Source organism: Grampus griseus (genome assembly GCF_964374135.1).
Source record: "Grampus griseus genome assembly, chromosome: 8".
NCBI lineage: Eukaryota > Metazoa > Chordata > Mammalia > Artiodactyla > Delphinidae > Grampus > Grampus griseus.
The window spans coordinates 110,421,436-110,538,958 of NC_139002.1; the positions used below are offsets into that span (position 1 = coordinate 110,421,436).

The 117,523-nt window shown below is 56.0% G+C and overlaps 9 protein-coding genes across 12 annotated transcripts; 3 read left to right on the top strand and 6 right to left on the bottom strand.

The window, feature by feature from the left end:
* Positions 1–732: 732 nt before the first annotated feature.
* IFITM5 (interferon induced transmembrane protein 5) lies at positions 733–2,783 on the top strand. Its single transcript, XM_082659620.1, has 3 exons — positions 733–855; positions 1,006–1,294; positions 1,901–2,783. Exons 2-3 carry the CDS (start codon positions 1,103–1,105, stop codon positions 2,111–2,113), a joined length of 405 nt encoding a protein of 134 aa, XP_082515746.1. The 5' UTR covers positions 733–855; positions 1,006–1,102; the 3' UTR covers positions 2,114–2,783.
* Positions 2,784–5,537: 2,754 nt separating this feature from the next.
* Positions 5,538–10,799, bottom strand: PGGHG (protein-glucosylgalactosylhydroxylysine glucosidase). Its single transcript, XM_082659992.1, has 14 exons — positions 10,703–10,799; positions 10,176–10,459; positions 9,647–9,857; positions 9,135–9,570; positions 8,184–8,303; positions 7,613–7,744; positions 7,280–7,391; positions 6,999–7,071; positions 6,770–6,906; positions 6,496–6,629; positions 6,274–6,369; positions 6,102–6,199; positions 5,816–6,027; positions 5,538–5,713 (listed from the first exon to the last, which is right to left on the bottom strand). The coding sequence occupies exons 2-14, from the start codon at positions 10,432–10,434 to the stop codon at positions 5,658–5,660; spliced, it is 2,076 nt and encodes a 691-aa protein (XP_082516118.1). The 5' UTR covers positions 10,435–10,459; positions 10,703–10,799; the 3' UTR covers positions 5,538–5,657.
* A 2,584-nt stretch (positions 10,800–13,383) lies between these two features.
* On the bottom strand, positions 13,384–26,201 carry NLRP6 (NLR family pyrin domain containing 6; the record flags this gene model as incomplete). The annotated part of the gene is given in 16 exon segments (XM_082660154.1): positions 13,384–13,507; positions 13,509–13,520; positions 13,963–14,009; positions 14,013–14,101; positions 14,104–14,129; positions 14,208–14,233; positions 14,237–14,360; positions 15,401–15,490; positions 16,358–16,518; positions 16,522–16,898; positions 16,901–17,008; positions 17,011–17,250; positions 17,253–18,162; positions 18,636–18,927; positions 21,203–21,336; positions 26,184–26,201. Coding segments are annotated over 16 exon segments (2,778 nt in total).
* Positions 26,202–28,228: 2,027 nt separating this feature from the next.
* On the bottom strand, positions 28,229–39,175 carry PSMD13 (proteasome 26S subunit, non-ATPase 13). The gene is made up of 13 exons (XM_082660995.1): positions 39,009–39,175; positions 37,286–37,364; positions 35,384–35,418; positions 35,245–35,300; positions 34,970–35,013; positions 34,698–34,784; positions 33,578–33,749; positions 32,524–32,603; positions 32,318–32,443; positions 30,716–30,778; positions 30,048–30,128; positions 29,748–29,864; positions 28,229–29,180 (listed from the first exon to the last, which is right to left on the bottom strand). Exons 1-13 carry the CDS (start codon positions 39,101–39,103, stop codon positions 29,085–29,087), a joined length of 1,131 nt encoding a protein of 376 aa, XP_082517121.1. The 5' UTR covers positions 39,104–39,175; the 3' UTR covers positions 28,229–29,084.
* A 734-nt stretch (positions 39,176–39,909) lies between these two features.
* Positions 39,910–56,262, top strand: SIRT3 (sirtuin 3). Of its 3 annotated transcripts, XM_082660173.1 has the most exons (8): positions 39,923–40,012; positions 42,340–42,417; positions 44,583–44,768; positions 44,851–45,083; positions 46,779–46,879; positions 52,634–52,795; positions 53,978–54,187; positions 55,760–56,262. In XM_082660173.1, exons 1-8 carry the CDS (start codon positions 39,930–39,932, stop codon positions 55,787–55,789), a joined length of 1,083 nt encoding a protein of 360 aa, XP_082516299.1. In that variant the 5' UTR covers positions 39,923–39,929; the 3' UTR covers positions 55,790–56,262. The 3 variants fall into 3 exon arrangements, with proteins under 3 accessions (XP_082516300.1, XP_082516299.1, XP_082516301.1); XM_082660174.1 differs by lacking the exon at positions 42,340–42,417 and having other exon boundaries at positions 39,910–40,012; XM_082660175.1 differs by lacking the exon at positions 53,978–54,187.
* Positions 56,263–57,134: 872 nt separating this feature from the next.
* On the bottom strand, positions 57,135–62,710 carry RIC8A (RIC8 guanine nucleotide exchange factor A). Its single transcript, XM_082660172.1, has 10 exons — positions 62,520–62,710; positions 62,195–62,242; positions 61,518–62,108; positions 60,936–61,027; positions 60,314–60,464; positions 59,361–59,456; positions 59,131–59,275; positions 58,911–59,055; positions 58,372–58,491; positions 57,135–57,983 (listed from the first exon to the last, which is right to left on the bottom strand). Exons 1-10 carry the CDS (start codon positions 62,601–62,603, stop codon positions 57,863–57,865), a joined length of 1,593 nt encoding a protein of 530 aa, XP_082516298.1. The 5' UTR covers positions 62,604–62,710; the 3' UTR covers positions 57,135–57,862.
* A 553-nt stretch (positions 62,711–63,263) lies between these two features.
* On the top strand, positions 63,264–68,640 carry BET1L (Bet1 golgi vesicular membrane trafficking protein like). Of its 2 annotated transcripts, none has more exons than XM_082659884.1 (4): positions 63,264–63,556; positions 65,731–65,822; positions 66,064–66,120; positions 66,247–68,640. In XM_082659884.1, exons 1-4 carry the CDS (start codon positions 63,526–63,528, stop codon positions 66,412–66,414), a joined length of 348 nt encoding a protein of 115 aa, XP_082516010.1. In that variant the 5' UTR covers positions 63,264–63,525; the 3' UTR covers positions 66,415–68,640. The 2 variants fall into 2 exon arrangements, with proteins under 2 accessions (XP_082516010.1, XP_082516011.1); XM_082659885.1 differs by lacking the exon at positions 63,264–63,556 and adding an exon at positions 64,227–64,524.
* Positions 68,641–70,106: 1,466 nt separating this feature from the next.
* Positions 70,107–72,811, bottom strand: CIMAP1A (ciliary microtubule associated protein 1A; the record flags this gene model as incomplete). Its single annotated transcript, XM_082660155.1, has 6 exons — positions 70,107–70,196; positions 70,519–70,659; positions 71,485–71,606; positions 71,750–71,851; positions 72,332–72,532; positions 72,703–72,811. 6 exons carry the CDS (start codon positions 72,809–72,811, stop codon positions 70,107–70,109), a joined length of 765 nt encoding a protein of 254 aa, XP_082516281.1.
* A 2,109-nt stretch (positions 72,812–74,920) lies between these two features.
* Positions 74,921–86,299, bottom strand: SCGB1C1 (secretoglobin family 1C member 1; the record flags this gene model as incomplete). The annotated part of the gene is made up of 3 exons (XM_082660156.1): positions 74,921–75,153; positions 75,435–75,554; positions 86,188–86,299. 3 exons carry the CDS (start codon positions 86,297–86,299, stop codon positions 74,921–74,923), a joined length of 465 nt encoding a protein of 154 aa, XP_082516282.1.
* Between the last annotated feature and the right edge of the window lie 31,224 nt (positions 86,300–117,523).

Genomic DNA, 117,523 nt, shown 5'->3' on the forward strand with positions numbered 1-117,523 from the left:
GAAGCGGGTCTCACCAGCACCCATCGACGCTGGCACCCTGATCTCAGACCTTCAGGCTCCAGAAATGTGAGACATAAATTTCTATTATTTGTGAGCCGCTAGTCCAGGTACTTTGCTATGGGAGTCCCAGCTCAGACAGAAGGTTTGGGAGAGCCTGAGGTTTCCTATTGAGGAGCTAGGCTGGAGACCCTGGGAGCCCTCCTCCGCGGAGCACGGCAATCTGGCCCTTTGACATAAAATGTGATTGACGGGCACATAGATGGCATTTTAGCCAACAGGCTGCTGGGCCCTCTGGAGGGAGATGAGACCGGGGTGCGGACACAAGCTCGGCCCAGCCCTCCCAGCCCCCTAGCTCTGGATTCAGGAGAAGCAACCAGCAAAGGAGCCTGAGAAGCAGCTGACAGCTTGGGAGGGAGGAGGGCAGTCCCCAGAGCAGGCCCTGGAGAGCTCACTGTAGCGCCCGCACAGTAACAGTCCAGGTCACAGCTGGTCCCCCAACAGGCCACCCTCCCCCACCCCCGCTCTCCCTCTTCCCCGCTGTTCTCTCCTGAGCATTGTTCTTTTCCACCCGGCAGGGTGATGCGGGCAGTTCTGGGGACAGAGGGGCTGTGGTTTCAGCAGCCCTGGTCCTGAGGAGCCCCGCCTAGCCCTGCCCTCAAGCCGAGGCAGCGGCCCACCCACCATGGCCCTGAGCTGGTGCGTCCGCCTCCTTTCGTCGGCGGGGGCGGGGGCTCTGAGGGGCAGACCGCAGCCACCGCATGGCCCCACCAGCAGCCTTGCAGGGGGCTCCCTCGGCTGGACTACCCGGACAGGAGGGGCTCTGGTGGCCCCGCACCGGCCCCCAGCCTCTACGGGGTCAGTGTTTCTCCGCGGGGAGCGGGGCTTTCTGGGGGGGAGGGGGACTCTGCGGGGGTTGGGGGGTGGGCTCGCGCAGGCGGGGCGGCGGGCGGCGGGGCGGGCGGGGCGACCGCTCAGCCCCGGGCTGTCATTTGTCGTTAAATTTAGCGGCGGGCCGGTCAGCCGGGCGGCGGCGGGGACTATAAGCGGCCGGGGCGCCGACCCTCGAAGCAGGAGTCCGAGCGAGGAGACGGCGCTGGAACCCATGGACACGTCGTACCCCCGCGAGGACCCCCGGGCCCCGACGCCCAACAAGGCCGACGGCACCGCCCACACGGCCCTCACGCTGGGGGCGCCGCTACCCCCACCTCGAGACCACTTGATCTGGTCGGTGTTCAGCACCCTCTACCTGAACCTGTGCTGCCTCGGCTTCCTGGCGCTGGCCTACTCCATCAAGGTGGGCCTTGGGGCGCTTCGAGGGGGCCCAAGAGCATCTCACGGGGGCTGCTTATCAAGTTGGGGTGCAGGAGTATCCACGGGGCCATCCGTCAGCCTGACGGTGGTGGGAGCCCCTCCCTCATGAGGGCTTCTCCACTGAGGCTGGGGTGCTGTTCATAAAACCGAAATGGGGGGTCTAGTTTGTCCCGAAGAGCCCAGGGTCGATGGGGCCTTATCCAAGGGCGTCTCTTCCATCAAACGCTCTCAGCACCTCTGAGAACTCCCTACCCTCGGAGGTCCTTGGAGGCTGATGCTGGCCTGGGAGGGCCACTGGGTCCATAGCTGGAGTGGGAAGATGCAGGGTCTCCTTTCAGCCCCACTTTAGGCTGAGCCCCTGATGACCCAAGGCCCCCTGGGCGGGCCAAGCCCATGTGCCCAGCTGGGGACAGTGAAGGGAGTGGGTGGAGCCCGGGGAATATCCTCTCAGGCCACACCCCTCCATCTAGATTTTGGGTCCAGCTCGGGTCCTCCAAGGTGTGGACCCAGCGGCTGCCTGGGACTGGGTGGCAGGCCCCACCCAGGCCCCAGGCAGGTGTAGAGAGCTGGCCCTGCTGTTGGCCCGCAGGCCCGAGACCAGAAGGTGACTGGAGATCTGGAAGCAGCCCGGCGGCTCGGCTCCAAAGCCAAATGCTACAACATCCTGGCCACGGTGTGGGCTCTGGTGCCGCCTCTACTGCTGCTGGTGCTGGTGGTGACTGGCGCCCTGCACCTGTCCCGGCTGGCCCAGGGCTCCGCCGCCTTCTTCAGCACCAAGTTCGACGACTCAGACTATGACTGACAGGCTGGGCCCTGTCACCGCCCTGATCCAGGGACCCCAACCCCAGGGGCTCCATCCTAATCGCCTGGAACCCTGACTTGCCTGCGGGCCTGAGGCCCACCCTCCAGCCCCAGCCTGGGCACCTAACACTGACCCTGAAGATCCTCCACAGGGACCCCAGGGCCTTACCCTCACCTCGATCAATGCCCCCAGTCCCCTAACCCCACCCCCCACCCCTGCCCCCAGGCCAGCTCCTCCCTCCCCAGCCGCCAGGCTCAGCCTCAGTTTCACAATTAAAAGCGCCTGGCTCCAGAAAGTGCTTTCCAGGACTGTTCCTGGCTGGGGTGGGGGAGGGTATCTTCCTGAGGGGAGCTACCCTAGGGACCACTGCAGCCAAATCCCCCTGGACTGCCCCCAGCATCCATGGTGGACGCCCTGCCCTGTCGGCTTGGTGCCCCGACTGTCCCCTTTGCTCAGGCACTGGGCGGCCTGCGGCTTCTGGGTGGAGGTGCCTGAGTATTTTAGAATGAAGTTTGAGAAGTCGGGCTTTGATCTCTGCCGCTCTGTGGTTTAGCGGCCTGTCTTTCAGAATGTGTGTGCTGTGTCTCTGCGTCCACGTGCCTGCCCATCCCCGAGTCAGCGTGTGTGCACACGTGCTAAGGGGAGTCCCTGACCAGTGAGACTTGTCCTTGTCGTGCACGTTCCTGTCTGGGGCTGGGCCTGTGTTGACCTACTTCTTTGGGTCACTCTGTCCTTGTGACCCTGCGTCCCTTTAATTCTGATCAGTCCCGGCAGTGGGTTCCCTCCTTCCTGGATCAGTGGGGCTGGACACAGACACACAGGCACACAGACATGGTCACGCCGTCACCCGTGCACACGTCCATCACGCACAGGTGCACAGGAGTACCTTCTGCACACGCACGATTGTACTGAAAGGGAGGCGTGGGGGGGTGAGGGCGTTTTCCCAGTGCCTCTGTGCGGGTGCACGTCCTCGCATCAGTTACCTCCCTTATGTAACCCCCCGGCAGCCCCAGCAGAGCCTGGCAGAGTGGGGGCTGCCAAAGACACACGCACACCCTGTGTGGCTGGGGGTGAGGCCCCTGGGCCTTGCTGTGGCCGGGCCAATGACAGGGCAGGCTAATTGCAGGGGCCTTAACCACAGCGTGGCTCAGGGCTCTGAATACCCCACCCATGGTCCCTTCCCTCCCTTTGCCTGCCCACCCTGCCTGGGCTGGGGGCGTGGGTCTCTGTCTAGCTCCTGTACTTGCAGCCCCCAGAGTAGCCCCCCTCTTGTGACGGCCAACAGTTGGTCCAGCTGTCTCTAAAGCGTGCCAGCAGAGATGAGTCCCGGCCGCAGGCTGGCAGTACCCCAGCCCCCTGCTGAGTGTGCGCTGCTCTGAGCCAGCCCCTGAGGCAGAGGTTGTGCTGGCCGGGGCCTGGGGTGGAGATGGAGCAGTGCCCCTTCCTGGGCACTGGCCCTACATTGGACTAAGGACAAGGCCAGCGCTCGGACTAGGATGGAGACGGCGTTCCAACACTGAGCTCCAGGTTTGGCCCAGGAAGGGACCAACCCATGCTGGACACAGAGGCTGGGAGCAGGGGTCAGCCTGTGTGTAGCCGGGTACATGTCTCCAAGCAGGGGATGGTCTTCTGGTCTCCACATTTGGTGAGGGGAGCAGACATTGTCCAGCCCTTGCCCAGTTGCTGAGGACAGAGAATACGCGGTCAAGCCAGGCACAGAAGGTCACCAGAAACCCTTCCAGCCTGTGTCCTGGGCAGGTTGAAGGACCCTGGTCAGGTTCAGGCAATTGGCTGTCATGGGCCGGACCAGCCAGGCCAGCACACACATGCTGCCACCGTCACGGCCCCTTGGAGGGTTGCCGCTCCACAGGCACAGGTAGGTGTGCGTGCGCGCGCGCACACACACACGGCACACACACGCGGCACGTATCAAGCTACGTCAGTCCTGTGGGTGAAGGGCCACCTACCACCCCCACCTGATGCCTGTGCCCACATCTGGCTCCAGGGCTGCAAAGGCAAATGTCTGCTTCATGGGGACAGTCCCTGGCCACCATGCTGTGCTTCAGCAGACCTGCCTGGGCCTTTGCGGCACTGCCACCGGTTGAGCGAGAGCCTGTGGGCCCCTGGGGGAGCCCCACCAAGTCGCGGGATCCATCCTGAGGCCACAGGCCCTCAGGGAGCTGGTCTGCAGCTCGGCCACACTCCCTGCAGCCACCCCCTTCCCTCTCTCCCTCATGGGGCTTCAGTCCATCACAGTTTGTCTGCCTGGTGTCTGCTTCTTGGAGAACTCGGGCTAACTCTCCACTGAGAACAGAGAGCACGGTCTGCAGATGAAGGAGGGGCGCAGACGTTGACGGGACTCGCTTACTTGCTCTAGCGAGCAAGTGACTGTGCTTCCCAGCCGCGTGGAAGGGAAACTTGATCCTTTACGAAACCCTCACGTTCAGCAGGGAGCTCGCCAGCTCCTCACAGCAGACAAAGCTTGCCCATTCCTCAGGCAGATCTGTTGCAGCAGGCTCGGCCCTCGCCAGGATTTCCATGGCAGACACCATCTCGCCTCACCCTGGGGAAACCCAAGTCTGCTGTGCCAACTGAGGGGCTGAAGCCCAGGAAGAGACAGTGGGCAGAGCCTCGGCTGAGGGCCGCCTGCCCAGGACAGCTGGACCCAGGGCCATGGCCTGGGACTCACGCACACCCGGCCCCAGCCCTTCTGGCTGGTCAGAGGAAATGCAGGGTCTTGCTCCACACCCCACGCCCTGCCTTCCTGGCTGAGGAAAGGCACGTGACAGAGACCGTCCGACTTGACTCAAGTGGCCCAGAGGCAAGAGGACCCAAGGACTGAGGATGCCGAGTGCTCACAGCAGCCCAGGAGCACCTGGACCCAGCCATACCTGATGCTCCCTCGTGTGACACAGAAGGGTCCTTTGTGAAGCTGCGATGCGGTGTCCCAAGTAATCCCACAGGAGACTGAGTCTCCCCCACGCCCCTCATCCTGCCGTGCTCCCCATCAAGGCCGGCATCTGCCTCTGTCTTCGCAGAACCGCTGGCCCTTCTCCCACCTCACCCTGTGGGGTCCTAGGGAAGGGGCACTGAGGGAGGGCGGGAACAGACATGCTGTGTGAGGCTGCAAGAAAGCTGACCGTCTATGGGGGGTTAGGCTGGGGAGGGTCTCAGGCTAGAGGCAGAGTCTTGAACTTGGGCCAAAGAGTCCAGACTTTCCTTGGAACCCGTGAGCCTGGCTGCCGTGTGGAGGAGGGTGGGAGGGGGCGGCAGGCTGGGAGGGCGTTGAGGAGGGGTGGGTGCAGCCAGCAGGGGCACCCGCAGAGGGAGTGGCCGGGGGGAGGCCTGAGAGACATCCCTGAAGCCAATAGCCCTGGTCGTTTTGGGGGAGGGGGCAGGACTGGGCGGGGGGCGGGGGGACTCGGTGGGGCTGGAGGGCCCAAGGGTGTCCCAGAGGGGGTCCTGTGGGCTCTGCGGAGATGCTTAATGTCTTCAAACAATCTTCCCAGGAAACTCTTGGGGCAGAACTTGCTGCCCCTGCTTCCTACAGGTGTGACCTCTGTATCCGGCCAGCTGAGCAGGGAAAGGAGACCTTGTGTCCTGCAGAGAGAGGAAGCATTGTGGGGTGAGGGCACACACTGGGGGCTACCTTGGGGGTCACGTGCCCTGGACCCCTGGGCGGGTCTGGGAGTGGCGGCCTACCTGGGGACAGGGGGAGCCGACTCTGTGATGGCCACAGCTCAGCCTCCAGCGGGGGTGCCCAGGGCCCTGCTCGGGCAGTGACCTCAACTGTCACAGACCCTTCAGAGAAGGAAAAGTCAAGCTTGCTCCCCTGGTAGGAGATACCAGAAACGCACACTCTGGAGATCCCCGCTGGACACATGGGGTCGAAGGTCAAACCGGCCTCAGTGATCCTGCGGCGAGGGGAAGGTTCTGTGAGGAGGGGGGTGGCGGCAGGTGGTTGCCCTCTGCCAGCCACTGCACTCACCTGAATCCCGTGACCCCAAAGAGCACCGCCTGCAGGAAGCCCCCCATGCCTGTCAGGAAGTTCACGGCACCCGACCTGTCTGCATTCTCCGTCCACACCTGCAGGGGGCAAAGCAGTCAGTGCAGGAGGTGGGCGTGGTCGGCGTGTAGGTCGAGGCTCTGGCCAGGCTGACCTTGAAGGGCTCCGTGACGTTGGCGAAGCTCCTCTGCAGGAGGTCCCACGCCCGCCCGGGGTCCTTCAGCTCCATCCAGCCCACTGCAAACATGCTCTGGGGACAGAGATCAGAGGTCACGCTGGGGTGAGGCCCACTGCGGGGGGAAGGAAGACTGAGGCCAGTGGGGCAGGGCCGGGGCTGCCCTGGGGACCACCACCCCACACCCTGCAGTTTCCTTACCCAGGTCATGGCAGGGCCCTGGGGGGACGTCACAGCCTCATACATCTCCAGGTTTTGCCTGCGAACTTGAGGACTCAGGGGGAAGGGGACGGGGTACCCCAAGAGCACAACATCTGCCTGCTTCACCTCCTCTCCTGGGGGGAGGGGGGAGATGCTGCTGATGGGGTGAGGTGGGGAGGGCAGGGGCTGCCCTGTTGGAAAGGGGGCATCCAGGGCGGACACGAGGTCCTGTGGGAGGGGAGAAGGGCCCTGAAGGAGCTCCAAGTCCACTCACCAGGCTGGTATCCATCAAACTCAGGGTGGAAGTTCAGTTTCGGGTCAAAGGGCACCTTGATCTTATCAGCCACCACCAGCCACTGGTTGGGGACGGGCTGACCCAGGTCCTGGGCCAGGGCAGCAGCAAAGCGCAGGCTAGGAGTAGAGATGGGGAGAGGTGGGCTGCAGCCCTGCACTCCTGGCTGGCCCCCTGCATGGTGGAGGTGGGGCGGGTTCTTGGATCTGACCTGTTCTGGACCAGGACATTGGTGTACACGGAGTTGTCGACCCCTGAATGGTATTCGTCAGGGGGCATGACTCCTGGGCACATAAGTACAAGGTGGTATTCAGTGCAGGGTCTTAGGGACCTGCCCCTGATGCCAGTCGCCAGTGTGGGCCTGGCAGCGTCAGGTGCTGGTGACCACATGCTGAACTGAGAAGCACCCACCTGCTTCCCCACTTGTGACCATCCACTCCCCCTGCCCCTTCCCCGTCATCCACACTCCTCCCACCATGGCCACGCTCTCACCCTTCAGGTGGAACTTCTCCTCCCCGGGGCTCCACTCTACGCGGCTGCACCAAAACTCAGCCACGGCACTGACCACATCCCAGCCCCCAGCCTCTCGGAACAGCTGCAAGTCCTGGAGAGCAGGAGGTGGTGCATCAGAGGCTGTGGCACCTGTGATTCTAGTTCCCACTGGTCACTGCATTTCTTGCCAACGCCTACCCTTCTGAGTGCCCAGAAGTGAAGGCCTGGCTCTGAGATGCTCCGCCGGACCGGCCGGACAGGAAGTCATGGCAGTGTGGAGGGCGTGGCCTCGCTAGGTAGGAGGTCACACGTGGTGGCACAGTGACACCTCACCTGGGTGGTGTGGTAGTACAGCCGGAAGGCCAGCACCACGGCCCCGTTGATGTGGATCTCCTGGGTCCCATAAATGGCCTCAGGGCAGACCTCCAGGCCGGAGCCCGCGCTCTCCCAGGCAAACTTGGCTCCCTGCGGGGTTGGAGTAGACTTGACTCCGCTCTCGGGGGGCCGGGGGTAGCCCACCCCGGTTCTCAACGCTCTCAGCCTTCAGCCATGGAGGGCAGACAGAGGCGGGGGCACCAGTTGTCCCGCGTGACCTCGTGGGGGCCTGTGGGCTCTGAGTGCCCTCTGTGTGGCCCCATCGTGGGCCAGGTGGCTTCTGCCCCGTTTCCACTGTGTACTTGCCCTGGGGCAGGGCAGTGAGGGGACGTCCTGCGGGGTCCCGGTCAGGCTGCTGTTCCCACACGTACAGTACAGGCTGGGGGATGCCACAGAGCCTCTATGAGAATCCAGGATATTCCAGCCACACCCACAGAGGGGGCTGGGGTGAGGGATGAAGACCTGGGGGGTGGTATGGGACGTCAGCCCTTGGGGGGGCCCCGTAGGGTAGGTGCTCAGTCCCCCTCACCTGGTAGCCTAGGTTCTGGGCGTTGTACAGGGCTCCACCGAGCGTCCGGATGCGGTACTGCAGGAGAGCCCTGGCGGCCTCCGGGTGGAACATCAGGATACTGGGGAACATCCAGAGGTCCTGCGAGCACAGCCGAGGGGCCCCCTCGTCCTGGCGCTACAGCCGAGGGGCCCCTCATCCTGGCGCTCTCACTCCTCTCTCCCCACGGGCCACACCCAGCTCCCTCCTCTCCTGCCTCATCTGGGTCTGTCCTGGGCCCTCTGCCTGCCAACCCCACAGTCCGATCCCCAGCCCAGATGATCCTCGGACCTGGTCCCCAGCGGGCATCTGCGTCTGCCCAGGGCTCAGGCCAGAGTCTGGGTGTGGGCAGCCTGGTGGGGGTGGGGGGGTGCCTGCTCTGTTGCTCACTAGCTGGCCGACCCAGAGTGAGCAGCTCGGCCTCTCTGAGCCTCACCTGTGAAGGGAGCACAGCAGCAGCTTCTCCGGCACCAGGAAACGTGCAGCAGCATCCCGGACCCTCCCAAGCCCAGCCGGCAGCCGGTCCTGGCTGCCTCACCTCGCTCCACCCTCGCTCCACTCAGCAGCCACAGGGGTCTTCCCAGAGCCCACGGCTGCCCATGTCCTTCCCCAGTTAAAGTCTCCTCAGCCCCCTCTACAACCGCTCTCCCTGCAGCGGTGAGGGCCCCCTGCACAGATGCCCTGCACAGATGCTGCACCTGCTCAGTTCTGGGCCTCTGAACCTTCTGGTCCCCTTGCCTGAATCACATCACTCGTTTTCACCAAATGCCTACACAGCCTTCAGCCGAGACACTACTTCCTCCAGGAAGCCTTCCGTCTGCCACGGTCCCTGGGCCTCCCCAACCACAGCCCCACCCCATGCAGGATAGAGGCAGCAGCTCTGTGTACAGCCGGCTCTGCAGCAGGTGTGCGTTAAGGGTGGGTGGCGCGCACCTGGTCCCAGAAGACGTGGCCCCAGTAGCATTCCTCACGGCTCCCGTTGGAGAGGCCGCCTGGGCTGAGGCCGTGGCAGACGTATCCTGGGGCCCCGGGCTGGGGCAGGGCACTGAGCAGGTAGTAGAGAGCTCCACGCAGGGCCTGGCGCAGACGCAGGGGCCCCTCCACATCCAGGCCACAGCCTGCCCAGAGCTGGGCCCAGGCCTGTGCATGGGCCATGTAGAGAGTGCGCCTGGCCTGCAGCTGCAGGGCATCGGCGAGGCAGGCCTGGGCTTCGGCCTGGCTGCCACCCACCACCGTCAGGAACTCCCACGTCCCATCCTCCTCCCCTTCCCCAAGGGTCAAGGCTGGGGGCACTGGCGTCCACAGCATGTGCACCTCCTGCTGTGCCCCCCCAGGCTGCTCGGGGGTGAGTGTGTGGCCGTACAGGTACCTGCAACAGGATGGCTGTGTCTCAGGGACGGGCTCCCTCCTCGGGCTACCCAGCCGGCCCCCCGCCCCCTCCTCACCGGGCTCCCTGGAAGTCAGGACCCAGATGCAGGTCCAGGTCCGGGCTTTCTGGGGAGAAGGTTGACTGCAGCAGCACGGTGATGGGCCAGCTCCCTGTGGCCAAGCGGGTGATGGACACACTGAAGGCCAAGACGTGAGGCAGCGTGCGGTGGGCATAGATGCGCTGGGAGGCCCGGAAGCTGGGGCCCTCCAGGGTGTGCAGAAAGGAGCCTGGCGGGGCGGGGGTGGGGAGGGGAAGACAGGACAACTCGCACACCCCACTCAGGGCCGCCGAGGACAGTTCCAAAGCTGCCGGCGGGGAGTGGAGTCACCTCCAAGCCCCAGATGCCCTGTCTGGGAAGCGACAGCTGCACAGGCGCCGCCAGCTCCTGCCAGCCCAGGAGGCCCGTCGGGCTGAAGGCCTCACAAAGTGGCCTCTCAGAGCTTCCTTTTCTTTGGGAGTCGGCATCCTCTCGATGGAACCTCTGTCGGGTCTCCCACTCACTTGGAACAATGGCGGAGGGGAGGGGGAGGTCAGGCAGTGGCTACCTGTGTTAGTGTCCAGGACAAAGGTCTTCGTCAGCTGCTCTCCTGATCCTGCAGGGGCCTCCAGCTGGACATTGAGGGGACTGGGCAGAATGGCCCGGTGCGTATCCCCCCAAGCCCCATTGTACACTCCGCTCACATGCAGTGTCTCATGATACACGCGTGTGCCCAAGTAGGCATTGGTCACGGTGGCCAAGAGCCGGGGGTCACTGGGCAGAGAATGGGCAGTGAATCTGGTGGCGTCCTTGCCAGCATCCTCCATGGCAAGGTTGGCTCAGCGGAGGGGCCTGCAAAAGGGGGAGTCAGAGGCCCCCACCGTTGGTTGGGCCTCCCTTTTCTGTAAACCCCGAAGCTTGCCTTGGAACCTGGTTAATGCCCCCACGGGTGGAGGGACGTGTGTGACCCACCTGGGCAGCCCCGACTGTCCAGAACCCCCCTCTCAAGCCACCCCAGGAAACACCCTCAACCCTCAGAGACCCTCGCCCCCAATACTGATCTCCAGGGACACAGCAGAGGCCCCGGACTCCCACCTTAGGGCCTCAGTCCCTTCCAGCTCTCTCCGGGCGCACTGCCTCGAAGCCGTCCAGCTGGCGGGAAGGGAGGAGGCCTCAGCCGGCGGGCCTCACCCTCCAGGAGGCCGGCTGGGTACGGGGTGGGGTGCCGGCAGCAGCTGGGGGTTGGGGGGCAGGCGGGCCGTCGGCCGCGTCCCTGGGGCTCGCCGCAGCCCAGCAGCGTCCGTCGGCTCCAGCGGGTGGCCGCCGGACCGGAGGGAGAAGTAGCCAGGAGCGGCCTTGTCACCGGAAGGCCCCGCGGTCCCCGCCCCAGGGCGCGCAGCGCGGGCCGGATGGAACGTCCCCACCCCCGGGGCGGGCGGGGCGCGGGTGGGGCGGGCTGCCTCGACCAGTCGTGCCTGCGAGGCTGCGAGGAGCCCAGCTCCAACTCTCCCTTGAGTCTTCTCCAAGGGTGGAACTGAGAGGGGCGGGGTTTCGGCTTAGGTGTCCCCTCTCTTGCCGCCGGGTCCTGCCTCTCTCCCTGAACCCCCGTCCGCCCCGGAGGGGTGAGGCAGGTCCCCCTCCTGGAGCCCCGCCTTCCTTTGTCCCCGCCCCACTTTCTGGCTCTTCCCAGCCTCGTCTCTCAGCCTCTACCCACTTGCCCCCTGCCCCGCTGGAGGCTCCAGGCCCTGGGGCTGTCTGGACCTCGTCTCTCTGGCCCTGGTCTGACCCGAATGACTGTGCTCTGACCACTCGCCCAGCCAGAGACACTCGAATTCAACGTGTCCCTGAAACCTGCCCTTGCCGTGGCCTGCCCAGCACAGGCCGTGGTGACTTCACCCATCCCGCTGCTCAGGCCCGCTGTCCCCCCACCTACATCCACCGGCGCGTCCCCCTTCCAGGGCGTGCCCGCTCTCACCAGGCCGTGCTCCTGGGTTAGTGCAGTCCTTGCTCTGGCCCCACAGCCCTTGTCAGCAGAGCCAGAGCCACATCTACCCCAGGAGTGGGCAAGTTCTCACAGCCTGCAGTGGTGCCCACCTCACCGGCAGGACAAGCTACCCAGGGCCGCCTCCCCGCCCTCAGCCCCTCCCCCATCCCGCTGCTGCCACCCTGGCTTCCTTGCTGCTTCTGCACCAAGCTCGCTCCTTGTTATGGATTGAATGTGATCCCCCCAAACCCATCCGTTGAATTCTAATCCCCAGTGTGATGGTATTTGGAGGTGGGGCCTTTGGGACGTAATTAGGTCACGAGCTGTCAAGAACGGGATTTCTGCCCGTATAAGAGGCCCGAGAGCTCGCCCTCTCTCTACCCCGTGAGGACACAGCCAGAAGACGGCCATCTGCAGGGAGAGGCTCCTCACCAGACACCAAGTTGACTGGCATCCTAACCTTGGGCATCCCAGCCTCCAGAGCTACGAGAAATAAACTTATCTTGCTGACAAGCCACCCGGTGTATGGTATTTTGTTACAGCAGCAGCCAACCAAGACAGGCCCCTTTGCGGCCTTTACACTTGCCATCCCACTGCCTTTTCTTCAGGACATCCTTAGGGTTGGTCCCTCCCTTCCTTCCGTTTTCAAATGCCTCGTCCACAACCAGATGTTCCCAGACTACTTACGTGTAAGAGGAAACCACTGGCTCCATCCCCCCAGCCCCCTAGAATACCAGCTCCAGGAGGGCAGGGATTTTTGGTCTGTTCTGTGGAATGAATAACTGGATTATGGAAGGGAATTTGGGGAAGTGGAGGGGCTGACTGGGGTCCCAGAAGCTGGCCAAGTCCAGCAGGGTTGAGCAGAGAAGACTTCAGGATTCGGGGGCTGTCAGTCGCTAGCCCTGCCCATGGAGGCCAAGCCTCACGTCGGAGCTTCCTGCATCAGGGTGTTCCCCTGAGCTCACCCAGGAAACGGGGGCTACAACCCTGTCCCACTGAGATGGGCTGGGGACCAAAGGAAAGAGTATGAACACCTGTTAGGATGCCTGGCTAAGGGCAACAGAAACCGACAAAAACAAATCCCAAGGAGAATTTATCATCAGTGCACGGGGGCGCTGCCCACCACATGCGCCATCACAGCTCCCATCCGGAGCAGGGGCTACTGCTCCTGTCCACTCTCCTCTGGCCTGTTCCTGAAGTCCTCAGACAGCGAGTGGACACCTCTGGGCTCAGACCACACAGCCTCAGGGATGGCTTCACTCCTAATGCTGAGACCCAAATTCCTGAGGAGGGACGGTGACCCACCTACCTTCAGCCACGGGTCAGCCCCTGCTTGATGCCCTATGGCTGGAGCCGAGTAGCGGGCTCTGGGTGCCCATACTGTGCATGGGCACAGGATCAGCAAATGGGTCATCCTGCACCAGGTAAAGGCCAACACACTGTAGGTCCTCAATTCCCGGGGGCGCTCAGCGTCACCCTTGTTGCTGAGGGGCGCCTGCAATGGGAGGGCTGGAGGTCCCAGAAGAGGAACGTGGGTGGGGCAGCAGTGGGGTTAGGGGAGGGGACCCCCTCCTTCTGGTGGGGAGGACAGAGACATACCTGTCCCCAGGGTGTGGGGAGGTCTCGGGGGCTGTCCAGGAGCAGGTAAGGGGCCGTGTCTCTCTGGGTCTCCCACCTGCCTGTCCAGGGCCCCTCAGGCTCAAGAGTTGCCCACAGCAGAGAACACCAACCTCTCGCCCTTGGAGTGGGGAGGGCTACTCCGTAGGGCTGACTAGAGCCCTCCCCCAGGGCCTCAGGGGTCACTGCCGAGCCCTTTGTGAGGCTGGGGGTCGCTGTCCAATGCTGGGTGGGTGACGGCCAGTCCCGCCTTTGCTGTCCCCAGGGCCCGCCGCTCCTGCAGTGACCGCTCGCTCAGCCACGGACGTTAGACTGTAGCCGTGTGCAGAGGATGGCAGTGGAGCTGGTGGGGGAAGGAGGCCAGGGCTCGGGGAGGCAGCGATGGGGAGCTGTTGACCTGGGTTAGGCCAAAGGCACACAGGGACGGGAGGCAGCCACTAAGGGGGCTGTCAGAGGCTGGGGGAGCGGGTAGGGCCTAGGGGCCAGAGCCTCCAGGGGAGTGAAAGCGTGCCGGTCCAGACTGTGGCCATGTGCACCAGACACTAGATGGACATTTGGTCTGGCGGAGTGGTTGAAGCCCAGGGCTGGGGCCAGGGATTTAGGGGGTGGGTCTCCAGGGGCTGAGTTTCAGCAGGGTCCCTCGGGAGGGCCCTGGGCGGGACTCCTCTGTGAGGTCTGGGGGAAGCCCCTGGCGCCCACCCCAAGCCAGGGTGGAGAGGCTGTGTTCCCGCACCTTTCCCGGCGCTGCCCCCACCTGAGGCTTTGCAGGCGGCACCCTGGGAGCTGCAGGACGGCACACAATTAGGTCGCCATAGTCCCCGACAGCTGGCAGCCACTGAGGTCCAGGGTAGTCAGCACTGGGCTCTGCTGGAGCAGGCCAAACACATACTGGGAGCCTCCTGGAGGCCCAGCTGCTGCACCCTCGCGGGCAGTGCTGACCGCAGGAGCTGCCATGGGAGCCCCCGTCTCCCCCTTGGTCCCTTCCAGGCCGGCCCTCACCTGAGTGTCTGCAGCCGGCACTGGGGTCAGGCCAGGCCCTCACTCAGCGCATGCAGGCCGGCCTCGCTGAGCCAGCTGTGGAAGAGGCCCAGCTCCGTCAGGGCCTCAGAGAGGTCTCTGCAGACCAAGTCGGGCAGTTTGCAGCGGGACAGCCTGTGGTCAGGAGGTACATGGGTCCCCAGCCGTGCAAGCTGCCCACTCCCTGGGGGCTGAGGTTCAGTCTGCAGACGTGCTGGCTGCACACCTGCCTCCCTGGGCCCCACAGAGCTTCTCCTGCCCTTTGTCACCATGTGTGTCCCTGCTGGACTGCACTCCCCTCTTCCCTCAGGGCATTCTCCACCAGCTTCTGGATGAGCCAATAAGAGACCTTGTTCTTAATATGTCTAACTCCATATAGTCACCCACCAAGTGCAGGTGGGCTGAGCTCATTTAGTTAGCTGGGCATTATAAACAATGCTGCGAGGAACATCTTCACGCACTTAGCCGGGCAGCAGAACTAATGGGCCAAGTGAGCTGATCACTGTTTCGGCTCCTGACGTTTATGCCAAGTTAAGTTACCCTGTGTCACCACTGACACAGGACTGTGCCTACTTCACCGCATGCCCCTTCGGTACTAGTTCCTACAGCCTTTCTTACTTTCTGCTTACTTGGTGGTGGTGAACAGTCCTTGGAAAGATTGTGTACTAAGTACTGCCTCATTAATCCTCGCGTCAACCTTCTGAGGTGGAAGCTACTGGCTCCATTTCCCAGGGGAGGAAACTGAAGCTCAGACGGCGGACAGGCCTCAGAGCCCGCGCCCTGAACGCCTTCCATATCTGCTTGTAAGAATCCAGAGGGACCGCCCAGCAGTTCACAACAGCACTGAGCAGCCTTCCCTGGGGAGGGAAGTACAGTCTGGCCTTCTTTATCCCTCCCCAGGATGCTCAGCTGGACTCTGCTTCCCACTCAGACTGGGGCCAAGCCCTCTGTCCTAACTAGCACCTAAGCTGGTGCTGGAGCCCTGCCCCCATCCCCTCTTCCCTCCTCTGTCCTGTGTGGGCAGAGCCTGTCGACCCCAGCAAGGGACACCAGAGGCCACAGGTTCTCAGCCTGTCCTCTCAGCCATCCCCAGACAGGGCCACACCTCTGTCCCTGCCCAGGGTGTCCTGCTCTGCATCCCTTCCAGGGGAAGGGCTGGGGGCATGTTCACTCACATCAGGGTGTTCAGACCACACTGTCGGTCGGTCCACTCACAGAGTGGATGCAGTGGGGAGCCCAGGAGTTTTCTCATGGTGGTTCGAGAGCTACTAAGAGAGAAAGGAAGGTGAAGGCCCCAGCCCCTTCCAATCCCTCACTCCCACAAAGGACTCCTTCCTATGGTCCTGAGGTATTGGAGCTGCTTCTGCCCTCACCCACAAGCTGGGCCAGGACCCTCCTCCCTCTTCATCCCAAGCCCAGAGTGAAACCACTCAACTGTGACCACAAGTACCTCCCCACTGAAGCTGTCTATGTGAGTCCCATGGAGGCATGTCACCTGCACACACCAGGTAGGCCTGTCCTTGCACCTGCAGTGGGCAGCCCCAGCCCCTGTCAACGTCCTGACATTCATTCTCCCAACAGATGCTGAGCACCTGAGTCAGGTGCTGGGTTGGAATTAACTGCACAGAAACAACGGCACGAGCTTTGCCCCTGGAGGAGCAGAGGGTCTGGTGGAGGAGATGGGCACGGGCAGATGTCATGGCATACGGTGGTCAGTGGGGCATTTCTGAGGCCAAAATGGTCTCAGGCCAGCTGGGATGGCTTGGAGAGGCTTTGAGGATAGGCAGTGAACAGTATTCTGGGTGGAGGGAACAGTAGAAGCAAAGGCTCAGGGCACAGAGGGCGTGATATACGCCAGGACTTCTTATGAGAAGGCATCGTGGTGGGTGGGGGGCTGCTGGGAGGGTTGCCTCGAATGTGGGTGCTGAGGTGCGGGGCATGGTGAGGACACCCTTGGAGCTGCCTTGCAAGGAGGTGGGAAAACCAGCCTGAAGTCGTGCCTCTCCTCTGGGGAGCAGGTGTCAGGTCTGGACACACTCCCCAGGCCCAGATGGACACTTCAGTGCATAAGATGCACATATGCCGCACACAGAGGGCCTGCAGGAGAGGACCGCCCTGCTCTGGGGACTCACGAGCTGCCTCCCAGGCTGCCCTGTAGCCACTTCATCAGGCTCTTCTTTTTCTTCTCCTGGCCAGTGGCCAGTCTGCAGCTAACCAGCTGCAGGGCCTGCCCCGCCGGGCAGCACAGCACGCAGTAGCTCGGGACGGCCAGGTCCATTCTGCTGAAGTGCACTCACTCCAGTGCCAGCTCAGGAAGGCCGCGCAGGGCCTGGTGCACAAGGGCGCCCTCCTGCGTCTCGTACCCGCAGTACAGCAGCTCCAGCAGGTCGCTGAGCTCTTCGCCCTCCTCCTCCTCTGACTCCCCAGCGCCCCGGAGCGCTTGGGTCCCCTCGGTCCCCTCTGGTGCCACCCTAGGGCAGCCCTGGCCCTGATCCTGCACCCACCTCAGGACATCCTGCTTCCCGCGCTCTGAAACCGCGCAGCTGAAGTGGTGCTCGATGTCGCGCATCCTCTCTGTGTTCAGTAGCCCGAAAAGGAAGCGCGTAGTGAGCGCGAGGTGGCCACGCAGCTCCGGGTGCCCCCGCAGAAGTGCCCCTACGCCGCCAGCAGGTGTCTGGGGAGCCCTTCGTCCTCCAGCAGGTAGGACAGCACGGCTAAGAATTCCTGGAAGGTCTGGTCGAGGAACCGGTAGGTGACCTCGGTTTCCAGCACGCCTGTCACATCTTCTTGCTGAGAAACTGCGCCTGGACTTTGGAGCCGCAAAGCTCCAGTCGTTCCAGGTCCTTCTCAGAGACCTGCGCCCTGCCCCCGAGGACGCCTTCGCAGGCCAGGCGGCACAGCTTGTGCAGCTCTTCCTGCAGGCGGGGTCGGTCGGCCGCGGGCGCCGAGCTCAGGACGCTGCCGATGAAAAGCAGGTACACGGACGTGGTGGTCTTGGAGGTGCGCGACAGGTCAGGACCTGGAGCAGCTGGCGCAGAACGGGGCACACGGTCCAGCACACGGCGAAGCACAGCGAGAACAGCGTCTCATTCTCCTTCGCGCAGCGGCAGGCACGCTCCGCCCTCCACTCGTCCTGGAAGAACCTGTAGAAGTACTTCTTCTTGTCCTTGTCGGAGGGGCCGCGCACCTCGGCGCGCTGCGGGGAGCACAGGCGGCTCTGCAGCCTCCCGGGGGCGGCGGCGCGCGTGGTCACCAGCACGCGGGCCGTGGGCAGCAGCGCCTTGCTCGGCAGGCCGCCCAGCATCCGCGCGCCGCTCGCGGCCTCAAGGGGGTCTGTGCAGGGCGCGGCCTCGGCGGGCCCTGGCGCCGGCAATTCGTTCACGCCGTCCAGAATGGACAGCAGCCGCGTGGACTGCGCTAGCATCTGCCGCACCGGCGCGTTGCGGTCGGGATACTGGTCCAGGGTCAGGTCGGCCAGGCTGCACGTGCGCGGTCGCTCCAGCACCTCGCGGCAAGACACAAAGAAGGCGAAGTCCACCTGGCCGTAGTACACCTTGCCCGCCGCCCAGTCGTACAGGATTTTCCTGGCCGCCATGGTCTTGCCGATGCCCGCCGGGCCCTGCAGCACCACGGTCGGCGGTCCCTGGCCCTCCCCGTCGTGGCCGAGCAGGCGGTTGAAGGTGTGGGTGTCGGATCGCCGAGCGCGCTCCGGCTCCGGCTCTTCCGCGGGCCCCGGAGCCTCGTGCTCCAGGGCAGCGCTATCGGGCGCGATGAGCAGTTTGGTGAAGCGCTCGCTCATCTTCACGGAGCGAGCGTCCCTCTCCTTCACCTTGGCGTGCTGCCGCAGCACGTGCTCTCGGTATTTCTTCTTGTACTCTTGGGGGCAGGGAAGGGCCGGACAGAGGAGAGGGGAACAGGGGGTCGAGGAGGAGGCGGGCTGTGTCAGCCGACTCTCAGGGGCCTGTTTCCCTCCCCGCCGGGCTCAGACCTCAGTTTCCCCTGTTGCGCCACAGTCCCCCTCCCATCCGCGCTCCTCCCTGGGACCAGCTGTCAGGAACCTCCGAGTGACTTCGAGGACACTCGTACTCCAAACCCAGGGCTCAAGGCCCGGAAAGCTCGGGGCCTGCGCCTCCCGCCGAGAGAGACCTATCGGACGCGGAGAGCAGCGCCTAGGAGCTGAGGCCGAGCCCTGGAAGGGAGGACTGCTGTGAGGCCCCGCCGACTGTGCGGTGCGGGGAGGGGCGCAATCAGGGGTCGGGGCCACCCGCAGGATCGGAGCCCTGGGGCCCGCGAACTTGTGGACGAAGCGCGCCCAGGCCGGAAGAGCTCCGGGGCTTTTCTGGGGAAGTGGAAGGATGGGGGCCTGTGGCCAGGACTCTGCCCAGGCGGGAGGGAACGGAGGGCGGGGACCCCGCGCTCACTCCGCAGCCGCTGCTCCTTGAGCAGCGTCGCCACATCACGCACGCCCGCCCTCTTCAGGGTCTTTCGCGCCGCGTCCAGCGCGCGCTCCGGCCCGTCGAAATGGATCAGGTGCTCCGCGAGGTCCACGGCGTCCGTGCCCTCCAGCCGCCCCCACGGTTTGCGGCGGCCGTGCAGCGGCGCGTCCCGCAGCTTGTGGCGGAAGCGCTTCAACCGCTCCTGGCTTAGGTCTTCAAGCGCAGCCAGGAGCACCTCCCGGGCGGCGGCAGCGCGGGCCTCCGTGCTGAGGGCGGGCGCACGGGGTTAGCACGCATGCCGTGCCCCGGTGACCCCGGCCCCTCCCCGCCGCTCCGGACCCCAGCCCCGGGCGCCCACGAGCGGCAGGGGCTTAGACGCGGCCCCCATCTATCCAGGTGGCTCCAGGCCAACGCTCGATAGCGCTCTACCGGGAGGGTCGTCCTCTCCTCCCAGCACCCCTACGGAGGACTTCGCTCCAAGGCGTTCCAAAGCTTTGGGCGGGCACTGGCCTCCTCTGACCCCAGAGTTAGGGGGTGCCTTCCTGCTCCGCACCTACCTTTCTGCTCATTCTTTTCCACGCATCCAGGTCAAACGTCCAAGATAAGATGTCTACCAGGGCCTGTGCTCTCCCCTTTCCTCCTTTTCCCTCCTTTCCCTCCGTTCTCTTACCCAGGAGCCCGGAGCAGTTGGCCTCAGCAGGGAGCTGGACTCACCACCTGGTCCAGGCTGTGTTCCGGAATTGCCCAGGACATCCGTGCTCACTGGACCCTTTGGTGAGGCCCAGCCTGAGGGCCTTGCACCAGAGGCAGAGACTGAGCCCCTGGTGGAGGACAGACTCCACAGATGCCCTCTGGGGGGATGGAGTCTGCGGAGGAAGGATGTGTGAAGGACACGGGGCGTGAAGCCCCAGGAAGGCAGCAGGGGGAGGTGGAGGACCCAGAGGGCTGAGGCCAGCCGCACTCACCCAGAGCGGGAGCCTCTGGCTGGTCTCCAGAGTCTGGCCCCGAGGTCTAGCACTCAGGGGCAGAGGTGGGGATCAGAGAGGCGACCCCTCCCTAGCCTGACTGGAGCCATAGCCTGGGGGCATTGTCTGGCCCCGTCCATGCCCCAGACCCAGGTGCTCTAGCTTGGCCAACACTGAGATGTCTGTCCGACAGTCACCAAGCTCCCAAACTCAGGCACCGTGGCACCTTCGCACGACCGGTGTTTAAGAGCTCTGCTCAGTGACCTTTGGTTTTCTACTGTTCCTTTATTCAGTTCACGTTCTCTAAGAACCCATGGGGTGTGGCAGCGAGGCATGGTTGTGAGAGGTAACTGCAGAGCAAGGTGGGCTGTATGGAGGAGGTGGCTGGCTCAGAACAAGACCTTAAACTTTAAGGCCTCAAGATTGGTTAAATTCTGAAGGCAGAGGTGAGCGAGGGCTTCCTAGGTAGAGGAGGCAAAGGAGAGACATGCACAGTGTCACTGGGGAAAGGAAGGCTGTCACCCGGGAGCCAGGAGAAAATGGGACAGGGAAGTGCCCTGCGGCCTCCCAAACCTGGCTTAAGCAGGCTGATGGGAAGAGCTTTGGACGTGAGGCATGTGTGTGACTGATGGGTGACCGCGTGGGACCCCAGGAACGCGGGTTTCTACTGACAGCGTCTGCCTGTGTGTAATGTGGGTGTGTGTGTATGTCTGTGTCTGCTGGTGTGGCCACCCTAACACTGTGTTTGCGTAAACGTATCTATGGTAGGCTATACGATAGTCCCCAAAGATATCAGCTCCTAGTTCCTGGAACCTGTGAATGTTCCCTGAAACGTCAAAAGGGGCTTTGCAGGTGTGGTTAAATTCAGGATCTTGAGATGGGGAGATTATCCTGCATAGTTATTATTGAATGTCATCACAAGTGTCATAGGATGGAGACAGAGGGCGCTTTGGCACACAGGCAGAAGGCAGTGTGACACTGAGGCAAGAGGCCAGGCTGCAGGCTTTGAGGATAGAGGAAGGGGCCACGAGGCAAGGAGCACAAGGAACACAGCCCTAGAAGCTGGAGATTCAGCTGGGAAGGAAGACATTCTCCCCTGGGGCCTCCAGAGGGAGAGCGGCTGAGCCATCACCTGGGCCTCAGCCCAGTGAAGCTGACTTTGGACTTCTGCCCTCCACGACTGTAAGAGAATACATGTGTGTTGTTTTCAGCCGCCGAGTTTGTAGTAATGGCTAAGCAGCCACAGGAAACGAACACAGTATGTCTCTGAGTGTGCATTTCTGTGAGAGTGTGTCTGCAAGAACAGGGGCTGCGGCATCATCACTGCCTTTCAGGCTCCACAGGTCATCCCTGTGTTCAGTCCTGCTTCCTTCAGGAGCCTTGAGAGCTGCCCTTGGGGAGGGAACCCAGAGTCCTGGGAGCCTCTGTTCTGCTGCCCCTTCCCCAGGAGGAAAGGGTCCACAGAGGTTCCCATTCTACCTACGAGTTTTGTTTCTATTTAAGACAGACAGTGCCCACCTCTCCCCGAGGAAGGCGCAGGGAGGAGGCGAGGCAGGCTCTGTTCATCCGCACTCACACCTCCCCCAGGGCGCCCTCCTCGCTCTTTCCTGCTCCTAAACTCCTGCTGCTGCCCTCCACACGGGCAGCCTCCCGGGCACAGAGCAGGATGGGTGACGGGAGAGCCCGAAGGACACACCGCCAGCACACTTCCTGGTGGGAGGGGCACTCTGTGCTTTTTAAAGAACGTGAACAGGTCTCTCTTGTTCCCACAGAGGCCTGAGAGGACGGAGCCGTGTGCCTGCCTGGTGTGTTGGAGCAGCCCCACCTGGGCCAGGCCCAGGGCAGGGATGAGACCCTCCCTCCAGACCACAGTGTGGGCAGCGCCCAGCAAAGCAGAGGAGGGGGCAGGGTCTCCGAAGAGTTAGGGTCCTGGAGACAAGCCCTGAGCAACGTCTGGCCTCAGTTGCCAGAGCCCTGTGAGCCCTGTGTGGGGTCCCAGATGCTTCGACTTGCCCCTGACTTAGCTCCTCTGACACGCTGGGCTTCTGCAGAGGGGGCTTTGCCAGGGAAAGCAGCAGCCTAGACCGCGAAAGCAGATGTTTTAGAGCTCAGCTGTGGACAGGATCTGGCCCTGCACAGCGCTGGGCCATCACGGGGCCCCTGGCCACAGCCCCATCCTGAAGACCCAGGGCGGCCCTCACTGATCCCCTCGTTGAGCCTGAGATGCTGCGCAGACGGATTTCGCACACAGGCCGCGGCTGTCTCTCCTAAATGCACATTCACTTTTCTCTCTCCACAGTGTGAGTTCTCTTTTTTTTTTTTTTTTTTGCGGTGCGCGGGCCTCTCACCGCCGTGGCCTCTCCCGTTGCGGAGCACAGGCTCCGGACGCGCAGGCTCAGCGGCCATGGCTCACGGGCCCAGCCGCTCCGCAGCATGTGGGATCTTCCCGGACCGGGGCACGAACCCGCGCCCCCTGCATCGGCAGGCGGACTCTCAGCCCCTGCGCCACCAGGGAAGCCCTGTATATTTATTTTATATAAAACTATATATAAACACACACACACTCCCCCATGGGAAACTACTTTATAACCTGGACTACAGTGCTTATTTGCAGTTTCTTTTGCCTTTATTCTTACAGACTCCACTCATTTTTAAAAAATATTGTGTATTTATTTATTGTTTGCTGTGTCTGGTCTTGGTTGCGGCGTGAGGGCTCCTCACTGCGGCGCGCCAGCTTCTCTCTAGTTGTGGCACCCAGGCTCAGCAGTTACGGCACGTGGGCTTAGTTGCCACGCGCCATGTGGGATCTTAGTTCCCCAACCAGGGATCGAATCCACATCACCTGCATTGGAAGGTGGATTCTTAACCACTGGACCACCAGGGAAGTCCCAGACTCCACTCATTTCTGAAGTTACTTAAGTCACCACCTTTCCCCCACTCCCTTCCCTGAGATTCATTCGTACATATGTAATATGGTTAGATTCTTTCACGACATACACTGTGTTAGCCCTTGGATCCCCTGACATCCCAAGTGGTATTTTTAGTTTGCAGACATTAATGTTCACTCTTTGTGCTGTAAAGTTCTATGAATTTTGACAGGTGCATAATGTTGTATATCTACGTGGTGCCCGGATCCTGGTTTCTAGTGCCATTCACCAATAAAAGGGACCAGGGTTCCTTGGCTTATTCTAGCACTGGGGCAGAAAATATACAAGGAGAGTCTGGAGCATTTTACAGTGCCAGTAAGTAAGAAAGTGTTCAAAACAAATTAAAAAAAAAAACCCAAAAAACTCAGTAGTGAAAAGGGTATGCCAAAGGGACACAGAAGCCAAAAGAAAGAACTCCCAACACAAAGTCTGGAAACATTTGAGCAACAAAATGAAGTACTATTGATTATAATCCAAGGCATAAGACAAATACCCATGAGTCCATACTGATGTGTCTGTGCCCTTGATAGTCCGTGCCCTTGACATGATGTGATGAGAAGGGTGCTTTACCTCTGTGGTCGTCCTCCCAAACCCCATAACCCCAGAGAATCCCGAGAAAAACAGGAGACAAGTTCCAATAGAGGGGTACCCTATGACATACCTGAACAGTTCTCTTCAAAACCGTCCAGGTCACCAAAGACAAGGAAAGCCTGCGAAACTATCATAGCCCAGAGGAGCCTAAGGAGATGTGACGAGTGACTGTCATGTGGGGCCCTGGATAGGGTCCTGGAATAGGAAAAGGACATCAGAGGGAAACTGAGGAAATATGAATAAAGTATGGACTTTATTTACTTAATAATGATGTATCAATGTTGGTTCATTGATCGTGACAAGTGTAGCATACAGTTGTATTAGTCAGGGTTCTCCAGAGAAACAGAACTAACAGGCTATAGATATGGGTAGAGATTGATTATAAGGGATCGGCTCACATGGTTATGGAGGCTGAGAAGTCCTGAGAGCTGCAGCTGGAGAGCTGGACTCAGGACACCCGACCATTAGCTCCGTCCTGAGAGCCGGCAGGCTTGAAACCCTACATGAGCTGATGTTTCCGTTGAGTCTGAAGCTAAGAAAAGACCAATGTCCCAGACTAAGCAGTTGGGCAGCAGTCCCTCTCACTCATGGGAGGGTCAACTCTTTGTTCTATTCAGTCCTCCGATTGGGCAAGGCTCACCCTCATTTTGGAGGGCAACCTGCTTTACCCAGTCCACCAAATGTTAATCTCCCCCAGAAACACCGTCACAGATACACCCAGAACAATGTTTGATCAAATACTGGGCATCATGGCCTAGCCAGGCTGACACATAAAATCAACCATCACACTGAGAGAACTGCGAAAATGCCCTACCGACTGGCTCCATGTTTCTCTGTGGGCGCGTCCCGTCCCGTATGAAGAGGGTAGAAGCTGAGTTTCAGAGGAGGGGCATGCAAAGCAGGGAGGGGGGAGGAAGGGGGCAGCCCGCCCCTCGCAGAGTCTCTACCCATGAGCTTCAGTTTCGGTAAATTCTGCAAAACCTAAGAAGTACTTAGTGGAAGTGTGTTTTTCTAGATTAAAGGAGGGGGCTGAGTTTTGCAACCTGGATGAGATTTTAATTTTTCGGAAAGTGCTCATTTAGTTTTGAATGAAGTTATGAAGCATAAAGTTTTTATATGACATGAAAATGGTTCTCAAACTTGACTGTGCATCAGAATTCCCCGGGTGGGGGAACGTCTTATAACAGATGACTGGGACCACCCTGGAGTTTCTAACTGATTTCTAACAAGTTCCCAGGTGATGCTGCTGCTGCTGGTCTAGAGACCACACTTTGAGAACCTGCGTTTTATGTGGTGAAAGTAGGTTTCCAACGCGATAAAAGTAAGATGCGAATGTTTGCATTTGTGTGCACTTTTTCTGGGTCCTTGATGCTAAAGATGCCTGCTGCAGAGGGCGGCGCCACACGGTCAGTGCCTTTCTTCAAGAGCTTCTGTGGTTCCGAGTGTGGACACAGGGCGGTGCCATGTGTCCACAGTGTCCACCCCAGACCTTCCAGGTGGCCTTGCAGCTTTGCAGGGGAGGGTGTGCACGGTGGCTGGTCTACCCCCCATCCCCGCCTCTCCCCACCCATGGGCAGCAGGGACAGGTCTAGGGTCTAGATCTAGATCAGAGCTGGATCCATAGATACGTGCTGAGGATGAAGGAGGGACACTTCTGTCCACCAGAGCCCTGGAGAGCTCTTGCTAACCCTAACCTGTCCAGGACAGGCCAGAATAGGCCTGGCTGGCCCCAAGCCCTGTTCCCTCTCCATGGCTCAGTTTGTCCAGCTGTTACAGGGGGCCCTCGTCCCCACCCTGCACCCCCAGGGCCTTTCACTACCTTATTCAATGTGACCGCCACTTGGCCACCACTGCTTTCTCCATGGGGCACATCGTTTTCTTTCCAGGAAAAGGCAGACCCCAGTGGAGAAGGCTGGTCCAGTACACAGGGCTGCACTCTGGTTGGGGGGGTGGTCAGCACGGCTGTGGGCATGAGGGAGAGGCTGGGCCAGGCTTCCCACCCCTGGCAGCCTGGGTGTGGGTGCGGGCAGCAGGGATCTGCAGAGAGTTTGGTTCTGGGGACTAAAAACCTGGTTGGGGTGTGGCCTGAAGCGGACTGCCATGGGTGGTAGGAGCCCCAGAAGCTGCATGAATGGGAGGCGAGCAGGGCAGGTTTGCGCTTGGAAAGGTTGGTGGGAGGGAGGTGGACGTGAAGGGGCTGGAGCTGGTGTGGCTAGGTTGAGCACAGGCCTGCGAAGTCTCTCTCCCCTGGAGGGCGGCCCCCAGCTCCCCGGTCCTGGTGCTCACCCAGGCCTCACCCATCAGCGCTGGGCTGGCCAGGGCCTTGCTTGCTAGACTGGGGCTGACACCCCGGAGCACAGTGGGCACTCTGCTGCCCAACCCCCGCCTACACGCCCACCCCACTCAAGCCGGGATGGGTGGAGAAGGAGGCCTGCCTCAGAACCAGGCCTGCGTGAGGGGGGCGGGAGGTCTTATCTGTGAAAGAAGAAACACCGCAGGCCGGGTGACTGACCCTCTGATCCACAGCCTTATCCCCAACTGGACCCCAAAGCTATAATTAAAGGTTCAGGCGGAAGGGATTATTCGAGAGGAGCGGGAGAGCCCCCCACAGCCTGAGGCTGGCACCGAGGCCCAGCGTGGCTGAATTAACATTCAGGACACACTCCCACCTCTGGCCTCCCAGGACTTGGCTCGTTCCTGGGAAACGAAGTCACAGGAAGACGGTCAGGCTGGGGCCCTGGAAGGCGGGGCTGGGAGCCCAGAAGCGAGTCCCGCATTTAGAACAAGCGTGGTTTCTAGGGAAGGGCAAGGTAAGATGGTGTTCCTTGCGGAATGTAGTCACATCACCGATTCGCCAGCAGGCTGACTCGGGTGTGATCATCCTTCGTGAGGATGGAGACTGTGGCTGAGCCTGGGGGCTTAGGACTGACGTGGTCATTATGTCCTGCTGCTGCTTGGCTTCTGGGCTCGCCCCGACGCTGATCTGGTCTGGAGACAGCCGAGGAGCACGCTCTGGGATGTGGCCTTTATCACTCTCACCGATAACCTCTTAGTCATTCTGACGGTGGAGTGTGATCCCGCAGTCTCCTGTCATGTCTGATTCAACTCTGCATTCCTCCAGTCTAACCCAATGCCTGGCATAGAGCCCCGGCTCACTCAGCCTCCTAGCTGCCCACCTGTCCATCCGTCCATCCATCCATCCACCCAACATTGAAAACCGGATCTAGGCCCCAAAGACTCCGTGGTGAACACACCAGTCCCCGACCTTGTGGGGCTGACACGGCAGCTAAAACAAGACACGTCTGAGGAGACATCGTTTGATCAGGGCCGGCATGACCTGAAAACACATGAAAACATGAGGGAAGGGCTCCCAGGCTCAGGCACCAGCATCGGGTGGAGAGGGGCCACAGCAGGGATTGGGCCTGGAGGCTGCTGGTCTGAGGCCCCTTCTCTCCCAGTTCCAAGCAGGTCTCCTTCTGCCAAGCCCTGTGACAGGAGTGGACAGCTGAGGCTGCCTCCCTGAGCTATAAAAAGCCCCAACAAGCAAGTGAGCAGAGGCCACGCCAAGCACACACCGGGACTTCACTAGGCTAGGGAGGAGCTCGGCCCCGCAAGCATGCTGAGGTTGGCTCCCGCCGTCAGGCTGCTGAAAGCACCCCTGGGGGGCTGGGTGGTCCCCAAGGCACACATCTCTGACAAGCCGGCCAGAACACCCACTTCTCCAACGGTAGGTCCCGCCAAGGCAGTGGGGCATGGGGGGCGGGGGTGGGGGGGGTGGCCTGACCTGGGCAGGGGGAGTGGGCAGTCCTGAGATGTTCTCAGGATGAGGTGGGTTTGGGGCAGGACACAGAGGGGAGAGGGGTGTCCTCTCAGGCCTGCATGTAGAGGGGATCCTGGTGCTAGGTCTCATTCCCTTGGCTGGAACAGTGTCCCAAGTCCAAGAAAGGGGTCCCTGCAGCCATCACCTGCAGGCCAGACTCCCAAGGCAGCCTGCTGAGTCAGTTGGGGGGTGGGAGGCTCTCTGTTCTCAGGCCCCTACTTGCCGTCTGGCAAACAGTGGTGCTGACGGCTGGGCTTGGAGGGCGCTCAGTGCATCTCGTTTACAACCCGTTAAAGGGGAAGAGTGGGCTGGTTTGAGGGTCTGTGAGAGTACAGGTGAAAATGCAAACCTGTGACCCTGGAGCTCCAGGAGAGTCAACAACTATCTCTATTTTAAGCATAAACAAACCAAGGTCTAGAAGGTCATCTGCCCAAGGTCATAGGACTAGGACTGAACACGTTTCCTGTTCTGGAAGCGTCGCTCTGAAACCTCTGGGAGTGAAAGTCTAAAGGAAGGATTGGTCTCCAACCTGGTGTCTGATTCACTTGGGGGAGGGGTGGGGCGACTGGTCCAGGCTGTTTCAGGAAGAAACAATGAAGGTGAAATATAGCTAGTGCTTCAGAGCCTGGCTCTGAGGGTGCAGGCACTGAGAAAGAACACAGGGTGGCGGGTGGGACGGCCTCTGAACACATGCATGCACGTGTACGCGCGCGCACGCACACACACACACAGGGAATCCCACCCAGGCTTTCAAACGGGATCGCCACTCAGCAACTTAACACATGCCTGACACGCAGTCCGCAGGTGACCGGAAGGGTGCACGTAATGCCTGGTGGGAAGGAGTTCAAGGCCCAGGCCCAGGCCAGGCTCTTGGGCAGGGGCTGGGGCTGTGATGAGAGGCCCCCCTTACAGACTGGAGCCCAGTAGGCTGTCCTCCCTCATGACCGCAGGGGTCACTGCTCACACCTCGCAGGTCTCTCCACCTGACACCCGGTAAGTCTGTCTGGGGCAGACGGCGTGAACACGGCTGGGCCGAGGGTCCAGGGCAGCCTGTCTAGCTCTCCACCCTGCTCTGGTTAGGCCCCAGGTTCAGAGGCAGTCAGCCTGGGCCTAGTGGACTCATGCGTTTTCTCAACGCAGGAGCAGGCCATCGGGCTCTCTGTGATGTTCCTCGGCTTCCTGATCCCCGCGGGCTGGGTCATGTACCACCTGGAGAGCTACAAGAAGAGCTCCATAGCATGAAGCCTTCACGGTCACCGCTCCAGGCACAGACTGGAAGATCGGATTAAACCATCCTTCCTCCTAACGTTTCCTTAGTGATTCTTTGTGTATGTGCATCTCCACCCCGCACCGCCCGCCCCGACGCCCAGCACCCGGCTGTCTGCGGGCTGGTTCCTGTCAGCACCCGGGCACTGAGGCCACAGAAGCTGCCAACTAGGTGGCAATGGGGTAGACACCTGTCAGAAGGAATAGACACCACGTCTCTCTGAGCAACAATAAAGGCAGGACTCGCTTCCTTGGCTGCCGTGCCCACCGCCCTCTGCTCTGGCTCTGCCCTGTGCCCTGTGTGGGCAGGGATGCCCTTTCCTCAGAGCAGAGGGTGAGGAAAACCAAGGCCAAATCCCCACCAAGCCCTCCCTAGGTTCCATCTCCTGCTTTTTAATCACTTTAGGCATAGGCTTGACCTGGACGCTAAGCCTAAGGAAACAGAACCACGGAAAGGACAGAGCAAGGCATTAGTTATAGAAACATTCTCAAACCACGCTGGAAAACATGTTCACACAGGTGATGTAATGGAGGCCAACCCTGGAGTGGGCCCCCTGCACACTAGGGCTACCCCCTGTGACTCCGGGGGCGGGGGGCCCACACTCCTGCTACCTCATCACTCAGCCTGGCGGCTCCTCCCCACTGCAGGTTATGGTGACAGCCACAAAGGAGGCGTCTGCCTGTGGCTGGGCACCCCCATCGATGACAGTGCTCTGTGACAGTCTTCACAGCAAGAACAACAGTCCCTACTCCAAACTGAATCCCACCCCCACCCCCAATTAAAGGCAGGTCTTCTCAGCTGCCAGTTGTATCAGCCGTGAAACACCTCTCCAGACAGGTCAGGGCAGGGGAGACTAGGTGAGGATGTCGTGGGCCTGGTGTTCCACCAGCATCTCCATGCTCTTCACGTCGGTGCACCAGAACTCCAGGCGGTCCTTCATCCCCTTGATCTGAGGGCAAACCAGGACACACGTGTGTTAAGGCCCTTGGGAATCACAGCACCTGACGGGGCAGTCCTAAATTTCCAGCTAATCCTTTCGGGCAGCATTAATAAAAAGGACATCAGAGCTGGGAAAGCGGGGTGTGTGAGATGGGATTATCCCAGCCAATTCTTATCAGAAGGACATGAGGAAAAACTTGCATGAAAGAAAACAGGCAAGAATAGAGGAAAGCCACAGGATTAAATTTCCAGCAAATATAAATACGATGGATGTGAGCTCAAATCACGGAACCAGGAAAGTATTTGATCGGAGCACCAAATTAAAGGTTAAAAGGCATCCTCAGCACAACCAGCACTGCTGTCACAATACGCTTTAACTGCAGCGCTCAAATCTCAAGCTTGCATTCAGTTAGGTTCTTTGAAAAGCCCTTAGTCCCCAGAGCAGTAATTCATTCTCCGAAATCTCCTGTCTAATAATGCTTTCTTCCTAAATGGCTTCCATCCAAATGAAACAAAGGCAGCACAGATACAACCCAAAACACCCGCAAAGCTGAACTATGTATTTCAAGCACATCACCTGTTGCAAATCCAACACGCGGGGCTGCACCCAGGTCATGTGAACCCGCTTATCCACCTCGTCAATACTGCCTTTCACCAGCCCCACCGAGAGGGCCTTCATCACCAGCAACTCCACCTGTGCAGAGAGGGGGTCGTGTAAGACACCCTGGTGCCAACACGCACGTACCTGCGGACCCCGCCAGCTGTGAAACACGAGGGGAACGAGGAGCAGTTTCTTTCTGTGATCTCACACAGGAGTCCTGACCGCCCCCGAGGAGCAGCTTTGCTGCTGCACATCCCGAGTCTAAGAACTCTGTACCTCGTTCACGGTGACTTTAGCACTTTCGGCAATTTCTTCAAAGGTGAGTTGTCTGTGATTGGCAGGTCGTGTGAAAGTCATCTGAAACAAATTTTTGTTTATTAACTATTTTTCCAAAAAAAGATTGTCAGAGAACTGATTGATAAGGGATATGTCTGTCAATACTTGCTCTGAAAATACAGATCTTATCAGTACCACACATACTAAAACTTTCTTAATATTAGTCATATACCTTATCTCACTAAGCTTTCAATTCCTAGATAAGAAGGTGAAGCACGCTTTATGGTAGTTTTCTACAAGAGTCACTATTCGTTTCCTGAACAAGTACTTGAGGCTGCCATGTGCCAGGGCTGTACCTGGAGCTGGGGATTCCATGGGGAACTAGAAACACAAAGTCCCTTTTCTCAAGAAGCTTAAATTCTAGTGTGGGAAACCGGATGAGCATGCAAAGAACGGCAAGTGCAATGAGGTGGCAGCTCCCGTAGCGCAGGTGGTCGGGGAATACCTCTCGGAGGCGGCGTCATCTAAGCTGAGAGCCAAACACAAACTAAAAAAGCAAGTGGTGGCAGAGGAAGAGGAAAGGTGCTGGAGAGGGTGCGGGACAGGAGAGCTAGCAGCCCAGCTCAGGCTGCGCCCCAGGGCCTGGAAGTGGGCGGGGCCTCGCTTACCTCCATGAGACACAGCAACTGGATTTTCCTCAGAAGCTGGGCCTCGCTGGCTGCTAAATCAGGCTGCAAAGCGAAAGGGTACCAGTTACCTGACCTGGCTTTGAGATTCTTTCTACAGCCGTCAACTGAACAAAAAGAAACTGGGCAGGTCCAAACACTTTAGATCACCGAGGCTCATCATTTGCTTCAAGGGATCTGAACTTCACTTTCCTCAGGAAATCATTAGAAGAGTGCTTAGTTGAAGGCCTAAGGATTTTCCAAGACAAGGAGTTTACAAGGTAGGATTTGTGCTGCTGTCACCAACACCAGGGGCAGGGCCACAGGGTGTATGCAGGTGCTGCAGGAGGGCTCCTCGCGAGGAAAGGCGGGGAGGGCACAGCCGACGCCTGAGCGGGTCTGGGTGCACTGCCTGCTCAGTCAGCTGGGTGTCAATGGGGCCTCTGAGGGACACACCGCTGGAGTTCCGGAGACTTATTCTAAACTGAAAGAGCAAGTTACTAATTTGTCACGAAAAGTGGCACTGTCATGAGAACCAGAATGCACCTTCTGCACAACCTGTACAATCTCCTTGCAGTTGTGTCTAAAGGCTATTTGCTGAGCACAGAGCCAAACCGTGGAGAGCGGCTTCCTTGACTCAGACGTTTAGTAGCTCAGACCCCGACACGGGCAGCCCTGACAGTGACACTTCTGCTACAGCCATGGACAAGTCAAGCTCTTCAGAAAGGGCCCCTCCCCCTGAACGAGCTCTTGCTGCCTGGACAGATACTGCTGGCAAGCACCTCTCAAGTTCCGACTCTTCCTGACATCTCCGTGCCAGCCGTCTTTCTTTCTGAGTGGCACACCTTCCTGAGACGCCAACACACAGGCCTCGTTAGGCTGGCTGCATCTGCTTTCTTCACAGCCCATTGTTATCTACTCTGTGCCCTTATGTGTGAGTCCTACAAGTTCACCTTGAACTTTGAGAAGATGGAAAGTTCCAGAAAAGTACAAAGACTATAACACAACCATAATTCCTATCACCATTAACATTTTAGTAATTATTTGCTTCTAATAATTTCATTTAAAAAGAATAACCTTACTGTTAAACTTCAAATCCTTGTTAAGTGCTCTCCTCACTGACTCCCACTCAACACAGGCTCCTTCCCTCTCCCCGGCCCCTCCCCCATGCAGACCCCTCTCCCCCCACTCCCCGCACCTCTGCTCCTGTCCCCTCCCCACCCCATGATCTCCCCACTCTCTAGTCACTCACGGGCTCTAGCCCCACGCGCCCTGTCTCACTTTGCCAACATGCGGAAAGCTTCCTCTCCCTCTGCTGGGCATATGCTCTTCCATACTCGTCACTAGCTAATTCCTACTCATTCCTAAGGTCACACACAGAGCAGTCCTTCTTTGGGGAAGCTTTCGGTCACACCCCCTCCACCCAACACAGGGGAAGCTCTCTCTGCTTGTGGCCCTGAGCACTGCCACAGTAACCGAGTTACCACAGCAACTAATCAGCGACCGAACCATCTGCTCAATGAGAGCAAAGTGGCGTGTAGAGGGAAGGCGCTCAACAGACAGCGGACACACGGATGAACTCCGCCAGCCCCGCCTGTGACTGACCTGCTGGCCCCAGGAGGTCTTCAGAGTCTGGAATCGCTCTACATTGCCGCTGTTAAAGGCATAGAGGGTGTCAATCAGCCACTGCCGGTCAGTGTTCCTCAGTGACTCTAGCACGGGGTGCATGAGCTGTGAGGACGGAGACGGTCAGCTGACAAAAAGTCACAGTGTCCCCTGTGTTCAGGGATCTGCACCCCAGGCCCACTTACCAGCTCTCCAAAGTTGAAAACTCCCTCGCCAAGAAGTCCTGCTAGTCCCAGCGTGAAAGCTCTCTCTTGCTGCTCAGACACTACGGCAACAACACAGCTCCGGTTACACGCCAGGCACGAGAATCAGTCCCGTTTGGCTTTAGGAGTCTCACATAAAATGTAAAGACACTGTTCTGTGCAATGGTTATATTACAAAGCCCTATGATTAGCCATCTCTTGTAAAGTATTGGATTGACTTAGATCATACCTGGAACCACATAAATGGCTTTTGTGGGAAAGGCACTCATTGCTTATCTTCACCGAACTATACGTTTTCAGCCTGTCTGCTGCCTGGCGGGTGTGCCCCTCATCCCCTCGCCTGCGTGGGAAGCAGCACCACTTCTTATTTACCTTCAAGCCACCACATTTAGCTTCTTTTGACTAGAACTCTGTTCCCTTATTCTCTTGACACATTAGTTGCTTTTTCCAATATATTTTTCTTGAGATGCAGCAATTGAAACTGTACTAACAATTTTAGGAGTTGCTGGTCCCCTTAGCTTCAACAGTATAGTGTGGAAAACATCTAAAATATGCTGAAATAGGCTACATTTCTTTTCTAAACACATATTCCTTTTGCACTTTTCCCAAAAGTCACTGGCCACTTTTCTTTCCACCCCCAAACCCTTGAAAATTCCATAATTTATTCCCCTGGGTCCAGCATTTCAGTTTTTACGACAAGAGTCCCAGGTTCAGGGATCTCACCGTGCCCTCCATCCTGCGAGGGGTTAAGGCACCCGCATCACTGTCCTTCTCACAGAGGCCTCTGACTCAGAGAACACAGAAGGGGCAGTAAAGGGGCTACGAGGTGCGAGCCTCATTTTCACCTGAATTAAACGCTGAAGACAAATACAATGCAGAAACGAAGCTTAAACAACTCTTCCCACCACATGGACTTTCTTCTAAAAGGAATGAACACATCTGAATAATTCCTGAGATTGGCTGCCTCAGGCATGTCACAGCTGCTATGACGTGTGAGTGAGTTCCTCATGTGACATGGACTTTCTGGCCACGTTACCTGGCAGATCCTTGATGTCAACACAGCCCAGAAACCGCAGCGCATCTTTGTAGTAGGATGCATGGTTTCCGATTGTTTGATAGTATTTACTGGAGAGGTCGTAGAAACGACTGTGAACGGATGTCACCCCAGGGAGGTTATTGAGCATTTCTTCAACATCTTCAATTGTTTCCTACACACAGGAAGTGAAATTGCCTTTCTTTGTAACTTGAAACATTTTTCAAGTAACATATGACAAGATGAAAAGCAAAAGCCACAAATGACTAATTTGACTACGTTAAAATGGAAAACTTCAGTTCATCCAAAACACAGAAAAAAGAACAAAGACAAGCTATAGACTATGAAAAGATATTTAAAGCACATGCAACCCATAGGGGAATATGACCAAGGCTAAGTAAAAAACTCTTAAAAATCAAGAGAAGATAAGCAACACAAAAAAATGGGCAAAAGAAAAGATAAAACGGGCATAGAAGTGGAGACGTGAGCAGAGTGGTAATCAGTAATCAAGAAATGTAAAGTAAACTTTCAGTGAGACACCATCTCATCTCCACAGATCAGCAAGAGCTGAGCAGCTGAAAATGCCACGTGTTGAAGGGATGGCGCGTCGGGAGTGTCTGTATGATGCACTGACCACAGAAGTTGGTCTGCTATCCATATTCACACCTATCCCCAAAATTACACTAAAATGAAAGTAAGAAAGGCATAAACACAGACAGGAATCTTCAACAATGATAATTAGGAAGCAGAAGGGGCTGGGTCAATGGTGAATGGCGAGAACCCACGTGCTGTGGACCACTGGAGGCTGTGTGGTCTCCTGCTGGATGGGCGTGCTGTGGTCACACAGGGGAGAACTCTGTTTAAGGGCAACAGGCATCATATCAACAACTTATTCTTAAGTGGTTTTGAAAAGAAAAAAAAAAACCACATACACACAGAACAACAAGGCAAAGTGGTGAAATGTCAACGATGGGAGTCTGAGGTAAGGGTAGAGGAGAGTTCTTTTGCTATTTTTGCAACTTTCTTGTAATTTAAAATTATTTAAAAATAAATAAAGAAGAAAAATAGGATTTTTGCCCCCTACAACTTTAAACAACCATAATCTGTACTGCGGCAATCTCACCTTTGTAACTTGTAGGTCCCCGATATTTAATTTTAGAGCTCCAATTGCGGTTTTACACAGGATCACTGCCTCATCGCTACTTTTCACCTAAAGAATCAGAAACAAGGGAGCCTCAGAACTGTGGGCAGCAGACTAACGAGGAAGGTATCTGTACACTGATTTAACCTGCAGGACTAGAGACACACTGGTCTCTAGAGTCGTGAACGGCAAGCACAGGCACAAACTATAAGTCAAGCACATTCTAAAAGACCTGGCTCAAACGTCACATTTACCTTCTCACGAGTCTTTTCCAGAAAAGTAAGAGCCACGTTAGGATCTAGAAAAGAGAGAACGAAGTCAGAAGAACCACCAACAGAGTATCTTTACAGATTAGTTTCGACCAACCAGGACATTTTTAGGTGGGATAATCTTTAGGTTTAGACCGTAAAACACAAAACTTAGAATTTTACATTTTCTACTGAAATGCAAAAGTTCAAATAACTTATACTTCAAGATCATTTAAATTACCATTAGGATCTATTCCTTTATGAAACAAAGTGAGACTCACCAGTCATCTGTCTAACTACATGAAGAATGATTTCTACCAGGGACAAAGGATTCACCCTGAAATAAAAACCACATCTTTGAGTGTCAACAAATATCAACGTATCCATTTGCAAAAACAAAAACTGACAAAAGAGTTTTACCTGTGCTCAAATTCACTGATGAAGTTTTCATAAAGCTGTGGAGCCAAAACATGGAGAGGAATTACAGGACGTCTTTCACTCGGCAAAAGCAAAACTCCAGACACTACCATGATGCCCGCACGCAGCAGGCATTGCGTAAATGTTTGCTGAATGACAGGAGACCCATATTGGGGCTTATTAAGTTCACATAAATGATCACCAATCAATTACTGAAGAAAGCTATGTTGTTGTTTTTTTTTTTCTGGCTTTGGGAATTAGAACCCTACCCTGTGAGAATCTCCCGAAGACCAACTTCTCTATTCGTCCTCCAAAGTATGCTGAGTAAACAGACTATCAGTCTGAAAGGTTCACTAACCTGACAGAGGTCAGAAGGTGGCAGGCTAATTACGTCCCATTATCAAATAGCTTAGCCATTCAGCAAACATTTGAGCACTTACTCAGACCCTTTGCTAGGCACTACAGACAGAGAATGTACAAGACAAAAACTGAGCTTTTAAGGAGCTTCTGGCCTAGTAGAGAAGAGAGACTTGCAAACAAATAAGTGACAACACTGTGAGTTAAAAAGCAAAGAAGAAAGCACATAGCTGGAGCAGCCAATGAGAGAGGTTGCAAATATTCTGCTATGAGTAGAAAGTGATTTAAAGACAAGAAGCCAAAGAAGAGAGACGAACAATTATGAATTATCCATAACGATGATACAGAACCTTAGGGAACAAATATTAAGACAGCTCTAATTTATCATTTTCCCACATATTCCAGAAGACAGCATGCCCAGCAAAATCTCCAGACTTACAGACGATTACAATTTCCTTTGAACTTGTAAAATGTCAAACTGGTAGATATAAACCACAAGAAAATCTTAGAAGCCCAGACGGTGGAATAACAAAGTGGTAAGCTTCACTGTGAGCACATTTAAAGTAATGTATTCAGGGCAAATAATTCAAACTACCATTATGAACTAGCTTGCAGTTCCAATGCATGAATCAGTTCCTCTGATTCATCCAGAATCCAAGAGAAAGACAACAAGGAGAGATGTCAGGAAAGACTTCAAAGAGTAGGCTACCAGTGAACAAATCTGGGGTGGGGTGGGTTTGTCAGGGGATCTGGGAAAGGCTGGGGCAGAGAGTGTATTTTTCTGTTGACAAAATTCTAGAAGTGCTCTATTACAGAGGCAGCATGATACTAAGCAGCATTCCCCCTCCAAGCCTCCTGTCCCCCAGTGAAGCACATCCTCCACACTGCCCAGGACAAAGCGTTCGGGCAAACAAGCAGCGTCAGTGGGGGAGAGGGAAGAGGAGTGACGGCAGTTATAACAGTTGTCCACCTTCCCTGGTGGTCCAGTGGCTGAGACTCCGCGTCCCCAGTGCAGGGGGCCCGGGTTTGAACACTGGTCAGGGAGCTAGATCCCGAATGCCACAACTAAGAGCCCGCATGCTGCAACTAGATCTCACACGTGGCAACGAAGATCCCTCACGCCCCAACTAAAACCCAGCGCAGCCAAATAAATTGAAATAAAAAAATCTATAAACAATAAGATTCAGGAGCATGCTAAGAGAGAGCATTTTAGGTCGGGATTTTAGAAGGAGCCAGAATGTCTGTGTTTGAATCCTCTTCTGTCACTTATTAGCTGTGATCTATGGCAAGTCACTTAATCTCTTGGTGTCTGCCTCTACATAAAAAAAAAAACAGGACAGAAATAGGACAGCAGTAGTACTTATCTCCCAATGCTGTTACAGGTGAATGAGTAAATGTGTAAAGCACTCAGAACAAACGGCACCTGACAAACAGTGGTGGCTGAATAGGCTTACTGTTATAGATATCAGTATTGTAAAGCCCACCTAGTATTTTAGAAAGTACTGGAACACATTAACATACTCTGACCTAGCATGGCAAATCATTTACCTTAATGAGACCATCTCCTTGGGCAAAGCACGGGTCCTGCACAAAGTCAAGCACCTGAAGTGTCAGCTGATGCCACAACCTGAAAAACACAGGGCTCTTAAGACCTATAACCTAGCGTCAGTCACAGACATCTTCACCCTTGATGGTCCTATCAAATAACAAATACTAACCAGTCTCTACTGTGTAATACAAGAACGCTAAAGCGGATGTGTTTTAAAGCTGAGTTCTTTCCCTGGCTCTGCCACTCAGTGGTTATGCCACCCTGAGATCACTTAACCTCTCTAAGACTCCGTTTCCTCAGCTATGAATGGAGAACACCTTTCCAGACTACCTCAAAGCGTTGAGAGGCTTGACTGGAAACAAGAACTCTGGAATCACACATACCTAATTTGAACTCCTGGCTCTTCTACCTATTAGCTGAGTATCTCAGGGAAGGAGCTTAAACTGAGCTTCAGCTTCCTCATCTTTAAACGGGATGAAGGACTGAATGAGCTAATACAGAAAGCCTCTAGAACAATGACATAGCACACTTGAAACCAAAGGCTAATTTCTAAGAGTGCAGATAAAATGCTCTGAAAAATACAAAGTGCTACACATGCAACTATTTGCCAAAAACTAAGAATTTTCTCTCAAAAATTGCTAATAGCAGAAGGCTGCTGAACATCATCAAAACACATACTGAGGGCTTCCCCGGTGGTGCAGTGGTTGGGAGTCTGCCTGCCGATGCAGGGGACGCGGGTTCGTGCCCCGGTCTGGGAGGATCCCACATGCCGCGGAGCGGCTGGGCCCGTGAGCCATGGCCGCTGAGCCTGTGCGTCCGGAGCCTGTGCTCCGAAACGGGAGAGGCCACAGCAGTGAGAGGCCCGCGTACCGCAAAACAAAAACAAAAACAAAAAAACCAACACATACTGAATATCCATGTGAGAGGCACTATGCTAAAAGCCAGGGTTGTTAACAGGGAGGTATTACAAGAGGTGTATTTTTCTATGGAACATCACTAAACCAATGCCAGCAACTCATTCGATTCATTTAAAAAGAGGTTATTGCTCAGCAACTGATAATTTAATTGTTCTGAAATTCACCGTTTCTAAGCAAAACTGAGACCTCTCTAGGGGCACAAAGCCCAACATGAAATGCAATAAAAAGTATGGGCCATGGGAGAGGGGAGAAGTGGTTGCACCCCACAGTGTAACCTGAGGCAGAATCAACAGGGGGAAAAAAAATAAACTGCACTGGCCTCTGGTTTATCTGCTCCAGACTGCCGAGAAACATAACTGTAGCTACAGTGCCACTATGACAAAGCTAAGTACAAGACACCGGTATCTGTTATACAAAATGTATGGCAGCCTGACCCCGAAAGGGTGTTTTGCTTGTTTGACTGGAATCAAGAGGTAAAATCAGAGCCCTGAACCGTTTTCGTAAGACCAGAAGGAAGGGGAGTTTCGAAGCCTCAGTCACAGCCCCTCGGTCTGGAAGGCAGTGAACCCTAGATCCCAAAACCCAGCCTATGGCTCTCCTCCTCGGTCCTTGTGGGATGTCACCCCCTCCCTCGTCGGCCCTGCCTTCCGGGGTCCTCAGCGCACCTCCTCGGTCTAGCCTGTCCCCACTCTCTCCACACGGGTCTGAGCGCCCTCAGTCCATCAAGGTCCCGGGCCTCCCCCGTACCCACTCCGTGTCGCTCTCCCATCCCAGAACGCCCGGGTCCCCTTGGCTCGGGGCTCACTTCTTAGTGTAGAGCTCCTCCAGACGGTGCCACACGGCGGCCTGGCCGGGACCGGAGCTCTGGCTCTGCTGTAAGAAGCCGGGTACGTCCTTCATGACGGGAGGAAGACGCCTGGACAGCGGTACTGCGGGGACGGCCAGGCCGCGGGGTAGGGCTGCCAGAAATGCTCACTCACTTCCGGCGCCGCGTCGCGCGGGGCAGGCCGGGAACGCCATACGCGACGTGGGGCGCTCCTGGTTGTCATGGTAACCGTGCCTATTTCCTTCGGGCAGAGTTCTCCTCAAGATTTGTACCGGAATCCCCTGGCAGCTGGCCGTGCTACTCTGGCGTTGAAGAGTACGGGCGCCTGGGTCGAACCAGCCATCGACTGGCTGTGTGGCCTCGGCCTTTGTGACCCAGTGTTCCCGATTCAAGTGGGATGATAACAATACTACCTTCCTAGTAGTGGCTTTCGAGGACTAAGTATAAATATGATGCCTGTCCATAGAAAGCACTCCCAAAGTGTTAGTTATCATCGCCATCTCAATTGAAAAAAGCTGGGAGCGAGGGTAGAGAAATGCAGGTTCCTGGTTTGGTCTCGGGTACCAGAGGAGGGAGATCATCAGACTAGGAAACCGGCCCCACCTTCCGTCCACCTCCACCTGGGCTGCCGGGGCCGGGAAAGAGAGCGCGAGGCTGTGGTAAGGGCTTGCGGGAGCGGGGCGCTGGGGGACGGGGAAAGAGAGCGCGAGGGTGTGGTAAGGACGCGCTGGGGCGGGGCGAGGGTGAACCGAGAGGGGCGGGGCGCGCTGGAGGTGGGGAAAGAGAGCGCGAGGGTGTGATAAGGCCTTGCAGGGGAGGGACTTTCGGGGGTGGGGCGTGCTCGGGGGCGGAGCGCGCACGTGACCCCTGGGCGCCTGACGCTGCGGGCTCTGGAGGAACATGGCGCTGTGGGCTTGTTCGGTTGTTCCCGCCCTCAGGCTTTGGGGCCTGGGAGGTGCGCGGCCCTGGACCCGCCGGCCTTGGTTTGTTCCGGGTGACGGCGGCGGCGGGGGTGGCGGGCGGGGCCCAGGGCGGAGACTGACCCGCTCCGGGGAGCGGGGGAGTCAGGCTTCCCCCTGCGTGGTCGGCGGGACGATTGGAGGACCTGAAAATGGCAAGTCCCTGCTCACGCGGCCCTGAAGGGTGTTCCGGAGACACCCATGGCATTGGTTTCTCGTTTCTTCCCGGGGTATTTTGGGCGTGTATAAGCAACATTACTTGTTTATTCTTGACATCCCGCCCCCTTTTTAGTTAGATTCTATTCTGTACCTGTTCTTTTTTACTTAACATGTCTTGGAGTTACTTCCATTCTAAACAAATGTTTTCTGAGCCTTTTATACTAATCTGTAGAATTCCATTATATGGATGTTTCATACTTTAACGAGTCTCTTGTTGAAATGGGTTCTAATCTTTAGTTATTACAGATAATGCTGTGTTGAATAACCTTGTTTGTACCTCACTTTTTGGATAAATTTCTAATAGTGGAACTCCTGCGTCTACATTTTATTGCCCCACATAAAGGTGGTGCAGTTAATACTCCCACCAGCGTATGTTCATACGCCTTCACAGGTTCATACACAATAATTGCACATTTTGAGTTCTTGTCTAGGAACTGAACCTACAAGTGGAAAAATCTTAAGGCCCATAGTTGCTAATCAGAGTAGTTAGGAAACTAACTTAAATGCCCACTAATGGGCAAGTGTTTACGTAAATAATGGTACGTTCATTTAATGCCTTCTTACACAACTACCAAAAATATCGAAGTTTCATAAAGAAATACCAAGGAGGAGTCTTTCTTTCATCCAAGAAACTTTTAATTGGACTCATTATCTACCAGACTGTTCTAGATGCTAGGATGGAGCCGGGGTCAGACAAACTGTTGCCTCCATGGAGCTTATTCCAGTTTCAGAATCTGCAGGCAGTTGTGTGGGTGGGGCATGGCTAAACAGTGACCCGGGCCACCAGGTGCTGATCAGGAGACCGCCATCATTCAGTAAACCCTGCTCCCACTCTCCCCACCCGCTGCTCCCACCATCAAGCAGAAGGCTGGAGGGTGCCTGCGAGGAGCAGTCCGTTTGCACAGGCTGTCTGCAAGTTGGAAGTTGTGCCTTTTTAGGGCTCTTATAAGAAATTGTCCTTTGTTGCCGTTTCCCAGGCAGCACCCATGCTTGCCCCTCAGAGCACCCCTACTCCCAGTAACTCTCATTCCATGTAGCATATACTTTAAGTCATTCAGTATGTTCTAGACATTCGGCAAAATTCTGCCGGGTGTTTTTCAGCGACAGACGTTTTACTGATGTAGATGAGAAATACACATCAAGTACCCTGAGTAATACCTTGCATGCAAGTAGGCACTCAACAATGGTAATGACTTCTACAACATGGGTATTTTTTCAACACCAGCAAGCAACTCTCCGCTTTCCCACAGACACCGACGGGGTGTCAAATTTAACTGAATTCTGACTCTGTCAGCCTGGAGATAGCACCAGCTTCCACAGGTTAAGGGCTCAGTCCCACAAGACTGACACCACTTCAGCCGCCAATCCAGGTTCACCTGTCCTTCTGACGAACTGACTGCAAATCGGAGGTTCCCACGACCCCCTCCTCTGGTTGGATTCACTTGCTAGAGCGGCTCACAGAATTCAGGAAACCAGTTTACTTACTGGATCGCGGGTTTATTATAAGGGATATTAAAGGATATGAATGAACAGCCAGGTGAAGAGATATGTATATAGGGCGAGGTTTGGAAGGGTTCTCAATACAGGAGTTTCTGTCCCTGCGGAGTTTAGGGCCTGGCCCGTGGAAGCTTTCTGGTTCACCAACCTGGCAGCTCTCTGAACCCCCTCCTTTTGGGTTTTCATGGAGGCTCCAACCCTCTAATCGTGGTCGGTCCCCCTGGCAACCATATCCCCATCCTTAGGGGATTTCCAGTAGTCACCTCTTACCATAAACCCAGTAGTGGTGGGAAGAGACTTGTTATGAATAACAAGACACCCATTTCACCTTCACGGCTCTGAAGGGATTTTAGGAACTGAGGCCAAAAGGCCAAATATTGTAACGAAAGATGCTCCCGTTGCTCTTAGGAAATTCAGAGAGTTCTGGGACAGAGACCAAAATATATATTTATTATAAATCACAGTATCACAACTTCCCTCTCATTCCTTTTGCATTTCTCATAATAATTTGCATTTAGGAGGAGCTCAGTAAATGTTTGGGTGAGGACCTTAGGTGAATAGATGTTGTTGATGCTGTGTGCAGGGGGGCATTTAATAGCTGTGGTTGGAACCAGAACCTTCTCTTTCCTTCCTAGCCATCTGACTGGTTTTCATCGGAAAACCCTCTTTGGAGATTTCATTGACTTTTGCACTCAGAAGAGCTGCCTTCACAGGTGATTTTATGCAAGTCTTTGATGCAGCAGAACTTTCTTCAGAATCTAGGGGCCTCTCTGCAAGAGCCTGGGGAGGAGTGCGGAAGCATTGTTTTCCCTGCTGCATCTATTTCCTGTACTTTCTGCTGGGAGGTTTACAGCTATGGATTTTTTTCAAAAGACTGTAGGAATCGTCTCTGGCTCCCTTGCTTTTAGCTTCGGCAGCTGAGGCTCAGGGTGCTTGAGCGACTTGGTGAGACAGGCAGTGAGCTAGGGCTGTGCCTCTCCTTTTGGTGCCCTCGGCCCTGCCTCCCCTTGCCACGTTCCTCTTTCTCATCACACACCTTTCTGAGGTCTGTACTTTGGAAAACCAAGATGATGCTTTGTGTGTCAGGAGAGGCATCACAAATGGACTGAGTGGCCAGCAAGCCCCTGAGTTGCACTGTCATTTACCCCAGAGTGGAGTGTGAGAGTGCAGGAAGGGAAGGGGTGACAGGCACCCTAAAGGGAGGAGGGGGAGCCAGCACTGTCACCTTTCAGAGGAGGGCGAAGTGACTTCTCACCGGGTTCATCAGTGGCTTCATGAAGGAGGTGGCCTTGACTCTGGGAGACTCTGGACACGCTGAGGTGGAAAAAGGGCTTTTCAGGCAAAGGAGCTGGGTTTGGGGTGTATACGAGAACCAGGAGAGGAGGGGTCTGTGAGAGGGAGTAGCGGGGTTGAAGCCATCACTGGGGCGGGGTGTGTTGTGCTAAGATGTTAGGGTGCTCTGGCTGGCAGAGGGCGTCTGGGCAAACCTCACCAGCCGTGTGTAAGCGGGTGGGTCTGTGCAGATTTTTCAGGAACAAGAGAAAAACCAAAGACAGAGCAAACAAGGGAGTGAGTTAGGGTCGCACTCCTGGAAGATAAGCTCTGGGTTGTCCTGACCTGTATGTAAAGATGTGCTTCTAGCGTGCCTATTTCTTGCTTGTATCACAAATGAGTAAAATAAATACTGTTTCCTGTTTTTATGTCTGTATTCACTTTAGATTTATCAGTCATTTGGGGAGGGCTGTCCTTTCAGTTGGTTTAATCTCTTTTCCTGTCAGGGTGGAGGGCGATGTCCTGGAGGCGGGTCATCAGGCCCTTCTCCTGGAGGATGGGTGTGGTAGCTGCCAGCCCTTGGGGTGTGAGGAAGGTGCCCTGTGTGGTGGGGCTGGCCGTCTTGAACTCTGGGTGAGCTGCCAGAGTGATGCCAGGCGGTGATGAAGTTGTGCAGCTCAGGCAGCTGCCAGATGAGGGCCCCGAGAGCAGATCAGTAAACCCAGAAGGCCTTCAGGCCCGCACTCGTCTCTAGCCTGCGCGCCCCCAGTGGCTGCAGACTTGCTTCAGTGGAACGTTTTTCAGGTGTCGCTCCAGGCTCTGTGCTGTCTGTGTTGCCCTCGTCTTCTTCCGGGTGCTTTCCTGGGTTTGGAGTCACTTACTGAGTCCTGATGCCTCTCCGAAGCCTGTGACTTGTTTATTGTGTGTCTTGCTCTTTTTGTGTGTGGAAGAGCACCTCACCCCTGACCGTTAAACTTGTTGAGAGCGTCTCAGCTCCTGGTCTCTGGAGTTTTGCGGGGAGACCCCGAGGTCCAGTCTGCCCACTGCCTTGCCTGGGTTCTGTGACTTGTTTGGCTGCCATGTAACATGAGCAGCCTCCTGAGTAGTTGCGGACGTTGAAGTTTCTGCAGCAGTTTGGATCGCTCACTGTTAGGATATGAATGTTTGTTTTTGGAATGGTCTCTTGAACCCACTTATCATCCTGGTAATATTTGGTGTAAAGTCTGAGATGTTTAACTTTCTTTAAATGTCACTGAGTATTTGTCACGTCCCAGGTATGTTAGGGTGTATGGCTCTGCAGAGAGTATCCCCAGAGACCCCACAAAGGGATGCCCTTGGCTCTAGCTTGAGCCTTCAGCACTAGCCTTTGATAACAGGAATTGTGAAATGATACTTTCCTTATTTGCACAGTTGCTATTAACCTGAAATACGCCTTGATTTCTGAGTTTGTATTTTATCCATGGTGAGAAAGGTGGTCGTTTGGGGGGCAGGAAGGAAGTGTGCGGTCATTCTCAGTGGTGGGGTTGGGGAGGGGAGACATGGCTCATTCTTGCTAGCATGAACTGGATTATCATCGGTTACGTGACTGCTCTCCTTTTCCTGTCAGTGTTGCAGGTGGAGGAAGGCCCATATCTTTTTCTGCCGGTGCCTCAAGTGTCTCTGGAAGTGGAGGCCACAGTCAGAAGTTTCTCCTGCAGGACATTGCTGAGCTGATTAAAACCAGAGCCTGCCAGAGGGTGGTGGTCATGGTGGGGGCCGGCATCAGCACACCCAGCGGCGTCCCAGACTTCAGGTGCCGTGCAGTCCCCATGCACCTCCCTGGCTGCCTGGGGCTCTCTCCTGAAGGGCTCAGAGCCTCTTGCTTCTCTCTGCAGATCTCCAGGGACCGGATACTACAGCAACCTCCAGCAGTACAAGATCCCCTACCCCGAGGCCATTTTTGAGCTCTCATTTTTCTTTCGCGATCCCAAGCCGTTTTTCACTTTTGCCAAGGAGCTGTACCCTGGGAACTATAGGCCTAATGCCACTCACTACTTCCTGCGACTGCTCCATGACAAGGGGCTGCTTCTGCGGCTCTACACACAGAACATCGATGGGCTTGAGAGAGGTGAGACCTCCGTCCTGTCTCACATCTTCTCACTCCTGCAGGGAAGGCTCAGGTGCCTGTTTCTGGGTAGGGCTGAGGCCCAGTGCTTATTCCCCATCCTTGTGACTGATTTTGAGCCAAAAAGTTTTGCCTTTGTCCCCCCCAAAAATGTCCTCTGTGTGTTTAAGTATCACTGTTGGGACCTCATTGGTGGACCCATTTTCTGGGCTGTGAGTTTGGGATAGAACTAAAGTTGACATTGGGAGCTTCTGATCCGTTGATTTCTTTTCTTTTTATATGTATATATTTTAAAATATTTATTTATTTATTTATTTGGCTGCATCAGGTCTTAGTTGTGGCACACAGGATCTTTGTTGCGGTGCGTGGGCTTCTCTCTAGTTGTGGCACACGGGCTCCAGAGCACGTGGCCTCAGTAGTTGCGGTACACTGGCTCTCTAGTCGTGGCACGTGGGCTTAGTTGCCCTGCGGCATGTGGGATATTCGGTCCCCGACCGGGGATCAAACCCATGTCCTCTGCATTGGAAGGCGGATTCTTAACCACTGGACCACAAGTGAAGTCCCCTAATGATTTCTTTTTTAAAGTTTTCATTATGGGATTTTCCGAGCACACAAAAATGAAGAGAAGAATGTAATGAATCCTCATGTCCTCATCACCTCATCATGGCTAGTCCTGTTTAATCTGTGTCCTACCCCACCTCTCTCTCACCCCCAACTATTTTGAAGCAGATCCCTCTCATCATAAATTTAATACATAAATCTAGCAATGGATATCTTTAGAAGATAAAGACTTTTAAAACACAACCATGATATTGTCACACAGAGAAATCACTCATAATTCCTTAAGTTCATCAAACTCAGTGTGTGGTGATTTCTTGACTGTCTAGGTGGCGGCCACAACCAGTGATTCATGGGTCATACTGTCATACAGACCCCTGGCCGTGCACCCTAGAGAAGCAGTTGCCAGGGCCTCTTCTTACGTGCAGTGACGCTGACAGGTGCTGACAGGCAACTCTCAGCAAGCCAGCGGCAGCTCAGCCAGGCTGTGGGTGTGTTGTGATTCGAAAAATGGAGTTATCTCGACTCCAGGAAAATGTTTCTTTGCTAGAAGGACTCTACAGCTTGGAACCACATAGGCAGCAGTGAATACCCCATGGGGACAGTCTCTCTCCTGGAGTTGCAGCAGGGCAGGCCTTGTGGGAAGGCGGGAGTGTGTGGCTGTGAGCTTCGGCGTATGTACAGTGAGGACAGTGGGAAACCACTGCAGCTAGGACCAGGTCTGTGTACCTACAGTCTTCCAGAGCTGACGGTGATAACAAAAACTTCATGATAAGTTACCTTTTGTCTGTTTTTCTACAGGTTTTTGGAAATGTATTTATAATATTTTCTCACTTTTACTAGGTGTCTGTAGCATAGAAAATGTTTTTCTTAGTATTGGGTGTACTTTTATCTGGACTTAAATGTTTTTTCTACTGTGTTTTCACAGGCTTTGTTTTAACTGTGATTCGGCTCCATGTTGGAGCCTCACCCCTGAGGTTATTCTGATCAGTGGGTGTCGTTTGTAGGTGACAGAGGCGGGGCCGTCGGGCTTCCACCAAGGGCGGTGACTCCTGGAGGGCCTGCTCAGCCCAGAGGTTACACTAAGGGGCTTCCGCCCAAGCTGGGGGCAGCAGCACTTAGCTTTGGTTTGAATTTCAGCGTCTGGCATCCCTGCCTCAAAGCTCGTTGAAGCTCATGGATCCTTTGCCTCTGCCACCTGCACCGTCTGCCGAAGACCCTTCGCAGGGGAGGACTTTTGGGTGAGTTGTCACACTGACAGTTCTCTCCCTTCTGCCTTTCTCACTGGGAGTAAGCTGGAGAAGCGGTGTTGCATAAGCATCATGTCGGAAGGACAACAGAACAGTAATACTAGGAAAATATTTTTAATATGTACTTGTAAAAAATTAAGGCAATACAAACAACAAAGATTTACGGTATAGCATAGGGAACTATACATTCAATAGCTTTAATAACCTATAAGGGAAAAGAATAAAAAAAGAATATGTATACATACATATATATACACATGTATAACTGAATCCCTTTGCTGTACACCTGAAACTAACACAATATCGTAAACCAGCTGTACTTCAGTTTTTTAAAAATGTGCAAGTCCTAACTCCCAGTACCTGTAAATATAAACTTATTGGGCCATAGGATCTTTTCAGATTAAAAAAAAAATAAGGCAATAGAGAAATATATAGGGAAAAATGAATCTGCCTTCATCCAGTTCCTGTAGCCCACTTTTAACAGTTTGGTGTATAATGTTCCAGGCCTTAAAAAAAGAAAGATATGTATATACAAACATACATGCACACTTCTGGGTACTTACACCCACACACAGTTACAATTTTTTTTCATTAATGGGGTCATTAAGATTAATGTGCAACATGCTTTGTCACTGAGCAAAATTTCATGGATATTTTGTGTCAATAACTACAGCTCTACTTACTGTTTTTAGTAACTATAGAGCATTCCATTTAGCAATTCACCTGTTGTGGGATATATTATGATGTTTGTGATTTTTACTATTAAAAATAATACAGTAATGATACCCATGTTTACACCTCTGTGTACTTCTGGGAATATTTGGGAATAGAATTTTTTTTTTTTAATTTTATTGAAGTATAGTTGATTCACAATGTTGTGTTTAATTTCTGCTGTACAGCAGAGTGACCAGTTATACATATATATATTCTTTTTCACATTCTTTTCCATTATGGTTTATCACAGGATATTGAATATAGTTCCCTGTGCTATACTGTAGGCCCTTGTAGTTTATCCATCCTATATATAATAGTTTGCATTTGCTAATCCCACACTCCCAATCCATCCCTCCCACACCTCCCTACCCCTTGGCAACCACAAGTCTGTTCTCTTTCTCTGTGAGTCTGTTTCTGTTTCGTAGATATGTTCATTTGTGTGGTATTTTAGATTCCACGTATAAGTGATATCCTATGATATTTGTCTTTCTCTTTCTGACTTACTTTGCTTAGTATGATAATCTCTAGGTCCATCCATGTGGCTGCAAATGGCATTATTTCAGTCTTTTAAATGGCTGAGTAATATTCCATTGTATATATCTATATACACCACATCTTTATCCTAGAATGGGTTTTTTTTGTTTCTTTTTTTTTTTTTTTTTTTTTTGCGGTACGCGGGCCTCTCACTGTCGTGGCCTCTCCCGTTGCGGAGCACAGGCTCCGGACACGCAGGCTCAGCAGCCATGGCTTACAGGCCCAGCCGCTCCGCGGCATGTGGGATCTTCCCGGACCGGGGCACGAACCCGTGTCCCCTGCATCGGCAGGCGGACTCTCAACCACTGCGCCACCAGGGAAGCCCTGTTTGTAGATTTTTTCATGATGGCCATTCTGACTAGTGTGAGGTGATACCTCCTTGTAGTTTTGATTTGCACTTCTCTCATAATTAGTGATGTTGAGCATCTTTTCACGTGCCTCTTGGCCATCTGTATGTCTTCTTTGGAGAAATGTATATTTAGATTAGGTCTTCCGCCCATTTTTGGATTGGGTTGTTTGTTTTTTTGATATTGAGTTGCATGAGCTCTTTGTATATTTTGGAGATTAATCCTTTGTCTGTTGATTCATTTGCAAATATTCTCTTCAATTCTGAGGGTTGTTTTTTCATCTTGTTTATGGTTTCCTTTGCTGTGCAAAAGCTTTTAAGTTTCATTAGGTCCCATTTGTTTATTTTTGTTTTTGTTTCCATTACTCTAGGAGGTGGGTCAAAAAAGATCTTGCTGTGATTTATGTCAAAGAGTGTTCTTCCTATGTTTTCCTCTAAGAGTTTTATAGTGTCCGGTCTTACATTTAGGTCTTTAATCCATTTTGAGTTTATTTATTTATTTATATACAGTTGGTTTTTTTTAATAGTTTTTTTTTTTTTTTAGATGTTGGGGTAGGAGTTTATTAATTATTTATTTTTGCTGCGTTGGGTCTTCGTTTCTGTGTGAAGGCTGTCTCTAGTTGTGGCAAGTGGGGGTCACTCTTCATCGCGGTGCGCGGGCCTCTCACTACAGCGGCCTCTCTTGTTGCGGAGCACGGGCTCCAGACACGCAGGCTCAGTAGTTGTGGCTCACGGGCCTAGTTGCTCCGTGGCATATGGGATCCTCCCAGACCAGGGCTCGAACCCGTGTCCCCTGCATTGGCAGGCAGATTCTCAACCACTGCGCCACCAGGGAAGCCCCATGAGTTTATTTTTGTGTATGGTGTTAGGGAGTGTTCTAATTTCATTCTTTTACATGTAGCTGTCCAGTTTTCCCAGCACCGCTTATTGAAGAGACTGTCTTTTCTCCGTTGTATATCCTTGCGGAAGGTGGATTCTTAACCACTGGACCACTGGGGAAGTCCCTAGAATGGGTTTTTTAAAGTAGAGTAAGATAGGGTGGAAAATCTTAAATAAAGATGAAATTCTGAAATATCAACATGGCACAGGATCCTGTCTTTTATTTTTTATTGAGGTGAAATTCACATAGCATAAAATTAACCATTTTAAAGTGTACCGTCTATTGGTATTTAGTACATTCACTGTGTTGTGCAACCGCCACCTCTATCTAATTCCAAAATATTTTCATCACCCCAAAGGAAAACCCTGTATCCACTAATCAGTCAACCCTATTCCCTTCCTGCCCCCAACCCCTAGCAACCACTGATTTTTAAAAAAATTCTATTGGAGTGTAGTTGATTTACAGTGTTGTGTTAGTTTCAGGTGTACAGCAAAGTGATTCAGTTATACATATACATATATTCATTCTTTTTCAGATTCTTTTCCCGTATAGGTTATTACAGAATATTGAGTAGAGTTTCCTGTGTTATACAGTAGGTCCTTGTTGGTATATAGTAGTGTATATATGTTAATCCCAGGCTCCTAATTTATCCCTCCCTACCACGTTTCCCCTTTGGTAACCATAAGTTTGTTTTTGAAATCTGTGAGTCTGTTTCTGTTTTGTAAATAAGTTCATTTGTATCATTAAAAAAAATTAGATTCCACATATGAGTGATATCATATATATGTCTTTCTCTGTCTGACTTCCTTCACTTAGTATGGTAATCTCTAGGTCCATCCATGTTGCTGCAAATGGCATTATTTTGTTATTTTTTATGGCTGAGTAATATTCCATTGTGTATATGTACTACATCTTCTTTATCCATTCCTCTGTTGATGGACATTTAGGTTGGCAATCACGGATCTTTTTGTTGTCTCCATAGTTTTGCCCTTTCCAGAATGTCATAGAGTTGAAATCATACAATATGCAGCCTTTTCTCACTGGCTTCTTTCACTTAGCATTATGTATTTAAGGTTCCTCCATGTCTTTTCATGGCCTGATAAGCACTTTTTTTTTTTTAGGCTAATATTCCATTTGCTGGATGTAACACAGTTTGTTTATCCATTCACCTACTAAAGGACATCTTGATTGCTTTGGCAATTATGAATAAAGTTGCTATAAACATCCATGTGCAGGTTTTTATGTGGACATAAGTTCCTCTGGGTAAATACCAAGGAGCGTGATTGCTGAATGCTATGGTAAGACTGTGTTTAGTTTGTGTCTTCCCAAGGGGCTGCCCCATTTTGCATTCCCAGCGGCAGTGAATGTGAGTTCCTGTTGCTCCACATCCTCATAAGCACTTGGTGTTGTCAGTGTTCTGATTCTGGCCGTTCTTAATAGGTGTGTAGTGGAATATCATTGTTTAGTTTGCAATTTCCTAGTGGCATATGATGTTGAACTTGCTTCATATGCTCATTTACCATCTGTATATCTTCTTTGGTGAGGTCTTGGGCTCAGTTTTTAACTGGGTTGCCCATTTTCTTATTGTTCTTTATCAGATGTGTCTTTTGCATATTTTCTCCCCGTCTGTGACTTGTCGTCTCATCCTCTTATTGTCTTTCACAGAGGAGAAGTCTTTAATTTTAATGAAGCCTGACTTACCATATTTTTCTTTCATCGATCATCTTCTTCCAGATTGTGTTGGCTATTCTGAGTCTTTTGCTTTCCATATCAACTTTAGAATCAGTCTGTTGCTATCTATTCTCTGCATATTTTAAAAAACTTTTCTCTTTGGAGTTTTGCACTTTACTATGGTTTGTCTCCGTATGGATTTCCTTTTGTTTATTCTGCTTAAAAATTGTAGAGCTTTCTGAATCTGAGGTTTGATATCTTTCATTTTTGCTGAAAAATCTTCAGTCATGATCCCTTCAGACAGTGACTGCCCCACCATGTCGTGTCCTCTCTGTGTGGACCTTGGGTGAAACACCTCTGAGACTGGTTCACACTGTCCGCAGCCCTTGGCGGCTCTTTTCTACACCCATCCTGCTCCTCTTTGTGCTGCATTCTGAGTTCTCCTGATCTACTTTCCAGTTTATCAATATTCTGTTCTGTCATAGAGGATAAAGCCCTTCCACTGAGCTTTAATTTTCGATACTCTACTTTTTATTACTGGAAGTTCTATCTGGTTCTTTTTCAAATCCACGACATTATTTTGTAAGCTTTCTATCTCCAATAGATATTTCAAGCCTGTCTTTTTAAAAATTTACCCATAATATAGTTTCTAATCTGTATCTGCGAATATCTGAAGTCGTTGACCAGCCCATCTCTTTTGTCTGTTGTTTCTGCTGCTCCTTACTGGGTTCTGCCTGCAAAAACAAATCCCATTAGCTGTAAAGGTTTATCTTAGAAGCCAGGTGTCTTTTTCCTTAGTTTCCTCCTCTAATGTCTAGCCCAAGCATGAATCCAAGTGTAGCAGGATATAATAATAGCTTACATCTGCTTCACCTTGGCCTGCAAGGAGGAAGTCTGTGGAAAATGTTGTGACTCATAACTGCAGCCAGTGAGTTGAAGCCGACCTGAATGTCTTCAGGGCTAAGGTGATGATGTCAGGATCACTTCAGCTAAAATCAGGGACAAATTGAATAATGCCTGTTGTTGGCCAAATGCCTACAGAGTACTTCTGAGGACTATATAATCAGTACAGTTGACCTTTGAACACGGGTTTGAACTGTGTGGGTCCACTCATATGTGGATTTTTTTCAATAAATGTGTACTCCAGGACTACTTGATCCATGGTTGGTTGAACCACAGATACAGAGGAACCATCTGTACAGGGGGTTAACTAACTCTAAGTTCCGTATAGATTTTCACTTGTGCGGAGGGTTGGTGCCCCTGACCCCTGTATTGTTCCAAGTTCAGCTGTGTCTCCTCAGCACCTGCATATCTCTGATAAGCACCCCAGGTGCAGAGCGTAGTGTTCAGTGCGTTGGATATCGTGTGGTGTCCATGATCTGCTTTCAAATACTCCCCAAACTCTGGGGTGCTATATGAAACTGGCAGAGTGTCAGTAATTGCTGAAGCTGGGTTCATTATAGACAGGGGGCTTCACTGTACTACTGTCTCAGCTGTGGAACGCTTGACAGTTTCTCAATAAGAAGCTGGTTTTGCCTTTTCCGTTTAAAGTGTGTTGTGACAGCTTCCTTGGGCCCCCTTTCTCTCTGTGTCACCCCAGGCCGACGTGATGGTGGACACGGTCCCACGCTGCCCGGTCTGCACTGGCGTTGTGAAGCCCGACATCGTATTCTTTGGGGAGATGCTGCCCCACAGGTTCCTGCTGCATCTGGCTGACTTCCCCATGGCAGACCTGCTGCTCATCCTTGGGACCTCTCTGGAGGTTTGTCAGCAGGCCTTGCGGTGCACAGACATGTGGGGAGGAGGCTGGCGGGACGAGGCAGAGGAGGTGGGGCTGGTGGGACAGACGCTCTGGGGCCACACCTCTGGAAGATGAGTGGATTCAACATGCGAGGAGGCAGAGGTGTTCCAGGCTTAGAATGGGGAGCAGGGAGGATGCTCAGCGTTGGAGGTATCCAGAGTGCAGGTGGGCACAGTGCGCAAGGGGAAGGGGTGTGGGAGACGTGAGGCGGGAGCAGGTCTCCCAGGTCGTATCACAGAGACCGACCTTGTGTAGAGGCAGTGAAACCAGGGATGTAGCTGGTCATCCTCGGGATCAGAGAGACTTGGGGACAGGGACTGAAGTGAGCAGATGTCCAGGAGGCTGAGCACAGTCAGACTGCGGGGCTATGAGAGACGGCAGAGAGGGAACGGCTGGACTCGGAGCCTGGCGTCACTTTGAGGACCGAAGAGAGAGGTGTCTGTCTCTTCGTGGGGGTCAGGGCCTTTGCTGGGGAGGGGAATCTGGATCAGGGATGCTGAGTGCAGTCCTGCACACGTGTGTTTGAGGGGCCTGGGAGATGCCTCCGGATTTGAAGCTCAGGAGACTTCTAAAGGACGTGATGAGACCCTGAAATGGGCTGCGCCTGATTGGATGCAGGCACCAAGGGGCAGAGGGGCCAGAAAGACCTGTGCCTGGGGCCCCAGCCAGTCAGAGGCCCAGAGCTGTGTGTTTCTTCAGTGAACCTGCCTGCTGTGTGCCAGGCCCTGTGGCAGTGTGTGTGTCAGGACCCCCTCAGTGGTGGCCCCTCTGTGAGGGGCCGGGCCCTTGCTCTCAGGGAGCGAGACCAGATAGACGAGCTGTCATGTCACTGGTGAGTGTGGATGAGGAGGGCAGGTAAGGTGGTGTGCATGAACTTTAGCAGGGAGACCCACAGGACCCAGGAGATGTCGGAAGAGAAAGGGGGCGTGGATGAGAGGCAGGCTGGGGTGGGGGAACAAGGGCATCGAGACCCAGCGGTGGGAGTGCTACTGAAGAAATGAAACGGATGCTGGGTTTTCTCCATATCCAAGGTCTCACTGTCAGTCTGTGCTGTCCCTCCGAGGCTGCAGGGGCTGTGGCAGAAAGGTCCCGAGGGCTTGGGAGGGCGGGCACTGTGCTCCTCACGTTTGGGCAATTTTTCAGGTGGAACCTTTCGCCAGCTTGTCTGAGGCCGTGAGGAGCTCGGTGCCCCGACTGCTCATCAACCGGGACTTGGTGGGGTCCTTGGCTAGGCATCCTCGGGGCAGGGATGTGGTCCAGCTGGGGGACGTGGTTCACGGTGTGAAAAGGCTGGTGGAGCTTCTGGGCTGGACGGAGGAGATGCGGGACCTCATCCAGCGGGAAACTGGAAAGGTAGGGACTGCTGAGAGTCACGGGAGGGGCCATCTCTTCTACTCTGGGGTCTGGTCAACCTGGAGTGGCGCCCTCTTTGGCTAAAACAGTAACAGTAATAGGTAATATTGCTGTTAACCCTGTACCAGGCGCTGTTTGGCGCCATCTATGTGCTTATGAATCGGGTGCTGTGATTCTTAATACCTCTGTTTAGAGATGAAGAAACTGATGCTTCGTTCCTGCTGAGTGGCAGAGTGGAGATGAGGGTCTAGGCAGACAGGGCTGTCGTTCTGCAGTCGTCACACTTCAGCTGTCTTTGTACCCTGAACTGAAGGAGCACTCCAGGATAAGATGTGATTCTGAAGTTCTCTGAACCTGTGTGGGATGATGCTTTTAGGAGATAATCAGAGTGAGAGGAGTTGACGTATCATCTGCTGAGCGTAGAAAGTCAGAGAGCCTTGATCTCTCCAGATGTCAAACCTCCTATAAACAAGTGAGGTTACAGAAGATGCAGTTTCCCATGAGAATCAGTTAGCACGTGTAGCCTTGATGTGAGGGGTTCTTTTCTACAGGGGGCAGCATTAAGCATTTTAAGTCCAGTTGTCTCAAAGAGGATTATTTATGATGACAGCCAGGTTTAACACTGCTGGAAGTGGACTTCACTAGAATGCTGTAAGTTATATTCTTGCCATCTCGGGAAACCTCTCACCTTCTGGCTGTGGCTGCTTCAGGACTCAGGGCCATGAGTCAGCCCTTTCCTCTCACCTCCACTGGCAAAAGCCCCCAGCCTCTGGCTACAGCCTGATTTCTTACCAATTTGAACCAAAGCAAGAAGAATATGAGGCTTTTTAAAGATATAAGACTTTGCAGTTATATTGTTTTCATGATATTAGACATCATTGCCTTTCAATCCAGAGTTTGGCTCTTAGGGATAAGATGTAGGACGGTGCCATTTCTCATCTCATTATACGGAGGAAATAAAGACCATCAAATGTTAAAGTCACGTTGCTGGGTCGCTTAATGGAAGCAGAGTCCGGCTAATACGGATGCTTACACTTTACACCTCGAGAGGAACCGTAGCAGATGCCTTGCTCACAGGGGAGTAGAGATCTTGGTCAGATCCGCCTGGCAGCTTACACAGGAGCCTTGGGTGGCTGACTTCCTACTTCCATATAACAGCAAGACAAAGTCAAGTAGCCTCTATAGACGTTTAGAATTATAGTCCTATAGGATTTGACCTGTGCTATTTTCTAGTTCCACAGAAATTTGTGTAAAGTTACGATTTTAGGGGTTTACTTATTTTAAAAGAGTTGCTGTCCAAGAATAAACACTAAGGGATGAGCTGAAGTCTAAGCTGGATTACTTTTCCAAACAGTGAGCGTACGTGAGTACATCTCGCCTGGTTACTTAAGCGAAGCCCTCCATTTAGCCGCCCAGTTTTGCCCAGCCCTGCTGGCATCGTCTTAACTTGGTTGAACAGCAGCATTTGCGGACAGAAAAGCTTCCGTTTTAGGAAATAATTCAATTCCAGGCCCTGAGATGTGCCCAGGTATGTTTTCAGATAACCAGTTTCCTCTCTCCTTTGTGCTCCAGCTTGATGGTTGGGACAAATTAGGAGAGTGAGGGCTGCTCCTCACGCCAGAAAGGGCTACACGGGAGCCACTGCCCACTTCTGACGAGCCCTCTGCCTGAAGAACAGCTCGGGCACGCTTACAAATTTTGGCTGAACCAGAACATGCGACCTGAGGCTGCCCCTGGAGTGTCTTCCCAGGTCATGAGTCTGTGCACTCGGGGCCACCCCAGCCACAGATGTGCAGGAGCTGCCTGGCCTGACTTTTTGCTGAAGCTCTTAATGCCACAAGCGTTCTTCTGATGGTCAACCTCTTGGACTCAGACAACCTGGAACCCCAGACTGGACTCCATCTGAAGGGCAGGTTTAGCATCTGTCCACTTGGGTCGAGCAGCCCCAGTCACACCCCAAGTGTGGGCCTGGGTCCCAGGTAATGCACTAGGGTTTTCTTGCGCGGTGGCCTCTTTAGTAGGTTTATTTTTAGAGATTGTCCTTCATTTCTGGCATGAAGTAAACTAATAGAGAAACTGGGCATCCCTTCATTTTTGTCTCCTGAAAGGGAAGATGAACGTGGAAAGGGGAGCTTGGGGGTGTGTGCGTGTCTCTCCTCTACTGAAACAACCCGAGGACTGAGAACATTTGTCCCTGATTCATCTCGGAGATGGGCATAGTGCCCTCTTCCAGCTCAAGTCCACGGGACTTTCAGAGCACCCAGCACCCCTCATGAAGGTCATCCCATCCTGTTCACTCGACCCTGATGCCTTTCACATCAACCCCCAGAAACTCATCTGTTCCAGACCATTCCAGCAGCTTCCTGTCTCCCTGTTTCTCCTCGCCCCCATCAGGCCTTCTTCCAGTAATGCTGCTAGAATTAACCTCTAAGACAGAAGGCAGTACTCATTTGGAAACCTCGCCCAGCTCCCTGACCTGTGCTCAGGCCACACTGCTGTTTGGGCAGAACATACTGTGGTCTCCCTGCTTCTGTACAGGCCTCTTCTGGGGTTGCCCCAACCCTGCCCCCAGTGCTTTCTCCTTCCTGGCATTTGTCTTCCCCACTGGGCCCCTGGGCTGGAGCAGATCTCACCGACAGACTCCTCAGGAGACCTGGTGGCCTCACTCTTCAAGAACAAGACATGCGGGCTTCCCTGGTGGCAAAGTGGTCGAGAGTCCGCCTGCCGATGCAGGGGACACGGGTTCGTGCCCCGGTCCGGGAAGATCCCACATGCCGCGCAGCGGCTGGGCCCGTGAGCCGTGGCCACTGAGCCTGCGCGTCCGGAGCCTGTGCTCCGCAACGGGAGAGGCCACAACAATGAGAGGCCTGCGTACAGCAAAAAAAAAAAAAAAAAAGAACAAGACACGCATACGCACCTGGGAAAAGTGCTGAATTTAAGAAAAACATGATTCTATTTCTGCTTAACGTGCCTTTACTTGGTATCTTGCACATGTATTCACACACAAACATCCCTGCCTGGAACTCTTTATTCCAGAATAATGTTTCTGTGAAGCTCTGTGGTGCATGACAGAAATCTAGACTTATGGTTTCAGGAGAGACATTTTCCTTCATGTATTTATGGTTGAAACCAGTGGGAAGGATTGAGACCCAACTGTCACAACCAGAGAACTTGGGCACTGAGCCAGGACCGAGAATGCAAGAGGCTGCCAGCCGTGCACTCAGTGGGGACAAAAACAGCAGATCCTACCTTGTGTGTTTCTGGCATTAGCATATAAAGTTCCAGCAGGTTCTTTCCCCTGTGAAATGTGGTGCTTGCCCAACACCAGCTCTGGGCCTGCATGCCAGCTGTGGATGTGCTGTGTCTCACTCAGCCCCCGCCCTCCCAAACCCATGTACATTTCTGCCTTCAGTTAAGCCCTGCCCTCAGGCACACATAAAAGAAACCACTTCATTTGCGGAAAGCAAGGCTGAGTTCCCAGAGTTCATAGGACAAGACCCTCGCAGCCCTAAAGAGAAGAAAATGGACCAAAGGCAAATCACGAATAGAAGTGTGGGAGTAAAGAGAAAAGGGTCTCCGAGTTGGAGGGAGGGATGTGGCTTCCCCAGGTCCTGGCCCCCAGGACTCCTCTGGAAGCAGCACCAGTTCTGAAGGGCAGCGGAAGAGCAGCCGTTCTCAGTCAGGGTCCGAGTCAGGGTCCGAGGAGAGCTGTCCCTCCATGGTCTCGCACATGGCATCCTGCAGGGATGTGAGCTGACCCCGGGGACTCATCCCCATGGGCTGGATGACTCTGTGCCTGAGGGGAAAAGGCGTGGAAGGGAAGGGCAGGGGTCCTGCTCACCCCTGGCTGCGACCTTCTGTTCCACCAAGCTGCTCCTGTTTACTGGGGAAGCCTGGGTGGGAACTGTTTCAGTCAGGCCTAAATCCTGACTGCTACCTAAGCTCTGAGACCTTAATTTCTCTGGGCCTCAGTTTTCATCAGCTGTAAAGATGGACCTAATACTGACCTCAGCCCTAACCCCTGGCTAGAGAATTTCCTCCAAGACAGGTGATTTCAAACATTAGTAACGCAGCCCTGCCAGAACCTAACCCCCACTCTGATCCCACTTCCTGCGGCTCGCAAGACAGGACGTGGGTCCTTCTCCTTTGTCCCAGCGCTGGGCCCCTCCTGCCAGGCCACATACCTGGAGAGCTTGTCAAACATGTTCACCAGCTTCATGGCCTCATGCTCTTTCTGCTCCTCTGTCATGCCCTCCATGGGGTTGGGAGGCTTTTCCTCTACCCTTCCAGTCACTGGGTTTATGCTGTTTCACAAGAGAGGGAGCATGGGGAACGCATCAGTGACTTTGCAGGACAAAAGAAGGCTGTGTGGGGTGAGTGGAGTTCCTTATCTTCCTGCTTGGGCTTGTAATGGCAAGAAACCCATTTTCCTGGGTGCGGGGAAGGCGAGGCAACTGCAGAAAAGCCCTCCCTCCTGGAGCAGCAGGTAACCAGCTCCTGCCGTCTGGACCACCTGGTCCCCGGCACTACTCGGCCCCCTTCAGCCGGTGTTCTCAACAAAACACCCTGATGTCAGAATACGTGTCACTTGGGAACAGCAGCCTGATTCTATAAGGTTTTACCTGCTGGTCACCCTGTCCTGCCCACCCTACGGGCCCAAATGGGTGTGGGAATAGGAATGGGGGCCGAGTGAGGGCAGCCCGAGGATGTGGGGGGCACACACCTGGCCTTGGCTTCCTTGTACTCGTCTGTGTCCGTGTCCTCGTCCTCCGAGTACTGGCCCTCAGGCCGGCCCCCTGCCATGAGGCCCCTAGCAGCCAGGAGGCCGGCAGCATTCCCGTAGCCTGTGTACTTGATGAATCGGGGCACTGAAGGGCAGGGCACAGGTCAGTGTGCAAACGTGGCTGGGGAGGGGTAGGCGAGGGGCTGGCCCCCCGACTCACCGCTCTCAGAGCACAGGACAAACAGGAACTCGGCTGCCACCCTCTTCACGTCGGTGTCCAGGTGCGTCATGAGGCGAACCAGCTTGTTTCGCAACAGCTCCCCCACCTCGGGCCGGGTCCTCACATCCCGCAACGGGGGCAGCACCTGGGGATGTAGTTGTCCCTGAGCCCAGGCCTGGAACGACCAGGGTCTCTGACCAGGGCCTGACCGCGGCCCCTCTGCCCCGTACCTGGGCCTTCAGGAACTTCCTGGCGGGGCGGTGCATGCGGGCACACTCCGTCAGCACGCTCAGCACGGGAGCCACACTCTCCTTCAGCCTGTGCGTCTGCAGAGGAGCCTCTGTCACTGGACTGCGCCCATCTGACTCGAGGCCAGGGGAGCTAGGCACATGCACCAGATGGTCCTGGCAGGAGGCGTTCGGGACGAGGCCCCGCCACAGGGGCCCCAGCTGAGGGGCTAAGAGAGGGCAGTGGGTGTCTGTGTGAGCTTCGAAAAGGACAGGCGTGGACCCTAACTCAGGGCCATTTGCATGCCCTGCAACTTGAGGCAAATCACTCAACTGCTTTGAGTCTCACTTCCCTCCCTTTACACCACAATGGTGGGGAAAACAAAGTGTCCCAAGCTGTTAGCACACCGCCAGAACACAAACCAGCTCCCAGGGCACGCAGGCAACATGGATTCCCCGGGGCCCTACAGAATCTCTTTGGCTTGCGTGATACATCTGCGAACGCCAGGGGAGCTGGTTAGAGCACTGGCTGGCCAATGCCCTGGGGTGCAGCCGCAGGAATCAGAGAGCCTCTGGCTTGAAGGCCCTATGGGTCCCCTTAGGGACGCCAAGGCACGGCCGATGCTCGTCACCAAGGGCTGCTTGTGCTCAGTGACACTTTGAGTTTAGGGTCACAAGCAGGGACTACGGGTAGGCGGGCTTCTCAGGGCCACTCAAAGACCCACAAGGAGATCTAAGAAAATGAGTCCTTTGCTAGACTCTGAAAACTTGTTTCCGTATACTTCTCAGGGAGAAGGGTCCAGCCTCCTGCGTGGCCGGACCGTGGAGGAGCTGGAGCGTCACCTGAATCACACTGGGGGGCTGCTCTCCACCTCCCAGCGTGGACTACAAAAACGCAGCGACCACAGCTGCTCGGGAAAGCCTGGACCAGAGCCACAGCAGCGCCCCCTGCCCACCTGGTGCAGACGCTTCTCCAAGAAGCTGAGGAGAACACGAATCACATCCATGTTCACTCCCAGGAACTCCAAAGAGCCTTCGTGGGGTTCCAGGGTGAGAAGAACGTCCAGACATTTGAGGGGCAAGTTCCCCAGGAGGTTCACCGTGTGGCTGGGGACAGATGAAAGGGGCATTTGGTAAATCCAATCCCCGAGCCCAGGTACAACGCTTGCCACCACCTGCTGGGGCCACGATATGAACCAGCGTTGGGGGCCTGAGCAACAGCACGAGGTACCAGAGCTGAGGGGAACACTCCCTGCGAACGGCCGACCTAGTGCACATCTGGGTCGAAGCAACGCAGTCAAAAATCAGAACCTGCCTATGCATAGGTTAGCAACAATGGATGTGAACAAGCGTGCTGCCTTACAGATACCATACTGTCCGTGACGCTACCCAAAGTCCACTGGCACGTTCCTGTCCCCGGACTCACAGCTCTTGTCCTAGCTGTGTACTGTAAATGCCGGAGCTCCCCGGAAACACACTGACGTCCGTCTCACCCAGGTGAAAGAAGACTCTAGAGCTAGGAACCACCAGGGAGACCTGCGAGCAGAACGCCCCCCGCACGACAGGCACCACCCTCACCCGTGGAACTCCTCTGTGCGGTCTCCAGCAGCAGCAGCCATCACGCAGTGCCGCAGAAGGGTCCCCAGGTGCCGGTAAAGGGCAGTGTCTTCCTGACCAAAGAGAGAAAGATTCCTGTGAGAGAGAGCCCCGCTCGCCCCCATCGCTGCCAGCTGAGGTTCTACCGTCTGGCCCACCGCAAGCCCACGCGCGCTAATTACACACCTCTACTGTACACCTGGATGCTGTCCTCTCCCACGCGACCTGAAGAGCACCCTCCTGACTAAGAACGTTGACGGATCCCTTTGGAGCTGCTCTGCGCTTTAGGTCCATGCTCACAGAGGCGTGGTGATGAGTCTCTCACAGCCTCCCCCCACCAAACAGCCCTCCTGCCAAGCTGCAAGAGCCAGTTATGCTCTCCACCTCCCTGAGAAAACTTCCTTGAGGGCCCTGTCCCGGATGGGCATCTCCCTGCCTTCTCTTGACAGGCTAAGAGTTCCTCCTGGTCTGACGTGGAGAAATTTGAAGGTACCTGGCAAAGCAGCACGTCCAAGAAACGTCCAAGTTGTCATACCCCACCCACAGGCTAAGATCAGCCCTCACCTCGTCCACTTCCCTCTTGATGGAGTCGAAGGTGATGTTGAAGAGCACTTTGAGGATCTCCATGGCTCGCTCAGTCTCCTGGGGAGGCAGGAGCTCAGGGGGCCTCTCTCCAGGGGTCATTCCCAGCGTCAGCTCCAGCGCTTCGGTCAGCAGGTGCACTCCCTGCAGCTCCTGAAACAGCTGCTGGCGCACATCGGCGCGAAGTGCCGTTAGCAAGAAGAGGAGGCGCAAGTCAAAGAACTGGACGTCGTGCGGGAAGCTGCTCTGGCGGTACAGCCCCACTCGCTCTGCGAGCCTCACCACTAGACCCGCCTCTGCCGCCAGCACCTGTGCCACGGGGCTGCTTAACACAAGGTTGCACAGGCACTTAAGGGACTCAAGCACAACATCCATGTCCAGGGGTTCGGGGACCGAGCCCTGGGAGGCGGAGATGCCAGCATAGCAGGCAAGTGCCTGCAGGCTCCGGCGGCTGGTGAATGAGTCCAGGCAGCTGCGGTCCCTAGACAAGATGCGGATGCTCTGCAGCCAGATGATGCGGCGGGAAGGTGGCAGGCCCTGCTCCAGGACCGAGACCAGCAGCTCCGCCAGTCTCTGTGGGCAGGGAGAAGAGCGGTTCCACCAGGCTCCTCTACCTGGGCCACCCGTCCCTGCCCCTCTACCCTTCGTTGAGCACCCACCTTCCTGTCCTCCTGTTGGGCAGCATCAAACGTGAAACTCTGGCAGTTCTGCAGAGAGACCCACAGGCTCAGAAGGCGCAGGCCCACCGCGGCAGAACCCGGGCTCCGTGGATAGGGACCTGAGGCCGCAGGCACCGCTCGGAACAGATGGCGCCCCAGCCCCACACACCAGCCCCCACAGCAACTCCTCAGAGACTTGGCGCTCCTCCCCGCCGCGTTCCCTTCCACCCTCAGCCCCTCGCCACGCTCACCACTCACGCCCCCGCCGCCGGCCACGCGTGCGGACCCCACCCGGCCTCACCTCCTCCCTAAACGTCCCGCTCACCTCCCGGTTGTATGCGCGAAGAGCCTCCATAACTACGTCCTCCTCCCCCGTCTCCACGGCATCCGCAACCGCCCGGGGCTCCATGGCGGGCCCGGGACCCGGCGCCGGGAAAGCGGGAAGCACCTCGCTTCACGGTTCCCGACCTCTGTCTGCCTGCCCCGCCCAGGCTCGGCGCACTGGGGTGGCCACGACCGGGCTTGCGCGGCGCCGCGGGGCGGGGCCTGGGAGGCGCGCGGGGGAGGCCGGGACAGGGTGTGCGCAGCGCCGCGGGGCGGGGCCTGGGAGGCGCGCGGGGGAGGTCGGGACGAGGCGTGCGCGGCGCCGCGGGGCGGGGCCTGGGAGGCGCGCGGGGGAGGTCGGGACGAGGCGTGCGCGGCGTCGCGGGGCGGGGCCTGGGAGGCGCGCGGGGAAGGCCGGGACAGGGTGTGCGCGGCGTAGTCTGGGCTGCGCGCGCCTTAAAGTGGCGAGCCCTGGAACAGCCCCCCTCTAGGACCCGAAGGCTTTGCCGCCAAGTGAACTTGGGCTTCAAGATCCGACTCGGTGATCGTCCGACCTCTGGGCCCGAATCGCCCCTGAACCGAGCGGCGAGCCTCGCTTCTTGGGCCGGAATTCCCTGTAGGAGAGGACCTCAGCCCCCCACCCTTCCATCACACGAACACCAACACTCCTCTTGATGCACAGAACGAATGAGATGTCCAGGAGGAAGCCGAGGTGGAAAGGATTTTGCAATCCCGGGACCACTTGGTTTCTAACCAGGCGTTTGAGTGCCTACTGCATGCGAGGAGCCGGGATGCGGGTGAACAGGACCCAAAGGTCCCTGCCTTCGTGCAGCTTATGTGCCAGAGGTGAAGACCAAGAAAAACGGGCAAACGAGACGACTTTAGGCATAGTGTTGTGATCGAATAAGAAAAGGGGCTTGATGGACTGCAGGGAGACCTGAAGAAGTGCCATTTTTGCTGAGACCGGTTGGTAAGAAGTGAACCAGGAAAGGATCTGAAAGAAGGTCATGGAAGGTAGAAGGAGTGACCAGTACAAAGGTGGGAATGGCCGTGGTGGGAGATAGAAACGTCATTGTTGTGGCTGAGAGAAAGGGGAGAGTGGGGAGGGAGGTCAGGATGAAGGCAAAGCCTGGTCATGTGCGGTGACTTCCTTGCTGTTTAAGCAGGCACACCTGTTGGTCTGGCCTGGACTCAGTTTACTACTTGAAAAGCAGAGATGATAAAAGTTCCCATTTCAGTGGATTGTCAGGCGGACTAAATGACACACAGCAAATGCTCCATTACGTTGGGTGGTAACTTATAGTCCATCCACTGGGCAAGAAGGCTTTGTTGAGTATCTACTTTGTGTCAGGCCCCTTGTCAGTGCCCGGGTGCAAAGTCAAGAAGCACTGACTTCTACCGTCCCCACTCCCCTTACGCTCCCACTCCTCTTCCTGGTTTCTTGTTTTCTTCGGAGTGCTTCACCCCTGCGACTTCTGCACTGCTCGCTGGTTCCAGGCACTTTCTAGGCACTGATCTCCACTTTGTTCCGCCGGCAGTAACTGGAGCCGGCCTTCGCACCGAGTCCGCTTCTTAGCCGCACCGCAGCCGGGCGGGCCGGGTCGGGCCTCAGGACCCGGGCGGGGTCGCGGCGAGGAGCCTCTCTCGCCTGGGAAAGGGCCCGTGAGCTCTTCACAGTTAGGACCTGAAGCCGCCTTAGGCGGGAATGGCTGCGGGAGTGTTTGTCGGCACCCTAATTGACATTAAAGACACTAACCACCCAGGGATCCCAAAAGCAAAGGGCTCGCCCCATCCCCAAGCCAAGCTGTGGAAGAAACGTCAGATCCTTCCCTTCCCACTGCCGCACCCCCGCGGCCTGGACCTCGGCCGGAAGTCGGAGGCCCTGATGCGGAAGGGGCGGGACCGGAAGCCACTTCCCGCGAGTGTGCCACGTCAGAGGAGGTTGTGGCCGAGCCGGTGACGGATCCCCGGGTCGGAGCTGTACGGGATGGCGGACTGGGCTCGTGGTGAGTGCGGGAGAGCCGAGGCGGATGGCGGCGGGGCCCGCCGGCACCGACGCCGCTGCCCGCAGGAGCCGCCTTTGCCTGCCCCCCATCCCGCTGGGTGGCCTCGTCCGGGAGACCCTCGGGGCGGGCGGCGACGGGGCAGGGCGGCCGGGCTGCAGCCAGCAGCACGGTGGAGGAGTCCCTGGGGCCCTGTGGGCGCTCCTGCCCAGCTGCTCCGTGAAGCTGCTGGGTCTGGAGGCCCGCAGTCCCCACCCCTGCGAGATGGTTCTGTCCGGGACCTCGGCCGGGCCGCCTGGTCGACGGGTCCCGGAGGCTAGCCCCCTCGGAGTGGGGGCTGCGCGTGATGAGAGGGCCCAAGCAGGCCGCGTACGGACTCGGGCTCAGGGTGCCCCACTTGCCCCCTGGGAGCCCCTCTTCTCATTTGCCAAGTGGAATGCTGTTGCTTGTTTCGCTGGGCTGTTGTGACCTTTAAGGAATTAATGGATACAAGGAGTTGGTAGAACGCTAACGCCTCTAATTTTGGGGTCTGTACACATTCGTGGTTCTTCGGGCTGTGCTCCTATTAGATGAGTCTCATTGAGGTTTCTGGGCCAAGGCAGATATGCACTCTGAACTTTGGGGGAGGCAGTTGTCACCCACCCGATAGGATGGTAATTTTAAATTACCAAGCCCAGCCCCTGTCGTGGGCCAGGTCTCAGCAAACACCATGCTCTGGGTGTCATACAAGGCCCTGTGTGGGGTGCAGAAGTGAGCAGACCTAGGCCCTGCTCTTGGGATCAGTCTCAACCTTTGTTACTAAGGCTTTCCTAAGGCTTTACCAGAGTTCACTGGTTTTCTCTGAGAACAAGTTCTGTGTACGTCGTTGGTGATATCCATGGAGGGATGGTACAGGTTCTGTCACAGAATGTCAGAAAGTGCTGGTTGGACTGAGCCCTTTGGAGGTGCCTACGCATCCCAGCCTGGATGAGTACACAGGACGTGTGCTCACGCACACTTGTTTATACAGTCTGTCTTGTGTGTGGAGTCCACGTGTTGGATCCTGGGTTAGGGCGGGACCTGCTCAGTAGACTCAGGAGGGCCCAGTACCTCCGGACACCCGACTGGGCCAGATGGGATTGGAGTGAGAGCCCTGAGGCCACAAAGGGCTGAGGTGCAGGGGATGCTCGTGGGTGGATGCATGCCCTCAACCTCTGTCTTTACTTGCAGCTCAGAGCCCCGGCGCTGTGGAGGAGATTCTAGACCGGGAGAACAAGCGGATGGCTGACAGCCTGGCCTCCAAGGTCACCAGGCTCAAATCGGTCAGTGGTGGTCCTCTCCTTTTGCCTCCACCTAGCATCCTGGAGGGGGTATCGGAGGGAGGGTGAAAACCTGGAAGGGTTTCAGGTAGTTCCATCATCCTTGTCCCGTCTGTGGCACACTCACTTGTGTGCGGCCCAGGTGGCATTTGGATCTCCTGACCTCTGCTGGTCTTGCTGGGGGTCAGGTGCTGTCCACTGTGTTTGTCCTGGTCTGACCCTGCCTCTTCTGTGTTCTGACCAGCTGGCCCTGGACATTGATAGGGACGTGGAAGACCAGAACCAGAGCCTGGGCGGCATGGTAAGGCCCGTGTTTTGCGAGTGTCACGGTCACCTCTGCTCCCCACCGCCTGCTGTGCAGCCCCCACATGTGTGTGTGTTGTGGGGTCACCGCCCCTGTGTGATGATGATGGGATTCCTTCCTCAGGACACAGATTTCATGAGTGTGACGGGCCTCCTCACGGGGAGCGTGAAGCGCTTTTCCACAATGGCACGGTCTGGGCGAGACAACCGGAAGCTTCTGTGTGGTATGGCCGTGGGCCTGATCGTGGTCTTCTTCATCCTCTCCTACCTCCTGTCGAGGCCAAGGACGTGAGCCAGTGGGAGCTGGCTTCTGCGGGTGCCTCGGGCAAGCATGGTCCGCCTCTGCCTGGCGTCCTGGGCCAGAGAACTTAACGACAAAATACTCCTTTGAAACGATGATTGTGGCTTAGGAATCTTGTTCCTGTGTGGCTGGGAGGCTCTGACCCAGTGAGCTAGTGTTAGCTGGTCCCATGTGTGCAAGGGGCCCATCTTCATGGGGTAGCCAAGGCCCACTTCCTCTGTCACCTTGGGTGCTAGAAGCCCCAGCAGAGTCAGGTCCAAGCAGAGCAGCTGGGAATCCTGGACACGGTCACCTGTGAACAGCAGCTCTTCCCCTGGCCCTCGAGTTTCTGAACATCTCCAGGCTCTTCTACGCTGTTCTTGTCTGGATAAGGCCACGTCTGGTATTTGAGATGCTTGGAGCTGACATAGGAAGGGGGTGTGGCGGTGAACCTCAAATCATCGCTGTCACCTTCAGCCGAGTGTTCTCAACCCAGAGATGGCAGTTGCTCCTGCCCAGAGCTGCTGGGCATCCGTGGACCAGTGGAAGTCAAGGGTCCTGCCGAGAGGCCTCTTCCTGCCTTCCAGTCCCACAGCTGAAGCCCGACCCTCAGGGAAGGGCAGGGGTTGTGGATGGAGTTGGGAACTGCAGCCTTCGCTGAAAGCATGGGGCTCACATTCTGGTGATCTCCCGGCCACGTATCCAGGTGCAGAAAGTGATACTTTCTCACGATTCAAGATCTACCCAGAGCACCAGAGATCTATTTCCAGGAGACCAGATCTCTGGAAACCAGTCTATCTGGCATTTCAGAGTCAGGCAGGGTGTGAGGAGGGACTCTCGTGGGTATAGACAGGAGGCTTCCAAGTAAGGACTCTTCATAGGACCTAGAGGTTAGTTTCTGAGGGTCAGCGGGCAGTTTCCACCAAGCCTGGCCCTTCCACTGCGGTGTTTGCCCATCTCTCCCTGGGCCCTCAGCGCCCACTCAGTCAGTCCCCTGCTCACTCGAACCTCGAACTGAACCACAGGCCGAGCCAGACTAGTGGCTTCTTACCCCACTGAGACCTCAGTATCCTTGTCTTCACAAAAAAACGCTTATAAGAAACGAGTCACCGGCTGTGTCCTTCCCTGCCCTTGTTCGACCTTCTGGTTTCCTAGTCAGCCCCCCTTACTCCCTGAGGGCTACTGGCTCACCGTCCACCTCCCCGCACGCTCGTGCCACGCGCGGTCACCTGCGCCAGCCGCATCTGCTGCCCCACGTTGCTGGTGTCTGGCCCCGGGCACCGCGCCTCTGGTGCCGCTGCTGCGCCTCCCCTTGTCCTCCGCCCAGCAGGCTGGCTTCACCTCGCACGCTTGCCTTGGTGCCCTCTCTTCCGCTGTACCTGCGACCTGAGTGCGCCGTCTCGTCCAGTGTGTGCTTGTGTCTCCCCCGGTGAGACTGCCTTGCTTGTCTCCGTGTCTCTGGGGCTTGGCTGTTGCCCTGTCCTCCTGGACGTTCCTTCGCAGGTCTCTGGTCCTGCCTTGACCCCCAGCGCCCTGTGCGCTGCGGCTTTGGCTTCGCCTGCTTCTCATCTCACACTGAACCTTGTCGCGGGGCTTCGTCCTCTGGTCACCAAGCTCAACAGCTGCTGCCTGTGCAGTGTCTCCATCTGGTTGCTGCAGGCCCTGCAGATACACCGAGACCTGAGCTCCGTGGCCCCCACCTTGTCTGGGCCTGCTAACCTTGCTTCCTGAGAACGTGGCTCAGCCATGGCAGCCTTCCCCCCGCAGATGCTTTTATGTGGTGTGCCCCCTTGTCTTGCCAAGGCAGACCAGGAATTTAGGGTTTGCCTTCAGGGTGGCACACCGGCTGCTGTGTTCTCTCCTCAGGTCTCCGTCTGTGCCTCCCCACCTCTCCACCTCCACTGCTCTTTGCAGCCCTTCCACCTATTTGGGGGTCTGGGTTCTAGTTTCTTTCTGGTTTACTTTCTTGCTTCCTACTCTCATTGTGTTAGGTGAATTCCTGAAGGGAGCAGGGCACCCCTGCTGCCGCTGTGTCGGCAGGGTTTCCTGTGGGGCCTTCCCTGCTCAGCCCTGTACACTGAGCACCTAATCCTGTGGGTAAGTGGGGTTTGCCGAGGTTGATCCCGGAGACCATAAAACAGAAGGACTTGGAGCCTCCCTCTGTGCCAGGTGAGGATGAACTGCCAGGTTCTAGCCCATAATTCACGGACAACACATTAGCAATCAAAATTTGGAATAAAAAGCTTCGTGATGGAGTAAACCCCAAGCCTTTGGTGTTTTCATTTCCTTGGGGGCTTCAGATAGCTTGGTCTGGAACTGACTCTGCTCCATAAACTGGCCGTGGGCACCAATGGTCTGGACTCTGGTGCTTTCCTTCTCCTGGGTCCCTTCTCCCCTCCTCACTCATCCCCTCAGGCGGGCAGACGTGAGCTTGCCACTTCCTGTTGCTGGACCTTCCTTTGCGCAAGTTTCTGTGACTCAGATGATAGCATTACCTCTTCAGGATTAAAGGGATGCAGGTGAGGTGTTTAGAACAAGTCGCCTGACACGGATACAGCTGAGTGAGGGTCAGCAGCTGTACTATGCTTAGTGCAGCTGCAGCCCACAGTCCCACGGGGGTGACAGGGCTGCCTGCCCAGGGCTAGGGTGAAGGTTAGACTTCATTCCTCAAGGCTGGCCTTGGACTCCAGGGCATCCTCTGGAAATGCCCCTCTTCATCACAGCTCAGACACCCCCTTCCCTGCACAGATCTTATGCTTCCCGTATTATCTTTGATGTTTAACAGATCACCTTCAAATGTAGTCACTTAAAGTTGCAGTAATACTTTATGTCTCATGGTTACTGCTGGAGTTTGAGACAGGCAGAGCGGAGATAGTTGTCTCTGTGATGTTAAGGTCTCCGTTTGGAGACAAGAGACTGGCACTGCCACTTGCTGAAGGCTCACACACATCTATAGGTCATTGCTGGTGTGAGCTGGGGGCCCAGCTGGGTTCACTGTGTTGCCATGTGTTGAGCTTCCTTACAACATGGTGGCTGGTGTGACAGTGAGCAAAGAGAAGAGGGACGTCCAGGCAGAAGCTGTTTTCTTTGTATGTTGCATGGCTTGGCTTCAGAAGTCACGTAGCATCACTTTATTCAGGACGGTCACAGGCTCTAGATTCCAGGGGAGGGACACAGACCCCATCTCAGCAGGGGAGAGGCAGTCACACAGGGAGAGGACCACACGGGAAGGGACGAATGCAGGTGTGACCGTCTTTGGAGGATACAGCAAGGTGCGGAGGGCAGCGCTCAAGGCAGAATCAGAAGGGCAGGCATAGCAGCGTCTGATGCTCCTGAGCCCTCCTCTCTGCTCAGACCCCAGGCCCTGGAAGCTAGGGTGGGACCTGACATGGGCTGGCATGATCGCCCGTGGGGGCCCCTTTCTGGAAAATGTTAATCCTCCCTCAAGGCAAACCATCGCTAACGGAATCCGTGATTTATTGTATATCTGGGCACAGCAGGAAACACGTTTAGCAAATGGGAAAGCATAGAAAAAACAGCTGGTCACAACTGTGCGAGCAAGCATGCTCTGCCCTGCAGGGCCAGGCCGGCTGCAGCCCAGCTGGTAGAGGAGCCGCCCAAAGCCCTCAGCTCAGGGAATCTGTTGTTGGGGGGACATGATGTGCAGAGGCTTAGTTAGCGTGACGGGTGGGGCGGGGCCAGGGCTAGTCCACGTCCACGACCAGGGGTGTCATGTAGTCAGAATGCTTGATGCCAAAGGTGACGATCGGGGCGCGGGGCTTGGTCACTGTCACCTGGGAGAGGAGAGGCTGTGAGGGGCCGGCACCCCTGCCCCCACCCTGCAGGCTCTGCCCTCACTGGGGCTGGGGCTGCTGTACCCCCTAAACCGCCGGCCAAGGTGACCAGCAGGAAGCCCCTCTCAGAGCCTGGTGTGTGGTGACACTCGGCAGCGCTCACCGTCACCAGTGTTTGGGGACACTGGGGACCCAGAGCCTGCCGGCTGGGGAAGGCTGGTGCTGGAACGCACAGTGTTCTGATGGTGCCTGGCCTCCGTGCCCCTTGTAGGCTTACAGACCCGTCCCCACCCCACCCCTCGGGGCAGTACTCTTGCCAGACCTTCTCAGGGCTGTGGGCTCCTGGTCCTGGCTTGTGGGTCTTGTCCCCCGGGGGCTCCACTCGGGCAGCCATGGTGTACTGTGGAGCCTTGAACTTGGTCACCTGGACATCGGTCTGGCGGTAGGCTGCGGGACCTGGGGTCTGGGAGGTGAAAGAGGCTCACACAGGCTCGGCCTGCCAGGGCGTGTGACCCCAGAGGGCAGGGGCTGGCATCAGACACTGGGTTTCAGGCCCCACGTCACTGTGTGTCAGGGGACTCTTCTGTCTCCAAACGATGGCCACACCATGTGACAGTACCCTAGTGCTGTGGGGCCCTTCTCTGTGTGGGATGTCACCTTCCCTTCAGCCTGGCCGTGGCAATGACACCCCAGTCTGTGCCAGCCCCAGACTTGTCCCTTCCATGAGTGTGTGTGAGAGAGGACTCTTCCTAGTTGCGGACTCAAGGGCCTTGGGCTGGTGAGGTCAGCGGTGCTGTGATGCCACCTTGCCAGTCTCCCCAGGCTCCCCAAGCTCCCGGGTACACAAGCACCTCAGGGCCTTTGCACTGGCTGTTTCTGCAGCCAGAACCCTCCTCCCCCAAATATGTCACAGCTTATTTTTCTCCTCTTCTCAGCTTCTTCCTGCATGCCACCGTGTCTCACACTGCTCCTCGCCCCTCAGGCGGCACCCCACTCAGGCAGCACCCACACACTGAGTGTTGAGGTGTTCGTCTCTCCCCAGCACCATCGGTCTCCATGCCGAGCCTCGGCCTCTTCGTCCTCCTCCACTGTCTGCCCCTCCTCACCTCTGGGATGTAAACCCGTGGGGGTGGGGACAGACGTGTGGCAGGCTCCAAGAGGATGAAGGAGCTGAGGGGCTTCGGGAGGATGGGGGTCAGGCTGGTGGGTCCTAGGTTCTGGGGGAAGGGGCCCGAGGGCCGTCTCTCTAGGGGTAAGCAGTGCTCTGCCCGAGCCGGGTGACCCTTGCCTTGTGCAGGTCGTCGCTGAAGCTGCCCAGCTTGCTGCGGCCCTTGATGGAGAAGGCGGGCTGGGAGGCCTTGCCGACAGTGTGGGGCCCCATCACCACGGGCAGCATGTAGGCAGCGGGGCCTGTCGGGGGCACAAGTGCCGAGTCTCAGGCTGGACGGAATCCTGTGCCCGGAGTCTCCACCCCCATCAGGCCAGACCCCTTCACCCGCCCTGCCCGGGATCCTCGACCCGGTCAGCCATGGGCCATCGGGGCTGTGGCGGACCTGGGGTGCTGTCCACTCGGAAGGTCTTGGTTCGGGCAGAAATGGAGTGGCTGGGCGCCGAGTCGAACACATGCTTGGTAGATTTCTCTGGAAAGTAGTGGCCTGAGGGTGGGGGGAGGAATGGTGTGGGTGCTGGGACGGGGAGGACCATCCAGCAGATGCAAACAGGTGCCCGGCCCTGCTCGGGCGGTTCTAGGAAGACCTGCGACGTCGCAGGCCTGGGGCCTCTGGGCCCCAGTGAGTGGCGACCGGGATTGTGCACGGGTGTCCACGATGGAAATGCTGGCTGCAGGGGCTGGGGGGAGGCAGGGGCTGCTTTGAGAAGGAGGGCGAGTCTGACTTGGGCCTGGTGCGGTGACTTTGGCCAAGGAAGGCCCAGGTCAGAGTAGGGCACTAGGGTCTCAGAGGCTGCAGTGGTGTCACAGCTCCACCTCCAGGCCTGATGGTATCCCTTCATGAGGAGAAAGGTGGGTCAGGAGGGTGAGGATGGCTGTACCCCTCACACCCTGGCCCTGCCAGGCCTGCAGTGGCCACCAGCAGGGTTGGGCGGGGCGGGGCTGGGGCTGGGCCAGAGTCCGTCACCAGGGCCGGGGGTCAGCGTGGTCTTAGTGCAGTAGCGCCCCAGGATGGAGTAGGCGGGGCCGATGTCCTTGCCAGTCCTCAGTATCTTGGGGTTCACGCTGTAGCGGGGCCCCGGGGAGCAGTTCTCTGCCAGGAGCATGGGGGCCCCGTGGAAGCTGTAGGCCGGTGCACGCAGCTTGTCAGGCGTGTGCTTCACAAAGCCTGTGGGGCAGGGGCTCTGAGCAGCTTGGAGCCAGACCCTGCCCTTCTCCCCCAGACCCCCCATTGACCCCAGAGGGGTTGATGGGCTGGGAGTCAGGGATGAGCCCTGGCCATCCCCGGGCTCCCCGCAGACCTGGCTCCTGCCCCCTCCCAGGCTCCCAAGCGCTTACCTGTGGTGGGTGGAATCAGGTACTTGGGTCCGGGGCTGCTGTAGAGGGCCATGATGGGTCCCCGGGGGCGATGGGGCCTCCAGGTGCCCACCCATACCTCCTCCGCCATGCCTGGCTCTGTCCACGGATGGAAGGGTGACAAGGTGCTAGGAGGCCTGGGCCCTCCACCCCCATCACTGCCTCTGCCCCCACTGAGGGGCAGAACTGCAGGCCACAGCCTCCTCAGTGGGGTCTTGAGTTGAGGCCCAGACTTCAGAGCAGTGGGAGATTCTGCCGCACCAACCCGTCCCCCGGCAAGGGGAGGAGCCTCAGAGCCTCGTGGACAAGCCCATGTCTCTTTCAGCGCTCACGGGCCACCCCACAGTGGCTCTGAGGGGGTCTGCGCAGGTGCTTCCGGCTCAGAGGACCCTGGACGTGACTGGGCAAGGAGCAGTGGGCAAAGGTGGGGAACTTCTGGGGTGAGACTGTGCCGTGGGCTGAGCAGGGGTCTGCTCTGGAGGGGCCCTCACCTCCTTAGTCCAGGAGAAATGCTCAGAGCAACCTATGGACCGAGCCTTCTCAGAGGCAATCCCGTCGCACTGGCCTCGGTGCCAGGGAGTCCCAGAAAAGGAGCATGGCGAGGAAGGCCTCTCCCTCTCTCTCCTCTCCCCCTGGGGGCTTCGAGAACTGGGGAAGGGGCCCGGCCCCTGAGCTCTAGAATGTGGCTCTGTGGGGTGGTGGGTTCTAGATCGCTGTCCGTGTGATGGAGACAATGGCCTCAGCCCGTGGAACCCGCCCCCCCGCCCATGCCTGGCTTGGGACCCGGGTCTTTGCTCCTTGTTGCAGGGTGCAGGCCAGAGGCGCAGAGGGCAGGAAGGGGACAACTAGGTCCTGGACTAGGACGGTGAGGCCATGGGACCCAGAGTCCGAGTGGCCGAGGAGTAAGGTCCTCAGGGGCAGAGCTGAACCTCCTCAGTCCTGCCCCCGGGAAGGACTGAGCTGGGGAAACTGAGGCACAAGAAGGCTCTGGCTGTTGGGGATGCTGGGATCCAGGGTGCAGTAGGGCTGCCCTGGTTTGGGTGGGGGCAGGAGTTGGCATTGGAAGCTGCTGCTCTGCTGAGGGCCCTTTCCCTGACCCCGCTCCCCCTCCTGCATCACGCTGGCTGTGCCCGCCCGTCGGACCCTGAGAGTCCTCGTCAGCATGCCCTTCTTGGGGCTCCGGCTGGGGCTCCGTCCCTTTCCTTGGGCGGCTTCTCATCCCCTGGACCCGTGTCATGTGTATATTGTGTGCATTTATTGTCTCAAAATGATACCTTCAGGTGCAGAGCGCCAGCACCCAGCCTCTTCCCTCAGCCCTGGCCACTTCCTGTCTCTGGGGCTCTTTGCCCTTCCCCGCTCTGAGCCCCTGCCCCCGACCTCTGCCTCCGCAGGCCTTCTTGTGTCCTGATGCCTCCCTGCATCTACATGTCTCGCCTATCTGTCTGTCTTGCTTTGTCCACCTGCCTACAAGGGCGTCTGCCTGGATTTCTGTTGGTGGGTCTGCCCTCTGTGTGGGGTTACTTATACGTGTGTGCTCCGCTCACATGATCCTATGTGTGAGCCTGTAGTTGTGTGCTTGAGGGTGGGGAGAGACGGGAGGCGGAGGCTGAGCTGCAGGAGGCTTTGTTGATTGGCTGGCTTGAGGATACATTCATGCACAGGGAAGTGGAAGGGGTGTCGTCGTCATGGTTGCCTGTGCGGCTGGTCCTACGGCTGCTTGGAGCCACATCTGGGGTCCACTAGGCATCGTCCTGACTGCCCAGCACTTGCACCCGGGAGGCAGACACGTGTGGGCCAAGAGGCCTGGGGTTCCCGTGCCCGGTGATGAGTAACTAGAGAGCCACGGCTCCATCAGGCAAACAGGCCCAGGCCAGCCTCTGGGGGGATGGTGGGCTCTGGACATGGCAGCCGGTCCCCTTCCAGCAGCTGGGGAAGCGGGGTGTGCTCATGTGTGTTTGCATTTGTGTGTGTGTCAGGTGTGAGCGTGTGCGTATGCATGTATGTGCATGTAGGGGGAGGCTGAGGGCTGCTCTGCAGGCAATGAGGTCTGGGATGTCCACCCCTGCTGGCTGAGGCAGGTCAGGCTGTCTGTGGGGTGCTGGGGTACAGGGTTGCTGCACTGGGTGGGTGATGAGGGGCTATGGCATTTGGTGGAGGGCCTGAGGAGTAGGACTGTGGGTCCTGCTAGGGCTGCAGGCCTTTAGGGAGTGGGGTGCCCCCCTGGCCACGGTACCAGCAGCTTGACCAGCTCCGCCTTGTGCATGGGCTGCAGGCCATCTGTGCAGGACTTGAGCTTCGTTACCGCTGCCTTGGCATCTGTACTGACGTCGTACTTGCCCAGGGGCCTCTCACAGAGCTCCTCTGCAGATCCCACCAGCAGCATTTGCAGGAAGTCGATGAAAAACTCGTTGTTGTCCTCCCCCGTGGCCAGTCCTGTGTTGGGATGAGATGAGGCCAGGTCAGGACTCCTTCCAGCTCCACCCCCAGACCTCCCACCTCTAACCTCAGCGGTCTCCAGACCTTCCCCATCAATGTCCCCCTCACCTGCCCCAGATCTTCCTCCAAAACATCCCTCAGCTCCACCTGCCCGCAGACCCCTCCCGTCACCCTAACCTCAGCGGCCTCTTTCCGCTCTGGGTTCCCTAGCGTCACTGAGGAAGGAAAGCCAAGCCTCTGACTCAGTGGAATTTCCCCTCCGTGTGAGGTTGGCTGACCTGGAGCTTGGATCGGGGTCAGGGTCAGCCTGGGCTGGGCTGGGTTGGTGACATTGGGCTTGGTGGTGACACAGGGGCTGGGAGAGAGGTTGAGCTGGGCTGGGGTTGGGGTAGGGTTGCCTGGGGACTGGGGTCGCCAAGGGCAACAGGGTCATTGTCCACATCTGTGTTCTGTGATGGAGGTGGGTTGGGGTGCCTGGGAAGGTGGGCACCAATCACTGCGGGGCCCAGTGCCTGGATTTCTAGCTTCCCACGTTCCCGCCCATTTCCCCCGACACCAGCCCCCCGAATGTGCTGGAAGCACCTGTCAGCGCACAGACTCAGCACGGGTACCGAGCAAGGAGGGCGCCGCCCCCCTTCATGGCGGACGCGCAGGCTCCTCAGGAGCCGCCTGGGCCTGCTTTACGCCTCACAGGCACCTGTCCCGGGGGCGGGTCCGACCTGCCCGTCAGGACGCAGCCAGTGCGAGCAGCGGTGGGGCAGCCGAGGGTGTGTCCTCTCCCCCTGCCCAGCAGTGGTTGCCGAGCAGCAAGGGGCCTGGGGTGCTGTGTGAGGGGTGCTTGGCAAACGTTTGGGGTGAGTGCACAGAGGTAAGGGGGCGACGGGAGCCTGGTCAGCAAGGAAGGGTGGTGTGGCTGGGGATGCTGAGGGCCTCTGGCCTCGCTTGGCTTGCGGCTGAGAGTGGCAGGCTCTTGGGCTAGGCCCAGGCCTTTCTTTTGGGGTAGGAATCCCCCCTCCACTCAGCATGCTTTGTGGGCCAGCGCTGGGCTCTGATACCTGAGACAGCCTGGAGGTCTCCACTGGGGCAGGGGTGGGGGACTTCCTGGGGTCTGCAGATCTGGGCGGTAGGAGATGGGCCCAGGGCCACAGGAGGCCCGAAGTGGGCAGCAGCCTCCAGGGGATGGAGGGTGGGCCTGAGAGTGACTGAGGGGCGAGGAGCTGGGCCGTCTCTGGGACCTGGTGGGATTACAGTCACTTGCAGGAAGTGAGGAGGGGCTGCAGTCTGACTCAGCTTCCTTCTGTGGTCATCCAGCCTGGGGAAGTCTAGGATCTGGGGGAGACAGTCCAGTGCTATGATGGAGAAAGGGGGCTGCAACACCTGGGCCCATGACTAGACGGCCCCTAGAGCAGTGCTGCAGTCTGGCCTTCACGCCGTGGGCCCTCTTCTCCTGTCCCATGCTGCCACCTGGTGGCCAATGGCATCCTGCAGGACAGGCCCACTCTCCACAGGGCCCCTGTGAGGATCCAGGGTTTCAGGCCCTACCTGGCCCCCAGGGGCTCCTCATTCAGTACTGACACCTCCAGATCAACCTTGTCCGGATTGGTTACCCTGCCTCTGCTTGTCACCCTGCCCCTCACTTGCCCCCAGCTGTCCCTGAGTCTGTCACAGACCACAGACCCTTGTCCTGTGTCCTCTGAGTACTCAGAGCCTCTCATCCACTGAGTGTCTGTTTATAACAAGTAGTCTGTAGTCCCCTTTGCTAACGTGAGAGGAAATCCACGGGCGATATAACCTACTTCTGCTCACAACTCCAAGAATGTAGGAGAGAGAGCGCGTAATGAGGTCGTCTGTAACAAAGCACTGTGGCTTCATGAGTGAGACTGCTTTCGGCAAATTTGAGCCCCTCCCCGTCCCCAAAGGCCCAGGGGGTTCTGGTCAGTGGGACAGGCCTTGCTCTGATTATGCTTTGATGGACCCACATCATCTTCTTTAACTTAGTGGTCCTCTGGCTGCTTGCTGGGCCACCTGGAGAGATGTGTAAAGGCGCTGTCCCTGGGCTGTGACATAGTCCAGACCCATGGAAGCAGGGTTCCGGGGGCAGGGCCTGGATATCTGCCCTTCTGAATCCCTCCGGCCCCAGTGGAGACCGCCCGCCCAGCATTTATTCCCCTTCCTCTGCACTTTTCTCCCAGTCTCCAGAGTGCTGTGTGTTGGTTTGATACGATTTCAAATGCACTTTTTTATGACTTGAGTGAAGTTGTTTTAATCCACCAGTTGTTTTATGACCAAGACCAAAAACAGTTTTTTTTGGAAGAAAAGTTGTTTTGATTTAAGAATGAAGTGAGCTGTGTCAGGGTCACTCCCTAGCAACAGGGCACTGGATGCCGGCTCCTGGCTGGTTAAGCCGACTCTCTCGAGAATCTCACAGAAAAGGTACACCTCGACTAAATGTGGACTTTATTCCTGTCATCTCCCCTTGTGTGGGACAACAGTGTAATTAACCTGTCGCTTGTTTGGATTATGTTATGTCTTTATTGCCTTATTGTAAAGAGACATTATCCTGTATGCTACTGGCTTGAGCAGTTATTGTAACTCTCGCCATGAACCTGTGTTGAATAAACTATTGGCAAAGACAGTCTCAGTCTCTGAGAGTGATCTGCCGCCCCCTCCCGCAACAAAACGGCTGCCCCACCTGGAGGTGGGCTGGGTGCCCCCCTTTACTACGTTTGGATTGCGCTTTTTCTTTTTCCCCAAACGCCGGGCCCCTGGAATCACATGCTATTGAATGTTGCTCCTGCAGCCCTTCACAGGCGCCGTCAGTTACGGAATCCCCAACAATCTCTCATGGTTGCTGAGGATTTGAGCCTCAGTTCTGTCTTGCTCTGCTCACTCCTCCAGGTACCATTCTTGGTGACTCTGCTATGCACATACCTAGCCCACCCCACACCTTGACCTTCGTTCCCCTGGCCTCCTCCCCTCCTGTGGTGTTGCCCTCCACCCGCTTCAGTCAGTCACTGTCAAGGTTATCCCCTGGTCTTTGCAATACCAATAACTGCACTCCCTGCTCAATTTCTTTTTCAGGTGCCCCTGCCTCTGGCCACGTCCTTTCCCTCAGCTCGCTGCCTCTGGTGCGCAGCAGTTACTCAGGAACTGCTCTGGCCAACCGTCACAGTCCTACCCACATCCAGTCCACCTGGCCTGGATCTACCGCACCGTGGTTAAGAACATTCCCTCGCTCACGGTCAAACCCCCTTCCTGTCCCACCCTCTCCCCCGACACTGGATAACTCCACCTCTTCCTCTCCACTTGCCCACTCAGCAGGGTGTGCTGACCTCATGTCAAGACCTCGCCTTGGGTGGGGTCTTAGTGCTGCCCACGACTTCTAGATTCCCAGGATGGGTGTCCTCTCATACTTTGAGATGGCTATTGTCACACTGCCCCTCCTGTCTTACCCTCTGGGCCTCAGAAACTGAATAGGTCAGAAAAAAACTACACATAGTCTTATCACCAAATCTATCAACCTGCCTTCATTTCCAGGTTTGTGTTTCTTCCTGTTGCAAGAGAGGACCTGTCTTCACGCATACCAATGGCAACCCTCCTCTGTTACTTCTCCCCACATGAAGGCTTTGTCATCTCTTTCTGCAGTATCATGTTTTTATCTCTACTGCATCATTCTCAGTGTAACAGGGAAGAGCCAATTCTGTTTCCATGTTGGATCTGTTTCTTTGACGTTAACCTTTGCTTTTCGTTGCTTTTGTTACTATAATCATACATAATGGCCTGCCTCAGGGAACCCTCTGCCTGAATGTTAAAGTGCCTCTGTTCAGCTCACAGGGAGACAATCTGACCCTGCCTACCTGTGAATGGCCGCAAGAAAGAAGAAAGTAACACATCCCCTCACCCGTTTTGCAAGACTGATAGTCCTTTTGACTTTACTTCCTCACCGCCCCTCCCTCTCTGATCCTATAAAAGAAAGTGGCACCCAGATCCCTCATAAGATGGTTGGGGGCACCGAGTCCGCCATCTTCTCCGTCTGCAGGCTTTCCGAATGATGTCGTGCTCCTTGCCTCCGCGCCTCGTCTCCGATTTACTGGCTTGTCGTGCGGTGAGCGGAGCGAGCTTGGACTCGGTAACATCACCAGCATCTACTCCTGCTGTAACGTCACCCATCTGGAAGCAGAACACAGCACAACAAAAGCCACCCCCTAGCACTAGTGCTGCAGGCTTCCCCGTGGTCCTCAGACCACGCTCCCCTCGGCTTTATCTCACCCTGAGCCCCAGGAGGCTCCCAGCCTTCTGTCTTCAGGTTGCATTTGGCTAACGGGGAGGGACAAATAGATTCTGCATTCATTAACGTTCTAGTCATGGATCTTGTTCTGATGGAAAATTACAGTCAAAATGTTCTTAAAAAAAAAAAAAAACCCACCGGGTTCTATCAATTCATAACGTGTTTGGTTCATAATTTTCAGAGACGTGCAAATACCAAGATCACATTTGTTAAATTATGGAACTCATCACCGCAACCTGCAAAGGCTCTGTTCTTCTAGTTCTTGAACATTTACTTGTGCCCTATGACCTTAGGTGCCCTCATGAAAATATGTGACATTCCGTTCTGGGACAGAAATACTAAGGTTATTAAATACTGAAGATATCAGACAAGTCAGTATGTCAGACTGTCTGATTCACTTGTTAATGAGGCAGGACTGAACACGGCTGCTTTTCTTGTAGAAACACTGAGAGTTCATTCGGTAGTCAAATTCTCTTAGCAGGACTCCTCCCCTGGGTAACTATCATATCGGAAAATGGTCTAGACCTTATATGGTTTAGAGCTAACATTTTTGTTCGTAATAAAGCTAAAAAAAAAGTCTTTTTTTTTACATCATCATTGTATTCAAATTACATATATCTTTATCAATAACTATTCATCAAGTTACGATGAAAAATATTGAAACCAAGCAGGAGGGGCCCTCCTGGCTACAAAAGCCTCTCCGTGTCCCCTGTTTCTTGTTTGTAGGAAAAAGGCTTCAGCCTCCTGGACATTCCCAGAGTTCCAAAGGACAGATTCAAACAGTTACTAATTAGGGAGGGGAGGGAATACAGAAATAAAGGAGGAGCAGTCAGCTAATAATAGAGCAGCATAAGGCAGGGTCCTGGTTCCTCTTCGAGAGATGTACATAACAATATGTCTCTGAGTTCTTCTGCAGGAACTAAGGCCCCCAACCAGCGGAGGATGGTAAATTCTGGCTGAGCACAAGAATCCTGGAGCACCACCCTGTTACCTCACCACCAGCCAATCAGAAGAAAATCACACACTGCAGCCCTCACCCCAAATTTTGCCTTTAAAAACTCTTCCCCCCAAACCATCAGGGAGTTCCAGTTTTTTGAGCACGAGCCACCTGTTCTCTTGCTTGGCTTTTGCAATAAACCTTTCTCTGCTCCAAACTCTGACGTTTCAGTTTGTTTGTCCTCACTGTGTGTTGGGCACATGAACTTGGGTTTGACAACAATTCTGTCGAGCCAGCCAGGAGTCTGTATCCATGGTGGGTGGACCCCAGCCGGGGCACCCCCTTCCCTGAGTCCCCAGCGGCTGCCAGAGCTCATTTTGCTCCAGGGAACTCGAAGGGACTCTCCCTGACAGACACTGACCATCCCGGCCCAAGGCTGTCTGGAGATGAGGAATGTCCTGAGCTCTCCAGTCCACACTCCGTGTCATTTGGGGCTGATTCACTCCACCCTGCACAGCCTGGGAATTCTACCCGTTCCATCTGGGTTCATTCCATTGCGAGCAGTGAGCCTCCCTGGGCTTGTTGTGAACCATTCTGGGCCCGTTTGTCTTTTAGGAGCCGGGCCAATCTGTTTGGAGGCCTCCATCTGGGAGTGGGAATGGAATTTTTGGACCGCGCCTCATCGGATCTCTTGTCTGTGTGGTTGTATTTGTTGTCTGTGTGTATGTGTGTATCAGGACTTGCATTGGGCAGTTGAGACGTCTCTGGGAATGGAGCTCACGTGTGATGACACCAGGGTGTTCTTCCCTATTGCTTTGGCTCGGCTTACTGCAGAGCACTGGTTGGGACCAAGGCTTGGTCGTTTGGCCCCATGTCTGATGGGGCATTGGTTGGGTTTCTCCCCTTTGGATTCAAGCTTGGTCCTTTGGTTTCGTCTCTGACTGACGGGCCATTGATTGGGACTCTCCTTTTCTGGGCCTAGGGAACTGCGACCATGAGAGACTGTTCTGCATTGGTTTGCTGTTTGCTTGATATTTCACAAACTGACAGTGAATAATTAAGTATGGGTGATCAGAGCTCTGTTCCGTCTTGTAGTCCCCTAAGGTATATTTTGCAAAACTGGGAAATCTTCAGCTATGCTCCCATGAATAAAAGAAAATAGCATTTCATTGCAACCCTGCATGGTCTCAGTACTCCTTGGGATCTGGAGAACAGTGGCTGTAAATTGTAACTCCATCCTTTCAACGGCAGGGTATTTGACTGCATTTCAGTTTGAAATTCCAAAGGCTAGTGTGTGTAGCCGATCTGCCCACTGGGAGTGGGGTCTCGCTGAACTGTGAGCGTGCATGGTCTGCACTTCCCTGATGGCCCATGGGGGCGTGTAGCCCACGTTGCTGACCCGTGTCCCACACTCAGAGTTGGGTTTGTACACAGCTGATGGGATCTGGGTCTCATCAGGGCCATCCAGGGCTTCAGCTCTGGGATAGTGTGGGGTCACATCGACACTGACAGGAGCCGGGTCCCCTCAGGACCTGCCAGGAAGCAGTGCAGCTGGAGAAGAGGTGAGGGAAGGTGGGGAGAAGGTTCCTGTGCGTGGCTGACCGCGGAGGGGCTCCATCTTCAGAGGACCCAGGAGGGGAAGGAGCTGATGTGGAAAATTGTGGGTTTTAGCCAGTTTGTGTATGTGGTGTAGACAGAGCGCAGAGTTGTTCTTTGGCGTGTGGCGTCCGGTTTTCCCAGCACCGTTTATTGAGGGGACTGTCCTTTCCCTGGCGCATGTTCTTGGCTCCTTTCTTGTGAGTTAACTGACCACATACCTGTGAGTTTATTTCTGGGCTCTCTATTCTGTTGCTCTGGTCCGTGTGCCTGTTTTTGTGCCAATTCCACGCTGTTTTGGTGACTGTAGCTTCATAACATAGTGTGAAGTCAGGGAGGGAGATGCCTCCAGCCTGTTCTCTTTTCTCAGGGTTGCTTTGGCTATTTGGGGTCCTTTGTGCTTCCACACAGATACTAGGAGGAGTTGCTCTATTTTGGGGGAAAATACCATGGAATTTTGGGAGGGATTGCATTCACTGTGTCCATTGCTTTGGGTAGAATGGGTATTTTAACAATATTAATTTTTCCGTCCCCTGAGAACAGGATGTCTTTCCATTTATTGGTGTGTTTTTCAATTTCTCCATCAATGTCTTAAAGTTTTCAGGGTGCAGGTCTTTCACATCCTTGGTTAACTTTATTCCCAGGTATTTTGTTCTTTTTGATGCAGGTGTAAATAGGGTTGCCTTCTTTCTCTTTCTGATGGTTCATTATTAGTGTTTAGAAATGCAACTGATTTCTGTGCATTGATTTTGCAACTTTACTGAATTCATTTATTAGTTCTAATAGCTTTTTTGTGGAATGAAGTGGAAAATTGGAATTCCAAAATCCCACTGTTTCTACCGTATCCAGGTCGTCCACAACACGGAGGACAGTGGCTCCTAATATAACCTTCCCCCAGTGCCTCTAAATGACATGTGGACTTTGGGTGAACTGGATCTGGGTAAAGCTTGGCTTCTATATGGAAGTTTGATGTTTTCTCTGCTTTTCTGGCGTGCTATTGACATACATGATATTTTGAAAAGTAATTTACTTTCCAGTAATTTCAAACGTACAAATTTACACGCATAAAACAAGTCTTGTACCTTGATTAAATATACTCCTAAATGTTGATGTTGACATTATTAAAAATGGAATTGTTTTCATAAATTCTTTTTCAGATTATATTTTGCTAGCGTATACATATAAGACAGATTTTCATGAATTGATATTTTGTTCTATAACTTTGCTTAATTAGCTCAAATAATTTCTTTGCTGATTATAGGTAGTTTTATATGTAAGATGATGTGACCTATGCTCTGTGAATAGGCACAGTTTTAATTTTTCCATTCACATACGGATGCCTTTGGTTTCTTCCCTCAAAACTCTGGGTAGAACTTCCAGTACACTATTATCGGTGGTGGAGGCCAGCTTCCTGGCCTTGTTCCTGATTTCAGGAGTAAATCTTGCAGTTTTTAACATGGAGCATGATGTTTGCTGTGGCTTTGTATGCTACTCTTTTTCATATTGAACAAAATTCCTTTTATTCCTACTTTCTTGAGTGTTTGTATCATGAAATAGCGCTGGATTTTGATTATAGCTTTTTCTGCAGTAATTGATACGATCATGTGTTTTTACTTCACATCTTTATAGTTGTTCAATACATTGCTTAGTTTTTTTTTTTTTTTTGCAGTATGCAGGCCTCTCACTGTTGTGGCCTCTCCCGTTGTGGAGCACAGGCTCCGGACGCGCAGGCCCAGCGGCCATGGCTCACGGGCCCAGCCGCTCCGCGGCACGTGGGATCCTCCCAGACCGGGGCACGAACCCGCGTCCCCTGCATCGGCAGGCGGACTCTCAACCACTGCGCCACCAGGGAAGCCCCACTGCTTAGGTTTAATGTGTTGACCACCCTAGCATTTCCGGTGTGGAGGTACTTGCTTATGGCATCATCCGTTTAATGTTCTGTTGGTTTCGTGTTGCTCTGATTTTGTGGAGGATCCTTGCGTTTATATTTGTGAGGTGTACTGCTGTACTTTTCTTTTTTATGACGTATTTGTGTGACTTGATTAGATTTGGCTTGGTGTTGGTGGTTTGAAGGGTTAGCATTAGGGCTGGGACTGGGTTATGGTTGCCCTATGTGACCCCACACATCCCAGACCAGGCCGCCTGCCTCTGACCTCTGCATCCAGCCCGCCAGCTCCAGCCCGGCCCTCTAGAGACTCCTCATCCCCCAGAGGACAGGGGTGACCGCCCACTTGGCCTCCCTCCCGCCTCTGCCTGTCCATCTGTCCTCCCTGAGTCAGGATACCTCTTCCTCTGTGAGGCTCCTGGATTCCGGCCTTGGAGGCCCCCCCGCCGCCCACATCTTCCCCCGGGAAGATGGACTCCCTGGGACCTCAGATTGGGACTTTGTGTGCAGATGGGCCACCACAGAGCTGCCCAGGTTGACCTGTGTGCGGGGGGTCCTCATGGGGGGAATTTGGACACAGACACACAGGGGAGAAGGCGATGTGACGGCAGAGATGGAGACGGGGCTGGGAGTGGCCTGGGACTGACTGACCTCAGAACCCGTGGAGGAGCAGGCCCCCAGCACCTTGACCTCGGGCTCCAGGCCTGAGAGGAAGTGTCCCCTGTCCCAACCCCGCCCCCTGTCTGCTGTTCTGTGCGGGGGCCACAGGAATCCCACACCTGGCCTGCGGGGCGTGGCGCTGTGCTTGCTGACACCCAGGACCATCACCGGCTGCCCCCGCTCTGGGCATGACCCCCACTCCTCCTCGGGGAGGGACTCAGGGCCCAGGACTCCTGATCCACACACCCCCGTCACGGCGACCTTCCCCCCTCACCCAGCCATCCATGGGGCACCTCAGGCCGCAGAAAGGAGCTGCAGTGGCGTGGTGACCTCGGCGAGTGGCCACAGGCCACCCCACCCCACCCTGAGACCTGAGTGTGGCCATCTGAGAAGGGACCCACAAGCCCCCCGACCCAGGCGCCGCGTTTCACAGGGCAGGTCCTCTTACCGAGTCTCTGGAGGGTGGGTGTCGAGCAGGGGTGACTGAGGGCTGTGAACATGTGGGCCAGAGAGGTCCTCCCCAGGAGCCCAGGCACAGTGAGCCCGGGGCGTGTGCATCCCTCCCCTCCTGTACCCCACGGAGTGAGGATAAAGCCCCAGTGACCCCCAAGAAGAGACAAGACACCCAGAGGACTAGACCATCCACAGATCAGGGATTGAGTGTCCACCTCATTTCCCTGGAGAGAACAATGTCTTCACAGGGGCTTAAGACTGCCCCATGTGCCCACAGACACCCAGCTTCAGTGAACCAGCCACACAGCAAACCCCCTTCCAGGGTCCCCTGTGTTAATAGACCCAGCCTTTGGGGGAGGGGGGCTGGCCCAAGCGAGGATGCACGTGCTCCAGTGCTGGACACTCACTGCCCGTCCCCCTGCCCATCCCCTGTCCCTCTCCTGCACCCTGTGGCCTCACCCCCTCAGGAACCCTCCTCTCCAGGCTCCAAGCACCCACATTTCCCACCTCCACTTCAATTTGCCTGTTTCCCCGCCAGCTGAAGAGGAGGGCAAACGTCCCGCACTGGTGTTTTCAGCAGTGTAGACAGGGTTTCCTTTCTCTTCCTGGCGAGGGTCTGGCCTGGACACCAGTGGCTTCCAGCGGCGCGGGGCTAGGCGCCGCCCTGCAGGGAGCAGCCCTGATCCCGCGCCTACAGCGCCGCCTGCTGGACACTGGGTGGTTTCCAGCCCTGTGGGGCTTGGGCGCCGCCCTGCAGGGAGCAGCCCTGATCCTGCCCTACAGCGCCGCCTGCTGGTCTCTCCGTCCTTCCATCCGGCACAGTCTTCACCTTCCCCGCTGCCTTGGATGGTCCCTCTCCACACTGTCCGGCGATCAGCCCGTCGTCCCCACCGTCGTCACCCCCAGCTCCACACCCCTCCTCCAGCCTCAGGGATGACCCAGGACCCTTCCTGGGCTCCCCGCCTGCCCACCCTTGGTCTGTGTCCTCAGTCCACCTGTGCAGACAGGTGAGGATCCCCTCCAGAGGCTCCCAAACGCTTCACCCCTACATCCTCCCCGGGGTCGGCCCGTGTCCTGTCGGGATGTTCCACCCTCAGCAAGCCCCCAAGTACATGGCAAGGGCAGGCGTCAGGCCTGCTGCGTGCACTGCTGTGTGTCCTGCTGTATACACAGGCATGACCCTGCCCCAGGGTGCAGGAAAGGCAGCCTTACCTCGGGACGTGGAGAGAGGGGCTGCCCACAGGGTGGACGTCAGCTCTCGGCTCACCAGGCAAGGGCAGCCGGGTTCTCGCTCCTTGGACCCTTTCTCACCCAGCTGGATCATAACCCGGCTTTGTTCCCACCCCCGTTGTCCCTCCATTGGCCTCGCTCTTGTGAGCAGAGCAGGGCAGCGTGGTCTGTGGTTACAGGCTGAGACACACAGACACTGGCTGACCCGCGTGCACTCATGCTGACTACACGGAACGGGCACTGCACCAGGGCATGTGCGGTGTGGGTTCACCTGCGCACAGAGAGGCCGGGCCTCTGTCCTGGCTCCAGAGGTCACCTTGAGTCTGACGGGAGTGTCCGTGCTCCGTGGGCCTCGCTCCAGGCTGGTCTGTGCTGACAGCGTGATACACGGTGGGGCTTCCCGATTCCCCCCGGGGGCTGGAGGCCAAGGTCAGGCACATGGCGGTCCCCACATTGACGTGACAGACCCCAATAAACCCTGCACTTCAGGACTCAGGTGGGCTTCCCTGGGCTGCCACAGCCGAGGAGGCTGGACCCTGCTCGTCCCCCTGTCCTCTCTGATTTTAACTTGCATCCTTCACCATAATAAACCCTGAGTATAACAGCTTCAGGGAATTCTGGGAGCCTCCAAGGACAAAGAAGCCGGGGAGGGGGTCTCTTGGTCCCCGACTTTGCAGTTGGGGGCAGAAGTCGGTGGGGAGGATCTTGGGGCCCTGGAATCTGAAGGGCCCCCCTACCAGGGGAGGGGTGGGAGACCCCGGGTGGTAGTTAAGCTGAGTCCAAGGCCCTCCTGTGCAGGAGGCATCCTAGTCCCGGGGATACTGAAGCGGCCGGCTCCCTCCTCCCCTCCGCCTGCAGGCCTGGTCCCTGCTCTTGAGAGATTCCCTAGGGTGGGGTCCTGGTGCTGGAGGTGCCCCGATGCTGTGGCCTCCTGAGTCTCCAGGGAGGATAACGGGAGTGGGGGAAGACCTGTTCACAGAAAGGGAGCTTCTGCCAGAGCAAAGCCTGGGTCTGCTGCCCCCGACCCCAGGTGCACTAGGGCAGGAATGTGAGAGCGAGGCTCCCTCCCCTCCCAGGACACACAGGACACATGGGCGCTGGTCGCTGGACCCCCACACAGTATTAAAATCTCCCACGCAGGCCTCATGGATGAGAGACACTATTTAAAGACTATTAATGGGCCCAGGGGGGCCCAGGGAGAGAGGCGGATGTGGGGAGAGTTGGAAATCACCCAAGGACGCACTATCCCTGCAACGACCCCCCAGGTGAGCCCAGGTGGACGTGGACCCATCAAGTCAGAGCCCACATCCTGGGTCTTTGGGGGACAAATAGCCAAGCACCCCCAGTCCTTGCCTCCACCTGCTGCAGTTAGGGCCTGCCCTGTCTTCTTCATGGCCAAGTTCTCAACCCTCCCAGAAGGCCTCTTGGGGGCTAATGGGATGGGGGTGTCCATGGCAGGACTGGAGGGTCTGTGGTGGGCTGGAGGCCACATGGCAGGCAGGGGGGCTCCCACCCATCCTGCCGGTCCACACCTCCTGGTTGTAGGCCCGCACAGAGTCCACCAGGCTATGGATGTGGTAGAAGGTGCCAGGGACCAGTCCAGCCCATGCAGGTGTCTGACCACCGAGCGGTCTGTGTGGAGTATTCCCAGGGAGCCTTGGCCATGCTCGCACCCTCCCGGGAAGGACACGTCAGCATCGTCCCTGGAATGACCGGGAGGTCAGCCAGAAGCGCCCCCACCCAACCTCACTGTTACCACAAGAAATAAGAGACAACTCCGTGAGGAAACACAGAACATCACCAGCCTGATGCTGTCCTGAGGAAGGTCGGCTGGCATCTGGGAACTGGGTGCTATAGTGGGTTGAATGGGAGGGTCCCCAGAAGTTATGTCCACGTCATGCCCCCCAGAATCTGAGAATGGAACCTTATTTGGAAGTAGGGTCTTTGCAGGTATAATTAGTTACGGATCTGAAGATGAGGTCATCCTGGATCAGGGTGGCCCTAAATCAGTGACAGTGTCCTTCTAAGAGACAAGCAGAGAGACACAGACACACGGGAGACACCATGTGAAGACGGAGGCAGAGACGGGAGGGATGCGGCCACAAGCCCAGGGACGCCTGGAGCCCCCAGAAGCTGGAAGAGGCAGGCAGGACCCTCCCCTGGAGTCTCCGGAGGGAGCGCAGCCCTGGGACACCTTGACCTCAGACGTCTGGTCTCAGGACATGTTTCTGTTGCTCTGAGCCTCCGTTTGTGGTCGTTTGTCACAGCTGCCCCGGGAAGCTAATGCAGCTGGTGAGCAGCTCCCTGGCCTGATCTAAACCCTCCCGCCTCCCGTTAGGGGCAGCCCCCTGCGCCTGTGCTGTGTGCACAAACCATGTGGTTCATACTGAACCCCGGCTCCCCTTCTGGGCACTGGCATTTTGGGGGGTGAGGGCAGAGCACACCACGTGACCGCCCCCAGCCGGGTACCAAGCCGCTAATGAGCTTCCCTGGGGGGACGGGGGTGGTAACTGTCATGGTTCTGCCCTTCATCGCTGGGGGAAGAGACATCCTAGAGACCCTCGAGGGAAGGAGGGGGCATGAAGGGTCATGAGGTGACTGGAGCAGGGCCTCTCCCTCCCGGGCATCCCTACTGCGTGCTGTGACCCATCTCAGCTGTGAGAACACAAGTCACAAGCATGTGCCGGGTCCTGTGAGCCTCCCAGCCGATACCTGAAGGTGAGGGCGGCCCTGCAGACCACAGCCCTCTCCTGCACGTCTAGTAGGTGGAAGACCCACTTCTGCTTGCCATTCCAGAAGCGGTTCTGGAGCTGTCCTGGGAGGGCTTCTGGGGTTATGCAGGCTGAGCCCCTGTTGCTAAGTCCCCACTTCCCCACAAGAGCCTCCAGAGCAAGCTGTTTGCCCTGTTGCCTGAATGACCGCCCACCAGTTTTCTCGGGGAAGAATCGGGGGTTTCTGTAGCAGCGTCTGCAGGCAGCTGTGCATCTGGGCCCACGTTCACATCTTCTGTGTGAACACCGAGAACCTTCCCTGACACGTGCCCCCGGCTGACCGCCTCCACATGCCGACCACAGGTCCCAGTGCGGGCGTCAGACTGACCGCCCATCTCAGCCTCCTCTTGTTGTCAGAGCTGCTCCAGGCCCTGCTCAAGCCCTGTGCACCCACCTTTCACAGGGCTGTCCTGCACCCCCACCTTCAGCAGCAGTTCACCTAAGTATTTAAGTGAAGGGGTCCAGAGGTAAGAAAGGAAGCCAGAAACAAACAGATGGACCCAGCTGGGACCAGGCTGGCAACGAATGTGACCTCCAACAGACCCCGAGTCTCATCACGTGTTGAATTTACTATATCGGCATATTAGGTGACACACCCACTGGCGGCCATGGCTGGACATGAAGGACCAGAAACGGGTAAAAGGAGGTGGTACCCCAGCCCCTTGGAAGAAGCCCCGCCCCTTCCCCGGAAGGCCTCTTCATCCCATCACTAGCCTCCCTCCTCCTCCCTGTCTTTACTCTTTAAAATTAAACCTCTCTCTCCAGGAGGGCGAGAAGGTGATCTGTGAACTCAGTTCCCGCTTCTCCATTCTTTGGCCACTGAGTAGAGCCTGTGCTGTGTTGGTCTCGGCTTTGGTTCTGTTCTTTGCCTACTTGAACCCACGTGGGAAAAGGAAACCTTCCCCGCTGGGGCAGAGCACCTCGCAGGCTGGGGCCCGAGCAGGGTCCACATGACTTCACCTGGTAACAGTCTGTAAGGGGACGGTGGTCTCTGCCCGCGGGGTGGGGAGGGAACACCTACAGCCACAGCACCGGCTCCGTGGATGGTACGGCCCCTCTTGGGCCTGGACCGTGTGCTCTTGTCCCCCCACGCCTGACACCGCTGACAGTCGTGACGTGGTGACACTGGCTGCTGGGCGTCCAGCCAGGGGGGACCAGAGGCAGCACCTGGTGCCAGGTGAGACGTGCCTTTTCACAGGCAGGGGACATAGGAGATATTAGGACTTTGTGTGTAGAAAACAAACCAAACGGCTAGAAGATGATCTGAGCTGTGGACTTGAAACCCACGTGCGAGGTGAGGGCTCCCACTGGACAGTGGCTCGGGAGCTTCCGCACAGGCGAGACCACACCCGTGCTTCCCGCCCGACCCCTCCAGGCCTCCCTGCGGGCACAGCTGGGCCTGCGCCCCTCAGGCTCCCCGACCCAGAGCCTGGAGGGCTGATGCTGGCAGGGCCTGGGGACACGAGGGGTCCCTCCACCAGCGCTGCTCGGCCCCTCCTGCCCAGTGACCAGGGGAGGGAAGCCCCGTGGAGTCTGAGCCCCGGCACAGGCGAAGCTCGCACCCCCTCCCAGGACCCCTGGCCCTGCCCTGCTTCCTCAGGCCCACCACCTGCCCCTCCCTGTGCCCGCGTCCCACCGACCCCCATTCCCGGCGTGCACGTCCACGTGCACAAGCTGCTCTGTGTCCTGTTCCCACATGGGACACCCCCATCCCTGCTTCTCCCTAATGACGGCCTGGACCCCGAATTTTCTGGGCAGGAAGAGGGCCGAGGAGGACGCCGGCCTGTCCCGCCTGCCTCCCGGGGGCCCAGACACAGGGCTCGGGGCTGCTGGGCCTTGAGGTCTGGATGCTCCCAGGTGTGGGATGAAGCCGCCACTGCCCGCTGGAGCTGCTCCTTCCGAGATTCGGGAACCAGGGGGACCCACCAAATGGAGCCCGTCCCCAGGCTCTGCTGCCAGTCTGCTCGGCTTTGCTCTCCTGATCCTGAAGACAGCCCTGCGGGAAACAGGGCCTGCGATTCCCATACTGACGGTGTTCTGTGGAATTTCCACTAGACCCCTTCCTACCCTGTTCTGAGCAAATTACTAGTCAGTCCATGCTACCATCAGCCCACGAGCAGACCAGGAAGCTGAGGCTCCGAGAAGCCAAGTAATCCAGCCGGAAGCACAGCTGTGGGACACGGAGTGGGGTCTGCACCCGCCGCCCGCCCAGGGGGACTGCCCACTCCCTGCAGCTTCCACACCTGTTCCCTTCACCCCCTCCCGGGGCCAGCTCACAGAGCCTCCTCTTGGGGGGACTCACTTACCTTCTTCTAACAGGATCCGTCTCACTGTCCTGTTCTGGGATCACCTGGAAGCTTGTCACTGAAGCAGGATCAGCCCCACGTCACCAGGACAGCTTTCCTGGATCACACTCACCACCTGCACGTCCACTCCCAGCTCAGACCCAGAAAGGCCCCCTCGGCCCCGAGCCCCATGGCTCTGCCTGGGCTCCCACCTCCTCCTGCCTGGTCTGTCCCTCTCATGTCCCCTGCAGGGTCACCAGGAGCTCCCACCTGCCCCAGGCAGGCTGTCTGTCCTGGGGAGGCCTCTGTGGTGTCAGGTGGAAGACACAAGAGGTACCCGTGGGGCCTCCCTCATGCAGCCCAGTGGCCAGCACCTGCCTACTGACCTCATCACTCTAGATGGACAGGGGTTCAGGGGGCCCGTGGCATCTCCTGGTTCTCATTTCATCCCAGCACTGCCCACAGGGAAGTTGCTAAGCAACTCTGTGCCGGCTGCACAGAGAGGGCGCTCATACACACGCCCTACTCCCAGCACACAGGGCTCTCGTGGCCAGGCCCCTCCCCGGGTATGGAGCTCACCTGGGCAGGAACCCAGCAGCCCACGGGGCTCTCATGGTCAGGCCCCTCCCTGGATATGGAGCTCACCTGTGCAGGTACCCAGCAGCCCCCGGGGCTCTCGTGGCCAGGCCCCTCCCAGGGTACGGAGCTCACCTGGGCAGGAACCCAGCAGCCCACAGGGCTCTCGTAGTCAGGCCCCTCCCAGGATATGGAGCTCACCTGTGCAGGTACCCAGCAGCCCACTGGGCTCTCATGGTCAGGCCCCTCCCTGGATATGGAGCTCACCTGTGCAGGTACCCAGCAGCCCACGGGGCCCTCGTGGTCAGGCCCCTCCCCAGGTATGGAGCTCACCTGGGCAGGCACCCAGCAAGGCTGGGCACCCAGGAACCATGCATGTAGCCCTCATTGCAGAGCACCCCCAGCTCACCTGTTGCTCAGAGCTGACCCTGAGCACCTCAGAGCAGGACCTGAACTAACAAACAGCACCTCTGACAGATCTGTGACCCTGGGCTTCACTCTGTGCGGCCTCCCTCCACCGGGTCTTCCAGAGGCTTCCACTGCAGCTGGGGCACCAGGCCTCTGTTTTCACCCACCACCCCTCCTCTCCCTGACTCCTGGGTTCCTTTCATTAGGAGAGGGTCTTGAAGTTGTCTCCCACTCATGGACCATAAAAAATGATTAGAAAACAAGCAGGGATGCAGCCCCGTGTCTATCCTGACCCTGAGGACCCTACACCTGTTCCTTGGACCTGGCCAGTGCAGCAAGGCCCGTTTTCTGCAGCTATGAGCCCCTGAGGGGCGAGGATTGGCTGACCTGGGCAGCCTGACCCAGCCCACCAGCCCTCCCCAGGTGTGCCTGGGTTGACGTCAATATAAACACCCCTCCAGGCAGCAAGAGCCCCTGCAGCTGTGCCTGACGCCATATTCTCTGCCCCGTCAGCAGTGTCGGGGCTGGGCTGGTGGGAGGGAGTAGGGCCCACGGCTCTGTGGGTGGCCTGGTGTGAGTGGGGCTCTGCTGGACTTTCCGCAGGAGTTGCTGGGCTGCCACCTGCTAAAGAAGAGGATGTGTCACCCATACCTGCAGCTGGAATTTCTCCCCGGGAAGAGGTGAGGAAGGAGAAAAGCAGTGGGGGCCGGGACAGGAGGGGTATGTCAGGCAGGGAAATGGAAAGCTTCCAGAAGAACGCCCGGGGCCAGGACCATCCCGGCTGGCCTGCAGGCACCAACTCAGCCTGCGTGCTGTGGCTGGTGTGGCTCCACGGTCCTTTCTCTAGGCTTTCAAGTCCTTGCACACATTCAGGTATTTTACCTGGGAAGGGTAGGAACAGTTCATCAGCAGCTGGCCTGGGGCTCAGCTCACGTTTACTCACAGACGCCTCGGCACCGTCCCCCAGCCCTGCAATGAGGACGCTCCTTGCAGCGTGGGGCTTCTGGTTGCATGGGAGATGATTCCCCACCTCTGTTGGTCATAATTCTTTACCACTGGAGCAAGTGTTCTGATAAGGTTTTCATCTGTGTAGCTAGTGGGTTCTTAATTAGCAACGTGAACGGTGACATCAGAGGTCCTGAATCAGGATGGAAATACTTATCCCCAATATGTACAGGCGTAAAAACCTGGGGAGGGGGCTTCCCTGGTGGCTCAGTGGTTGAGAGTCCGCCTGCCGATGCAGGGGACATGGGTTCGTGACCCGGTCCGGGAGGATCCCACATGCTGCGAAGCAGCTGGGCCCGTGAGCCATGGCCACTGAACCTCTGTGTCCAGAGCCTGTGCTCTGCAATGGGAGAGGCTGCAACAGTGAGAGGCCCACGTACCGCAAAAAAAAAAAAAAAAAAAAAGAAAAATCCTGGGGAGGCTGTGTGCAGCCGGCATCCTTAGGGATTGGCTTCCGACTGACCCCTGAACATTCTGGTGTCCAGCCACTGCTTTAGGAGTTCTGGGGCCCAGTGCTGACTCTATGGGTTCTGCAATCCAGCCTCTGTCGGCCTTTAATGAGACCCGCACTTCCAGGATCCTACAGAGCAGGGTCTGTGTGACTGTTCTGTGGCTTCTATAAAAAATGACACAAGCTGGGTGGTTTAAAATAACGGGAATTCATCCTCCCCCAGTCCTGGAGACCAGACATCCGAGATCAAGGTGTTGCAGGACGGAAGTCTCTCCAGAGGCTCCAGGATAGGGTTCTTCCTGCCTTTTCCAGCTTTTGGGGGCTCCAGGCATTCCCAGGCTTGCGGCTGCATTCCTCCCGTCTCTGCCTCTGTCTTCACGTGGTTTCTCCTCTATGTCTGTGTTTCTCCTCTTTTGTCTCTCATAAGGACTCTCTCAATTGGATTGAGGGCCACCCTAACCCAAGATGACTTCACCTCGAGATCCTTAACTACATATAGAAAGATGCTTTTCCCAGATATGGTCCTGTTCACGTGTTCTTGGGGGGCACATCTTTCGGGGCCAGCATTCAACCCATTACCTGTGTATAAAATAACACTCTTTTAGGAGATTACCAAGGTCCCGTATGGACGGGCAAAGACAGTAGCCATGTAGGTGGTGCACGTGGGGCCGTGGTGGTCTGGGCAGAGTGAGGACCCTGGAATAACCTGGAAGGGATGAAGTCCTGGTTGCATTAGGTGAGCTCTTCCACCACGGGGTCCGTGGAAACAGCCACTCCACTCTGTCCGTGGAAAGGGACCCAGTGCCGAGTCCAGAAATGGTTATATTGCAAAGCTGGCTCTTCTGGGATTTCATCATCAATAGCATCATGTAACCAATAACTACGGGCTTGGAGGAGTCACTCTCTGGCACATGATGACAGCACTGTCACTTTAGGCTCATCAAACCTATAATAGGAATGTTTGAAGGAGAAGAGTTTTGGAGATTGCTAAGCTTGGTTGTCAAGGAAACTGAGCAGGTTTGACAAGGTTGTCAAGGAAACTTCTCCCTTAAACTGAAGGCAGGGCTGGGAGAGCTGAACTCCAGGGGTCTTTTAAAGGGGATGCTCTGAAGCACCATCACCTAAGAGGAGGTCTCAGCGTGAGCTGGGGTTTGAGAAAAGTGTGATGAGATGAAGGCTGACTTTCTGTGACAGCTGGGAAGGGGTTTGTAAAGCACCTTGACTTTTAAGGCAAAGTTTGTTTGCTGGAACGAAGTGTCTCCCAAAACTGGACTGGAGCTCGAGATGTCTCTGTCCTTTTCTTGTGAGAGTCCAGGGCAGGTGGGTGTCGGGTCCCAGGCTCTGTCCCCCTTGCTTCTCCTCCCTGCTTCCAGGTGAGGGCTCCAACCAGCAGGGTGGGGTGACCAGGAGGGCATCATGTCCTCCGTCCTAGGATGCAGGCTGGCCAAGGCCCTCACCACCTCCACCCTTTCCCCTTGGTAACACGAGACACTGCGCCCCAGCTGTAAAGGGTGGGAAGGCTGGGAGGTGTAGGGTAGCTGTGAACAGGAAAAAGGGAAATGGGTTCTGATGGGCAGCTGCACGGCCCTGTTGTGACGGTCACCTGGACGGTAGTGCACAGACTCTGGGTCCTGTGAAGCTTCGATGCTTTGTGGTTCTGGAAATCCTATAGGAGACGGTCCACAGCAGGTGAAGCTAATGCCCTCAGTGGAGCTGGTGAAGCCAAAGATCTGCAGTTCAGACTGAAGGTGCCGATGTACATAGAGGGCAAAACCATCTCGTGTGAATGTAGTTCAGGCACGTTTGACATGAATGCAGCCATGTTAATGCCTAGCATCTCCTATCTTGTGCCGCCCCTCAGGGACCCGCTCCTCAGTTCCTGGGCTTCCTGTAACTCACGTACAGGGGATGGAGATTGGGCTCTGTCCAGTCTGAGGCCTGAGTTAACCCTGCGTGTGAGTCTGCTCAGGACCGCCGTAACAAATAGCACAGACAGGGCAGCTTGGGTAACAGACCTATCTCCCAGTCCTGGATGCTGTTGGAGATCAAGGTGTGTGCACGCTGGCTTCTCCTGAGGCCTCTCTCCTTGGTGCTTAGACAGCCGTCTTCTCCCCAGGTCCTCACATGATCTCCCCCTGTGCCTATCTGTGTCCTAATCTCTTCTTGTAGGACATCAATCCTATTGGATTAGGATCCACCCTAGTGACCTCATTTTTACCTTGATCACCTCTTTAAAAATCCCATCTCCAAATACAGCCACGTCCTGGGGTCCTGGGGGTTAGGGATTCAGCATGTGAATTTGGAGGGACCTGACTGAGCGTATACCATCCTCCTTAAGAAACAAGTGTGTTTCAGTCCTTCCTTCCCTCAAGTCACTTGAGGTGATGTAATGGCTGAAGGAGAGGCCACTCGTGCAGAGTTTGTGTCCCAGCTGGGGAACCCTTCTCTGCTGTCTCTGATCAGGCCGTGGCAGTGCCGGCCCGGTCCTGAGGTGAGCAGTTCTGGGGTTTCCTGCCGTGTCTCCCGGCCTGCTGAGGTGCTCATTGTCAGGGAGCTCAGGAGCCAGCAGCCTAGTGGGGATGCCGGGGACTCTCAGGGCCTTGGCAGATGTCTCTTCCGGCAGATACCCTAGCGAAAGTGGGGAAACATTTGGGGGATTACAGGCGGGAGAGAGTCAGTCTCGTTTATGCTTCAGAAAGACCAGGTTGGGGTGGGATGTGAGACGCACCGTGCGGGCAGGGAGCTTTGTCAGGCCTGATGGAGGAACCAGGCACAAGTTCAGGCTTGGGCCAGGGCTGTGGACGTAGAGGGGAATTAGTGTGGGAACTGGCCACAGACTGTTGTCGAAATCTCGGCTTCCCTGTGCACCGAGGCTGAACAGAAATACGGAGACAGGGATTTTGGAGGAAGAGAGAGATGGCTTTATTTTTCTGCCAGGCAGAAGGGAAGACACAGTTGGCTAGAGCCTCAAGAACTGGGCATCCCCTCCTTGAGAATCAGGGAAGATTTTATATGTGGGGCTCTCGCAGTCCGGGGTATAGGATAAGGATCAAAGTAGTGAAGGTCTTGCATTCCTCCTTTCCTCTGCATTATTTCAAAACAGTCACAGTTGGCATCAGGCCGTGTGGTAATTGGGGTCCAGCAGTCTGGTAATTGCGTCCGTTTGCCTCTGGTTTATCGGCGGTGACCTCGTTTCTGAAATGCAAAAACTATAGGGGGTGATTTGTTATGAGGGGCGTATAGAATGTAAGTGCTGGACATAATAAGGTTAGGGAGTGAGAGGCAGGGGATGTAACTCTCACAGAGTTAGGGATGATGGGTGCCAAAGGTAAATTACATAGTGTCATGGAGTGAGGTTAGTCTTGTAAAGTACAAATCTAGTTACTACAAATGAGTGACAAAGTAAAACAAGGAGTGATGAGCACTTTCAGGCCAGGTTATGTTTCTTCTCTAGCCTGTTCGCTGGTCCCTTTGTTTTCCTTGTTCTCAGGGCAGGGAAAACTTCATTTCTATTTTTGCTGCAACACGACTCTGGAGGAGCAGACGACAGTCAGTGGGGCACAAGGAGAGTGGGAGCGTGGGAGACCCCAGTGTTTCTGAACAAAATGTGGGTCCGCTTGCCCGAGTGCAGTAAATCCAGTCTGACACCAGGTGTGGTGAAGGAAGGTGCAGCCTTAATTGTACAAGTGCCAATACAAGGAGGCCATGTGGCTTGTGCTCTAAAACCCCAAACTCTCTGAAGGATTTCAGCAAAGCAATTTTAAAGGCCAAGTTAAGGAGGGGTGTCGCAGGGTATGTGATCAGCTGGTGCACAATTCTCTGGTTGATGGTGAGGTAACAGGCGGTTAACATTATAAATTCTTAGGCACCAGAAGCTCTGGGGATAGGGTTAGGGGTAGGGGTAGGGTCAGGGTACGGGTTAGGGTCAGGGTACAGGTTAGGTTTAGGGTACGGGTTAGGGTATGGCTACAGGTTAGGGTTAGGGTACGGGTTAGGGTACGGGTTAGGGTTCAGGTTAGGGTACGGGTTAGGATATGGGTTAGGGTTAGGGTATGGTTTAGGGTTAGGATATGGGTTAGGGTTAGGGTATCGTTTAGGGTTAGGGTATTTATTAAACCTGTCCCATTCTCCAGATATCACTTAGCACGTAAAGGAATATTATTTGGGGTCCAGCCATGGAGAAGACTTTAGACACTAGGATAAGACAAAGAACACACACATTATAAATAAACCACATTAGGATTTTGTTTTTAACCTGTACATTAAAACACTAGTGCTTAGGAAATCTAATGGAGGCAGAAGCAGCAAAGGGTAGTTTTATGGGAATAACATCACAGTTTTCTGTAGAATACACAGATTTTGACTGGTTAGAAAGTCAAGGAGGAATGCTTTTGTTCTGAAGATATAAACCCTCTTCTAAATTGAGCTGTTATTGGAAGTTAGAAATTTTTTGTTGCTGTTGTATTGCTTTGTGTTTTCATGATTATTCTGCTTGCATCTGCCTTGTTAAACCTTTGATTTGGGGAAGAGTGCCATTACTGGAAATGAATTTACAGAATTATTCTCAAAAGAGAAGGAAATAGTTCTCACCTAAATATTAAGAAATAATCTCTATACTGGTGTAAAAACAGAATTATGATTCAGGGATAATAATTCTATGAAATGTAATTAAACACACAACATATATTTTTTTCTTTCAAATTTCCATTGTTAATTTTTAAAAGTACAATTATAATTCAAGTTCTTTGTAACAAGTGAAATTTAAAAAGATTAAAGGGAAAGATAATATTTTACCACATGCCATCCTTTCCCACTCCCTGAAACGACCAGCATAATGTGTAGATTTCTCATTTCATCCAGGTGTTCCTTACATGTGGAACATCATGTTTTTCACTGTAGAAAAACAGACTCAGCTCTCACATTTTTATCGGCTACATAACAGTCAGTAGAACAGAAGTACCAAGTATTTAAGACGTAGATATTTGAGGGGCACTCAGGTTAGTTTCTGTTTTATTTAGTTGTTGTGCTAATTTGTTTCAACCCCAGAAAAAAATTTTTTAAAATACAAAAAAAATAATTTGGGGTAAGGATTAGGGTTTAGGGTTAGGGTTAGGGTAGGGTAAGGGTCAGTGTTAGGGAATGGAGACGGTTTAGGGTACAGGTTAGGGTACGAAAATGGTTGAGGGTTAGCGGACGTTTTAGGGTATGGTTTAGTGTTAGTGCACGGGTAAGGATTAGGGGACAGGTTAGGGGAAGGCTTCGGATAAGGATTAGAGTTAGGGAACGGGGATGGGGATGGTTTAGGGTACAGGTGAGGGTACGACAACGGTTTAGGGTGAGCGTATGTGTGAGGGTACGGGTTAGTGTTAGCGTACGGGTTAGGATTAGGGGACGGGTTAGGGTAAGGCTTCGGGTAAGGGTTAGGTTTAGGGGATGGGCATGGTTTAGGGTACAGGTTAGGGTACGATAACGGTTTAGGGTGAGCGTACGTGTGAGGGCACGGTTTAGTGTTAGCGTACGGGTTAGGATTACGGGACGGGTTAGGGTAAGCCTTCGGGTAAGGGTTGGGTTAGGGTTAGGGTTAGGGGACGGGGACGGTTTAGGGTACAGGTTAGGGTACGACAACCGTTTAGGGTGAGCATACGTGTGAGGGTACGGGTTAGTGTTAGCGTACGGGTTAGGATTAGGGGAAGGGTTAGGGTTAGGGTTAGGGTTAGAGGGTTAGGGTTAGGGTTTAGGGTTTGGGTTAGGGTTAGGGTTAGGGTAAGGGCACAGGTTAGGGTTAGGGCACGGGTTAGGGTTAGGGCATGGGTTAGGGGTTAGGGATAGGGTTAGGTGTTAGGGTTAGGGTTAGGGTAAGGGTAGAGTTGGGGTTGCGGTTAGGGTTAGGGTTAGGTGGTTAGGGTTAGGGTTTAGTGTTTAGGGTTAGGGTTGGGTTAGGGTTAGGTTAGGTTAAGGTTAGGGTTAGGGTTAGGGTTAGAGGGTTAGGGTGAGGGTTATGGTTAGGGTTTACGGTTAGGGTTAGGGGTTAGGGGTTAGGTTTAGGGTTAGGGTTTAGGGTTTAGGGTTTAGGGTTAGGGTTAGGGTTAGGGGACGGTTTAAGGTCCGTGTGAGGGTACGACAAGGGTTTAGGGTGAGCGTACGTGTGAGGGCACGGGGTAGTGTTAGCGTACGGGTTAGGATTAGGAGACGGGTGAGGGTCAGGCTTCGGGGAAGGGTTAGGGTTAGGGATCGGGCTAGGGTTAGGGTTAGGGGACGGGGACGGTTTGGGGTCCAGGTGAGGGTACGACAACGCTTTAGGGGGAGCGTACGTGTGAGGGCGCGGGTTAGTGTTAGCGTACGGGTTAGGATTAGGGGACGGGTGAGGGTCAGGCTTCGGGGAAGGGTTAGGGTTAGGGTTCGGGCTAGGGGTAGGGGACGGGGACGGTTTAGGGAACAGGTGAGGGTACGACAACGCTTTAGGGGGAGCGTACGTGTGAGGGCGCGGGTTAGTGTTAGCGTACGGGTTAGGATTAGGGGACGGGTGAGGGTCAGGCTTCGGGGAAGGGTTAGGGTTAGGGTTCGGGGTAGGGGTAGGGGACGGGGACGGTTTAGGGAACAGGTGAGGGTACGACAACGCTTTAGGGGGAGCGTACGTGTGAGGGCGCGGGTTAGTGTTAGCGTACGGGTTAGGATTAGGGGACGGGTGAGGGTCAGGCTTCGGGGAAGGGTTAGGGTTAGGGTTCGGGCTAGGGTTAGGGTTAGGGGACGGGGACGGTTTAGGGTCCAGGTGAGAGTACGACAACGCTTTAGGGGGAGCGTACGTGTGAGGGCGCGGGTTAGTGTCAGCCAACTGGTTAGGATTAGGGGACGGGTGAGGGTCAGGCTTCGGGGAAGGGTTAGGGTTAGGGTTCGGGCTAGGGTTAGGGTTAGGGGACGGGGACGGTTTAGGGTCCAGGTGAGGGCACGACAACGCTTTAGGGGGAGCGTACGTGTGAGGGCGCGGGTTAGTGTCAGCGTACGGGTTAGGATTAGGGGACGGTTGAGGGTCAGGCTTCGGGGAAGTGTTAGGGTTAGGGTTCGGGCTAGGGTTAGGGTTAGGGGACGGGGACGGTTTAGGGTCCAGGTGAGGGTATGACAACGCTTCAGGGGGAGCGTATGTATGAGGGCGCGGGTTAGTGTCAGCGTACGGGTTTGGATTCGGGGACGGCTGAGTGTCAGGCTTCGGGAAAGTGTTAGGGTTAGGGTTCGGGCTAGGGTTAGAGTTAGGGGAAGGGGACGGTTTAGGGTCCAGGTGAGGGTACGACAACGCTTTAGGGGGAGCGTACGTGTGAGGGCGCGGGTTAGTGTTAGCGTAGGGGTTAGGATTAGGGGACGGGTGAGGGTCAGGCTTCGGGGAAATGTTAGGGTTAAGGGTTCGGTCTAGGGTGAGGATTAGGGGACGGGGACGCTTTAGGGTCCAGGTGAGGGTACGACAACGCTTTAGGGGGAGCGTACGTGTGAGGGCGCGGGTTAGTGTTAGCGTACGGGTTAGGACTAGGGGACGGGTGAAGGTCAGGCTTCGGGGAAGGGTTAGGTTTAGGGTTCGGTCTAGGGTTAGGGTTAGGGGACGAGGACTGTTTAGGGTCCCGGTGAGGGTACGACAACGCTTTAGGGGGAGCGTACGTGTGAGGGCGCGGTTTTATGTCAGCGTACTGGTTAGGATTAGGGGACGGGTGAGGGTCAGGCTTCGGGGAAATGTTAGGGTTAAGGGTTCTGGCTAGGGTTAGGGTTAGGGGACGGGGACAGTTTAGGGTCCAGGTGAGGGTACGACAATGCTTTAGGGGGAGCGTACGTGTGAGGGCGCGGGTTAGTGTTAGCGTACGGGTTAGGATTAGGGGACGCGTGAGGGTCAGGCTTCGGGGAAGGGTTAGGGTTAGGGTTCGGGCTAGGGTCAGGGTTAGGGTTAGGGGACGCTTTAGGGTCCAGGTGAGGGTACGACAACGCTTTAGGGGGAGTGTACGTGTGAGGGCGCGGGTTAGCGTCAGCGTACGGTTTAGGATTAGGGGACGGGTGAGGGTCAGGCTTCGGGGAAGTGTTAGGGTTAAGGTTCGGGCTAGGGTTAGGGTTACGGGACGGGGACGGTTTAGGGTCCAGGTGAGGGTACGATAACGCTATAGGGGGAGCGTACATGTGAGGGCGCCGGTTAGTGTCAGCGTACGGGTTAGGATTAGGGGACGGGTGAGGGTCAGGCTTCGGGGAAGGGTTAGGGTTAGGGTTCGGGATAGGGTTAGGGTTAGGGGACGGGGACGGTTTAGGGTCCAGGTGAAGGTACGACAACGCTTTAGGGGGAGCGTACGTGTGAGGGCGCGGGTTAGTGTTAGAGAACGGGTTAGGATTAAGGGACGCGTGAGGGTCAGGCTTCAGGGAAATGTTAGGGTTAAGGTTTCCGGCTAGGGTTAGGGTTAGGGGACAGGGACGGTTTAGGGTCCAGGTGAGAGTACGACAACGCTTTAGGGGGAGCGTACGTGTGATGGCGCGGGTTAGCGTTAGCGTACGGGTTAAGATTAGGGGACGGGTGAGGGTCAGACTTCGGGGAAGGGTTAGTGTTAGGGTGCGGTCTAGGCTTAGGGTTAGGGGACGGGGCCGGTTTAGGGTCCAGGTGAGGATACGACAACGCTTTAGGGGGAGCGTACGTGTGAGGGCGTAGGTTAGTGTTAGCGTACGGGTTAGGATTAGGGGACGGGTGAGGGTCAGTCTTCGGGGAAGTGTTAGGGTTAGGGTTCAGCCTAGGGTTAGGGGACGGGGACGGTTTAGGGTCCAGGTGAGGGTACGACAACGCTTTAGGGGGAGCGTACGTGTCAGGGCGCGGTTTAGTGTCAGCGTACTGTTTAGGATTAGGGCACGGGTGAGGGTCAGGCTTCGGGGAATGGTTAGGGTTAGGGATCGGGCTAGGGTTAGGGTTAGGGGACGGGCACGGTTTAGGGTCCAGGTGAGGATACGACAACGCTTTAGGGGGAGCTTACGTGTGAGGGCGCGGGTTAGTGTTAGCGTACGGGTTAGGATTAGGGGTCGGGTGAGGGTCAGGCTTCGGGGAAATGTTAGGGTTAAGGGTTCTGGCTAGGGTTAGGGGACGGGGACGGTTTAGGGTCCAGGTGAGGGTACGACAACGCTTTAGGGGGAGCGTACGTGTGAGGGCGCAGCTTAGTGTTAGCGTACGGTTTAGGATTAGGGGACGGGTGAGGGTCAGGCTTCGGGGAAGGGTTAGGGTTAGGGTTCGGGCTAGGCTCAGGGTTAGGGTTAGGGGACGGTTTAGGGTCCAGGTGAGGGTACGACAACGCTTTAGGGGGAGCGTACGTGTGAGGGCGTGGGTTACTGTTAGCGTACGGTTTAGGATTAGGGGACGGGTGAGGGTCAGGCTTCGGGGAAGGGTTAGGGTTAGGGTTCGGGCTAGGGTTAGGGTTAGGGGACTGGGACGGTTTAGGGTCCATGTGAGGGTACGACAACGCTTTAGGGGGAGCGTACGTGTTAGGGCGTGGGTTAGTGTTAGCGTACGGGTTAGGATTAGGGGACGGGTGAGGGTCAGGCTTCGGGGAAGTGTTAGGGTTAGGGTTCAGTCTAGGGTTAGGGTTGGGGACGGGGACGGTTTAGGGTCCAGGTGAGGGTACGACAACGCTTTAGGGGGAGTGTACGTTTGAGGGCGCGGGTTAGTGTCAGCGTACGGGTTAGGATTAGGGGACGGGTGAGGGTCAGGCTTCGGGGAAGGGTTAGGGTTAGGGTTCGGGCTAGGGTAAGGGTTAGGGGACGGGGACGGTTTAGGGTCCAGGTAAGGGTACGACAACGCTTTAGGGGAGCGTACATGTGAGGGCGTGGGTTAGTGTCAGCGTACGGGTTAGGATTAGGGGACGGGTGAGGGTCAGACTTCGGGAAAGGGTTAGGGTTAGGGTTCGGGCTAGGGTTAGGGTTAGGGGAAAGGGACGGTTTAGGGGCCAGGTGAGGGTACGAAAACGCTTTAGGGGGAGTGTACGTGTGAGGGCGCGGGTTAGTGTTAGCGTACGGGTTAGGATTAGGGGACGGGTGAGGGTCAGGTTTCGGGGAAGGGTTAGGGTTAGGGTTCGGGCTACGTTCAGGGTTAGGGTTAGGGGACGGTTTAGGGTCCAGGTGAGGGTACGAGAACGCTTTAGGGGGAGCGTACGTGTGAGGGCGCGGATTACTGTTAGCGTACGGGTTAGGATTATGGGACGGGTGAGTGTCAGGCTTCGGGGAAGGTTTAGGTTTAGGGTTCGGTCTAGGGTTAGGGTTAGGGGACGGGGACGGTTTAGGGTCCAGGTGAGGGTACGACAACGCTTCAGGGGGAGCGTACGTGTGATGGCGCGGGTTAGTGTCAGCGTACGGGTTAGGATTAGGGGACGGATGAGGGTCAGACTTCGGGAAAGGGTTAGGGTTAGGATTCGGGCTAGGGTTAGGGTTAGGGGAAGGGGACGGTTTAGGGGCCTGGTGAGGGTACGACAACGCTTTAGGGGGAGTGTACGTGTTAGGGCGTGGGTTAGTGTCAGCGTACGGGTTAGGATTAGGGGACGGGTGAGGGTCAGGTTTCGGGGAAGGGTTAGGGTTAGGGTTCGGACTAGGGTTAGGGTTAGTGGACGGGGACGGTTTAGGGTCCAGGTGAAGGTACGACAACGCTTTAGGGGGAGCGTACGTGTGAGGGCGCGGGTTAGTGTCAGCGTACTGGTTAGGATTAAGGGACGGGTGAGGATCAGGCTTCGGGGAAGGGTTAGGGGTAGGGTTCGGGCTAGGGTTAGGGTAAGGGAACGGGGACGGTTTAGGGTCCAGGTGAGTGTACGACAACGCTTTAGGGGGACTGTACGTGAGAGGGCGCGGGTTAGTGTCAGCGTACGGGTTAGGATTAGGGGACGGGTGAGGGTCAGGCTTCCGGGAAGTGTTAAGGTTAAGGTTCGGGCTAGGGTTAGGGTTACGGGACGGGGACGGTTTAGGGTCCAGGTGAGGGTACGATAACGCTTTAGGGGGAGCGTACATGTGAGGGCGCGGGTTAGTGTCAGCGTACGGGTTAGGATTAGGGGACGGGTGAGCGTCAGGCTTCGAGAAAGGGTTAGGATTAGGGTTTGGGCTAGGGTTAGGGTTAGGGGAAGGGGACGGTTTAGGGTCCAGGTGAGGGTACGACAACGCTTTAGGGGGAGCGTACGTTTGAGGGCGCGGGTTAGTGTTAGCGTACGGGTTAGGATTAGGGGACGGGTGAGGGTCAGGCTTCAGGGACATGTTAGGGTTAACGTTTCGGGCTAGGGTTAGGGTTAGGGGACGGGGACGGTTTAGGGTCCAGGTGAGGGTACGACAACGCTTTATGGGGAGCGTACGTGTGATGGCGCGGGTTAGTGTCAGCGTACACGTTAGGATAGGGGACGGGTGAGCGTCAGGCTTCGGGGAAGGGTTAGGGTTAGGGTTCGGGTTAGGCTTAGGGTTAGGGGATGGGGACAGTTTAGGGTCCAGGTGAGGGTACGACAACGCTTTAGGGGGAGCGTACGTGTGAGGGCGTGGTTTAGTGTCAGCGTACGGGTTATTATTAGGGGACGGGTGAGGGTCAGTCTTCGGGGAAGTGTTAGGGTTAGGGTTAGGCCTAGGGTTAGGGGACGGGGACGGTTTAGGGTCCAGGTGAGGGTACGACAACGCTTTAGGGGGAGCGTATGTGTGAGGGCGCGGGTTAGTGTTAGCGTAAGGGTTAGGATTAGGGGACGGGTGAGGGTCAGGCTTCGGGGAAGGGTTAGGGTTAGGGTTCGGGCTAGGGTCAGGGTTAGGGTTAGGGGACGGTTTAGGGTCCAGGTGAGGGTACGACAACGCTTTAGGGGGAGCGTACGTGTGAGGGCGCGGGTTACTGTTAGTGTATGGGTTAGGATTAGGGGACGGGTGAGGGTCAGGCTTCGGGGAAGGGTTAGGGTTAGGGTTCGGGCTAGGGTTAGGGTTAAGGGACGGGGACGGTTTAGGGTCCAGGTGAGGGTACGACAACGCTTTAGGGGGAACGTACGTGTTAGGGCGCGGGTTAGTGTTAGCGTACGTGTTAGGATTAGGGGACGGGTGAGGGTCAGGCTTCGGGGAAGCGTTAGGGTTAGGGTTCGGTCTAGGGTTAGGGTTAGGGGATGGGGACGGTTTAGGGTCCAAGTGAGGGTACGACAACTTTTAGGGGGAGCGTACGTGTGAGGGCGCGGGTTAGTGTCAGTGTACTGGTTAGGATTAGGGGACGGGTGAGGATCAGGCTTCGGGGAAGGGTTAGGGTTAGGGTTCGGGCTAGGGTTAGGGTTAGGGGACGGGGACGGTTTAGGGTCCAGGTGAGGGTAGGACAACGCTTTAGGGGGAGTGTACGTGTGAGGGCGCGGGTTAGTGTCAGCGTACGGGTTAGGATTAGGGAACGGGTGAGGGTCAGGCTTCGGGGAAGTGTTAGGGTTAAGGTTCGGGCTAGGGTTAGGGTTACGGGACGGGGACGGTTTAGGGTCCAGGTGAGGGTACGATAACGCTTTAGGGGGAGCGTACATGTGAGGGCGCGGGTTAGGGTCAGCGTACGGGTTAGGATTAGGGGACGGGTGAGCGTCAGGCTTCGAGAAAGGGTTAGGTTTAGGGTTCGGGCTAGGGTTAGGGTTAGGGGAAGGGGACGGTTTAGGGTCCAGGTGAGGGTACGACAACGCTTTAGGGGGAGCGTACGTATGAGGACGCGGGTTAGTGTTAGCGTACGGGTTAGGATTGGGGACGGGTGAGGGTCAGGCTTCGGGGAAGGGTTAGGGTTAGGGTTCGGGCTAGGGTTAGGGTTAGGGGACGGGGACGGTTTAGGGTCCAGGTGAGGGTACGACAACGCTTTAGGGGGAGCGTACGTGTGAGGGCGCGGGTTAGTTTTAGCTTCCGGTTAGGATTAGGGGACGGGTGAGGTTCAGGCTTCGGGGAAGGGTTAGAGTTAGGGTTCGGGCTAGGGTTAGGGTTACGCGACGGGGACGGTTTAGGGTCCAGGTGAGGGTACGACAACGCTTTAGGGGGAGCGTACGTGTGAGGGCGCGGGTTAGTGTTAGCGTACGGGTTAGGATTAGGGGACGGGTGAGGGTCAGGCATCGAGGAAGGGTTAGGGTTAGGGTTCGGGCTAGGGTTAGTGTAGGGGACGGGGACGGTTTAGGGTCCAGGTGAGGGTACGACAACGCTTTAGGGGGAGCGTACGTGTGAGGGCGTGGGTTAGTGTTAGCGTACGGGTTAGGATTAGGGGCCGGGTGAGGGTCAGGCTTCGGGGAAGGGTTAGGGTTAGGGTTCGGGGTATGGTTAGGGTTAGGGGACGGGGACGGTTTAGGGTCCAGATGAGGGTATGACAACGCTTTAGGAGGAGCGTACATGTGAGAGCGCGGGTTAGTGTTAGCGTACGGGTTAGGATTAGGGGACGGTTGAGGGTCAGGCTTCGGGGAAGAGTTAGGGTTAGGGTTCGGGCTATTGTTAGGATTAGGGGACGGGGATGCTTTAGGGTCCAGGTGAGGGTACGACAACGCTTTAGGGGGAGCGTACATGTGAGGGTGCGGGATAGTGTTAGCGTACGTGTTAGGATTAGGGGACGGGTGAGTGTCAGGCTTCGGGGAAGGTTTAGGGTTAGGGTTCGGGCGAGGGTTAGGGTTTGGGGACGGGGATGGTTTAGGGTCCAGGTAAGGGTACGACAACACTTTAGGGGAAGCGTACGTGTGAGGGCGCGGGTTAGTGTTAGCTTACGGGTTAGGATTATCGGACGGGTGAGGGTCAGGCTTCGGGGAAGGGTTAGGGTTAGGGTTCGGGCTAGGGTTAGGGGACGGGGACGGCTTACGGTCCAGGTGAGGGTACGACAACGCTTTAGGGGGAGCGTACGTGTGAGGGCGCGGGTTAGTGTTAGCGTACGGGTTAGGATTAGGGGACGGGTGAGGGTCAGGCTTCGGGGAAGGTTTAGGGTTAGGGTTCGTGTTAGGGTTAGGGGACGGGGACGGTTTAGGGTCCAGGTGAGGGTACGACAACGCTTTAGGGGGAGCGTACGTGTGAGGGCGCGGGTTAGTGTTAGCGTACGGGTTAGGATTAGGGGACGGGTGAGGGTCAGGCTTCGGAGAAGGGTTAGGTTTAGGGTTCGGGCTAGGGTTAGGGTTAGGGGACGGGGACGGTTTAGGGACCAGATGAGGGTATGATAACGCTTTAGGGGGAGCGTACATGTGAGGGCGCGGGTTAGTGTTAGTGTACGGGTTACGATTAGGTGACGGGTGACGGTCAGGCTTCAGGGAAGGGTTAGGATTAGGGTTCGGGCTAGGGTTAGGGTTAGGGTTAGGGGACGGGGACGGTTTAGGGTCCAGGTGAGGGTACGACAACGCTTAAGCAGGAGCGTATGTGTGAGGGCGCGGGTTAGTGTTAGCGGACGGGTTAGGATTAGGAGACGGGTGAGGGTCAGGCTTCGGGGAAGGGTTAGGGTTAGGGTTCGGGCTAGGGTTAGGGTTAGGGGACGGGGACGGTTTAGGGTCCAGGTGAGGGTACGACAACGCTTTAGGGGGAGCGTACGTGTGAGGGCGCGGGTTAGTGTTAGCGTACGGTTTAGGATTAGGGGACGGGTGAGGGTCAGGCTTCGGGGAAGGGTTAGGGTTAGGGTTCGGGCTAGGATTAGGGTTAGGGGACGGGGAAGGTTTAGGTCCAGGTGAGGGGATGACAACGCTTTAGGGGGAGCGTACGTGTGAGGGCGCGGTTTAGTGTTAGCGTACGGGTTAGGATTAGGGGACGGGTGAGGGTCAGGCTTCGGGGAAGGGTTAGGGTTAGGGTTCGGGCTAGGGTTAGGTTTAGGCCACGGGGACGGTTTAGGGTCCAGGTGAGGGTACGACAACGCTTTAGGGGGAGCGTACGTGTGAGGGTGCGGGTTAGTGTTAGCGTACGGGTTAGGAGTAGGGGACGGGTGAGGGTCAGGGTTTGGGGAAGCGTTAGGGTTAGGGTTCGGGCTAGGGTTAGGTTTAGGGGACGGGGACGGCTTAGGGTCAAGGTGATGGTACGACAATGCAATAGGGGGAGCGGACGTGTGAGGGCGCGGGTTAGTGTTGGCGTACGGATTAAGATTAAGGGACGGGTGAGGGTCAGGCTTCGGGGAAGGGTTAGGGTTAGGGTTCGGTCTAGGGTAAGTGTTAGGGGACGGGGACGGTTTTGGGTCCAGGTGAGGGTACGACAACGCTTCAGGGGGAGCGTACGTGTCAGGGCGTGGTTTAGTGTCAGCGTACTGTTTAGGATTAGGGGAGGGGTGAGGGTCAGGCTTCGGGGAAGGGTTAGGGTTAGGGTTCGGGCTAGGGTTAGGGTTAAGGGACGGAGACGGTTTAGGGTCCAGGTGAGGGTACGACAACGCTTTAGGGGGAGCTTACGTGTGAGGGCGCGGGTTACTGTTAGCGTACGGGTTAGGATTAGGGGACGGGTGAGGGTCAAGCTTCGGGGAAGGGTTAGGGTTAGGGTTCGGGCTAGGGTTAGGGTTAGGGGACGGGGACGGTTTAGGGTCCATGTGACGGTACGAGAACGCTTTAGGGGGAGCGTACGTGTTAAGGCGTGGGTTAGTGTTAGCGTACGGGTTAGGATTAGGGGACGGGTGAGGGTCAGGCTTCGGGGAAGGGTTAGGGTTAGGGTTCGGGCTAGGGTTAGGGTTAGGGCACGGGGACGGTTTATGGTCCAGGTGAGTGTACGACAACGCTTTAGGGGGAGCGTACGTGTGAGGGCGCGGGTTAGTGTCAGCGTACGGGTGAAGATAAGGGGACGGGTGACGGTCAGGCTTCGGGGAAGGGTTACGGTTAGGGTTCGGGTTAGGGTTAGGGGACGGGGACGGTTTAGGGTGCAGGTGAGGGTACGACAACGCTTTAGGGGGAGCGTACGTGTGAGGGCGCGGGTTAGTGTTAGCGTACGGTTTAGGATTAGGGGATGGGTGAGGGTCAGGCTTCGGGGAAGGGTTAGGGTTAGGGTTCGGGCTAGGTTCAGGGTTAGGGTTAGGGGACGGTTTAGGGTCCAGGTGAGAGTACGACAATGCTTTAGGGGGAGCGTACGTGTGAGGGCGCGGGTTACTGTTAGCGTACGGTTTAGGATTAGGGGACGGGTGAGGGTCAGGCTTCGGGGAAGGGTTAGGGTTAGGGTTCGGGCTAGGGTTAGGGTTAGGGTTAGGGGACGGTTTAGGGTCCAGGTGAGGGTACGACAACGCTTTAGGGGGAACGTACGTGTGAGGGCGTGGGTTAGTGTTAGCGTACGGGTTAGCATTAGGGGAGGGGTGAGTGTCAGGCTTCGGGGAAGGGTTAGGTTTAGGGTTCAGTCTAGGGTAAGGGTTAGGGGACGGGGACGGTTTTGGGTCCAGGTGAGGGTACGACAACGCTTCAGGGGGAGCGTACGTGTGAGGGCGCGGGTTAGTGTTAGCGTACGGGTTAGGAGTAGGGGACGGGTGAGGGTCAGGGTTTGGGGAAGCGTTAGGGTTAGGGTTCGGGCTAGGGTTAGGGTTAGGGGACGGGGACGGTTTAGGGTCAAGGTGATGGTACGACAATGCAATAGGGGGAGCGGACGTGTGAGGGCGCGGGTTAGTGTTGGCGTACGGATTAAGATTAAGGGACGGGTGAGGGTCAGGCTTCGGGGAAGGATTCGGGTTAAGGTTCGGGCTAGGGTTAGGGTTAGGGGATGGGGACGGTTTAGGGTCCAGGTGAGGGTACGACAACGCTTTAGGGGGAGCGTACGTGTGAGGGCGTGGGTTAGTGTCAGCGTACGGGTTAGGATTAGGGGACGGGTGAGGGTCAGGTTTCGGGGAAGGGTTAGGGTTAGGGTTCGGGCTAGGGTTAGGGTTAGGGTACGGGGACGGTTTAGGGTCCAGGTGAGGGTACGACAACGCTTTAGGGGGAGCGTAAGTGTGAGGGCGCAGGTCAGTGTTAGCGTACGGGTTAGGATTAGGGGACGGGTGAGGGTCAGGCTTCAGGGAAGGGTTAGGGTTAGGGTTCGGACTAGGGTTAGGGTTAGGGCACGGGGACGGTTTAGGGTCCAAATGAGCGTACGACAATGCTTTAGGGGGAGCGTACGTGTGAGGGCGTGGTTTAGTGTTAGCGTACGGGTTAGGATTAGGGGACGGGTGAGGGTCAGGCTTCGGGGAAATGTTAGGGTTAAGGGTTCGGGCTAGGGTTAGGGTTAGGGGACGGGGACGGTTTAGGGTCCAGGTGAGGGTACGACAACGCTTTAGGGGGAGCGTACGTGTGACGGCGTGGGTTAGCGTTAGCGTACGGATTAGGATTAGGGGATGGGTGAGGGTCAGGCTTCGGGGAAGGGTTAGGGTTAGGGTTCGGTCTAGGGTAAGTGTTAGGGGACGGGGACGGTTTTGGGTCCAGGTGAGGGTACGACAACGCTTCAGGGGGAGCGTACGTGTCAGGGCGCGGTTTAGTGTCAGCGTACTGTTTAGGATTAGGGGAGGGGTGAGGGTCAGGCTTCGGGGAAGGGTTAGGGTTAGGGTTCGGGCTAGGGTTAGGGTTAAGGGACGGAGACGGTTTAGGGTCCAGGTGAGGGTACGACAACGCTTTAGGGGGATCTTACGTGTGAGGGCGCGGGTTACTGTTAGCGTACGGGTTAGGATTAGGGGACGGGTGAGGGTCAAGCTTCGGGGAAGGGTTAGGGTTAGGGTTCGGGCTAGGGTTAGGGTTAGGAGACGGGGACGGTTTAGGGTCCATGTGACGGTACGAGAACGCTTTAGGGGGAGCGTACGTGTTAAGGCGTGGGTTAGTGTTAGCGTACGGGTTAGGATTAGGGGACGGGTGAGGGTCAGGCTTCGGGGAAGGGTTAGGGTTAGGGTTCGGGCTAGGGTTAGGGTTAGGGCACGGGGACGGTTTATGGTCCAGGTGAGTGTACGACAACGCTTTAGGGGGAGCGTACGTGTGAGGGCGCGGGTTAGTGTCAGCGTACGGGTGAAGATAAGGGGACGGGTGACGGTCAGGCTTCGGGGAAGGGTTACGGTTAGGGTTCGGGTTAGGGTTAGGGGACGGGGACGGTTTAGGGTGCAGGTGAGGGTACGACAACGCTTTAGGGGGAGCGTACGTGTGAGGGCGCGGGTTAGTGTTAGCGTACGGTTTAGGATTAGGGGATGGGTGAGGGTCAGGCTTCGGGGAAGGGTTAGGGTTAGGGTTCGGGCTAGGTTCAGGGTTAGGGTTAGGGCACGGTTTAGGGTCCAGGTGAGAGTACGACAATGCTTTAGGGGGAGCGTACGTGTGAGGGCGCGGGTTAGTGTTAGCGTACGGTTTAGGATTAGGGGACGGGTGAGGGTCAGGCTTCGGGGAAGTGTTAGGGTTAAGGTTCAGTCTAGGGTTAGGGTTGGGGACGGGGACGGTTTAGGGTCCAGGTGAGGGTACGACAACGCTTTAGGGGGAGCGTACGTGTGAGGGCGCGGGTTAGTGTCAGCGTACGGGTTAGGATTAGGGGACGGGTGAGGGTCAGGCTTCGGGGAAGGGTTAGGGTTAGGGTTCGGGCTAGGGTAAGGGTTAGGGGACGGGGACGGTTTAGGGTCCAGGTGAGGGTACGACAACCCTTTAGGGGAGCGTACATGTGAGGGCGCGGGTTAGTGTCAGCGTACGGGTTAGGATTAGGGGACGGGTGAGGGTCAGACTTCGGGAAAGGGTTAGGGTTAGGTTTCGGGCTACGGTTAGGGTTAGGGGAAAGGGACGGTTTAGGGGCCAGGTGAGGGTACGACAACGCTTTAGGGGGAGTGTACGTGTGAGGGCGCGGGTTAGTGTTAGCGTACGGGTTAGGATTAGGGGACGGGTGAGGGTCAGGTTTCGGAGAAGGGTTAGGGTTAGGGTTCGGGCTAGGTTCAGGGTTAGGGGAAGGGGACGGTTTAGGGTCCAGGTGAGGGTACGAGAACGCTTTAGGGGGAGCGTACGTGTGAGGGCGCGGATTACTGTTAGCGTACGGGTTAGGATTAGGGGACGGGTGAGGGTCAGGCTTCGGGGAAGGTTTAGGTTTAGGGTTCGGTCTAGGGTTAGGGTTAGGGGACGGGGACGGTTTAGGGTCCAGGTGAGGGTACGACAACGCTTTAGGGGGAGCGTACGTGTGATGGCGCGGTTTAGTGTCAGCGTACGGGTTAGGATTAGGGGACGGATGAGGGTCAGACTTCGGGAAAGGGTTAGGGTTAGGATTCGGGCTAGGGTTAGGGTTAGGGGAAGGGGACGGTTTAGGGGCCTGGTGAGGGTACGACAACGCTTTAGGGGGAGTGTACGTGTTAGGGCGTGGGTTAGTGTCAGCGTACGGGTTAGGATTAGGGGACGGGTGAGGGTCAGGTTTCAGGGAAGGGTTAGGGTTATGGTTCGGGCTAGGGTTAGGGTTATTGGACTGGGACGGTTTAGGGTCCAGGTGAAGGTATGACAACGCTTTAGGGGGAGCGTACGTGTGAGGGCGCGGGTTAGTGTCAGCGTACTGGTTAGGATTAGGGGACGGGTGAGGGTCAGTCTTCGGGGAAGGGTTAGGGTTAGGTTTCGGCCTAGGGTTAGGGGACGGGGACGGTTTAGGGTCCAGGTGAGGGTACGACAACGGTTTAGGGGGAGCGTACGTGTGAGGGCGCGGGTTAGTGTTAGTGTACGGGTTAGGATTTGGGGACGGGTGAGGGTCAGGCTTCGGGGAAGGGTTAGGGTTAGGGTTCGGGCTAGGGTTAGGGTTAGGGGACGGGGATAGTTTAGGGTCCAGGTCAGGGTACGACAATGCTTTAGGGGGAGCGTACGTGTGAGGGCGCGGATTAGTGTTAGCGTACGGGTTAGGATTAGGGGACGGGTGAGGGTCAGGCTTCGGACAAGGGTTAGGGTTAGGGTTCGGGCTAGGGTTAGGGTTACGGGACGGGGACGGTTTAGGGTCCAGGTGAGGGTACGACAACGCTTTAGGGGGAGCGTATTTGTGAGGGCGCGGGTTAGTGTTAGCGTACGGGTTAGGATTAGGGGACGCGTGAGGGTCAGGCTTCGGGGAAGGGTTAGGGTTAGGGTTCGGTCTAGGGTAAGTGTTAGGGGACGGGGACGGTTTTGGGTCCAGGTGAGGGTACGACAACGCTTCAGGGGGAGCGTACGTGTCAGGGCGCGGTTTAGTGTCAGCGTACTGTTTAGGATTAGGGGAGGGGTGAGGGTCAGGCTTCGGGGAAGGGTTAGGGTTAGGGTTCGGGCTAGGGTTAGGGTTAAGGGACGGAGACGGTTTAGGGTCCAGGTGAGGGTACGACAACACTTTAGGGGGAGCTTACGTGTGAGGGCGCGGGTTACTGTTAGCGTACGGGTTAGGATTAGGGGACGGGTGAGGGTCAAGCTTCGGGGAAGGGTTAGGGTTAGGGTTCGGGCTAGGGTTAGGGTTAGGGGACGGGGACGGTTTAGGGTCCATGTGACGGTACGAGAACGCTTTAGGGGGAGCGTACGTGTTAAGGCGTGGGTTACTGTTAGCGTACGGGTTAGGATTAGGGGACGGGTGAGGGTCAGGCTTCGGGGAAGGGTTAGGGTTAGGGTTCGGGCTAGGGTTAGGGTTAGGGCACGGGGACGGTTTATGGTCCAGGTGAGTGTACGACAACGCTTTAGGGGGAGCGTACGTGTGAGGGCGCGGGTTAGTGTCAGCGTACGGGTGAAGATAAGGGGACGGGTGACGGTCAGGCTTCGGGGAAGGGTTACGGTTAGGGTTTGGGTTAGGGTTAGGGGACGGGGACGGTTTAGGGTGCAGGTGAGGGTACGACAACGCTTTAGGGGGAGCGTACGTGTGAGGGCGCGGGTTAGTATTAGCGTACGGTTTAGGATTAGGGGATGGGTGAGGGTCAGGCTTCGGGGAAGGGTTAGGGTTAGGGTTCGGGCTAGGTTCAGGGTTAGGGTTAGGGGACGGTTTAGGGTCCAGGTGAGAGTACGACAATGCTTTAGGGGGAGCGTACGTGTGAGGGCGCGGGTTACTGTTAGCGTACGGTTTAGGATTAGGGGACGGGTGAGGGTCAGGCTTCGGGGAAGGGTTAGGGTTAGGGTTCGGGCTAGGGTTAGGGTTAGGGTTAGGGGACGGTTTAGGGTCCAGGTGAGGGTACGACAACGCTTTAGGGGGAACGTACGTGTGAGGGCGTGGGTTAGTGTTAGCGTACGGGTTAGCATTAGGGGAGGGGTGAGTGTCAGGCTTCGGGGAAGGGTTAGGTTTAGGGTTCAGTCTAGGGTAAGAGTTAGGGGACGGGGACGGTTTTGGGTCCAGGTGAGGGTACGACAACGCTTCAGGGGGAGCGTACGTGTGAGGGCGCGGGTTAGTGTTAGCGTACGGGTTAGGAGTAGGGGACGGGTGAGGGTCAGGGTTTGGGGAAGCGTTAGGGTTAGGGTTCGGGCTAGGGTTAGGGTTAGGGGACGGGGACGGTTTAGGGTCAAGGTGATGGTACGAGAATGCAATAGGGGGAGCGGACGTGTGAGGGCGCGGGTTAGTGTTGGCGTACGGATTAAGATTAAGGGACGGGTGAGGGTCAGGCTTCGGGGAAGGATTCGGGTTAAGGTTCGGGCTAGGGTTAGGGTTAGGGGATGGGGACGGTTTAGGGTCCAGGTGAGGGTACGACAACGCTTTAGGGGGAGCGTACGTGTGAGGGCGTGGGTTAGTGTCAGCGTACGGGTTAGGATTAGGGGACGGGTGAGGGTCAGGTTTCGGGGAAGGGTTAGGGTTAGGGTTCGGGCTAGGGTTAGGGTTAGGGTACGGGGACGGTTTAGGGTCCAGGTGAGGGTACGACAACGCTTTAGGGGGAGCGTAAGTGTGAGGGCGCAGGTCAGTGTTAGCGTACGGGTTAGGATTAGGGGACGGGTGAGGGTCAGGCTTCAGGGAAGGGTTAGGGTTAGGGTTCGGACTAGGGTTAGGGTTAGGGCACGGGGACGGTTTAGGGTCCAAATGAGCGTACGACAATGCTTTAGGGGGAGCGTACGTGTGAGGGCGTGGTTTAGTGTTAGCGTACGGGTTAGGATTAGGGGACGGGTGAGGGTCAGGCTTCGGGGAAATGTTAGGGTTAAGGGTTCGGGCTAGGGTTAGGGTTAGGGGACGGGGACGGTTTAGGGTCCAGGTGAGGGTACGACAACGCTTTAGGGGGAGCGTACGTGTGACGGCGTGGGTTAGCGTTAGCGTACGGATTAGGATTAGGGGATGGGTGAGGGTCAGGCTTCGGGGAAGGGTTAGGGTTAGGGTTCGGTCTAGGGTAAGTGTTAGGGGACGGGGACGGTTTTGGGTCCAGGTGAGGGTACGACAACGCTTCAGGGGGAGCGTACGTGTCAGGGCGCGGTTTAGTGTCAGCGTACTGTTTAGGATTAGGGGAGGGGTGAGGGTCAGGCTTCGGGGAAGGGTTAGGGTTAGGGTTCGGGCTAGGGTTAGGGTTAAGGGACGGAGACGGTTTAGGGTCCAGGTGAGGGTACGACAACGCTTTAGGGGGAGCTTACGTGTGAGGGCGCGGGTTACTGTTAGCGTACGGGTTAGGATTAGGGGACGGGTGAGGGTCAAGCTTCGGGGAAGGGTTAGGGTTAGGGTTCGGGCTAGGGTTAGGGTTAGGGGACGGGGACGGTTTAGGGTCCATGTGACGGTACGAGAACGCTTTAGGGGGAGCGTACGTGTTAAGGCGTGGGTTAGTGTTAGCGTACGGGTTAGGATTAGGGGACGGGTGAGGGTCAGGCTTCGGGGAAGGGTTAGGGTTAGGGTTCGGGCTAGGGTTAGGGTTAGGGCACGGGGACGGTTTATGGTCCAGGTGAGTGTACGACAACGCTTTAGGGGGAGCGTACGTGTGAGGGCGCGGGTTAGTGTCAGCGTACGGGTGAAGATAAGGGGACGGGTGACGGTCAGGCTTCGGGGAAGGGTTACGGTTAGGGTTCGGGTTAGGGTTAGGGGACGGGGACGGTTTAGGGTGCAGGTGAGGGTACGACAACGCTTTAGGGGGAGCGTACGTGTGAGGGCGCGGGTTAGTGTTAGCGTACGGTTTAGGATTAGGGGATGGGTGAGGGTCAGGCTTCGGGGAAGGGTTAGGGTTAGGGTTCGGGCTAGGTTCAGGGTTAGGGTTAGGGGACGGTTTAGGGTCCAGGTGAGAGTACGACAATGCGTTAGGGGGAGCGTACGTGTGAGGGCGCGGGTTACTGTTAGCATACGGTTTAGGATTAGGGGACGGGTGAGGGTCAGGCTTCGGGGAAGGGTTAGGGTTAGGGTTCGGGCTAGGGTTAGGGTTAGGGGACGGTTTAGGGTCCAGGTGAGGGTACGACAACGCTTTAGGGGGAACGTGCGTGTGAGGGCGTGGGTTAGTGTTAGCGTACGGGTTAGCATTAGGGGAGGGGTGAGTGTCAGGCTTCGGGGAAGGGTTAGGTTTAGGGTTCGGTCTAGGGTAAGGGTTAGGGGACGGGGACGGTTTTGGGTCCAGGTGAGGGTACGACAACGCTTCAGGGGAAGCGTACGTGTCAGGGCGCGATTTAGTGTCTGCGTAATGTTTAGGATTAGGGGAGGGGTGAGGGTCAGGCTTCGGGGAAGGGTTAGGGTTAGGGTTCGGGCTAGGGTTAGGGTTAAGGGACGGGGACGGTTTAGGGTCCAGGTGAGGGTACGACAACGCTTTAGGGGGAGCGTACGTGTGAGGGCGTGGGTTATTGTTAGCGTACGGGTTAGGATTAGGGGACGGGTGAGGGTCAGGCTTCGGGGAAGGGTTAGGATTAGGGATGGGGCTAGGGTTAGGGTTAGGGGACGGGGACGGTTTAGGGTCCATGTGAGGGTACGACAACGCTTTAGGGGGAGCGTACGTGTTAGGGCGTGGGTTAGTGTTAGCGTACGGGTTAGGATTAGGGGACGGGTGAGGGTCAGGCTTCGGGGAAGTGTTAGGGTTGGGGTTCAGTCTAGGGTTAGGGTTGGGGACG

Excerpts from the sequence above, each read along its gene's own strand:
- IFITM5 (XM_082659620.1), top strand. The coding sequence starts at position 1,103 with ATGGACACGTCGTACCCCCGCGAGGACCCCCGGGCCCCGACGCCCAAC. Across the intron at positions 1,295-1,900 it reads CGCTGGCCTACTCCATCAAG|GCCCGAGACCAGAAGGTGAC; the intron begins GTGGGCCTTGGG and ends GTTGGCCCGCAG.
- SIRT3 (XM_082660173.1), top strand. The coding sequence starts at position 39,930 with ATGGCGCTGTGGGCTTGTTCGGTTGTTCCCGCCCTCAGGCTTTGGGGC. Across the intron at positions 40,013-42,339 it reads CCCTGGACCCGCCGGCCTTG|CCATCTGACTGGTTTTCATC; the intron begins GTTTGTTCCGGG and ends TTTCCTTCCTAG. Across the intron at positions 54,188-55,759 it reads TCCAGCGGGAAACTGGAAAG|CTTGATGGTTGGGACAAATT; the intron begins GTAGGGACTGCT and ends TTTGTGCTCCAG.
- PGGHG (XM_082659992.1), bottom strand. The coding sequence starts at position 10,434 with ATGGAGGATGCTGGCAAGGACGCCACCAGATTCACTGCCCATTCTCTG. Across the intron at positions 6,907-6,998 it reads AATGTCCTGGTCCAGAACAG|CCTGCGCTTTGCTGCTGCCC; the intron begins GTCAGATCCAAG and ends CTCTACTCCTAG. Across the intron at positions 5,714-5,815 it reads TCGGCTCCCCCTGTCCCCAG|GACACAAGGTCTCCTTTCCC; the intron begins GTAGGCCGCCAC and ends CTCTCTCTGCAG.
- PSMD13 (XM_082660995.1), bottom strand. The coding sequence starts at position 39,103 with ATGAAGGACGTACCCGGCTTCTTACAGCAGAGCCAGAGCTCCGGTCCC. Across the intron at positions 35,014-35,244 it reads TGTAGTTAGACAGATGACTG|ATCCTAACGTGGCTCTTACT; the intron begins GTGAGTCTCACT and ends TCTCTTTTCTAG. Across the intron at positions 32,444-32,523 it reads TTTTCAACTTTGGAGAGCTG|CTCATGCACCCCGTGCTAGA; the intron begins GTAAGTGGGCCT and ends CCGTCCTCACAG.
- BET1L (XM_082659884.1), top strand. The coding sequence starts at position 63,526 with ATGGAAGGTAGAAGGAGTGACCAGTACAAAG. Across the intron at positions 63,557-65,730 it reads AAGGAGTGACCAGTACAAAG|CTCAGAGCCCCGGCGCTGTG; the intron begins GTGGGAATGGCC and ends CTTTACTTGCAG. Across the intron at positions 66,121-66,246 it reads ACCAGAGCCTGGGCGGCATG|GACACAGATTTCATGAGTGT; the intron begins GTAAGGCCCGTG and ends TTCCTTCCTCAG.
- RIC8A (XM_082660172.1), bottom strand. The coding sequence starts at position 62,603 with ATGGAGCCCCGGGCGGTTGCGGATGCCGTGGAGACGGGGGAGGAGGAC. Across the intron at positions 62,109-62,194 it reads CCCAACAGGAGGACAGGAAG|AGACTGGCGGAGCTGCTGGT; the intron begins GTGGGTGCTCAA and ends CCCTGCCCACAG. Across the intron at positions 57,984-58,371 it reads ATGTTTGACAAGCTCTCCAG|GCACAGAGTCATCCAGCCCA; the intron begins GTATGTGGCCTG and ends TTTTCCCCTCAG.